Here is a 121,896-nt window from a genome sequence, read left to right on the forward strand (position 1 = left end):
ACCGAACTGCAGACCCCCCCCCCCCCACGACTACGCCTCGAAATCCGATCCATGTATATTACAAACAGGATTGGTGACAAAGCGCAGCCCTGGCGGAGGCCAACCCTCACCGGAAATGGGTCCGACTTACTGCAGAGGACCCGGACACAGCTCTCGCTTTGGGAGGACAGAGATTGGATGGCCCTGAGTAGAGACCCCCTCACCCCATACTCCCGCAGCACCTCCCACAGTAACTCCCTGGGAACCCGGTCATACGCCTTCTCCAAGTCTACAAAACACATGTAGACCGGATAAGCGTACTCCCAGGCCCCCTCCAGGATCCTTGCGAGAATAAAAAGCTGATCCGTCGTTCCACGACCAGGACGGAATCCGCATTGTTCCTCCTCAATCTGAGGTTCGACAATCGGCCTGACCCTCCTTTCAAGTACCTTGGAGTAAACTTTCCCGGGGAGGCTAAGTAGTGTGATGCCTCTGTAATTGGCACACACCCTCTGATCCCCCTTTTTGAAAAGGGGGACCACCACCCCGGTCTGCCACTCCTTCGGTACTGTTTCCGACTTCCACGCAACGTTGATGAGACGTGTCAACCATGACAGTCCCTCAACACCCAGAGCCTTCAGCATTTCTGGGCGGATCTCATCCACCCCCGGGGCTTTGCCACTGTGGAGTTGTTTGACGACCTCAGTGACCTCCCCCCGGGAGATTGGTGTTGATCCCCCGTCATACTCCAGCTCTGCCTCTAACATAGAGGGCGGAGTTGTCGGGTTCAGGAGTTCCTCAAAGTGTTCCTTCCAACGCCCCAACACTCCATCAGTTGAGGTCAACAACGTCCCATCCTTACTGTACACAGCTTGGATGGTTCCCTGCTTCCCCCTCCTGAGGTGTCGGACAGTTTTCCAGAACAACTTTGGTGCCGCCCGAAAGTCCTTCTCCATGTCTTCTCCAAACTTCTCCCACACCCGCTGCTTTGCCTCGGCCACGGATGAGGCTGCTGCCCTTCGGGCCTGTCGGTACCTTGCAACTGCCTCGGGAGTCCCCCGGGATAACAAATCCCTGAAGGCCTCCTTCTTCAGTCGGACGGCTTCCCTGACCACCGGTGTCCACCAGGAGGTTCGAGGGTTACCGCCCCTTGAGGCACCTAGGACCTTGAGACCACAGCTCCCCGCCGCGGCTTCGGCAATAGAGGCTTTGAACACCGACCACTCTGGTTCAATGTCCCCAACCTCCACAGGAATGCCCGAAAAGCCCCGCCGGAGGTGTGAGTTGAAGGCCTCCTGAACTTGGGCCTCCTCCAGACGTTCCCAGTTCACCCGAACTACACGTTTGGGCTTACCAGGTCTATCCAGAGGCTTCCCCCGCCACTCGACCCAACTCACCACCAGATGGTGATCAGTTGACAACTCCGCCCCTCTCTTTACCCGAGTGTCCAAAACATACGGCCTCAGGTCCGATGATACGATAACGAAATCGATCATGGACCTTCTGCCTAGGGTGCTCTGGTACCACGTACACTTATGAGCATCCTTATGTTCGAACATGGTGTTTGTTATGGCCAATTCATGACTAGCACAGAAGTCCAGTAACAAACCACCACTCCGGTTCAGATCAGGGGGGCCGTTCCTCCCAATCACGCCCCTCCAAGTGTCTCCATCATTGCCCACATGTGCGTTGAAGTCTCCCAGCAAGACTAAGGAGTCCCCTTCAGGAGCCCCATACAGGACTCTTTCCAGGGTCTCCAAGAAGGCCGAATACTCTGAACTGCTGTTGGGTGCATAAGCACACACAACAGTCAGAGTTTTCCCCCCCATAACCCGCAGGCGTAGGGAGGCGACCCTCTCGTCCACTGGGGTAAACTCCAACAACGAAGCACCTAACCGGGGACTTGTGAGTATCCCCACACCCGCCCGGCGCCTCACACCTTGAGCAACTCCGGAGAAGAATAGAGTCCAACCCCTATCCAGAAGTAAGGTTCCAGAGCCGACGCTGTGCGTAGAGGTGAGCCCAACCAGATCCAACTGGTACCGCTCCACCTCCCGTACAAGCTCCGGCTCCTTCCCCCCCAGAGAGGTGACGTTCCACGTCCCCAAAGCCAGCTTCTGCCGCCCGGGTCTGGTCCGTCGAGACCCTCCGCTTTCACTGCCACCCTTCTGGCAGCGCACCCGACCCCATCGATGTTTCCCGTAGGTGGTGGGCCCGCGGGACGGAGAAGCGGAGGTGTTGCCCACGTTGCCTTTTCGGGCTGGGCCCGGCCGGGCTCCGTGGCAAGCCCGGCCACCAGACTTCACAGATTCCAAGATAGTTTATTGTATTCTTTATTATTTTATACTATTCTAATATGGTGGATCTCATGTTTTATAAATCATTGCTATTCTAAAATGGTTTGTTTCTTTTCACTTTGTAAAAACAAGTGCCTTAACACTGAGCGTGGTATGAGAAAGGTTTCTGTGAAAGGAGGGAGGAAGAAATGTTCTGATACCAAGCCATTGCTGCTATTTTGAAGAATGATATTGAATGCTAACACTAGAAGTTATGCACAAGGGAAAACTTTTATGTTTGAACACAGTCAAAGTCTTTTTTATATTTGTGTAAAGTTGAGGCTATTTGAACCATTCCATTTTGATTGTATGTTTTTGATAAGAGTTATGTACTATGCAAAGTTCAGATGAAGAACTCATTGATTTCAGTATTATACACACCTTTTAGGTGTGTAAGGAGGGACTTAGAAATTAAAATCAATGTTTTTAATGGCATAAGTACCTGAAACATACCATCAGTTTAAATGCTGTTTTATACTGAAAAACCAGAAGTTCTTGTGCACAACCAGTTGTTAAGCTTTTATTCTGAAAATCCTTCATCTCCGGTTAGCATTTAGCATGTGGTTAATATACCATTTACTATAGAGGTGAATTTAGTAGCGATATGACACAGAGTGTTTCACACCGAAACCTACTGATTTCAACACTACAACTATAGACGGCGAGATATTATTATTGCTGAATATTAAATGAAGGTACAGTTTATTTGAATACGTTATTGTTTACAGATGTGGGTAGCATGTGACAACATCCGGAATGACCGGAAACCAAACTGCCGTGAAATATTTCCTGTATTTTGTGTATTGATTACAGCGTTTAGAATGTGTTAAATGAAAAGTCATGAAAGAGTTAAGGAGGAGAAAAAGCGTGTTTAGTTATATATTTAATGTACAATTTCTGAATCCTCTGTTATGCGCAACAACGAACATTGGAGACGTGGAGGGCCGGCGTTGTGCCGTAAATTGAAGCCTTGCCGTAGATTGAAGCCCTGTTCGCGGGGACGTGCAAATGTGACGTCATCGCCTGTATTGAGTGTTCGTCTAGTTTAATAAGCTTTTCTCTCTCTTTTGAATGATATATTTCCCATCAGATTAAACAGCAAACGGCTGAATAAATAATGTGCATACAATTGTGAGGAGGCTCGTTTTAAGGACACTTTTCAGATAGTCACAATCTTCGTATTGGAACAAACTTCCGTTTTTGAGTGCAGTCCCACTCTGTTATGTTCCTCCACAGAACAGACAATGACAGGATAATATGTCATTTGTCAGTATAGTCCTATTTCTTAAAACCTTCTCTGTTGTTTAAGTGTCTGATAACCACGAATAGTAAGCAATTATATGACAGTAATGATATAACATATCAGACACTGTGTTATTTTCAAGCAAGCCTAAAAGATAATGTGTTCAAACTGGCTTCACTCGCTTTAATTGCTCCTTTGAATGTAATTTTCCTCTGTGGTTTCCTACTCAACACATGTTTGTATTGTAATGCCACTCATATTTTAGTTTTTATTGTATTTTAAGGTGACATTGAATGCTTTGAAAGGTGCCCTAAAATAAAGTGTATTATTGATCTTATATCTGTGCCTATATCACACTATTAATGTTCCTTATTTTAGATCTGCACTGTTCTCTATAACATGTTCAGCAGAGCAGGTGTTTCTCCTGCCAGATATGGCACCCCCCCCTACAACTGTGTCCAGGACAGTCACAACTTCACCAAAATCACACTGGTGCGTGCTGTTCCCCTCTAGTTTATGCTCACAAAAGCATTTCACTCTGGGCCCAGTAAGTCAAAAACTAAAGGGGCTTCCATATCCGTCAGTGCAGTTGCCAGAGCTGCCGGATGTTGAAGCGCCCCCTGTAATTTTGGCCAGGATAGTCACAATGTCACCAAAATCACACTGGTGTTGCCTGTTCCCCTCTAGTTTATGCTCACAAAAGCATTTCACTCTGGGCCCAGCAGGTACAAAAATAAAGAGGGGCTTCCATATCCGGCAGTGCAGTTGTTAGAGCTGCCGGATTTTGAAGCGCCCCTTGTAATTTTGGCCAGGATAGTCACAATGTCACCAAAATCACACTGGTGTTGCATGTTCCCCTCTAGTTTGTGCTCACCAAAGCATTTCACTCTGGGCCCTGCAGGTACAAAACTAAAGAGGGGCTTCCAAATCCGGCAGCACCAACACCTGATCTGCCGGATTTTGAAGCCCCTCTTTAGTTTTTCACCTGCAGGGCCGGGCCCAGAGTAAAATGCTTTTGTGAGCACAAACTAGAGGGGGACAGCAAGCACCAGTGTGATTTTGGTGAAGTTGTGACTATCCTGGACAAAGATATAGGGGGGGTTCCAAATCCGGCAGGAGAAATGTCTGCTCTGAACATGTTATGTAGAACAGTGCAGATCTTCCCTATTGTCACCAGGATTAACCTATAAAATAAGGAACATTAATAGTGTGATAGAAAATGAAATGTAATGTAATAGAGGCACAGATATAAGATCAATAATACACTTTATTTTAGGGCACCTTTCAAAGCATTCAATGTCACTTTAAAATACACTTTAAAAAAAATATGAGTGGCATTACAATACAAACATGTGTTGAGTAGGAATATATAAAAATGATATTCAAAGGAGCAATTCAAGCATGGGCGGCGCCAGGATTTTTTTGCTGCAGTAGCTTAGCAGTTGCTATATGACAGCACGGCGTTGCTAGTTAATTTTCAAAATAAACAAACAATAGGCCTACCAGTGGGCCAAGCACGAGCCTGTTCATATTGTAGCGTTCACCGCTATTCAAGATCACTCAAGCCTTCAATGTCGAAAACGTTCTCTTTATTTACAGAACCAATCAATAGTGTAACACTCATGACTTTCACGTAACACACACCGGAAAACGCACACACATACACACCTGGAAGGGGCGGTCTCTCCCTAACTCCCACCAACAACATTGCCTAATAACGCACTTTTCCTCCTCTCTGGCCTCATTCTGTGACCCTCCTCCTCCTCCTCCTCCTCCTCCTCCTCCTCCTCCTCCTCCTACGTTCTCTTCTCCTCATTCACAATTCCCCGTGTTAGATCTCACTGTCAGCACGCCTCGAACAATGCGCCATGTCGGAAAATACAACACATTCTTGATTCATTTAAAATGACCATTTGTAACTGAGAGGAGTGACTGCTCATTTCTGCCAAGATGCTCAAAGGGTGTCTGAGAATCACTGACTAGCAGAATTTGTATATTCTGGAGTGGAGCTCTGCAGAGAGCAGGGTGGAGGAAATGAGGGCAGTGGATCTTCACGTGCGGAGAGGAGCAGTGCTTCCACTGCAGCTCGTGGTAGCAGCTAGCTGGTCCTGCTGCTGCGGGTGCAGCGGGTCAGTTGGCGGGGGCACCTGTTCTTCGTGGTCCCAATCCTCCCGGTTTTCATAGTGAACATCGGGATCCTTGTGGATAGCAGGGTTGTCCGGCTGGACTGGCTCCGTTGGAGAACGCGGTCGTTTACGCTGACTTGTGACTGTGAGAAATGTTTCCATTTTCGATCTACTGAGAATTAGCCAAGTAACAGTTCACGCAGTAAATTACAACGACCCGCCCCTGATAGATCCCGCGAAAATGTATCATATTTATACACATTCTCGCGGGCTGCGAGAATGTGTATAAATATGATACATTTTCATATAAAAACAATGGGGTTGCTAAGCTGTTGCTAGGCCAATTGTTGGAGTTGCTATAGCAACTCCTAGATACCCCCTGGCGCCGCCCCTGAATTCAAGTGAGTGAATCCAGTTTGAACATGTAACCCACTGGATAAACCAAGGTTACAAGGTTCTTGTATTTTGTTTGTTAATAATTATTTATTATTTATCTAGTTATTTTATAGTATATTTTAGTTCAATGGTCAACTTTTAAGAACTAAGCTCATTGATTGCTGTTGGACAAAAATCCGCCAAATCCCGCCTCCTCACTCAGGTTAGTGAGAGCACGTTGAAGACGTGTGTGTGTGAGGGAGCAGCGTCAAGCTAGAAGAACAGAGACACGTGTGAGCATTATATGCACAAAACAGCGCTAATTAATAGTTTTACCGGGATGGCGGTGGACCAATCTCTGGGGCTGTTGTTGGAGGTTGGAGCTGCTTTGGAAAGCGGGAGTTTTGATTGCTATTTTGTTTTCCTCGGTGAGTGAAGCAACACGCTACATGCTAGTGGCTGCCTGCATGCTGCGGCATCGTGGTGTGTTAGCCACCTAGCTCTTTTGAGAGTTCAGTTACATTTAGCAAAGAGTTATGGTTGATAGAGTTCCAGTAGCTATATATTGTGTATTACTATACAGTGCTAACAAGCACTAGACATTTATTTCGTTTACTACAATGTTTTGAGCAATAATGTTTAAACTGTGAATGCTTATCTTGAACTACATTTCATGATTTCATGGTTATTGAAGTCAGTGTGTTTTTAGTAGTGCATTTAGAATGAATCTTTTATTTACAATGCAACAGTTTTCCATATTATGGTATCTAAATGTGTTGTATATTTTCATTGATAATTTAACACTGCACAGTTATGATATTTGATGCACATGTGTTGAAGATACATTTGCAATGTTTTAAGCCGTGTTATATTACACAGGCTGGGTTTTTATGATACCCTTGGATAAAGAGATTCCGGATTTTCTGGATTCTGGATTGTGGACTCTGGATTTTCTCCCTGACGAGGGGGATGGCGAGCTACCATTGATAACCTGAACACCTCATCTTTCCGCTACCAGTGGTAGGATTTTGAGAAGAATTTACAGGAACTGAACAAAGGACAATTTTCTTTTGGGGGTTTATTTTTATTTTTATTTGGGGTGCACCCAAGTGTCAAGCGCTTTAAAACAGTTGGAATTATTTGGAAGAATGTTGTTTATTCCTGTGCCAATATATATAATTGTATCTTTATAAAATCTCAGTATTCACTTAATTCACTCTGGTGTTCGACTTCATTTATTACCCATCCTTTAAGAACCTGGAATACTGGTCCAGTTTTCACACACCTGATTACAAACAAACACATTATCTTTTAGGCTTCATTGAAAATAACACAGTGTCTGACATGATCATATATGTGATATCATTACTGTTATATCATTGCTTAATATTCGTGGTTATCAGACACTTAAACAACAGAGAAGGTTTTAAGAAATAGGACTATACTGACAAATCACATATTATCCTGTCATTGTCTGTTCTGTAGGAAGGAGGAATATAACAGAGTGGGACTATACACTCAAAAACTTGGGTCACAGGTTCCTTAACAGTGCATTACAAGACATCTATCAATATGTGTGTATACCTTCTAGGGCTGTGCGATTATGGCAAAAATCATAATCACGATTATTTGGGTCAATAATTGATATCACGATTATTTTGACGATTATTCATTGACCATTTATTGAACTTTAAAACAAATAATATTTTACCAATAAACAAGATCAACAAATATGTTGGAGCGCACTTCCAAAACCATACTAAACATATATTATTAATATGATAAATACAAATAAATTAGACCAAAATAAATTAAATCAAATATGTTGCAGTGCACTGTCACAACCTACTGAAAACTTCTTAACATATAGCCAACATTTTGGTAAAACATATTCAACATATTCCACTCAGTTAAACGTTGAAGGCTGGCCAACCGTCATGGTCCAGAAGTAACAGGAAATAAATGTTGAACTACAATTTAAGACCAAATAAAAATGTTGGCCACCATGGCAAATGCAGGTAGGGTTGCTCATGTCATCTCTTAAATATGTTTTGCCAGAAACACCAGCCTGTTTACATGGTCTGGTTTCAGAGATGAGCGCAAGCAGGTGACAATATTGCCACCTGGACTGATGACCCTCAGCCACGCCCCGACACATGGGGTGACGCCGGCCAATCACAAAGCTTTGATGCGTTCAAGTGCATTATTCTGGCACAGGAAGATTATGTAACAGGACATTAACGATAAAACAGAATATTGTTGTTCTATTTTTAGACACATCTCGCGATCGACTGGTTTGGCACCCCTGGGCTAGACCATAGGTCCGTTGTGGTAGCAAACTAGTCAGCTGAAGCCACATCTCTCTCAACTTCCCCACGGCATTTGTCATATAGTGCAGGCTGCGCAGACCTGCTGAAATAATACCTAGACGGCATCGCGCAACGCTTGTCCAACGTCTTGACAAGTTGCTTGAAGCCCTGGTTGCTAACAGTGCTAACTGGGCTAACACATATCTTTAGCGATGTGAAATGTAATGACAAAGTACTTGCAAATAGTAGAAATAGTTTTACCCTTCTTTTTAACGAGTTGCTGCTCTTGTTCCGAGTCGGCTTTTAGGGAGGGGCGAAAGCGCACCCAGCAAAATAATCGTATTTTGTCAATTATGCTGTTTTCATAATCGTCGCAAGCCATAATCGTAATCGCGATTAAAATACGATTAATTGCACAGCCCTAATACCTTCACCATTAAACTGTCAAATTCTGCACATTTCTTATACTATCTACATACATAAGAGTATAATTAATGTGTATAATATCAGTTAAAATAAGTGCTTCAACATAGTTAACATGGCAGGAAAGCAACACATTAGACGTTAAAGGGAGGTAATCCTCATGACACGCATTTTTAAATATTTATCATCCGATAAAACAGACCAGTCTCTGCCAGTCTTTTATTATTATTTTTTATCTGATGACGTTATCAGTGATTTTAAGCTGATTAATTACCGAAATAACATCAACCCTGTGGGCGGCGCCATTTTGACGTGTCACATGACTTATTTTACCGGAAGTGACGTGAACTATGCGTTTGGTTTCGAGGACAAATTGACGTATGTGCTTTGTACATGTTGTTTACTCTAGTTACTCTCACAATTCTATTGAAATATGCCTCATTGTATCGCGAAACATTGCCACAATTTGGATAGGAACAATCCGCGGAATGCTCGGTTCCATCTATTGCCAACGGGTAAGCGTAGGAAGTACGTTCGGAGACAGTGGCTAGCGAAATGTGCTCGGCCCGAACCGAAAGATCCACAGGCGCATGTATGCAGCGAACATTTCAAGTTTCCGGACAACTACTCTGAGAGTATGATGAAACATCAAATGGGATTTATTAATCAACCAATACTTAATGGGGATGCAGTGTCATCGGTCTTTCTGGTGTCATCACCGACCAGGGACACCAGTTCGGCCAGTTGAGAAATCACCCTCTGCAAGTGTAAAGCGACGGAGGACCAGAAGTAGTGCTAGGAGTAAGAAAAAGGTAAGGTAGGTTATGGCGCATTTCCACTGCAGCGGGTAGCCCCGTTTAAGCGTCCTTAAGCGGCCAGGCCAGTTTTTGGTGGCCTTTCCATATAGCGTAGTACCGGCTAGTGGGTACTTTTTCCCAGTTTTTCCGGCCCCATAAAATGGTGGTTCTAGGGCCAGGGACAACAAGGCTGAGTATGCTAAACTAGAGAGGGAATCGCTAGCAAGGGTGGTACTACATGCATACATAACTAGTAATCAAAATCATTGTATCTACTAAGTAGGACTAAATTGGGGTTGTATTGTTTGCCTGTAGTTGGCCTTTTAATTAATAAAATATTTGAATTTGAAGTTTTGTAGATAGGGATCTTTTGGAATGATCTAGTCTTTGTAATTGTCCGGCGACGTTTCTCAGACTGTCCAGACTGCTTTAATTCTCTAGCCTAAATCAGTAAATGTTCTAAAATGTTTGCTGGGGCCCTGACAATACATTAGCCGACAGGAATGTCAGTATTGCCATCATTTAGGCCTGATGACTAGTGAGACAAGCTTCCCTTTTCCTTTTGCCTTCAATGATAGTAAAAGTTTCAGCTGAAAGTTAGGGACAACTTTGCCCCCCCGGCCCATTCTGGCATTCATGTATGTTCTTGTAAAAATGAGACATTTTGGATACAACATCCCTACAAGGTTTTATATTTTTCATTTCAGCTGTTAGAAACCCTGCTCACACCTAAAAGTGACAATGTACCGACTGCTACAGTGTCAAGCCCTGGCCAAGCTACGACCAATTCATTGGATGATGCAATCGAATTTGAAACTGACCCAGCTATGTTAGTGCCATACATGCCAGAGGGACCACCAGAGGCACATTGTAAGTTTTGCAAGAATGCAAATCCAGTGTCAACAAATGGTAAGTCTGGAGATTTTCTCCAAAAATGACATCAATAATGTAGCGTTCCCGTGAAGGACACTGGAGCTGTGGTTTGTCAGACTGGCCTTTAAAAAAAATGTGTTTGCTCTAACACTACCTACCCAAAATGTGTGGCAAATAAAATATTTTGAGTATGCAAATAATTTTATTTTCCACCAAAATTTCAATATGTTTCTGTTTTTCATGCAGACTTACAATTTTCTGAAAAAAATAAATAATGTACCTATCTACTACCGTAGACTGTAATGTGTCAATTTTTAATGATGTGGTCCACCTGTGGAGGAGGAATTGAGGTGGGGTGTTTTTTTTAGGGGGGGGGCAGATGATATCGCATGACAGCACCTTGTTACATATATTGCATTGATCTTCTCTGTATCTAGATTGTGCCATTACATTTATTATTTTATTTGCACTTACAGATATGTCAGTGCAGACCGACATGGATCAAATGATACGTGCCATTAATGCTTAATGGACTTCTCAGAATGACAACCTGATAAGAGTGTTCAACATTTTCGTCAATACTTTTGAACTCCTTCAGTGTATCAAGATAGGTATTGATGCTATGTTTGATAATTGACCATGGCTTGGGCTATACAGTACTGTTAAAAAATTATTAGAACACTTGGAAAATTCATAAAGTATTCATAATTTGGGGCTGCAGCTTGAGTATATTACATTGTATTACCTGCAACTTCTAAATATCCAAATGAAAATGTAAGTGACAAAATTAAAATATCACAATTTGAAAATATCATTAAAATGTGATTTTTAAAATCTTTTAGGTTTTTCACGAAAAATTACTTTAACAATAATCTATGAATGAATTTTCTAAGTGTTCTAATAATTTTGAACAGTACTATATGTACTGCCATGTGAATTTCTGGTACATAACATGCATGGAGTGACAAAAAATGAGTGATAGTGGGCATGAGAGTGGGACATTTGGATTAACCCATTGTGGTCTACATGCTTTGTGTATCAAGCTGCACAATGCACAACCAGTTGATGTCAGTTACCATGAAATAATCAACAAAAGTCAATCAAGTGTTTCTTGAATTCAATTGGATTTTATTAGGTATCACAAAAAAAATATGTCCTCAAATTTTGCTAATTTCACACTCTTATTCTTACAGATCTCCACCCCGGGCAACATAAGTCCTCTAGTCGTTACACCAGAGGCTGAACGTCAAATAGATGAGGAGATATTTACCCTGGATGACAGTTTTGAGATGGAGGATGACGCAAAGGATTTGGACTTTGTTCCACAAACAGAAACTGAAAGTGAATCGGAAAGTGAGTGTGACCCATCTGATGAACATCCTACTAGTACCGATTTCGAACCCATTCAAGCTTTCACTGTACCTGACAACACTGCAGATGAAAGGCAATTCATTGTTTTCGAATCTTGTATTGTTAACTTGTTCAGAAAATGCCAGAGAACAGGATGTGCTGCAGAAGTTAGGGAGTTTCAGATAATGTTATCAGGGTCCAGGCTTATTATAAGCACAAAATGTGCTGCTGGGTGCAATTACACTTGGTCATCACAACCTACTTTGAATAGAATGGGTGTTGGTAACCTGCTGTTGTCTGCAGCCATCTTGTTTTCAGATAATACATATGCTAGGATGCAAGACATCTCAGATTATTTGAAACTCCCCATCCTCTGTAAAAGCCAGTTCTACGCCTTGCAGAAACGCTACCTCTTTCCTGTTATTAATGAGACGTGGATATCATGTCAGATTGGTGTTCTTGATGGTTTGAGCAGGGAGCCCAAAATGGTTTTATCTGGTGATGGTCGTTGTGACAGTCCGGGTCACTCTGCGAAGTATGGGACATATTCCCTTATGGATGTAGATACTGGTCTTATTGTTGATTTTGTTGTGCTTAATAAGGCAGATCCCAGTGTGAAGAACTCCAATGCCATGGAACCCATGGGTCTCAAACAGTGTCTTTCTAACATGAAGAAATGGAACATCTCCATCAACATTCTTACCACAGACAGGCACACAACTGTTAGAAAGATACTGAGGGTGGAATTTCCTGAAATTACTCACCAGTTTGATCTTTGGCATTTCTGCAAGAGTATCATTAAGAAAATGATCAAAGCCTGTGGGAAGAAAAAAGCTTTTGCCCCTCTCCCTGGCTGGTTGCAGTCAATAAGTAACCACTTCTGGTGGTGTGCAGAATCCTGTCAAGGCAATGTGGAGATTCTCAAAGAGAAATGGGACTCCATTCTTTACCACACGGCCAACATCCATGTGTGGAATGACAAGAAATTATTTCATGCCTGCGAGCATCCCCCACTTGGTGAAGAAGACGGGTCAAAATCATGGCTTTCAGTTGGGTCTCCTGCTCATGATGCTCTCACCAAAGTGGTGAAAAACAACAAATCATAGCTGATTTGAAGTACTGTGCTTTATATTGCCATACTGGTTATCTGGAAGTCTATCATTCTGTGATCAACAAGTATGTTCCGAAGAGGCAGCATTTTTCTCATGAGGGCATGGCATGTAGAACACAGCTAGCTGCTATTGACCACAACTATGGTGTTGGTCGACAGCAGGCTACAACCAAATCTGGTCAGCCTAGGTATGATGTTGTAGTGCCGAAGTCCTTTACAAACAGGAAAAAGTGGGTTGCAAAAGCAGTGAAAGTTCCAAAAGAACACTGCTATCGTGAAGATATGATGAGGGATGTGGTCCTCATGCCTACCCATGGCTTGGAGAAGTCTCATGTTCAGCTTCCAGAAGTTAATCAAAACATGTTTGATATTGAGAAACCTGAGAAGAGTGAAGTCGTAAATGCAACACTCTAGAATACCCGTTTTAGAAAAAAAAACTCTACCTAAATGCCCATGCTCTGAATATTTTGTGACATTTTTAGGTGAAAAATCAATTGTACAGTGCCACTTTGATGTTGAAATCAGACTAGGTCTTAAGGGAGCCTTCACTCATTGGTATAAATTACAGAAATCATTCTGCAGATATATTATGCCTAACAATAGATATTCTGAAAGTTTCGCAAAAACATTGTTAGATAAAACAATTTTATAAGTGATTTTTAGTTTAATTTTACCAATTCTATGGGGGCTGCCATTAACTGAAAATTGTGATGACACTACTAACAGTACAAGGTATGTCATTGTGTAGAAGCATAAAGGAATCAAAACTGGTTGATTATTTTATGGTAGAAGGCATGTATGAAAAGATTGACTAGTTCTGAGCATTAATGTTTGGATAACATCTTTCAGCAGTTCACTCTCACACATAGCTTAGGGCAGTCAGGGTTGACTAGATTTTGATTGAACTTTTCTCTATCACAAAGTGATTGCACATTATTGTAACTTTATCATGCATGTCATGGAAAGCTTACATCATGAATTTGTGGGCTCTGGTTCATGAATGGAACCACAGAAAACTTTGGCTGGCCTTAAAATATTCTTTGTTTGCTGTAACCCTAAAGTGACAAAATGAAATGGTAGGTTAAAGTACATGTAGGTAGGCAAATTATTAAAAGAAAATAAAAAAATTATAAAATCTGCATGAAAAATGGAAAAATATTGAGTTTTTTGTGGGGATTTATTTTATTTGTCTACTCAAAATATTTTATTTGCCTAAAATGTTGAGTAGGTAGGGTTAAAGCAAACGGATTTTTTTTAAAGCCAGCCTTATTCAGCAGTATTTCCCTGAGAGTGAGGCAAATAATGGATTTCATATTTTGTTTTTCATATTAATATATATTAATTAAATGTCCAGTGAGTCGGAGGTGTAACCAAGATTTCCAGGAGGGAAAAAATCTTTGAAATTGATGCCTATGTGAATTATCTGGTAGAAAGTTAGTATGGATACACATTGTCAGTTTCATCAGCCTCTCTGAATCCAGTGTAGTTTTCTTGTGGATCTGGGTATTTCTCTCGTATTACATTGACAACACAGCTGGGGATAACTTTCCGCACACCTTTGCCAAGCCTCTTGTGACACCACACATGCGGCTTTCACACCAGCGCTTTTCAGTTTCTAGCTCCGAGCGGGAGCTTTTCTGGTTCAGCTCCGGTTTCCCTTTTCAGCTCCCGCTCTGTACACACCGCCCACTGGCGCCCCAGAGCTGCTCCTGCTGCGTCATGACGTCACCGTTTACATCGCTGATTTGCTCCCAAACGGCAGCCATTACGGCGCTCACAACAACAACAACAGCGTCCGGTCGATGATCGTGTTGCTTTTAATCACACGAAGCCAGAATAAATTGAATAACGACTTCTCCAACCTTATGCTTTTCTCCAGAGTGCCGTGGTTCATTGTTTATTAATGTGTTTCTGCAGCATTTACCGACCGCTGCAGTGCTGCTCTTCCACGGGAGTTTATTCTCCCGTTAGCTCCCGGTTAGCTCACACTGCAGCGGCCGCTCTAAAGTATTCACTGTCCGACTCACACAAGCAGCTGATGCATATCCCCAGTTCCCCTTAGCCTAAGTGAATGTGTGTCAGTCTGAATTGACACTGTTTGGTATCACAACGCTGTTATGAAAGTTTCTCTGGTATAAAACGGGTGATGTTAGCATAGCAACCGAAGCTAAACTGACTACTTGCATCCGATAGCTGCTATAATACAAAACAAAACGTCTGCCTCTCTCCACAATGATCGATAACAGTGAACGGATGGTCAAAGTAAGGTACAAATAAACAGAATCATACGAAGCCTGGTTAGTGTTGCCTGACTTTATAAAGTGTGTTTATAAGCACTACTGCTTGTAGGCAGGCATGACAGTCGACCCATGGGAGGTGGGTTTAGTTTCCTGCACGCCTCGACGTGAGAGAGACGTAAGAGACGTCGCCTCTTAGCTCCAAAGCTCTTGCCTCTGGACCGACAATTTTTTGGAGCTGGAAATGAACCGGATTCCGGAGCTAAGAGCCGTCGCCGCTGCGGTGTGAACAGGAAAAAAGTGAACTGCCTGTATGCCGCCAATCTGAACGTTCTGAAATAAAAACAAATGTTGTGAGTTTCTGTGGCACCTGATTCCTAGAAACTTGTGGGAAGACTGATTTCTTTCTTTATTTGATTGATTAACTACTATGGAATGTATTCAACTACATTGTACCATTATTATGTTAGGACTCCTAGCCTAAATTGTTCTATAAAGAGTGCATTCTGTAGATATGCTTTTTGATTTCTTTTATCATGGCTATACTTAGTAAAGTTTTGGTTTTGAAAATTATCTGTCATTGTCCTTCATGTCCTTGCCCTGCAATTGTAGACAGAATCCATTTGACACGCTTTAGAATTAACAACCATAAACTTCTTATTGAATATGGTCGATACACAAATACTCCTGTAAATGACAGGTTGTGCAAACATTGCCATGAGATTGAGGATGAAAATAATTTCCTCCTAGAATGTAAACGTCATTATAAAACTTTTGATAAAGTCAATTCAATCTTTAATCCAGAACTTCCTAACCAAATAAAATGTCTTTAGTTGATATGTCAATTAATAATAATAATAATAATTGTAAAGTATATAATGCTAAGAAGAAAGGGCTGTATCCGTCAAATGTACCCACCTTTCATTTATTGGTTCAACCAAAGAGGTGCGTTTCACATCCTTCATGGCAACCAGTGCTGTTCTCAATACAGCTTTTTCTAACACCACAGTGTCGAATTCCCCGTGTAAACGCATGCAATCCAAGTCGTCTGTGAACAGTTTATTTTCAAGCTCTTCAAGCTCATGACAACATATGTTCATAAGAGGATTGTCCATGGCTATACACCGATCGCAAGTACACCATTCATGTACAGGTCTCCCTACTCGCCCCCCGATATCAATTGCACGAGTAAAGGGATCGTCTCCAGCAAGATCACCGTGCTGTTCATCCTCATCGTCACTGTCCCTGGATTCCTGACGGTTCTGGCCACTTGGCCCGAACCTGTATGGCTGAATTCCCCCATCCAATCTCTCCACATTGCTCAACACTTCTTCCTCGGCTGACGAGTCCGAACTCAAATACTCCGCCATTTTTTCGTCGAATGAGCTGTTTGTGTGTTTACAAAGTGAACGCATAGATGACGTCACGACCTAATTTTTCGGATCATGTGTCTACTGAAAATGGCCAAAATGGCAGCTGCCTGACGGAATATACAGGTTTTGATAAAAAAGAGCTATAAAATCATTATTTACCGGGGAATATCGCTGATTTCTTCAGGGTATGGTTTAAACATAATGTTTCACTAAATACTGAAGTTTTTATTAACTATCTAATGACTGGAGCCTTCCTTTAAGTACTTTGTCAGGCTTAATATTTATCTATAGATAGATACCCCCAAAGCTTTTTTCTTATTTGAAAGAAGACCTTAACCTAAAGTATTCTTTAATGTGTTAATAAAGGTTAATTAGTTTGTCTGTTTTGCACATCCTCCTATTAATATCTGTGTACATCCAGCACTAAACTGTTTTATTGTAGAGATCACTTACAGTATATTCTTGATTTTTTATATTCTATATTTCTATCATTGACCTTCTACTTCCCCCCTATGAAAGTATGTACTCTTAATATTTTTTTCATCAAATAACATTATTCAACAAAAATGACATTATTCAACAAAAATAATTCAATAACGTGCTTTAACCACTCGGCGGTGCACACAAGGTACACACAGCATACTAATAATAACTTTGTATTATTAGTAGTGATGTAACGATATATCGAATATCGCGATATCGTGGTAAATAAATGTCTCAATACCGTCGTGAGACTGACAAAATCCTTTATTCAACCAGATGGTCCCATTGAGATCATCAATCTCTTTTTCAAGGGAGACCTGTCCAACATGGCAGCAAGTAGGTTACAACATGAACATACAACAACAGATAACAATAAAGGACATCATATTTACAGGGCTACATGTACATACCTAGAGACATTGACAAGTACCAACAGTATATGTATATCTCGCCCTGTCAATAAGCCTCACCTTCTTGGCAAAAACTGTATTGTTTTTTAAGTGGTGGAGAGACAATGTACAGTTTTGCCCACTGCTGTCACCCATGGCCAAAGCATATCTCTGTCCCAGCAACATCAGTACCAAGCAAGAGAGTTGTTTCCACAGCAGGGGATATTGCAAACGCCCAAACATCCCAGCTTCTACCTGGAAATGTGGACAGGCTCATATTCCTAAAAGATAACCTTGATGATGCTGAGTGAGTGAGTTAGTGAGTTACAGATGTAGCACTCCAGATCAGACTCAAATGGGTGTGTCCCAGTCAAAAGCCCAGCGGATGCCAGTGGCTGGGGGTGTTGCCAAATTGCTAGAGGGCGTTGCCCAATTTCCCCATTTGTTCAATTACAGGATTTAACCATGAGATGGTGCTTCATTCACAAAATACACAAAGACAACTGGGTGTTGTAGAAACATCAATATTTTAGATCAAATAAAGTATATAGTTTGCTTTATGCAGTATATTTCTTGTGGTACAGTAGATTGAAGTAAATCAACTTATACATTAAGATAAGATAAGATGGACCTTTATTAATCCCGTGGGGAAATTCAGTAGTTCAAACAGCAACAGGGTGAGAGTGAAAAACAGGACAGCACAGATTCACACAGATTAATAAAATCAAAAATAAGATGAGCGATAAAAATAATAATAATGAGAAACTATGAAATAAGAAATGAATAAAACTAAAATGTAATTATCATATCATATATTATAATGTATTGTATTATTAACTACAAGATCGCGGTGTGTTTTTTATTCCACTCACGTGCAGGCGCCCACCTGCTGCTTCCTTTACTGGAGTTCCAGCGGGGCGGCGAGTGTGGGACAGTGTTCTCTCCTCTGAGGATGAGCAAGAAGCAGCATACGGCCAATATGCGACTTCTCCTCATCCACTTGACTGAGGAAATCGATCCAAAGAGCCCTTCCGTAGACACAGGGGCTCCCAGGAGATCATCACGGTCTTTTTTTGGAAAGTGCCACGTGGCTTGATCCCACTGTGGCCAGGGACATCACACGGCAAGCAGTGGCGCCCACACCGTGGACCAGGATATTAATTTGGCCGATGCTGCGTCCAAATAATCGCTCTGATCCGGTGAGGTGGGGGCATCTTGGGGAAGAGCAATCAGCGAGACGCCCAACACACCCGTGTTATTTGCGGCCACCCTGTCACGCAGCAGCGGGGCAGAGGTTCTCTGCCCAGCTGCTGCCTGTGGGAGCAGATGGGCTGCCAGGCTCTCATCAAGGGGGGGGGGCACGCCGGGACACGCTGTGTCTGTGCGGCCCTGCACCCTGAGCGGTGGACTTCCATGGACGCCGGACCCGGAAGTGGTCAAGATGGTCGCAGCGTGAGTAAGCGCATCTCAAGCTCGTCTGTTTGTCGCTGTTAAATTAGCTCTTTAAAGCTCATATCATTGATCCACATGATCTGAACCCACGAACATTTGATTAACATAGTAAAGCGGCTCACTACAGTCTCTGGATTATTGTATTTTTTTGCATTTGCAACTATGGAGGGAAACATGTTTCTGCAAACTTTGTGGGACTCGATTCAGCAAATCAAGACCGACATGCTGACTCACATTGACTCAAAAATGGATCCCATTCAAAGTAGCTTGAGCAGGATACACAATTCCCTGTCTAGTTTGGGAGACCAGGTCAATTTGTTAGAGCAGCGTGTTGGGGCTAATGAGGACAATGTACACGAGTCAAGCAGCTTAAGAAAGACAGCTCCTTCCTAATGTCTAAAGTTGATGACTTGGAGAACCGGAGCCGACGTTCTAACCTTCGCTTCGTAGGAATCCAGGAGTCCGCTGAAGGCAGTGACATTATCGGCTTCATGTCTCGGCTCATCCCGCAGCTCCTGGGGCCAGATGCCTTCCCTACCCTGCCGATCATTGAGAGGGCACACCGCTCACCGACTGCCAGGCAAAACTCCCGTGCCAGCCCGCGGGCCATCATGATCGAGCTGCTGAACTTCCAGGACAAAGTGAAAATCCTTCGTCTTGCCAGGGAGAAAAAGTCTCTGGACTACAACAGGAAAAACATCAGCATATATCCCGATTTCAGTCCTGAGATTACCAGAAGACGCCGGAGCTTGGATCCAGTAAAACGCAAGCTCCGTGAACTCAACATGAAGTACTTTCTCCTCTACCCGTGCACCCTCTGCGTTGTTGTTGATGGCACACAACAACACTTCTCTACCCACAAAGACGCGGAGGCAGTCTTCATGTCTACCTCAAACTCTCCAGGGGGTATACTACGAAGCAGGATCTTCGCTTAGTGGCTAAATTCAGGGAAAACGCCGGCTTTCCGGTCCTACGAAGCTGGTTCTCTTTTTAGCAGGCTAGATCTCCATGGTAACTTATGCTTAGCGGCTAACCTGGTCGGGACCAGGTTAGGTTGCAGGCTAAGAGCTCAACTCAGTGAAAGCACTGCCTGCTGACCAATCATAGCTCAGTGTGCGGAGTTTAAAGCGATCAGGTCATATTACAGGAGAAAGGAAATACAGAAAAGCTGCCGTTGCAGGAAAGACGGCCGGCAAAAATCACCGACTGTGTGAACGTGAACATGAATAGAATATCACCTCCATCTTCAGAGCAATCTGACTATTATAACATTAGCGTTAAGAAAGCTTACTTAAATATCTGCCACAACATAAGTAACCGGATCAGAGTAACATTAAGTATCAATTACGATGGCGCTGCCAGGGGTGGCTGCCTGCTAGAGTTGCTCGTAACATTGTGTCTGTTTTTGTCTATTTTTCTTTACGTGTCGCACTTTAGGTTAGTATTTTCAGTTATTTCCGCTGCTAAGCACAGTGCAGCTCACTCTGAATTGCAACTATGCAGTTCCTGTGCACTGTTGGTCTCATTTTAATCACTTTTGCACTGATATCATGCCGGACTGTTCTGGCTGAGTTGCACCGGGGCTCTGTTGTTTACATGAGGGAGCAGCTGATGGACCTACAATCTAGCAGCATGTCTAGACTGAGACACGAAGTCCCCAAGGAGCTGAGGAGGAAACAACAGGACTGCAAAGCGGGGAGAAGACGACTGCTAAGGAAGAGGAGATACAGACCCTATCTTCCATCGGTCGTTATGGGGAACGTAAGATCTCTAGCAAACAAAATGGACGAGTTAACATCACTCACAAAGAGTCAGAGCGTGTTTCGTGAGGCCTCAGTTATGGTTTACAGAGAGACATGGCTGCATGACAACATCCCGGATTCGATTGTGAGTCTACCCGGCTTTCAGTGTGTATGAGCGGACAGGAATTGCAGAGAGAGCGACAAGAAGACCGGAGGGGGAGTCGCGATCTATGTAAACAACAGATGGTGCAATCCTGGACACATTACAGTGAAGGACCGTATGTGCAGCCCGGACATTGAACTGCTGGCTGTAAGTATTGGTCCCTATTACCTGCCAAGAGAGTATTCCCATGTCATTATGATCGGTGTTTACATTCCTCCCACGGCGGATGCGGCGTGGGCTGCTGACGTCATCAACTCCGAGACTGCAAGACTTCAGACTCTGCATCCCAATGCCTTCATAGCAATATCTGGGGATTTCAACCATGTCAATCTAAAGAAATCTCTTCCCACCTTTAAACAGTATGTTGATTGCAAAACGAGGGGAAATAAAACATTAGACTTACTGTATGCTAACGTCAAGGAGGCATACAGCTCAATAGCACTCCCCCCTTAGGCAGATCAGACCATAACCTGGTGCACTTAAAACCCCTTTATAAACCAGCAGTCCAGCGGCAACCTGTGACTGCCACTACTGTACGGACGTGGTCACCGGAGGCTGTGGAGACTTTACAGGGATGTTTTGAGGTGACTGACTGGGATGTCCTCTGTGATGCACATGGGGAGGATATAGACGGACTCACAGACTGCATCACCGACTATATTCATTTTTGCACGGACAATATAATCCCCGCCAGAACAATTAAGTGTTTTTCCAATAATAACCCCTGGGTGACCAAGGACATCAAGGCCTCACTTAACAGGAAAAAAGCTGCTTTCAGGAGTGGTGACAAGGAGGAGATGAAGAAGGCACAGTTACAACTGAAGAAGGAAATACAAACGGGCAAGGAGTGCTACAGGAGGAAGCTGGAGAGTAAACTGGCCCAAAACACTGTTACCACCCCTCCCTCCTCCTCCTCCTCCTCCTCCTCCTCCTCCTCCTCCTCCTCCTCCTCCTCCTCCTCCTCCTCCTCCTCCTCCTCCTCCTCCTCCTCCTCCTCCTCCTCCTCCACCTGTGACTCACCCCCTGTGATCCCCAGGGAGCCTTTCCTCCCATCTCATCCCTCTTGCCCCCTCCCCCCCCGACCAGGACTCTCTCTCAGCCCCACTGTGCCCCCACTCACCATCACTGCAGAGGACGTGAGGGGAGAGTTCAGCCGTCTACACTCAAGGAAGGCTGCAGGGCCTGACGGCCTCAGCCCCAGTCTGCTGAAAGGATGTGCTACTCAGCTGTGTGCAGTTTTTCGGCACATTTTCAACCTGAGCCTGGACATGATGGCCGTCCCTGCCCTGTGGAAGACAACATGCCTGGTTCCTGTGCCGAAGAAGATACATCCACGCACACACAGTGACTACAGACTGGTGGCTTTGACATCACATGCCATGAAGTCGCTGGAGAGGCTGGTCCTTAAACACCTGCGTACAGTGGTCGCACCATCACTAGACCCCCTGCAGTTTGCATATCAGCCTCGTATTGGAGTGGAGGACGCCATCATCTTCCTGCTGCACAGAGTACACACACACCTTGAGAAGGCAGGCAGCATAGTGAGAGTAATGTTTTTTGACTTTTCCAGTGCTTTCAATACCATCAGACCTGCCCTGCTCAGCAGTAAGCTACTGGACATGCAGGTGGATGCTCCACTGGTGAGCTGGATAACCAACTATCTCACCGCTCGGCCACAGTACGTGAAGCTACAGAATAACTTCAGGACTCCCTGGAAGAAGAGATCTTGTATCTCAATGGGACATTCCTGGATAAATAAAGGATAAATAAATAAAAAATAACACCTCTCACATCATATTGAGCAGCACGGCGCTCCTCAGGGCACGGTCCTCTCTCCCTTCCTGTTCACAGTCTATACATCAGACTTCAGACACTGCTCACAGTCCTGCCATCTGCAGAAGTGCTCAGATGACTCTGCCATTGTGGGCTGTATCATCAGAGACCAGGAAGCTGAGTACAGGAGTGTGGTGGACAGTTTTGTGGAGTGGTGCGGTCAGAACCATCTGCAGCTCAACGTCACAAAAACCAAGGAGCTAGTGGTTGACTTCAGGAAGCGTAGTACCGCCCCAAGCCCAATTAGCATCGTGGGCATGGATGTGGACATTGTGGACAGCTACAAGTTCCTGGGTGTCCACATAGACAATAAACTGGACGCCCTATATAAGAAAGGCCAGAGTCGCCTGTATTTCCTCAGGAGACTCAGGTCCTTCAACGTCTGCAGCACTATGTTGCAGATGTGTTATGACTCGGTGGTCTCCAGTGTGATCTTCTTTGCTAGTGTGTTGGGGCAGCGGGGTGAAGACAGCTGATGCCAACAGACTCAACAAGCTCATCAGGAGAGCAGGCTCTGTCCTGGGAGCGGATCAGGAGTCGTTGGCAGTGGTGTCGGAGGGGAGAATGCTGAGGAAACTCCTCGGCATTCTGGACAACGGGTCTCACCCCCTGCATGCCACACTGGTTTCCTACCGGAGCACTTTCAGCCACAGACTGAGATCACCGATAACCGCCACACAGCGCCACAGGAGGTCTTTCCTCCCAGTGGCCATCAAACTCTTTAACTCTTCACCCCTAAGTACAGGGCACTGAGAAATTCCACACCAACACTATGTGCAATATACATATCAATATAATTAACATCATTGCAATACACTCGCTGCTATATATAACTATGTGCAATATTATATTATATTATTATTATTAGTATTAGTATTATTATTAATAATGCTATGATAACGTGCAATTACGTAACTGCCACTACGTTTTAATGTTTGCACTACTAACTACTAAATACTGCTAATAATGATTGCATTGATTGTGTGACCATCTATGTTTCTGTGTTTCATGTTGTCGGTGGATGTTTAATTGCTCTTTTTCTGCTGTGTTTATTGTGTTTGTTGTATTTTGTTACTCTGTTACTCTGGCACAACAATTTCCTTCGGGATGAATAAAGTCTTATTTTATCTTATCTTATCTTAAGTACAGTCCGTGGCATATCACATCATAATGTATCATATATCTCGTTATCTGAGTCAGCTGAGCCGTATCTGGCCGTGCAACACTCACAGTGTCACATACTGTATGCAGAAGCATTATTTTAAGCAACACATAAGTTGACGAAACACTCGAGTCAAATGTAATTAAAATCAGATCCACTCGTAGACGGGGCAGTGATCATAAACCTGTTAATGTACGCATTCAAACACTTGTTCTGTTACCAGCTGTATTCACCTTGCAGCTGCAGCTCTGAGGCTTTGATCCTGATCAAGTGTTTAAGTCATGGATGTTTAAAGTTTAACTTCTTCATATGTCTAATATTATAGTTGACTTTTCATTCAGGAAGTATGACGCTGCGCTGTCAGTATGCTTCTCCATGTTTGTGATTGGTCGAATGCTCCAGATACCACCCCTTTTATGTGAACGCGCACCTAACTAGATAGGACACGGCTGGCTTGAGCGATCCACTTGATAACCCGCGTCGTAGTACCGTTTAGCGAGAGCGCGTATGTTTTGGATTAGGCCAACCGGCTAACTCAAACATATCCAGGTTAGGTTGAACCAGCTTCGTAGTACAGGCCCCTGGGTGACGAACATCCCTAGAGATGAGGCTGCTGCTAATGGTAGCATGTTGATCCACTTCGATGGTGCAGCTAAGTGACTTTCTCCTCGGTTTCCTCTCTCCTCTTCTCTTGTTCTTTATTTTTATCATCTTCTCTAAAAACAGAGACCTGATTACGTGATGTGTCATGACTGCTGAGATGTTGTTGACACTCTATTTTGTGTTTAATATAACTTTATATAACAGGTGGGCACCCGCCTGGCTCTTTCAGTTGTGTTGCTTGTTTACATTTTACAGTGACGTTGACGTCACTTCTTCTTCTTTGGCATGTTAGAGCCCACTACTACTATTGCAATACTGCCCAGAGTGGCTGTTATTGTTAAATAATGTTGGTGTTCGTTCGGATGAATTTCTTTGAGCTATGACTTCTTTATCCTCTTCGTAATGCAGACTGAGCTCTGTGTAATTATTTATTATGTTTATGTTTAAAGGTCATGCTTTTCTGGTTAGTACCCGTCCCCTTGTGTGTTATGAAGGTTTGTATGCATGTAAACGGTGTGCAGAGTCAAAACCCTTAAAGTACACCCTGTAGCGAGGAAAACTCTAAAACAGAAAATACCTCCCCAAAACGCCTCGTTGGAGATACGTCACTGTCCATTTGATTCTTTGGTACGCATTATGTCAACCGTACCCGGAACGAAATGGACCAATCCGTGGAGCCGTTACGTTAAGCCCCCGCTGATTGGTCCAAATTGACCAATCCACGGACTTCCTCACACACACACTCATTCCAGGCAGCTCTGCTGATCTCTCCTCCCTGGCTGCAGGCTGATAACAGACAGTTGGGATCGCGGTGAAATTCTCTCTGCAGACCCATTCTCACAGCGTTTATCAACCTTTTTCTTACTCAATATCAAGCCACACTTATTGTTTTTACTTCGGCTGTGACTTTGTGTGTGCTCAGGATGAGTTTGGCTGTGTTTCGCTGTGTATCGCTAAACAAGGAAACAACACCTCCACGGAGCTTAGCGCGATTCACAACGTCCCGACCAATCAGAGCACACAGTGCTCACAGGGAGGGTGGGGGCTGGAGCTATTGGAGCTACAACGAGCCGTTAAAGGCAGAGAGTGAAATTCAGTGAATACACGTAGTTTACAGAGATGCTGTATGAGAAACCAATGTGAGTTTGGAAAATTGCACAATATAAATCTATTCTAGTAGACCTCAACAATGGAATTATGATCAGTGGAAATGGCCATGACATGGGACCTTTAAGTTTACTCATGGTAATGCTCTGGGATTTGGTGTCCAGGGCTGCTGGGCCATCTTAAAGATTGTTTTGTGTTTTTCTGTATTTTTCTTTTTGTGTTTGAATGTTTTGTATGTCTGTTTTACATTAATGGTTGAATCTAGCAATCTTTACAATCATGAATCACATGTATGCGTAACAAGTGACAGGAACATTATTTGATATTCATTCCAGACTGGATGAATTAAAGGGCATACAAATCATTCATTTGAATATCAGGAGTCTATTGCCCAAAATGTATTTACTTCGGATATGGGTTGTTCTACATAAACCTAAAATCATCACACTCTCTGAAACTTGGCTTAGTAGTAACATTTCCGATAGTGAACTACAAATCACAAATTATTTGCTTTACAGATCTGATAGATGCAGCAGGGGTGGAGGTGTGGCTATGTATGTCTCCTCTGACCTTGTGACTGAGCTAATTGCTACTTCTATAGAGCCTCTACATTTTGAATGCATTTTTCTTAAAAAAAAATTTCATGAAAAAAATTGGTTGGATAAATCATCTGATAGAGAGAAAAGACTTTTCAGTAGTCTAAATGTTAAACAGCTAATTAATGAGCCAACTCGTATCACTCTTAGAACCCAATCTCTGCTTGACTGGATACTGGTGTCAAATCCTGACAGAATCTTATAAGCTGGTGTCATGTCGGATTGCTTCAGCGATCATTCAATTGTTTATTGCGTATGGAAAATAAAATTAATTAAACTACCTCCAAAACTAGTCAAAATCAGACAATATAAAAAATTGAATGTTGATTTATTTATTAATGATGTTGTTGCCCTTAATTGGGACAGATTTCAACTAATACCTTTTGTACAAGATGCTTGGGATTTTCTGCATAAAGAGCTCACTGATGTCATGAACAAACATGCACCTGTGAGCAGAGTTGGGTGTAACGCGTTATTGCCACTCACGCATGCGCAGTTCGTACGTGCTCGGCTGAAGTCTTTGCGGTGTGCTCCAGTCTGGCTCCAGTGCAACACATGGCCAACACGCTGACGCAACAGCGTGAGCAGAGATAGACTGCGCAAAATATACAGATAGCAGGAGACAGAGGACAGCCACGGTCAGATAGGAAAACATTCAGGATCTGGATCAGTCTGATGCGACAATGGAAACTGAACTAAAGAGAACATTTGAAACTTTAGCAGTCTGCGTGATCTGCCTGCAGGGAGGGGCGGGCCGGCCCTGCGAGTAAAGTAACTAATTACTTTATGTAGAGAGTAACGAAGTAGTGTAATATATTACTTTTTTTTTTAAAGTAATATGTAATATGTAATATATTACTTTTTTTTAGTAACGACCCCATCTCTGCCTGTGAGAACGGTTAAGGTCAAAGGTCAACATCTCCCTTGGATCAATTCTGAACTCGTCAGTCTCTTTAGGGAAAGGGATAAAGCATGGTCGATATATCGTCATTCAAGAACTATAGCCGATTGGGAAGTATACAGGCATCTTCGAAATCTGAGTAAAACTAAAACACGAAATGCTAAATCGAACTACTATAAAGAATCTCTCACATCGGAATTTAAGAATCCCAAGCAATTTTGGACTAACATTAAATCTATTTAAAATAAATCAGGTAAACATTCTATTAATAAAATAAGAACTGCTGATACAATAATTCATGACGCATTATCCATTGCCCAAATATTTAATCAGCATTTCGCTAATGTATGTTCCACACTACTATCTGACTCCTATTTGACGACTGGTATTTCTAATAGTAACTCATACTGCAACAGTTCTTTTTCTTTTAAGAAGATTCTACCACACGAAGTTCATAATGCTATCACAGAATTAAAAGTGGATGGCAGTGCAGGACTCGATGGTATAGAAAACAGGTTCATAACATTGGCGTCCCATATTCTCATGTACCCACTTGCTGATTTTTCAACCTGTCTTTGTTCACCTGTGAGTTGCCGACTATTTGGAAATGTGCACGCATCATTCCACTGCATAAAGGTGGTGATTTACTTGATACAAATAATTATAGACCAATTTCTATAATCTGTTCTATTTCCAAAGTTTTGGAGAAAATAATTTATAATCAACTGTCACATTATCTCAATACTTATAATATTTTATCTCCGGTTCAATCTGGTTTCAGGCCTAATCACTCCACAACAACTGTCCTACTTAAATTTACAAATGACTTGTACTCTGCTGCAGATGATGGTGAACTCACAGGTGCCATTTTTATTGACTTGACAAAAGCCTTTGATTTCGTTGTTCGATATCTGCTCTTAGATAAACTTCACGGCATTAGCCTTTCTAATAATACAGTGTTATGGTTTAACTCGTACCTTCACAGTAGAAAGCAATGTGTGGTTGTTAATGGAAAACAGTCTGACCTGTTGATCCAACAAAAGGGTGTACCCCAAGGATCAATCTGAACCTTTTTCTGATATAGTTTCTGAAAGGAACAATTCATAAAAGTGAAGTAAAGAAAGGAGGAAGAAAGAGACCAAGGTGAATTGGAAAGGAGAATAAAGCAATGTCTGGAAATAGACCGAACAGAGACGAAATAAAAAAAAGCAGCCCCATCACTGCTGCAGCAGAGCGGCACAGTCCGCAAATTCCCTTATAGATATTTCATGGAGCGGAAAACATTCAATACACCCTCACTGGTTCTGTTCCCAACTGAGATGGAAAAAAAGGCAGAAGAGAGAGGGAGGAGAAAGGGGCTGCAGTTATGTTTATGTAATGGACATTTAACGAGGAGCAGCAACCCTCAGGTCATTCAAAAAACAAATATACTGAAAAACACAGGATAGCTGTAGCGGCAATATGATGGTGTGAGTGAAGTGAAGCTTTATGGCTTCACTTTAATCACGACAGAGTTTTCATTATAGGGCTAACAAAAGTAATTCAAAAACATGAGCAGAGAAGGTGAAACTGAGCATATACAAAACAAATTATTTTTGTTGCATTACAATGTGATGTTTCTGTCAAGGCTTGCCACATAAACCATCAAAGAGGAATGTCCTCGGTCCGTGTACATTTTGTCAGTTTGATTTTAAGCCAAAAAACGAAAATACCAGCTTTTTTCGTTTTTGATTTAAAACAAAAATAACGGGAAACCAAAGCCGTTTTCCTGTTGTTGTTGTTGTCTGAATCAAAAGACGGATAACGAGAAAACCTAATTAAAAGATCTGTGTATGACGAAGGTACGTTTTAACCGTTTGTTTTTTAGTTCTAATTGAAACAAAAACAGAAACGGGTAATTTTTTGGTTTTTAAATGTTGCCCCATCTAACAGGTTCGTTTTCAAAATAGCAATGGGATTTCTCCATAGGGTTTTGGAAAATAGCTCGAAATAAGGTCAGTGGAAAACGAATCTGTTAGATAAATGCACGTTTTGTTCAACTGGATAATATCCACATGTCTACCCTACTTTTATAATTTTCGAATCATAAATCAAATAGATAGATTTATGATCGATAGATTTATGATTAACATAAGTTCGTTCATGATGGCTCTTGTTAGTGATAGTGATGCAGCTCATCCAGAATGCAGCGGCTCGTCTGGTCGTCAACCTTCCTACATTTTCCCACACCACTCCGCTCCCTCCACTGGCTTCCAGTAACTGCTAGAATCCACTTCAAGACACTGGTACTTGCATACTATGCTGCGAATGGATCTGGACCTTCCTACATCCAGGACATGATTAAACCGTACACCCCAGCACATGCACTCCGCTCTGCATCAGCCAAACAGCTCGCTGCACCCGCACTGCGAGGGGGACCCAAGTTCCCATCAGCAAAAACACGTGGGTTTGCTATCCTGGCTCCAAAATGGTGGAATGAGCTCCCCATTGACATCAGGACAGCAGAAAGCCTGCACATCTTCCGGCACAAACTGAAAACTCATCTCTTTCGACTCCACTTCGAGCGATAGAATTACTAACAAAGAACTGCTAACAGAGCACTTATATACTAATAAAGGACTGGCTTATCTATAGCCAGTTGAGTAGCACTTGAAATGTTTGGCTCTATGAAACCTGATGTACTTATATGATTCTGTTTTCTTCAAGGTTGTGTCTTCCAGGCCGAATGTACTTATTGTAAGTCGCTTTGGATAAAGGCGTCAGCTAAATGCAATGTAATGTAATGTAATGATGACATCGTTGCGAAATTATTATCCGAGTGATTTTCAAGATTGTCAGAGGGCCTACAGATGTTGCACTCCAAATCAGACTCAAATGGGTGTGTCCCAGTCAAAAGCCCAGCGGATGCCAGTGGCTGGGGGTGTTGCCAAATTGCTAGAGGGCGTTGCCCAATTTCCCCATTTGTTCAATTACAGGATTTAACCATGAGATGGCGCTTCATTCACAAAATACACAAAGACAACTGGGTGTTGTAGAAACATCAATGTTTTAGATCAAATAAAGTATATAGTTTGCTTTATGCAGTATATTTCTTGTAATATTGTTGGGGTGTTTTTATACAGTACAGTAGATTGAAGTAAATCAACTTATACATTAAGATAAGATAAGATGGACCTTTATTAATCCCGTGGGGAAATTCAGTAGTTCAAACAGCAACAGGGTGAGAGTGAAAAACAGGACAGCACAGATTCACACAGATTAATAAAATCAAAAATAAGATGAGCGATACAAATAATAATAATGAGAAACTATTAAATAAGAAATGAATAAAACTAAAATGTAATTATCATATCATATATTATAATGTATTGTATTATTAAGTAATATCATACATTAACCCCATTATAGCAGATGCCACATTGAATGGATGAACACATTTATGCATCAATAATTACAACAGAGTATTTCTAAATACAAGTTGTAAAAATACTTATATGTATTTAATATTAACCCTTTGGAGTCGACCGTCACGCCGGCGTGATCAGATCACATGACCTGTTCAAGCCGGTGCCGGTGTCACATTCCCCCCCCCCCCCTGTAAGCCTGTGTCTAAAATTGACATCAGGCTTATTATATTTACAGCCCTTAAGATACACTTTTGTGTTTAACAGCTGACCACCATGACATACTTTGTTTTAGTAGATTTCGCATGAGAGCAAAATGTATAAATATGAGCATTAAATTATATGAATATGAGAATAAAATGCATGAATGTGTGAGTGACAATATATGAATGTGTGCATTGAAATATGATAATATGAGAGCAAAATGTATGAATGTGTGAGTGTTGCAGATTATTATCATCTGATATTTAAGAAGTGTAAGATTTCCAGATATTAAAAGAGGTCCCTTGAGTTTCTCTGGTAATTATCAATAGTAGCAGTTAAGTGAATACTATTCAAACAATACCTGTGTTTGTGTTTTATATTGATTTCTCTGTTTTATCCTTTCATAAATGTGAGGACTAAAATGGCTATAAACAAGGGCTGGTTAGAGTAAACAGGGTTTTATTGCTCTGTGGGGGAGGTGTAGGTATGCAGGACAGGGTGCTAGGTGGATGAGAGTATATTCTGCTTAAGATCTCTAGCATGTCATGTTTCAGGGAAGTCTACATATCTTGAATAGTATATGTGTGGGTTTAATTACTTTGTATTAATAATAAGCAGTCTGTGTAACCAGAAGTTGGAGATATGAAAGATGAAATCTTTGTGTTATCTTTGGAAGCAAGGAAATATCCTTTATAACACAGTTTCAGATTTTTGAAACCTTTATTCTATTTGTGAAAATACAAACAAGGGAGATTTCAGTGCTTTTTTTTTTACATGTAGACCACATTAGTCCAGGTCCTGATCTGAAACCACTAGACCTACACTCATCAAATCGGGTAAGTATGGACAGCTAATTAAGGAAGAATACTTCTCAAATGTATTATAATTTTTTGTTGCAAATAAAAATTCAACAGATAAGTAGGTATACTTATATAAACTTACAGTAATGTATTTACAGTTGCAGGCAAAACATTTCAACAGGAAAGTAAATATAGTCTATAACTAGCATTGTTCAAGTTTACTTTAAGCAATAAGCTTTGTTTGCCTAATTACAGTATGTCATCTTGAGTACTAGGATTGCTTGGAATGTGAAAAACATTGCAAGATTAGAAAATAACACTTTGGTAACAATGGTATGAGAAAGTTGGTTCATTGTAATCCTGTCTTCTCTCTTAGAAAAATAATTGCTATTCATTTTTTGCTTTAGGACAAAGCAGCAGAAGCTGTTCAAAGTGGATGAAAGACTGAAGGTTAGCCTTTTTCTTTATCTCATGAACCTGAATTCCTTTAACATCTCTTTCATATTTTTGTATGCTATGAAACAGTATTTAAGATACGAAAACTTTGTAGATAAAGAATTATCACCTAAATGAGGAGCATTCACTTATTTTTATTTATTTATTCATTTGTTTAACAGGGACAGTGCACATTAATTAACATTCCTGTAAATGTGCCAGAGTTAGCCAAGAGGCTATTTTTCATCTGTTGTCCCTGGACAGATTTTATAAGTGAACCTAAAACAAATTTCATTTAAACAAGTAAATACAATCAAATTAAAACATGCAACATACATTACTGGAATACATAAATAAATAAAAAGACAGAACAATAAAACAAAACAAAAGAACATGTTGTGACAACCCCTCCCCCCTTCTGCCTGTCTGTGCTCCCTGCCTTGCTGTCCTCTGGCAGGTACTGGGAGTGTCGTCCTGTTTGTGCCCTGCTTGCCCAGCTGGGAGGTTCACTCTCTGATTCTGATCCTGATCCTGATCCTGGCCTGCTGCAGCAACCTCAGCCTTCCACCTGTGTTTGTATTTTCACAAATAGAAACAAGATTTCACAAATCTGAAACTGTGTTATAAGAATCTTTAGACTCTCTGGGATAATCCAGTCCAGATTTGATGAGTCTAGGTCTAGTGGTTTTGGATCAGGACCTGGTCTAATGTGGTCAGGATGCGAAAAAAGCACTGAAATCTCCCTTGTTTGTATTTTCACAAATAGAATTAAGGTTTCACAAATCTCAAACTGTGTTACAAAGAATCTTTAGACCCTCTGGGATAATCCAGTCCAGATTTGATGAGTGTAGGTCTAGTGGTTTTAGATCAGGACCTGGTCTAATGTGGTGAAGATGCAAAAAAAGCACTGAAATCTCCCTTTTTTAATTTTCACAAATAGAATAAAGGTTTCACAAATCTCAAACTGTGTTATAAAGAATCTTTAGACTCTCTGGGATAATCCAGTCCAAATAAATCTGCTATGCAGCGATTTAAGAGGTTCAAAAACGGAGGATTGTTCGCTAATATTAAATTAAATGTCTAAAATTAAATTAAATGTCCCTTAACTTTCCCCTTAACTGCCGAATCGGATGCTCTGAATCGGAAGCCAACTTCAGCGTCGTTGTGTATACGCGTGTTCGTGTAATTTTGCGTTTGTGTGTATTGTGTTTGTTTCCCGGGGAAAACCCTCACGAGAAACACTGGCTGTTGTTATGCCTGCTGTGTGACGTTAAATTACTCCGTTCTCCGCTTGTAATTATGCCGTCACAAGCTTCAAAGTTGTATTTATCATCTGAATTTTCCGAAACAAGTTTAATATTCTGAAAGCCAAGACTTTGTTTAATTGAAATCAGATGAAAACAAACTGTAACGGACCCTGCCGTGTTATCTATGATTACTATACGCGTACATTCATCATTTCAGCCGGAGGGAGGGGGGGCGGCGCTGCTGGAAGAGCAGATTGCGAGTGAGAGGTGCCTGTCTTCGTCCCTTTACAAGCTTCAAAAATATATTTATCGTGTGATTTTGGAAATAAAAGTTTCATATTCTGAAAGCCAAGACTTTGTTTGTTTAAAATCAAACAAAACACCCGAACCCTGAAAAAATAGTTTTTTACGTAAATCCACGTTTATTCTGAAATGAGCCGTTGCGACTTCCGACTGATTTCGATAGAGCGGGTCACATATAGTGTAATTCATGGCACAATTCAAACGGGATCGAAAGATACGTTTTCTCTCTCCATTGACTTCAATACATAATTTTTCAGAAATAAGGTCCCATGGGGCGGAAGTAGATGGGCGTGACTTCGCCACTCTATTCAATAAACTCTTAATCCACCTGTCTGGAAAACCCCCATATTAGCGATTTAATAGGAGAAACTTTCATAAAATGGTTTAGAACTTCTCTCAAAATAGAGAAACTGTCTTTTACATATGTCAAAATGTTGCACACCTTCTCTTTCTAGGGACGGATTTCAACGTCAAATTGCTCTCTTTCTAGTCATTTTTCCTCTGTGTAACCCGCTTGTCGAGGGGAAAAGTATTTCTTTCATTTTCATGCACAGAGCAGAATTTTTACCTGAAGAAATATTTCTCATTGCAGCATTTGCTGGGACTTGAAGTCAGCAGACCCCTACCACTGCAGCTCCAGCCCCCCTGCCTCTGCCTTTTAGCTCGACTCCCTTTTTGTTTCGCCCCTAAACAGCCAGTCAGAGGCACTTTGAAGTGAAGGCAAAGGCAAATATCAAAAGAGTGAGCGTCCTCCGTGAAGAGGTGCCTTTATTGTGGCTATTCCCCAGTCTCGACTTGCCTCGGGCCTGCATGGCACCAGCCTGGCACATCCCGCACTTTATCCAGGAGACACAGATTATCTCCTAATGCTTTGAAGGGGTTGCATGTGAAGAGGACAAAACAGGAGCACCTCTGTTGCCTGCTGCCGTGACATAAATACTGATGTGGACCTCCTTTCAAAACACACCTTGACTGTGGGGTAGCTAATGTGATTATCGCTAAGCTAAGGGCCAGAGGACACACAGCCAAGGTCTGACTGTGCAGAAGGTGTGTGAACTCAATAGCCGCGTTCACACTGCGGTACTTTTCCCACAAAGGTTCATGCGAACTTAGTTCATGCGAATTCTTTAGTTCGCATGAACTAAGTACAGATCGCGTTCACACCAGAAAAAGTCCCTGGGGGTGGATTAGGCAAATGAAGCCGCTGACGTCACTTCTTCTTCTTCTTCTGCTTTGGGTTTACTGGCAGGCCGCCAACCACTTCACGGCGTATACTGCCGCCCAAAGTCCCCGGAGTTGGGGAAGGCTTCAGTAGAAGCTGCTGGGACTCCCAGCAGCTTCTACTGAAGCCTTCCGAGTAAATCGCCAGAACGCCGACACCTCCTCATCTCCACCGCTCCCATGTTTTATTTTGTGTTGCCATAAGTTAGTCTCTCTGCGTTTCTGCGCTGGGCTAATGCTAATGCTAATAATGCTAATGCAAGGATAATAAAATGGCGGCTTCACAAAACTTTTTGGGAGTTTTACGGGGCGTGGTTTGCAATCCGCCCAGCCAATCAGAAATATAGCTCTTTTCTCAAAAAAGAGCCGCTCGAAAGTCCCTGCTCTCTAGCAGGGACTTTCGAGGGGGTAAAAAGGTTCGCATGAACTACTTTTAGTACCGGCTCTTTTTGGTGTGAACGCGATCATGAACTAAGTTCGCATGAACCTTTGTGGGAAAAGTACCGCAGTGTGAACGCGGCTAATGTTGTACTTCTTCAAAATATTTTAAGTTGTGGAGAGTTCAGAAAACGACTATATGTAATTTGAATTCCCCATGTGACAGTTTCTTCAGTTGACGGAAGTAAAGACTCAAGGTCGGTACTCGGGTAAGATTTTGAGTGTTTGAAAATATGTTCTGCATTTATCTACATTTATCTGAACACTAGAGTTATTTATAGAAGAACATCTCTGACGTTAAAGGTTGAAAGTCCTTTTTTGAGTTATTATGTATGTTTGACATTGTGGGCGTCGCCATCTTGGTATTTTTGAAAAACCAGAAGTCTCACAATAAGGCGGAGCTAAGTACAACCGATCAAACATATATGGTTGACCAAATTGTTACAATTAAATGTAATGACCTAAAACCACACTCTGAAATGATTTGATGTCCAAAAAACCCCCAGAGAAAATCCAAATTGGACAAAGCCGTAGTAGAACAGAGAATATAAACTTGTTAGGGAAATGTTAACTATAATACATCAAGTGAGACATTTTCTCATAGACTTCTCTACAATCGGACTTCTTTTTAAAGCCAGTGGAGATAAAGTATGCTAGTTTAAAGGGATAGTCTGGGTCTTTTGAAGTGGGGTTGTATAAGACTATAGCCGGGTTTTACCTAGAGTACATGTTGGTAGGCAGAGCCGGCCCGACCCATTAAGCGACATAAGAGGCCGCTTAGGGCCCCGCAGCCACGAAGGGGCCCCCTAGAAAAAAAATAAAATGAGAAAAAATAAAAGATCTTAGTACACCGTCACCGTGATAAGTATGTTTAATTAATTGTGTTAATATGCCTAGATTGCCTACTCTCAAAGTCATGTATTATATTATTGAGTCAATAATATAATACATTAACCGTGCTTTACCTGAACCTCATCATGACACTAGAGAGGACGGCAGAATTGTAATTTCCCGTGTTCAGTGAATGCAACAGAGGCAAGACACCAGGGGGGTATACTACGAAGCAGGATTTTCGCTTAGCCGGCTAAATTCAGGGAAAACTCCGGATTTCCGATCCTACGAAGCTGGTTCTCTTTTTAGCAGGCTAGATCTCCATGGTAACTTATGCTTAGCGGCTAACCTGGTCGGGACCAGGTTAGGTTGCAGGCTAAGAGCTCAACTCAGTGAAAGCACTGCCTGCTGACCAATCAGAGCTCAGTGTGCGGAGTTTAAAGCGATCAAGTCATATTACAGGAGAAAGGAAATACAGAAAAGCTGCCTTCGCAAGAAAGACGGCCGGCAAAAATCACCAACTGTGTGAACGTGAACATTAATAGAATATCACCTCCCATCTTCAGAGCAATCTGACTATTATAACATTAGCGTTAAGAAAGTTTACTTAAATATCTGCCACAACATAAGTAACCGGATCAGAGTAACATTAAGTACAGTCCGCGGCATATCACATCATAATTCATATATTTTCTTATCTGAGTCAGCTGAGCCGTATCTGGCCGTGCACCACTCACAGTGTCACATAGGCTACTGTATGCAGAAGTATTATTTTAAGCAACACATTAAGTTGACGAAACACTCGAGACAAATGTAATTAAAGTCAGATCCACTCGTGTTTTAGACAGGGCAGTGATATCATAAACCTGTTAATGTATGCATTCAAACACTTGTTCTGTTACCAGCTGTATTCACCTTGCAGGTGCAGCTATGTGGCTTTTATCCTGGATAAAGTGTTTAAGTCATGGATGTTTAAAGTTTAACTTCTTCATATTTGTCTAATATTATAGTTGACTTTTCATTCAGGAAGTATGACGCTGCGCTGTCAGTATGCTTCTCCATGTCTGTGATTGGTCAAATGCTCCAAATACCACCCCTTTCATGTGAACGTGCACCTAACTAGATAGGACACGGCTGGCTTGAGCGATCCACTTGATAACCTGCGTCGTAGTACCGTTTAGCGAGAGCGCGTATGTTTTGGATTAGGCCAACCGGCTAACTCAAACATATCCAGGTTAGGTTGAACCAGCTTCGTAGTACAGGCCCCAGACCAACCAGAGAGTTGAATGGAAATAAACATCTGTCTTATTGGCTGACAGGTACCTATCCTGTGAGCTGTGACAATGTTTAAAATAAACTGTCAGTCAGACTCAGAGTTTTTGAAGATGAACATAAGAACATATTTTCTTAAAAAAGACGACAATTCTCAAGTGGTGGCTCACACAACAACCCCAGAGCCACCACTTGAGCCAGGTAAACAAGGTATGTAAATGTCAGTAAACCTCCAAGTTATGCAAACATGTAAGCAAAGCATAAATTACAGCTACGTTGATGTTACTTCGCGGGGGTAAGCTAAACCGTTAGCAAGTAGCTATAGCTAGCCAGATATATTAAATAAATACTTTGTTATACAATCTAAATGTTATGTTTTTTTAGCGTTACCTGGTGATTTCAAAGAAATCTCTCTGGGAAATGTTGACTTACTGTTCGACATGAAGCTAGAAGCTACCTTACAGTACACAGTTGATCCGGAGTCCTGCCAGTTAAAGTGTTTCATAGTTAGCTTAGCATCAACCTAGCACTGAAATATATGGATGTTATGTGACAGTATTTCTGAGAAAAAGTCAGCTGAAATGGTGGCATAGTTGCCACTGCTTTACGTATCAACAGCATGTTTGAACGTATTACCAGCAGTAAATGTGGCTGTTTGGCCACTGACGTTGTCATAACAACACCTGAATTTAAATGTGCAACCTCTTTTTGTGACAGATTTTTGCATGAAATGATAATTCTTCTGGATGATATTCCTATTGACAGCTAGTTTCTATGTGAACATTATGAGATGGACAGCCAGAGAGAATAAATGAAAAACAGTTCTGAAATACTATATGACAAAACAAGAATATAGTTTAAGTGATTTGTAAAATATCCATAAAGAAAAATCTGTTTACAGTTCTGTTTCATATGGGTGTTGAGAGATGTATCCATAGATCTCTTAATTTTGCTCTCAAAGTGCACCATATTGATGTTTTAACTTCAATATTTAAACAAAAATCTTCCCGGGGGAGCATGCCCCCAGACCCCCTTAGAGGAGGTGAAGGACCCCCCCTAGAGGATGTTAGGTCCACGGTGTTTACATGCTTATTTATACAATATGTGTGCTTATGCTAACATCATAAGACAAAAGTTGGTTCCGTGTTGTGTGGAGTGAGAACGCGCTAGAGTCAGGGGGGCCCCCAAGCCAAAGCTCGCTTAGGGCCCCCAGAAGTCTAGGGCCGGCCTTGTTGGTAGGCATACAAAGAAGCACACAGGAGCACTGGAAACTATGTGATGTACTGATGTGGACTAAACATAGTTTTTCTAGCCACCAAAAACAAATGCCCTTCTTAAAATAATATCAGTTAGCTTCTGTCTGATCTAAACAATAGGACAACCACACCCAAACAGCAGATCTGTGGCAAAAAAACAATGGATACGTGGAATAAAGAAGTTTCACAATTGAGAAAAGCTGGTACCAAAGTAAAGGTACTTTAAAGTAAATTTGAAGTGGTGATAATAGTCTGTTCTGCGCACATAAGCTGTTTTTGTAAGGTGGCTTTTCTTTTAAGTGAATAAAAACAAATTCTGCTAACAGCAGTAAAGTGCTTTGCTGTCTGTGTCTTCACACTGAGGGCAAAATACCTAATCTCTTTAAGGCACTTCTGCATAGGCTTCACTTTTCAGACCTGGAAGTTGCTACTTGTGTCAAACTCACAGAAATGTCACCCAACCAGAGAGGGCATATGATTTTCATGGGAGGGCACACAAAACCATCAAAGGTAGCTTGACGTTTCATAGAGGGTGCTAAAAAATGTAGGGTTTCCCATTAAGGTACCGGGCGCTACAGTGGAATTTTCTACTGCAACACTCCCCACACGCACACAGTACAGCCGCGACTGTTACGAAGGCCCGATAATCAGCTCACGGCAGGGGTAAAGTGCTATTTTTACAAGTGGGGGGTGGACCTAACCTCCTCTAGGGGGGTCCTGGGGCATGCTCTCCCGGGAAGATTTTTTTGGAATATTGAAGTTAAAAGCATCAATCTGGTGCATTAAGAGATCTATGGATATCTCTCAACACCCATATGAAACAGAACTGTAAACAGTTTTACTTTTTCTTTATGGATATTTTACAAATCACTCCCCTTTTAAACTGTATTCTTGTTTTACTGTCATATAGTATTTCATACCTGTTTTTCATATATTACTCTTATATTACTATCTGACTTTGCATACATCGTAGCCTTAAAGTTCACCGTTTATAATTAAAAAAAATTAAAAGACTTTTTTTTTTTTTAATGAATACATAAAGTAAAACGTGTTTATTGGGGGAGGGCAGGAATTTCAAATGGGAGATCCTGGCCCACGGCGCCAGGTCTGCACTCAACTATGCCTTCCCTTTAGCTCGACTTAGTATTTAAACATCTTTCACTGGTTGCTTTGCCTTTTGCCATTTCAAGTTTTAGCAATCTCAACTTCTTTTCTAAATTCACCAGGCAGCTGTTGAGAGATTGTTTGATTAAAACATTGTACAACATTGTGCCCAGCACTAAACCTGGAGTAAGTCTAATAAGCTTCACAAAATTACCAGCTGGTAAACATCACGGCACATTTGGCAGTTTTGGAGACAGATATTCACCTCAGGAGGTGGTGGGGACCAAAAACAGACCTAAAAGCTGAGTGAATGTCTCCATGCTTAAATGTTCAAAAAGCTCTTTATTTTTCTCATACTACCTTGAGTCGAATACTCGATTCTGAATCTTCGATTTGGACATGGCAGAGTTTGTAAATTCTTGATAGCAGACCGTTGTTAAGGAGGATCAAGGGACTATTCGTACTCATATCAATCCGCAGAAAGAAGTCCGGTAAGTTAAATGTAAGCTATGGACAAAAACATTAGTTTTCCCAATCAGAAAACACCATCCAATACTTTTTGATACTAATTTTAATTGTTTAAATATGTGTAGAGAGAACAAAACTTTGGATTAACGATTGCTAAAATGTCCCCAGAAAAGAAAAGACGTTAAAACCAATGACCATCAGAGAAATCAACAGAAAATGTCAGACAGGAGGTAATGCTAAAGCGAACAGCAGAAGAAGACAGACAGGAAGGAAACATTGATGGGAACACGGTATGGACTCCGTTTAAAGACTGGTTAGCGTAAAAGAAAGCCGTTGGTACACAGTGGAGCGGACAATTCTTTCCTAGCTCATGCAATTTGATCATTCTTAAATCTATATTGTAAAGTATTCAGATTATTTAGTATGTATCTGTGTAATAACCGTGTAATAAGCGATACATAGTTACTTATATCATATTAATGTCTTGGACTTGGTATAATTAAACCGAATCACTTACACATTTATGGAATTTATATTTCTATATTGGTTTGGTGATAAAAGACACACACACAGAAGTAAAACTAAAATAAGGGATACCTGAATTTACATTTTTAAGTGCATTTAATATAAAGATTACACCAATGGAGACAGCTGTAGCTTGAATACAGCATAAGAGAAAAAACAGACATACAATTATAAAATAAAATAAATAGAAAGTGATAAAACAAAAAAAGAGTCTTCAAAAAATAAATATGTACACTGACGCAGCACTCCTTAGACATACACACAGATACTTTGTTAAAAGATATTTAAAAACGTGGACGGCTGTTAAGAGAACTAGCGCTTAAGAACTTGAATTCCTCTCAACTGAATCTCTTAAATGTTAAAATAGAAGCTTTATAAAAGCTGGAAACAATCTCAAGATTAAATGTTAAAAGGCAGGTTAATTACAATCACGGGTAATAATATAAATCAGGTGAAATCAAGTCTACCCCACTACGATAAAACAACATTAAATGTCAGTTATTATAAAGGACTCTTCCAGAGTAAGGTAATTAAAAAAACAACACAAAAAAGGAAAGAGAGGTTTAAATGGTAACTAAATAGACCACAACACACACAAAGAGCTTAACAACATGCATTTGTTAAATAGAAATACCTGAACGTCTACGATTAAATGTGAACCAACTTTCCCCAAGCACATGAAACAAGTATAGAGCGACAGACGAGATGTTTACTTGCTCCATAGTTAGTGTTAACACTGCAAAAAAGGTAACTAAACTGGAAGCTGAACAGATGACGTATTAACCGAAGACGTGACAGTTGAAGTATGTAGAAAAAAAAAGTAGACGTGTCAAGGTCATCCAATTACAAACACAGATAAAAAGCAGAGCATCCTTCATATTTAAGAGTAGATTAAGCCTGTAGCATGGCGCCGTACCGTTCCAGTTAGCTGCTAGCGACAGCGTTGTGCATGTTTGGAAAGATGCACCAAACTGCCTTGTAAGGTGCACATTTTTCCCAGCTGAATGGTACGTTCCAGGTAGATGAACAATTGGTCTATTGTTCTAACCCTTCTCCGTCCAAGCTATGAAGCACTTTAACAGTAGCTGGATAATTTTGACCAAGTTAGACTCGCACAGGTCTATTAGTGGCAGTCAAAGGCAAAGGAAGTGAATACAAAAAGAGAGTGTGTGGCCCCTTGTTGGTGCTCAGTGTCTCAGATGAGGTGGGTGGTTGATCGGCTGAAGGTGTGGTATTTCCTCTCAAACATGGAATGCAGGTTGACCATGGAGGGGGAATGGCGAGCCTGTAAATATGAAACAGAGGAACACATAAGAGAAATAACAGTGTGTGTGTGTGAGGCAGCTGAGAAGAACATGTTAATACCCACATGTGTTGTTAGAGGATCACTGATATTGACATGTATTCTGCCTTCCTACACATCAACAAAGTCCAATCAGGGAAAATACATCAGCAGTAAAGGAGCGAGAAACAGGTTAGTTTTTTTGTGTTAAAAACTAAGGTAAACAGTGCCATTAATACCCCATGCTGTACATTGTTAACATCCTACCCACTCCCCCTGATGTACTACATGTGTGTGTGCAGTAGGGCTGTACGTTAAAATTGCACTTTCAAAACTAAATTCAGTTTGATGACCTTTACTTATAAAATGGGTATGGCTGATATGAAGTTAATAAAATACTAGCGATGTAACGATATACCGAATACCGCGGTAAAAAAACGTCCCAATACCGTCGTGACAATGACAAAATCTACCGCAATTTAAAAAAAAAAAAAAGTATATTTATATCTCTGTCAATAAGCCTCACCTTCTTGGCAAAAACTGTATTGTTTTTGAAGTGGTGGAGAGACAATGCAGTTTGACCCACTGCTGTCACCCATGGCCAAAGCATATCTCTCCGTCCCACTGAGGTGGCGTTAGACTTTTTCGCTGCCCGTCATTTTGACAGACAGGTTCGTAAAATATCCGTCATAATCCCTTATTACCCGTCGGGTCTGAACAGAGAGAGAGAGCACGCTCGTGAACTCTGTCAACGGGGGGGGGGCATGCACCTCGCGGGAGCGCGCACAGCGTAAAACAAAACCTAAAATAAAATATTCGGTTAACGCGACCACTGCTGTCCCAGCAACATCAGTACCAAGCGAGAGTTTTTTCCAGAGCAGGGGATATTGTACAGTTGCAAGAAAAAGTGTTGTGAACCCTTTGGATTCTCCACACATAAGAGGTTTCTCAATACTCAAATGTCCCCTCCTCGGTCCTCCGGTAGTGACCCGGAAATGAATTTCAGCGCGCCATGTTGAAGGACATCTAATTTCTCTAAATACACTTCGAGGACCGAGCATCGAGGAGGCTCTCTGGAGGAGCTATAACCGAGGAGACACTGATGCATCCTCCACGGATGCATTTCCGGGAACGGTGGAGGCGTGACCCACGGCCGGACTTATCTCAGCCAATGACAGCTCTGCATGCATCCCTTGGATATTATATTAGTAACTGCTTTCATCGCAACGCGATGTTTACAGTGAGAACAGCTGTGAGGTCCTGCAGAAAGCAGCGCAGTGTGTATAATATATATATCACTCAGTATAACAGGCCTACATTACTTTCTGTATTTGTATGCTGTCGTTTAGTAGATATCTACAAACAAAGAGTCGATATGATCTAAGACCATTTAGTGCTTCACATAATAAAATACACAACGGCTGTAGCCTGATTATGCTTTAGGAGCAGTAGGTGTGTGTGTTGTACAGTGTGTAGGTGCGTGTTGTACAGTGTGTAGGTGTGTGTGTGGTACAGTGTGTAGGTGTGTGTTGTACAGTGCGTAGATGCGGCGGACAGACGGGTCTCAGTTGATTTGGTGTCCTATGCTTACTTTTAATACTTGAACAACTTCTGGCCCGTAATTTCAATTCCCCATTTCAACGACCAGAGAGAGGGGGTGGGGGGATATATCCAGTCTCTGATTGTGTTACGTTATTATGAGAGTGCTCTCATACTGGTTTGATTCTGAAATTGTATATATTTATATAAATATATGTGTGTGTGTGTATATGTCCGCATATGTAGCCTGTTATTGTCTCATGACACCGAACTGTGAATGAATCAAAGTAAATATATAAGTCATCATGAACACATCTGCCCATCAGACAGAGGGCTGCTGCCTCCTGTCATCATTAATGGACGTCTCTTTAAAATGAGCGCTCAGAGGAGAGGAGTTCTCATTTCTCTAACCGCCTGCTGCTTCCCCTCCTCTCTCCTCGGTTCCCCTCCTCAGTCCTCCGCTCGCATCTCCTGCGGGCGGCACCAAGTCTCGAGGAGGGGAGTCGAGGATAGGAGTCGAGGAGGGGAAATGTGAGTATTGAGAAACCTCTAGCGTTGTGTGTTCCTTCCAAACAACTCAACTTTGGTTTCATCTGTCCACAGAATATTTTGCCAGTCGTGCCGTAGAACATCGAAACTTCAAACGTGCAGCAATGTTTTCTCTGGACAGCAGTGGCTTCCTCCGTGGTGTCCTCCATGAACTTCATTCTAGTTCAGTGTTTTACGTATCGTAGATTCGTCAACAGAGATGTTAGCATGTGCCAGAGATTTCTTTAAGTCTCTCGCTGACACTCTAGGACTCTTCTTCACCTCATTGAGCATTCTGCGCTCTTGCAGTCATCTTTACAGGACGGCCACTCCTAGGGAGAGTAGCAGCAGCGCTGAACTGTCTCCATGTATAGACAACTTGTCTCACCGTGGACTGATGACCATCAAGGCTTTCAGAGATACTTTTGTAACCCTTTCCAGCTTTATGCAAGTCAACAGTTCTTAATGGTAGGTCTTCTGAGAGCTCTTCTGAGCGAGGCATGGTTCACATCTGGCAATGCTTCTTGAGAATAGCTAATTCAAAACCGGTGTGTATTTTTTATAGGGCAGGGCAGCTTTAACCAACACCTCCAATCTCGTCTCATTGATTGGACTCCAGGCTGGCTGACTCCTGACTCCAAGTAGCTCTTGAAGAAGTCTTTAGCCTAGGGGTTCACATACTGTTTCCACCCTGCACTGTGAATGTTTACATGGTGTGTTCAATAAAAACATATCATTGTTTGTGTGGTATTAGTTTAAGCAGACTGTGTTTGTCTGTTGTTGTGACTTAGATGAAGATCAGAGCACATTTTATGACCAATGTATGCAGAAGTCCAGGTCATTCCAAAGGGTTCACATACTTTTTCTTGCAACTGTAAATGCCCAAACATCCCAGCTTATAAATACCTGGAAATGTGGACATTCTCATATTCCTAAAAACCTGTCTGATGATGCTGAGTGAGTGACTAGTGAGTTTGAGTTGAGTTACTTGAAAAACTAAAGTGAAACTTGATTTATTTTTTGGCAGGGTCTGATTATTAAATGTTTATTTGTGAGATGCAGTGGCACAAAGAAAATGCCTACTTTGTTTGGTAGTACTATATGTACAAAAACACTGGTTTTCTTGTTCCAGTCTGTTACTGTCACTTTGTTTTTGACACTTTAAAATACTGCTATCCTACTAAAATGCTGTACAAATCAGATTTATTATTTAATAAAGAAACATTTTCCGAGTAAAATATATATATATATATATATATATATATATATATATCTCGATAAATACCGTACCGTGGACTTGTTATCGCGATATTATCGTACCGTGAGTTTTTGGTATCGTTACATCCCTATAAAATACCACAATATTTTGTATCCAATACAATATGGACATTTCCCTGATATTGTAGCATCAACTATTGGAGCTTTCCAAAATATTTTTAAAATAAGATAATAATAATAATCATCGTCTTGTGGATGTAATGACTTGGCATGTTGAGACAAAAGACAAGTCGATTCTGACAATAACATCACTTTAAAGTAATGCAGGTATAAAAACCAGGAAAACACACTTGTGATATTAGGTCTCATATTACAATATTGATATATTGCTCATAGGGTTGGGGAGTAATGGATGATATGTCACGGGATTACATTATCATGATACCAAAGACTGTAACTGGAACAGTTGATCAGATGACTGACATTTCTAAAAATTGGGGATTACTAGCAAGAATTTGAGAAAAAACTCAAAAGAGCATGTACTGTTCTGTAGGCTAATACTCAAAGAGTGCATCTATACGCCTACTGCCTGAATCTGCTTTATGGTTTTCACTTTCTTTGCTTAATTTGATCTGTTTTTAATTCAGTAGGTGAACCTATATGTTCATAAAATATTTTCTGTCAGTTCAGATTTTATTTCTGCTTTTTTAAACTGTAGTATGTATGTGCTCATGTGTTTCAGTGTTGGTGTATCGGCTGCTGCCTGAATATGCTGAATGAAAGGCAGCTTTTCTATCAATAAAATCATTTTCTGTGGCACACAAGAGCTTGCAAAGAATATAATATGTTTATTATACGGTTAAATGTCGATTTACAGAAGCACGTTGCCCATAAACTACATGTCCCACAATGCATCTCAAATTTGACCGTTAAAAAAAAAAATCTGAATTTGACTGTTTTTCTTTCAAAATATGCCTTTTTTCTCAGAATTTGAGTTTTTCTCAAAATGTCACTTTGTTTTCCAGAATTTCGCTTTTCTTTTTAAATCATTTTGTGACATTGTCACCGAAAAGACTTGCAATTATTTGCCATAGACTTCTGCTTTCAGACGTAGTTAATTATGAAGTTATTACCCTATCCGATAATAATCCAATGCAGAGGCAATACTGTAATATAATATATAATGTTATATATATTAAATATTTATATAGTCTTAAAGTTACAACCGGCCCTTTGAGTGCAATCATATTTCCAATGTGGCCCGCAATGAAATTGAGTTTGACACCCCTGCTTTACGAGATAAAATGTCAGTAAATACCCCACTGGTGAATGTCCGAAGCTTCAATATTACATTACATTTCATTTTAATGTGTATAAATTAGATAACTAAACTTCACCACACCAAACATTAGCCACATTTAGCTTAGCGATGTTGTGACTGTGTAGTTCGTTTATAGCCTAAAGTTGTCTATTTACTTCGGAAGATTGTCCTTTGATTCAATCATTATTGAGGTAGTGTTAATGTGCGGAGGATAACCTTGCGACCAAAACATGTCATTATTCTAAACGGGTGTCAACATCAGAGCTTGGTTCCTTTGATATTTTGAATGTATAGCTTTTTGTCGAGGGAGCCGATAGCCGCTTTCACAACAAGTACTTTGCGGTACTTAGTCCCCCCCGAACTCTTTAGTCCCTGGAACTGTCCTGTAGATCGCGTTCACACCGGAATAAGTCCCTGGGGGAGGATTATGCAAATGAAGCCGCTGACGTCACTTCTTCTTCTTCGGGTTTACTGGCAGGCCGCAAACAACATCACTGCGTATACTGCAACCCGAAGTCCCCGGCCGGAAGTCCCCGGAGTTGGGGACTGGCTTCAGTAGAAGCTGCTGGGTAGCGTCTTCTGAGTAAATCGCCAGAAGCGCAGACACCTCCTAATCACTCCACCGCTCCCAGTTAGTCTCTCTACGTTGGTGCGCTGGGCTAATGCTAATAATGCTAAGGTGAGCAAATAAAATGGTAGCAAGGGGCGTGGTTTGGAATTTGCGCAGCCAATCAGAAATTGATAGTGTGGCCGACACACCCACGAACCATTTCCTCCCCAGGAAAGTACCACCTCTCTAGCAGGGGTGAAAAGGTTCGCACAAACTAGGTTCTAGTTCCAGATCTGCAAAAAGCAGTTAAAGGTGGTACAAATACTGCATGACCTGTCAGCACCAGCCTCCCTCCCCCTGAAGAAAACAGGACTCAACCCGTATGAAATCTCTTTTATGTCCCAGCTCTACACCAACTCGTTTACACCATTCTGAATACATCACAATATTAATAGCAACCACTTAGTGAACATTCCCAGCTACCATCGACCATTAGTCACCCGTGTGATTCCAAGGAGCAGCCATATTCCAAATCAACCCTTAAAATGCCCTGAATGAATGAACCTGATCTCAAATGGGGAGAAGCCCTACAACATGTTCTAACCCCCTCTTATCTAGACCATTATTAATCTAATCATAGGGTCTAAGCTTCTCAGGGTTGATTTGGGACAGGGTTGGCACCCTATGGTGATTGGATGTTAAAAAGGCCAACATACAGAGTAGGTAGAAATGATTAATTTTAAATTAAAAATGTTTTATTGGTGCACCCCTACACCAGAATTATGTTTGCTCACATCAGAGTCCAGAGTTGGGTTTAGCGCTGGTTTAGAGCAGAGTCTCCCTGCGAGGACTGGTCATGGTAGCCTTGCATGGGTCCAGGGGGGCTTGGGGTTCCCTACCTTTGACATAAATGGGCTGCTGAGTTGGGAACATAGGCTGGAACCCTACGGAGGGGAGGTGTCTGTACACAAGCTGGCTAGACTTTGGGCGGGAGTTTGGGACAGCGGGAATGGAAGCGGAGGTTGGGCGTACTGAAGAAGACTGTCGGGAAGGGGAGCGGGCTAACTGAGCTTGTGCTGGTCGGGATAATGGAGCATGGAGAATGGACCTGGATTCTCTGGTACTCGGGTCAAACTTGGGACTTTGGCTGCTATCAGGGGCAGCATTACGGACGGGGCTATGTGCTGGGCTGCAGGGGGTACAGATACAGATGGGGACCCTGGCTCTGACGAGAGGGTGGTCCAGGGAGTTCGAGCGCTGCACCACTGCACTGCTCTTGGCAGAATCGCTCAAACTGAACGTGGAGGTAGAGCGACACATCTAGAGCACATGACAGAAGGGAGAAACATGGAGCAGGCATTTACACATGAGACATGCAGAGAATATACATGCTACAATTAAAAGAGAAAGTATATCCTTTAAATAAAAGACAGAAATTACTGCTTTAAAAAAAGGAATAAGAGGCAAAGGAGAGAAAGATTAATTAAAGCTTTATGTTTGAGCAAAGCAGGGGGGGGGGGGAAATGTAATTATGGAAATACATCTTGATGGGCCAATAATGTATTTCTAAAAGGAAAATGCAAAACCTGCCCTACCCTGTTAAATTGTTAAACACAGACTTTAAAGAAAGTTCTAAAACGTAAACCCTTAGGGTTTTTGGTTGGATGCAGTATTTATAGCTGTCACTCAACTACTCAACTACTCTGTTTGTAATGAAGAAGTGCTAGAGGGGAAACATAATAAAGAATGCTTCCCGTTTTACTGAAGCTAAATTCAAAGACCAATTTTGACAAATATCAGTTAATTTAGCAACTTAAGCTCAAATAGGCCAGAGATTTTGTTGCACGTCTCTGCATTTTATTGGCCACCTCTGCCTTAATTACGATTATGGCTTACAACGATTACGAAAACAACGTAATCGAAATATAACGGTCATTTTTTTTTAATAATTGTTTTTCTTTTCTCTTTTTTTTAATTAATTTTAATTGGTTTTTCAGTTGAGTTATACTTAAAGTTCAGGGTAATCAACTGTTAAAAACATACTGTTAAAAAGAAATGATGTTTTCAAAGTAAATGGATAATCATTTTTAATAATCGTGATATCAATTATTGACCAAAATAATCGAGATTATGATTTTTGCCATAATCGAGCAGCCCTAGTTTCTAGCAAAACATTTTTAAGAGATGACATGAGCAGCCCTACCAGCATTTGCCATGGTGACTAAAACATTTTTATTTGGTCTTAGATTGTAGTTCAACATTTATTTCCTGTTACTTCTGGACCATGACGGTGGGCCAGCCTTTAATGTTTAACGGAGTGGAATATGTTGAATATGTTTTACCAAAATGTTGGCTATACGTTAAGGAGTTTTCAGGTTGTGACAGTGCACTGCAACATGTTTGTTGATCTTGTGTATTGGTATTTATTATTTTGATATTATTTATTTAAATGTAGATATGAATGTATAATTTATTTTATATTGGTTTTTCAGTTGATTATCCTGAACGTATTATTCAACAGTTAAAAAGTTCAAATTATTATTTGTATTTGTTTTATAGTACAATAAATGAATGTTTTCAAAGTCAATGAATAATCGCATTTAATAATCGCAATTACAATTATTGACCCAAATAATCGAGATTATGATTTTTGCCATAATCGAGCAGCCCTAGTCTCAGGGTTTCTTAATATTTAACAACCTATTAATGTGTCATACCCACTTAACGGGAAGAAACTCAGCTAACTGACGATATGAACAATTTTTAGTTAAACAAAACACAACTCTAACGCCGAGCCTCTTAATTAGCAATAAGCGAAAAAATGCTAACGCACTTAGAACAGAACTCACGGTAGAAATACTTTATTACAAACAATATACTAGCTAGCAAGCTGAGATTCCACATATGCTAGGGGTATAAGTATCATCACTGAGCGATCAAAACTCACGGCAGGGGAAGCAAACCCAGACATCACACAACGTAGCTTTACGGGACTTTACGGGAAAATAAGTCTTATCGTTGCTGTTTTCTGATCAAAAGTTGTGTTCAATGGCATTAAAACGCATAGAATGCTGCTGAAGGTTAATCCAATGTCTCTGTGTCACTTTGAAATTATTACTGATATAACATCATTCTATTTTTGTCAAAAACTGAGATTTCATATTAGCTGTTATTAGCACTATTAGAGCTACAACCCAGCTTCCGGTTTTGGGCATTCTGGCAACACATCACTCATTCACCAATGGGTAATGTTTAGATGGATTTGAGGAACTTCCCATCGATTCTATTGGCTCTAACGGTTCAAAAGTGGTGTCAATCATCAAAATCGACCGAGGGGGGCTAGAGATGTGGAAAATGCACCCAAATGACCCAAGAAGTGGTTTATTTCCTCTAAATCTCTCTAAAAAGGTCAAATTTAACTTGTTTTGCATACATTTTTATACAGGGTACTTATATGTTATAGTTTGGATTCCTAAAGCTTTTAGTCTACTATCCCATCATTCAAGGGTGGTTTTCACGGAGTAATGTTTTTTTTTTGGAAAGACACTATAATTTACTTTTTTTTTTTACTATGTTCAATCTGAACTTACTTTAAAATAAAAAAATGTTATATTGATTCTGACTTTTCTACATTCAACTCACAGGTTTATCATTGCTTTGAGAAAAAATATTATTCATTTGTTCTGGGAATGTAATTTTTGAGCCTGAGGCCTGAAAAACAGGCTCAGGGCTTAACAGGTTAACCGATAGTATTTAGAAAAGTATGAAAAAAAGGATGTAAATTGCTAAAATAAAAAATAAATAACAGTCCTGAAATGCTTAAGCGCACAAGCCTTTTTCCTTCTTTTTATTAAGCCGGATCAAAACAACCAAGACTCACTAAAAGCTGGTTCATCATCGATTGACCGAGTGATCAATCGCCTGGTTACTCAGCAAAGATAGAAAGAGTAGAAATTAAGTTAGGAACAGATATACGGAAAGATACTTCGAATAGATTAAAACCTTCTAATAATTGTGTTATGATGTTGATCATAAAAGAAAAAGGAAATTAAAGAAGACTTTCAATCACTATGAACTTGGACATGAGAGAGCATCGTGTCTTATCGTTCATGTAACAGAAATACTTACAGACAGAGTGGCGCTGCTGCCGATGCGGTTTTCACAACTCAGCCTTTTCTCATCAGGAGTGTTGTTGGCCATGAACGCCCTCTGGATCACACGCTTGGGGGTCTTAGTGAAGGAAAACGCCCTCGTCACCTAGAACACAGATACACACAGAATATTAGCAATGCGTATTGTATTTAAATATTCGACGGGTTAGTTGAATACTGGATTCTGATGGTCAATTTGTCCATTTAGATCAATTAACCATCAGTTGTGGCCAAAACTGGGATACTTTTTGAATATTAATTTTTTTATATTTGTGAAGAACACAAAACGCTGTATTTATGCTGGCTTAACCGTCCTAAGCAAGGTAAAGAAAAAGAGAAGAACAAGAATAGAGTGAAAAGTCAACGGGTTACAAAACAAATAGAGCTGGACGCCAGAGAAATCAGCAGAAGACAAACCGGAAGCAAACACTAAATGAAACATCAGAAGACAGACAGGAAGTAAACACCGAAGGAAACAGCAGAGGAAGACAGACAGGAAGTGAAAGCTAAAGGGAACAGCAGAAGAAGACAAACAGGACTTAAACACTAAAGCGAACAAAAGAAGACAACAGACAGGAAGTGAACACCAAAGGGAACAGCAGAAGAAGACAGACAGGAAGTATACACCAAAGGGAACATGGGCCGTTTCTCAATGTCGAGAATACCTGCTGCAGAGCCACTATTTCAAGTATACTACGGCACCGAATGCTGGGCATTTAACATGCATTCCTTCGGCGCCACTCGATGACGTAGTATACTTGAAATAGTGGCTCTGCAGCAGGTTTACTCGACATTGAGAAACGGCCACGGTTTGGGCTAGGGACTGGTAACTAAACCCGGTATTAAGTGGGCCCCGGGGCTACTTCTTTAAAGATCGTGGTGTCTATAAGCTCTCATGTTATCGGTACTGGAGCAATTAAAAATAAATATATTTATTATTTCGACATAAACTTTATCTTGCACATTTTGTCCAACCAATTTGCAATGTCATTATTTTTGCTCTCTTCACTCCATAAGAGCGATCTCTCTCTGTGTGCGGGGGGGAGAAATTACCAGTTTGCGACTGCCATAACTTGAAGCTCTGTAGGCCCAATTACGTGTAAGGTGGGAGCAGTACACAGATCTTGTACTTGAGTGATATAGAAGTACCAGAGTATAGGAATACTCTGTTAGAATTAAAAGTCCTGCATTCAAAATGTTACTCAAGTAAAAGTACAAAAGTATCAGCATCAAAGTAGTCGTTGTGCAGATTGGTCCATTTCAGAATAATATATATGATATGTTTTATAATGATTGATCATTAAAGTGTTATCAAAGCTGGTAAAGGTGCAGCTAGTCTGAATGACTTTGTAGACTGCAGGGTAGCTTGTGAATTTACTCCAGGTGGAACTAAAGTCTGATTTAACACTTGATTATATTTCACATCAGTAATCGAAATCTGCAAAGGTATTTAATAAATATAGTACCATAAACGAATACACGTACCATATTTACCTCTGAATTAGGGCTGTGGCGATACACTAATCTCACGATACGATACACGATATTCCGCCAACGATACGATATATATCACGATATTCAGCCAACGATACGATTCGATACGATATAATTCGATACACTTATATCATTTTCTGAAAGATTTTAAAGGGACAGTGGGATTTTGGTGACATCTTGTGAGTGTTCCATTGACTTGGATTGAATTAATTCAACTGAAAACTGAAAGCATCAATTATACAATATATGGCTCTTGACAGAGAGTCTACTGCTTGCAAATGCTGGACAAAATGAATCAAAAGATGTGGTGAGAAAATTAGTTTCATTTATTGAAACAGTGCAAACTAGCTTACAAGCCTTTGAAACGTAAGTACATAAAGTGCAGTATCACAATGGACAATGGAGAATTAAAAGGTGCAGCAGGTGGCCGAACACGGGGGATTTGAATGGGACTTGTTAGAAATTAAAATCAATGTTTTGATGGCATAAAGTACCATAAACATACCGTCAGTTTAAATGCTGTTTTATACTGAAAAACCAGAAGTTGTTGTGCACAACCAGTTGTTGAGCTTTTATTCTGAAAATCCTTCATCTCCGGTTAGCATTTAGCATGTGGCTAATATACAATTTCCTATAGAGGTGAATTTAGTAGCGATATGACACGGAGTGTTGCACACCGAAACCTACTGATTTCAACACTACAACTATAGACGTCAAGATATTATTATTGCTGAATATTAAATGAAGGTACAGTTTATTTGAATACGTTTGTTTACAGACGTGGGAGTATTGATTACAGCGTTTAAAATGTATTAAATGAAAAGTCATGAAAGAGATAAGGAGGAGAAAAGGCGTTTAGTTTTATATTTAATGTGCAATGTCTGAATCCTCTGTAATGCGCAACAACGGACATTGGAGACGTGGAGGGCCGATCCCCAGCAGCGCCAACCGGCCCACAGGGAGGATTCAGCAGAGGATATTTAACAGCTGGAAAGGTGGAGCTCGCTCTCTTCCCTTCGCTCACGAGAGCCAGAACACAGCTGTTTTTCTGACTGAACCATCTTCTGCTTGTAACATTACCGCGCTTTTTATTAATTAAAGTATACATTTGAACCTTCTCAGAGACTCAATTAGTCTCCTTTTTAAAGCTTCTCTCCTGGACGCGAGTATAACGAACACAGTTATCAGACTTAATGTATAGATACCCGCGGCTGAAATATCGATACTTTCTCGGAAAACTAAATATCGATATATATCGCAGGATCGATTAAATTGCACAGCCCTACTCTGAATTGTAGTGGAGTCGAAGTTCAAAGTAGCAAAACTTGAAATACTTCAGTAAAGTACAAGTATCCCAAAATGTACTTAAGCACAGTAATTTAGTACATCTACATAGTTACTTACTGCAGGGATGTTATGTGTGCTAGGAGCCCAGAATCCACTCTATACATAAAATAAGATTGATAAGCAGTATCGGTAAGAGTAGTAGTACCGTTAACATCGTAACGATACCCATCCATAGTATGGGCTCTGGTCATGTTTGAAGGCTTATTAATGGTAAAGAAAATGTGAACAGACCTGGACAATTAGGAAGCAGAAATGTGCTATGTCAATTTATTGATTTATTTAGTCAGAAGCTGTGTAATAGGCAGGACAATATGGCAGGGTTCTTTTCGGACTGGCTCACTGCATATTATCTTTTCTTGGATGTGGAAAATTACTTGACAGTGCTCTCTGCTTAACTACATTTTTAAGAGTGATATTGTTTCTAAAATACCACAAACATAATCTTGGCATTTTTTGTTACCAAAAATAAAACAAACTTGTCGATACCACAAAATCTTGATCACACTAAATTGGCAATTTATGCAAGCCACTTTATCAGGTGTGCATTACAATTTTACTGTTCGATTTTTTTGTCCGTTTATTTAAATGTGGGGTGAAGTTTAAATTATTGTCATTTGAGTTTGAGAAACTGTTGTCATTTTTGTTTTATCACAGAAGTATTTGAAAAGTCAGGAATGCAATAAAAAACCTGACGCCATGTAATGACTGCGTCAGGTAGAACAAATGTAGCCTTGTAATGTCTCTGTGCCTTTTAAAAACACGTTTTACTGCTATCTTACCTTCTGCTATTAGCTTTTGTGAAACTTACTGAAAATGTTCAGTATCTGTCAAAGTTTTTTTTATAAGAGGCAAAACATCTTGCCATCTGTAGTGCTTTTATTATTATCTGGGATGAGTAGTAGTAGTAGTAAAACAAATTGGTAGAAGGACTGACAGTCTAAAATGTATAAACATACTATGTTGTTGTTCTCGGTAATTTGTAGTGCTGTCAATTGAATTACAAATGTTATTGCATTAATCACAATAATAATCTGTGATTTGTAATGATCAATCTCAAGTTTAAATACTACTTTAAAACAATAACTCAAACATGTGTGGTGTTGTAATAAAGAAATGCATGACAAATTAGTAAGAGAAATCAGAAGGCTTTTTATTTTATTATAACATGATTCCGGAATTTTTGGCATGGAGTCGACCATTTTCTTACACTTAGCTAAAGCTACAACAAAGCCGTTGACACAGAAAGCCGCTGTGATTTCCCTCTGTCTAACACAGTGGTTCTCAACTGGTCAGGCCTCGGGACCCACTTTTTCCTTTGACAATAAATCGCGAACCGAAATTTGAACCACTGAAAACTATTCAACAAAAAAAAAAATCATGCTGTAATACATACGCTTTTCAGCATACAATATTAATTAAAGTGAAGTACAGTGCATATATCCCTCATATCCCTTCACAGAACTAAAGTATGCTTTTAAAAAAGGTTTAATGAGACGATGGAATCAAAGCTGAACTGTATAACACATGCTGAAAACCCAACCGCAGAAGGGGGGTCTGGGGGGATTCTCAGACTCCCCCAGGAGATTCTTTGATCTCCGGTACTTCCAGTCCAACGCACATTGTTAGAAAATCGTGCCTTGAAAATAAAAGTAAAAAAATACTTTTTTTCTCTTCACTCACACATCTGCGACCCACTCGAAATGGGTCCACGACCCAAAAGTGGGTCGCGACAAACCAGTTGAGAACCACTGGTCTAACACAGACAAGGCATATTATATCTGCTGCTATCCTATTGCAAGCACTATCTGTTCCAACAGCGACCCTGTCCGCTCTTGCCCACTCCTGTGCAACTTTAACAAAATTAATTAAAAAAAACGCATGGTTCAACAAAATGCCTTTTCTCTGTTTTCACCACACCTGAATAACAAGTGCAGTTTCGTCTTTATACCAAGAAAGTGATATTTTTTACTGATGTCCAGTGGTCTGTGATACATGTCTCATGTGCCGATTCCTCCGCTTTCTTTGCCTTTTAAAAGGTGGAATATGTAATTTATTTCAGAAATCCTTTGTTATATTCCATGGAATCTTAACATAGGGTGACCAGACGTCCCCGTTTTCCGGGGACAGTCCCCGTTTGCATTGCCCTGTCCCCGGTTGAAACTGTCCCCGTTTTTTAATATATGTTAAAAACACATAGCAACGGGAAATAAAACGTTTCATGTCAGGAAACACTGGGTAAACACTACAGCCTGTGGTCAAGCCAGCCCCCACTTCGGAAAAAACAGTCAAGCCAGCCCGCACGTTGTATTGCGGTGCGCGAATATCCTATGCATTACTGTACGGTAGAGGCCTGTAAAAACTGCCTTCAAAATAAAAGCGTTTACTCTTGTCAATAACAAATATACCTAAAAAACACACCAAACATATTCATATAAACTGGAGTTTAAATTAAGAAATATGTACTATATAATATGATAATTATAATAATTTAAAACAAACTACGTATAACTACCACATTATAACTGAGTGAATGTAAAATGTAAGGATACAGTTATGTATGAAGGTAGATATGGTGCAAAATGCGAGAGCGTGTAAAACCTGATGTGAGCACTTGCAGAAAAAAAAAACTGAGCTTGTGTGTACATACATTCACACTTATACATATCCACATAACTGTGAACCAAATGTACACTTGTAAAAAATATCCACGTAACTGTGAACCAAATTTGAAGTCACAGAAGAAGAAAAAAAGTTTTGTAGCTTGTAGAAAAAAAATGAACTTAGTGATGAAATGTTCACTTGCAGGAAAATAATTTTTTTTTAAAAATATATTTTCCATTACAACTGCAACTTGGTTATTACAACCTCTCAAATCAGTCATTACAACTTGACGAATCTGCTCTGTGGCAGTATAAATCGACGAATCTGCGGCCTTGACTTTTGCTACACTTCTTGCGATAAATGTGTCGCAAAAGTAATTTTCACCTGGGGGCTAACGGTTCGTGTCGCTACCAGTCCGCTGACATGGCGCGTCAATCAACGGTAAGTTTTGCCCATTACTTGCCCAGTATTACTTTGAATATTATTATTGTGATTGAGGATTAAATCCGCTTTGAAGACCACCGTTTTATATCGTGCAGTTTAGCGGCAAAATAACGTCAGTTAGCCAGCTAACACTAGCTTTGTTGAGTTTATTCTAGCTAAACAAGTAGTGGTTGTAGTCTACAGCAGTAATTAATATATTATAGCCAACTGCTTTGGCACTAACGGTTGATAACCGTTTATGAAAATAAAACCAATTGAACTGTGCTGAAATAATGACAAGTTTTATGATTGTCTTGGGCTCCTGCTGTGTTTTTAAAGCCTTTGTAAATTATCCATGCTATTTTCTATTTAGCTAACGTCGAAGTAGTGTATGTGAAATCAACCTCACAATAAGATGTGTGTATATTACAATTATTAACCTGTTAAATCCCGAGCCTGTTTTTCAGGTTTCAGGCTCGAAAATGACATTCCCAGAACAAATGACCATATCTTCCCTTCTAAAAAGGGTTAAATTAATAATCTTTTTTCTCAAAGTAATGATAAACCTGTGAGTAGGTTGTAGAAAAGTCAGATTCAATATAGATGTTTTTTATTTTAAAGAAAATTCAGATTGAACATGGTAAAAAACTGTAAATTATAGTGTCCGTTTCCAAAAATATGTTGTACTTATAGTGAAAACTAACCTTGGATGATGGGTTAGTAGACTAAAAGCTTTAGGAATCCAAAGTACAACATATAATAAGTACCCTGTATCAAGATTGATGCAAAACAAGTGATATCTGACCTTTTTAGACAGATTTAGCAAAAAAAAAACCTCTTCTGGGGCCATTTGGGTGAATTTTCCATATCTCTGGCCGCCCTTGCTGGATTTTGACATGTGACATCTCTTTCTGACCGTCGGAGCCAATGGTATCGAGGGGAACTCCCACATAGTCCTTATTTGGTAATGTGTGTGTGTGTGAGACTGCCACATAGCCTAGACTGGAAGCAGCAGCCACTCTGGTGGCTACCATTAGCAGCTAACATTTGCTCTCCGATTTGTACATAAAAATGGAATTATGGATTATAAATGAAATCATTTTTTTTATACAGAGACGTTAAATACCTATGGATTTACCGATTCAGCCGCGTTTTTTCTGGTTTTAATGCCTTTGAACACGTCTTTTGATCAGATTGACAGTTACGGTGCGACGATATCCCTAGAAGCTCCGTAAAGGTATGTGTTGTGATGTCTGTATTTGTTTCCCCTGTCGCGAATCCGGATAACTCAGTGATGATACTATATACCTAAATAATCTGTGGAACCTCAGCTTTAATCGGATATCTTGTATGTGCAGCTACGATAAGTAATAAGGGTACTTTTATCTTGAGTTCTGTGCCAATGTCCGTTAGCATTTTTCGCTAACGGGTCACTTAGATGCTTCTTATGAGACTTGTGTTTTGTTTTGGTAAAAATGGTTTGTATCGTCAGTTAGCTGAGATTATCTCCGTTAATCTGGTATAACACATTAATAGGTTCTTAAATATTAAGATCCCCTGAGACACAGTGTCGTGAAAAAAAAACCCGCCGACGGGGACCTTGGGGTTTAACAGGTTAATGTCATATTTCAAGATGATTACTTAGATATTACAATATGGTTGGTTGAGCTGGAGTTCATTATTGAGCTTACACGTTAACGTGAGTCATATCTGAAGAACGAACCCAAACCTTGTTGTTTTTATTAATTGCATTACCAAATTGATATCAAATAAACAGTAAGCATTGGTAACACAACTTCCAAAGTTACCGTAAAATAAAAAAGGACCCTGACTCGGACAATACACAATCCAACATGTTCAACAGAAGAGAATAAGTTATATTGTTTGTACACATGGTACTTTACATATCCGTTTGTTTAAGGTGTCCAGGTGATGCAGACAGGCTGGACCAGAGAGTGAGAGACAGAACTGGACTCCTCACAGCAGTGAACTTCAGCACAGGTACACATACTATTTTTTCATACTGTACAAAGAATCAAGAAAGATATTGGTTTAAATAAATGAAGTATTGACTTTAATACACTGATATACATTCCATTAAACAATACTAGATCACCTACACATCAGTGAAGTTGAGGGTTTTTTCCATGCAAAAGGTTACATTTAGATGTTAACAAGCAATATGATTTTTTCAGCTTTCTAATTTAATGTATTGAAGGCAAAGATATTTAACACATAGTGAGAACTGCTACTATTTATCTCTCAATATTGTCTGTAAAAACGTGGTAACAGTTATTCTTTCAGTGAGACAACAGAGCAAGCTTCTACAGTTGCACTACGTTTTGTAACAGTTAAATATTATTTTGATAATAAAATATATTTCAATGTTGATGAATTTCATACTGTTCATTCATAATCTGATTACAATTAAAAAAAGAATTATATCAACAGCCCCTAAACACACCTCTTTCATAAATAACACACTTGTTCTGCAATAATATGTTTTATGTTTCCTGTCATTTTTGTTAGGAAAGGACATGCCTGAAAGACACGACTCAGCATCTCCTCCTTCTCTGAGGGTCAAGAAGAACATCCAAGAGGAAAATTAAAAGCTGATGTTATGAGATTTTAAAACCAGTACAGGACATTCACTAAGAAACTACTTTTATTGTGAAAACAAAGATCTGCACACCGAATATTTTTGTAGTCCATCAGGACCATCATTTGTTTGTGACGCTGCCTGCACCTCAGAGAAGGGGTGGTTATAGTCAGGCTAATAAAGTGTGGCGAAAAACATAGTCAGCTGATGGGATGCATCTATTTCCACATCTACACTCCAGCAGATTATTTCTATTTGCCTCACTTTATGAGCTTCACATCACCTGTGCCTTGTACCGCAGAGTTTGCAACATCACAAATAAATGGGGCCAATCTTCAGTCAGATGTGAATGTGGAATCTAACATTTTCAGTAAGAATAACGGACAAAAGGAGTGCAAATACAAATACAATTTATTGAAATGTGAACCAAAAGTTAATCAAAAATGTTTTAAATAAAAAGCACATATGGACAGAATGTGTAAACCTATTAAATGTATAAGTAAACACATTTAGTCAACAGTGACAGACTAGGCCTGTGCAGTTGGTATCAGCTCCTCCATCAGGCCTGGTCCTCCTCATAAAGACCCTCAGTCCTATCCAAACCAACAGACAGGATGTCCATCACACGGAGGTTTCTCCCTGAAGTCTCTGCAGCTCTCTGGACACCACGCTGTCTCAATCCGTCCACACTGAATATGAGAGGGGGAAAATGAAAAAAATAAATGCTTTAGACAATAAGAAATATAAAGTTGACAGTTGAGTTGCTCAGTTTTTTTAGATTGTCAATACTATTACTGTATAACTAATATCCTAGGTTAAGAGGCACATTCAAATAAAGATTGGTCTTTAAATACATTTTGTCTCTTGAATTGTTTGTCTAAAGTCAAGGATCTAGAACTGGTACTTGTAGTTTTAATGATACAGTCTGGTTATTATGCTGTTTGGAGGAGGCATCACAGGTAAGAGTACTAACTAGCTACCATCACATGTACCTTAGCTTGACTTAAATGTATTACACGTATAAAATATAAATAACTAATGTCATGCAAACATATCAATATTTGCTTGATTCCAGAGTTGAATTTAGCACAATTGCATACAAACGTCAAGGGATTTTAAGATTCTGAAGTATTCGTTCTAAATAGAAAATAGCATGGATAATTTACAAAGGCTTTAAAAACACAGCAGGAGCACAAGACAATTATAAAACGTGTCATTATTTCAGTACAGTTCAATTGGTTTTATTTTCATAAACGGTTATCAACCGTTAGTGCCAAAGCAGTAGGCTATAATATATTAATTACTGCTGTAGACTACAACCACTACTTGTTTAGCTAGCATAAACTCAACAAAGCTAGCTTTAGCTGGCTAACTGACGTTATTTTGCCGCTAAACTGCACGATATAAAACGGTGGTCTTCAAAGCGGATTTAATCCTCAATCACAATAATAATATTCAAAGTAATACTGGGCAAGTAACGGGCAAAACTTACCGTTGATTGACGCGCCATGTCAGCGGACAGGTAGCGACACGAACCGTTAGCCCCGCAGTCATCCGGTTCGACCTGACTGTGGCTGTGACTGACCCGAGCCTCGCCGTTCTGATAGCTCCGCCCCTTCGCTCGAACCCCGCTCCCTCCCCCCACATCTACAGATGGAAATTACTTTTGCGACACATTTATCGCAAGTAGTGTAGCAAAAGTCAAGACCGCAGATTTGCCGATTTATACTGCCATAGAGCAGATTCGTCAAGTTGTAATGACTGATTTGAGAGGTTGTAATAACCAAGTTGCAGTTGTAATGGAAAATATATTTAAAAAATATGTATTTTTCTGCAAGTGAACATTTCATCACTAAGTTTATTTTTTTTCTACAAGCTACAAAACTTTTTTTTCTTCTTCTGTGACTTCAAATTTGTTTCACAGTTACGTGGATATTTTTTACAAGTGTAAATTTGGTTCACAGTTACGTGGATATTTTATACAAGTGTACATTTGGTTCACAGTTACGTGGATATTTTATACAAGTGTACATTTGGTTCACAGTTACGAGGATATTTTATACAAGTGTAAATTTGGTTCACAGTTACGTGGATATTTTATACAAGTATGCACACAAACTCAAGTGCTCACATCAGATTTTACACGCTCTCGCATTTTGCACCATATCTACCTTCATATTATGAAGACATATCTGACATTTCCACTGGGTGACTAATTTCATTTGATGTTGACACCATCTCACAACACTCCTAAAATAACATTACTTTCTGAAGCACAATTTAAAATGTATGCTGTTTAAAATTTCAAATGAGATCTATTGTCCATCTATATTTTGATTAATATTTAATGGAATCTGTCCATAATCAAAGAGTCATTCGAAGTCAATCAAATACTTATTTCACTTCAGGGTGATAGCAGGACACCCCATCTCGTCAATCAGAGAAAATCAGGACAATCTGATGTAGAGTTTCAAAATAAAATACCTTTGTAGTCTCATATATGAGCTATCGTCCTTCTGTTTGTATCCAACAGTTAAAATGTTAGAATTACATTGAACCAGAATTGTCCCCCTTTTTTCTTTAACAGTGAAGAAAATTGGATATGTTAATGAGATTTTGACCGCAAAACTAAAAATGTCCCCGGTTTTAATTTTGAGAATCTGGTCAATCTTAATCTTAACATCCCGATAGCAATGAATATATTAAATGCTTTGACAATAAATACATTAAAAAAATTCATCTGTGGAAGCCGTAGCGCTGTAAAAAGCACGACCAATCATTTTAGCCGGCCCTGCTGAAATAACTGGATGGCCTACCTGCCTGTCAGCCTTCCATCTGTGCACAAACTTATCTCGTGGTTTTGTGCACGTTCGTGTGTGTTGGAGGAGGGGCTCTTTCGACATTCTGGCGATTTATGCAATGTGTGTATATACAGACCTACTGTATGTATCCATACAGTAGGTCTGAAACAAACTAGAGTAATGGCTGCACATTTGTTATTTCCTCTACATTGCATCGCCCAATAATAACACTGCATGAGCACTAGAGTTGAGCTGCTAACAGAATTAGATAGTACTTTTTGCGTTGTGCAGCTGTTTCTATCAAAGTTTGTTTTTTAGTTGGCAATTGTGAAACAAGATATGTTTGTACAAGTAAATGGCCTTATGCGAAGGCATTCTACATAACTGTACAATGGAAAAAGTGCACTGATTCAACTGATAGAATGTGAACCAACCCATGATTCAATATCCATATTAAGGGGGCAGTACTGGTCTGCACAGAGTTGGCAGCTCAACATAAATACGTAATCATGACCTCCCCCTGGAAAAAGTGCAGTTGGTAAGGTTAATGATGAGAAAGTGATTTTTCTACCTTTTTAGAGGTCTTCTTGATGGCCCTGGAGGCTTTGCTCAGGGTGCTGTCCATATCCTTAGTGCTGACCTGGAGCTTGTCAGGGTCTGTGCTCTGAATCAGGTCCTCCTGGTAACCACACAAAACACAGCTTCAAACTCAATGCAATAAATCATGCCCAAAAGTGTAAAACTCATGCAATCAATGCAGATACATTATGATTTAGTTGCAGGAGGGGGTGTGTAGTAGGATTCAAGCAGACACATTGTCTTTCTCTCACACCCCCCACCCTGCAGTGGGCTTGTTAACAAGCAGGGCTCCATCTCGTTGGTATTCACAGTGTAGCGCTGACCCAGTGAAACAGCATTAGGAATGCAGCTGCAACATGGAGCAGACCGGAGGCCAACATCGCCCCCTGCTGCTTCTCTGCTAAATATAGCAGGCAGCCTCCCCTCTATGTCTTCCAGTGGACTCGTTAGGCCTAATCAGGCCTTCCATCATTTCCCCAAACCAGGGTAAATGAACAGATATTCTATGTTATTTTTTATGATGTACATTATTTAAACACAGGGCTCTGTCTCAGGAGTGTTCATGAACCATTCAGTCGGTTGGTGGTTCAATCCCTCACTCAACATGTCCAGGTGTCTTTTAACTACTGCCAATAGTCCTCAGGATTACTGATTACAACTCATTTGTAGTTACCTTTGTTACTGACAATTGATCTTTGTGGTTGGGTTGCACAATTTGCAAAATGTTGCGTTTGTTTGATTTTGCAATAGTGACAAGATTCACTATAATGGAAGGGAAGCCCGTTTTTGCATCATAAATCTCATTGTCATTGAGAGAGGATATATTCTGTACTAAACATATGTTTTAATCGGTCTTTAAAATATGATTTAAAATGTATATCGCTACAGCACCAAAACACAACATAGATCTTTATGACCGCAAACAAATATCGCGATTCCTGCCTTTTGAATATTGCCATTTTGATACATTTCGATAAATCAACAGCCTCACCTGGAGCCAGGTTATAGTATTCTTTGGAACAGTATGTGTTTTACTTACAGGGGTCAACGCTAACTTTTAAAAGTGTTTTTTTGCTTTTGGTTACCAAAACTGAAAATACTTAAGTGGTAGGAAACTTGTCCACCCTCAATTGCTGGTATACAAAACCCCAGTAGTGCAGCTGCTGTCATGTTCTTCACAGATCCACAAATGAATTGAGCAAGTCACTAGTTTCTTGGTCATCCGTTGTCTCCCTTTCAAATGTGGGTTTTCTTGACCTTTGTGCTGACCCCCACCATAGATCCACTGGCCCTTCAGCATTGAAGTCTTGGATTGGCCAGACTAATACATTTCTAATGTTAAATAAATGAAAACCATTCATATTTAAGAATTAGATATTAATTATTAATGCTGTAAATTACCTTTAATATGTCCAACTATATTTAAAATTACCTTTTTATAGAAGTGATTATATTTGTATGCCAATATTTTCTTATGATGGCAACCAAAGGCCAAGAAGTGGTTGACATTTTTTCTGAATGGTTGCCAATGGCAACCTGGCAACCGTTACTGTCGAGCCCTGACTTATTTGGCTATTTCCAGAAAAGACTTCATGTATAATACACACACAATCACCAACGTATTTGTGAATTTAAAAATCAACTGTGGAATTGTTGTAGTAATGTTACTTAAAATGCCATTAAGAGTGTGTTATTGCAGCTACTTTTACTACAGTAGTAGATTACTAGATTATTTGTATTGTTTTTCCACCTTAATATAAACAGAGCATTAGAAAGTACCTAATACCTAGATTCTGTAAGCTTCCCATCATTGCAATAGACAGCAATATTATGTGCCAGATATTAAATGATATGCTCTTGTAAAAAGACTTTTGCTCTAGTAAAAAATTAAAAATCCCCAAGAAGTTAGTTGTATAGATATTAACAGTGATGACGCGGCAAACAAAAAGTAGATTCCGCGAGCATCTTTTGCCCCGGGCCTTTCCAAAACGACCCACTCAAACAGGTCGGGCGCCAGCAGAGACGAGCGGCCGTGATGTCCCGCGGAGATGAGGCCTCTGGGCATACTGTCTGCTCTCTGTTCCAGGTTATAATAGAACAGAGATCCCACGGGCAAAGCAAGTCATCGACAGTATATTGCAACAACTTCTATCCTAATCACATTAGGTTTGAATTAACTATTTAAGAGCTAAAAAATTCAAAAAAGCAACTGATGAAAAATGGTTAACCATCAACACTACTTTACTGGCGCACCATGCTGACACTGTCAGAATGTTACGGTGTTGGTGTAAAGGCTAACATCACAGAAAAGGCACATAAGAGGACTGCTATTGTTAAACCACAGACAATGGTGAATTACATTCTTAGAGTTTGCTACTTGCATGGTGTGCAGGAGGGATTTGATCAACATAGAAGTTTTTAAGAAGGTTTAACCCTAATCTCGCAGGAGATCAGGTCCATTTAAATGTGGCAAGAAAAATAGCTCGACAGAAGAACTTTAGAGTGTCCATAACAATGTGTTCACACCAGGAACAAATGGATAAATGTGATCCTGATCAAGACCGCAAAAATGTCGACCAAAGAAGGATTGTGTGAAAGCCTAAGACTGTACCAATAGGCGCGTTCACACCGCAGTGCTTTTCCCACTTTAGTTCTGATATAGTTCGGAAATGTTCATGAGAACCTTTTTACCCCCTTTTTGCTAGAGAGCAGGGACTTTTGTGGGAGAAAAAGGTTCCTATTTCTGATTGGCTGGGGGCCACGCCCCGTAAAACTCCCAAAAAGTTTTGTGATGCCGCCATTTTATTATCCTCGCATTAGCATTAGCATTAGCCCAGCGCAGAAACGCAGAGAGACTAACTTATGGCAACACAAAAGAAAACATGGGAGCGGTGGAGATGAGGAGGTGTCGGCGTTCTGGCGATTTACTCTGAAGCAGTCCCCAACTCTGGGGACTTCCGGCCGGGGACTTTGAGCGGCAGTATACGCCGTGAAGTGGTTTGCAGCCTGCCAGTAAACCCAAAGCAGAAGAAGAAGAAGTGACGTCAGCGGCTCCATTTGCCTAATCCACCCCCAGGCAGGGCTCTCGACTAACTTTTTTCACCATCCTCCCGGAACCGTCCCGAAATACAATCTAAGCCGTCCCGAAATTAATGTGGACCGTCCCGAATTTAAAATGTTAGTTTTTGTACATTATCATTAGTTAAAATCATTCAAAGTGACCTTTAACATAAAACATCATACAAATCATTAGATGATAATTCATCAACCTTTTTATTTGAGTAAATCATTCAATCACATAAACAAAGGCCAAATATATTTAAACAAACACACAAACGAGAAAATTACTCTAATATTGAATCCAATCAAGTCCCATCCAATTATCAAAAAAATCCAACACTGTGTCCTGAAGACAGAACCCAGAGTAACCACTAACCAGGAAGACGGTCTGTAACACAGTCAGGAGACCTTTACAGACTGCCCCGCACACAGATCGGAGAGAGATCTCGTCTGGATTGGAAAGCTCGAAAATACATCATAGACGCATGTTGTAGTCTTATTGCATATTAGAAACGGAGTTGGCGAAACTAAAACTGCGATATAATGTGTATGTAGTAATAATACATATGACAAATATTTTTTAAATGTCTCCAGTACCGACAAAAAGTCCGATAACGTCGGAGCTTAACGTTACCACTGTCTTTAATAATTCCGGCCCGGGGCTCGTTTAACACCGGGGCTCGGTACCCATCCCTACCTGGGGAGAGGCAGCATATTTCTAAGGACTAAATACGATGGAGAGTTCTCTTCTCAGCCTTATTACCCATAGGGGATGAAGAGGAGTAAGTAAATAAAGAGGCCGGCGCTCCAGGGTCTGGTTCTGCTGTGCGTTTTTCTGATGTAACGGTAAAACACTTCAGAATTCCTCCACGGGATGCGATTGTACATCACTCAACCCGCGAAATACACACACTCAGTACATAGCTAGATCCGCAAATTCGCGGGCACAGCTGAAGCTACGTGTGTGTATTTCGCGGGTTGCTAAATGTTTTGTGCGTGTGTGTTTATGTTGACAAGGAGGTTTAATAACTGTGTGCTACACAAAACGTGCAGTCGGTTTAATTTTAATCGCCGTTTGTAGTAGAGTTAGCAGGATATTTTAATTTTAATTCTCGTCCCAAATTCGTCCCAAAATTATTTTTTATCCTCCCCGACACTATTTTTTTTGGGCCCGGAACGACGGGATGTCCTTAAGCTCGAACCCTGCGCCCAGGGACTTATTCCGATGTGATCGCGAACTAAAGAGTTCTCATGAACTAAGTTCTGATGAACCTTTGTGGGAAAAGTACTGCGGTGTGAATGCGCCTAATGTTTTTTGGAGAGGAAAGAGCGTATTTACTGTAAACTGATGTTGCGAATTACACAGCTATCAGAGCTTCCTTTACTACAGCAGTATGTCAAACTACCTATGTCCTTTACTCTGTGTGTGTGTGTGTGTGTGTGTGTGTGTGTGTGTGTGTGTGTGTGTGTGTGTGTGTGTGTGTGTGTGTGTGTGTGTGTGTGTGTGTGTGTGTTTTAGGCTTCTCACCGCATCAGTCTTGCAGATGGTGTTGGCGACGTGGCGGCAAAGTGTTCGCAGCCAGGCAACTTTAACCGTTTCCTCTCCAGCCAGTTGGAAGCTGAACAACAGGTTCTCCTGTTCGGTCGGAGGGCGAACCACCAGGGCAAAAGCATTCGCACACTCTGAAGGGAGGAGGGGAAAGAGCGGGAAAAAAGACTGGCAGTTAGAGAGTGAATGAGACAACTTGGTAACCTTACCAGCGACAAAAAAGGGAGGAAACAAATTGTGTCAGTGAGGAGAAAGAAGTTAATAGAATGGAATTGAAAACAGATGAAGAGAATAGAGGCAGGGTATTTGACCGGGATAAAGAAATGAAAGACAGAGTGAGGGATAAAATATATATATTTTCTATAATATTTGGGACAGCTGCATTATTCTTTATCCAGGCTTTTTACACAGCTTTGATTAAGACTTGCTGATTGGTCAATTTCAAACATTCTTAAGTCTGCTCTTTTTTCCCAATAAAGTGACTAAGTGCAGTCAAATCAACCAGCAGGTTAACCAAGCTCAGAGAGTTAGTCTTCATTGGGATTCACGTAGCCCATGTGTAGGCACACTAACATATAGGTGAGCAGTGAAGATGTAACATGGGAATAAAAAAAAGTATAAGCCACTTCCAATGTTGTGGCCATGGCGAATTGCAACACCAAACCAATAATCAGTCACATTTATTTTATTATAACATACATTTAAAATACCTTAATAGTCATATTAGAATTTCAGACAAATCATTACTGGTTTGGTGTAAATAACGTTATCGCTGACACATTTCCTCACCATTCTGCCATTATATGTTGTTCTGTAATTGCCAATTCATTTAATTTAAATTAGGAAAAACACTTTTCAGTGACTCAAATATGGCAATGAGAGCTACATTAATCATGTTAAAGAGTACATAATATGCTCCAATTCAAATTTGTATTTTGGGAGAATGTGTGAGAGAAACTCCCTCTGGAGGGAACACAGGGATTTTTGCCTTTGCAGACCATTTACATGCACTAAAACCTAAAGAACACATTACAGGAAAAAGAAAACCTCAGAAAGCATATGAGACCGGAAAATAAATTCAACTGTGTATCAGTTTGTCATTGTTTCAACCTGGTGCTGTATTATATGGACACTCTTGTGCCAGATAGAGCTGACATGCAGATGAAGCGATAAGCAGTAACCATTAGTTTGACGTGTGTGTTGTTGCTGTGTTACCCTCTGTGTCCTGCAGGTCCAGCACTCTCCGAATCTGAGACAACGGCATCAGTGCGATGTGTTTGAGCGGGGGTGGAGGTCTGGTCTGTCCCAGAGGGCTCTTAAACGTATTGATCACCTTTTTTCGTTTCCTCGCAATCTGCAGAGAGGCACACACAGCCACAAAATGAGACGGCAACTTTGGAGGTAAAAGTGAAGAAGGGCAACTTGGGTGTGTGTGTTTGTCTGTGTGTGGGCAGCGGCGACTTAGAATGTGTTTGTTTGTTTGTAGCCTTTATTTAACCAGGTGAAAGCCCCTTGAGATCTCTTCTTCAAGGGTGACCTGCAGGACATTAGTTACACATGTAACATAAAAACAACAGAACAACAATAAGGATGACATACAACATAATGTACAGGGTAGAATTGAGTGTGGGTCCATTGTTGCAGTGTGTTGCTAAAGCTGCTATCGGCTACTTGGCCGATCAATGAGCCCTTCATAGAGGTAAACGATGCAACTCATTAATGCCAAGGTAATTAGAAGCTGAGAGAGACGAAATCATGGGGGGGGAATTAAAATAGAATACTACATCATAGGTCATTGTTGTTTTAGCAGTGCAAGTGAAGAGGGTGAGAGTGGTTATATGAATACAATCAATGCGTAGTAATGATGGAGGGGAGTAGCAAGTCGACCCATTATAAGATCACTCAATAAACACACAAGACGACATGGAAGGTGGCAGAAATCCAACACACACACACACACACACACACACACACACACACACACACACACACACACACACACACACACACACACACACACACACACACACACACACACACACACACACACACACACACACACACACACACACACACACACACACACACACACACACACACACACACACACACACACACACACACACACACACACACACACACACTTTCAGTATTGCTGCTTGTGGTGGAAATTGTAATTCCCTATGATAAATGTATAAATTATTCATAAACAAGTTTGTCTTTTGTTATATTTAGAAATAAAGAAAGTCCAAATACAGGAACAGAGCAACTTCATCCTCAGAGGATAAAGAGGTTCTGTACCACGATCACATATCCCACCATATACAATATAATAAACAGAGTAAAAGGCAATCAGAGTATAATACATATATATATATATATACACACATACACATACATCAGTGTTTCCCCTATATACAAATAGCGGCTTGTGTGGATTTGTAGTATTTGTGTTACTGTATGTTCAATAAAGGTGTATTTTGCTAAATCTTGAGACATTGCCACCGTATGTACTAGGCCTCAAGAGCCTTTCTTGTGCTGGCAGACACATAGAAACATATTGGCGGGGCGCAGTTCTCACGCATAGAGAACTGCGTACCGCCAATATATATGTGTATATATATATATATATATATATATATATATATATACACACATATATTAATGGGGCTCATTCACTGGAGCTTTCACAAGCAACCAACATAATTATTACATTCAAATGAAGTACATTATTCAAGTTTACATTAACTTTGGATAATAACACGGGAGAAATGAGCGGAAGCGCTCTCTTTTCCTCTCTCCCTCCCCTGACAGCCTGTCAGTATATCATGCAGCTCACTGATCCAGTAATGAGTGACCCGACAGTGAAGAATACATATATTTATAACTAGTTTAGCTTGTTCCAGATGTAGATAAAATAGCTAAGTGTGTTAGGTCTAACTCTTGTGTGTGTGTTGCTCCGCTCACCGGTCCGTCACAGCGGGCGGAGCTGCAGGATTTCTGCTTCACACAGGTTACCGCTATTTTATTGTCTTTTTCGGACACCTTGAAATACTGCCAGACTCGTGAAGCCATTTTGGCGAGCTTGTGATCGGCTCTCCCGATAGGCATTTATAGAGCGCACCGATCGATCTGCAGAGAGTGAATATCGGCCGATATCGATCGGCGGCCGATCAATCGGAGCATCCCTACTGAATATATTTAGAAAATAATGCTCAAGTACAAATACAAGTAAGGAATATTAAAAGGAACACTGGGTCTAATTCAGATGCCTGTAATATGTTTGCTGTCTGTCAATTCATAGCATCACCAACCGGGTAAATTATGTGTTCCGTCTTAGATTGTCAAATGTTTATTGGCGTTTGTGTACATTCTCACCTCGAGGCAGTCATTGAAGAGGAAGAGTGTGACATGTTCCCCGCGATCACAAGGCTGGTCTCCCAGGGCGATGGTTTCTACTCGATAAACCAGGCTGCGGTGGGACGACAGCAGGTTGGCCTGCAGAGAGCACAAAAAAAGTTGGAGGGAAATGTGGAAAAAGGTGGCTGAAACCAAGAGAGATTAGGGTGGAAAAGGGAAAATAAAACAGGAGCAGTGAGGATGGTGACAGTTGCAGATGCGGCAAGAAGTATCAGCCAAGAAATTAGCCCGATGAAAGAAACGCACTGCACAACATCAGAAAAGGATGCAAAATAATTACGATTGCAGCCCACAACGTCTACCTACTACCCAACCAGACCACAAGTCCCTAATATGTAAGTTACAGCCCGAAGAACAGAGAGAGGAGAGTCAGGATAGTAGGGATGGGTACCGAGCCCCGGTATTAAAGGGGCCCCGGGGCTGAATTATTAAAGACTAGGGATGTAACGATATGACGAATATCGCGGTAAATAAACGTCTCAATACCGTTGTGAGACTGACAAAATCTACCGCGATAAAAAAAAATAATTAAACACTTTTTTTTGTTTTAAACCTTTATTTAACCAGATGGTCCCATTGAGATCATCGATCTCTTTTTCAAGAGAGACCTGTCCAACATGGCAGCAAGTAGGTTACAACATGAACATAAAACAACAGAACACAAAAGGACATCGTATTTACAGGGCTACATTTACACACCTAGAGACATTGACAAGTACCAACAGTATATTTATATCTCTGTCAATAAGTCTCACCTTCTTGGCAAAAACTGTATTGTTTTTGAAGTGGTGGAGAGACAATGCACAGTTTGACCCAATGCTGTCACCCATGGCCAAAGCATATCTCTCCGTCCCACTGAGGTGGCGTTAGACTTTTTCGATGTCCGTCATTTTGACAGACAGGATCGTAAAATGTCCGTCATAATCCCTTATTACCCGTCGGGTCTGAACAGAGAGAGAGAGCACGCTTGTGAACTGTCAACGGAGTGCATGCACCTCGCGGGAGCGCGCACAGCGTAAAGCAAAGCCTCCCAGACATGTGTTGATCTGTACGGCAAAGTACGGTTTGGAAACTATATCATTTCCTTTTGGAGGGCATGCATAACACGGCATAACACCAGAGCCTCGCTGCGGGGAAAAGTTGGCGCTGTTCCGAGTTTGTTCTAATCTGTCAAAATGACAGACTGCTTTCAGATTTTTCCGTCATTGTTCAATAAAATATTCGGTTAACGCGACCACTGCTGTCCCAGCAACATCAGCACCAAGCGAGAGTTTTTTCCAGAGCAGGGGATATTGTAAATGCCCAAACATTCCAGCTTTTAAATACCTGGAAATGTGGACATTCTCATATCGCTAAAAACCTGTCTAATGATGCTGAGTGACTAGTGATTTTGAGTTGAGTTACTTGAAAAACTAAAGTGAACCTTGATTTATTTTATGGTCTGATTATTAAATGTCCTTGTTTATTTGTGAGATGCAGTGGCACAAAGAAAATGCCTCCTTTGTTTGGTAGTACTAGTAAGTACAAACACACTGGTTTTCTTGTTCCAGTCTGTTACTGTCACTTTGTTTTTGACACATTAAAATACTGCTATCCTAGTAAAATGCTGTACAAATCAGATTTATTATTTAATAAAGAAACATTTTCCGAGTAAAAAATGTTTTATTGAAAAAAATAATAATATCCCTTTATTATTCAATATCGCGATAAATGCCGTACCGTAGACTTGTTATCGCGATATTATCGTACCGTGAGTTTTTGGTATCGTTACATCCCTATTACAGACCGTGGTATCGTTAAGCTCCGACGTTATCTGTCTTTTTATCGGTACTGGAGACATCAGCAAAATATATGTCATATGTATTATATTGCAGTTTTAGTGTCGCCAACACCGTTTCTAATACGCAAAAAGACTGCAAAATGCGTCTATGATTATTTTTAGTATTTGCGATCTTTCCAGTCCAGACGAGAGATCTCTCTCCCCTGCTTGAGGGGGTGGGGCAGTTTACACACAGTGCACCACATTCAGACGGAGAAATGCACCGGGTTCGACTGTCTTTCTAGTAGTGCTGTAGCCCCATCCACGAGTAACGTTTCCACGTCAGGTGTTATGTATGCTAGCAGCAACACACGGAGTTAACACATTTATGTAAACATGGGTTAATGATTAGAGGTAACCGAGTTATTTATTTTGTTAAAGTTTCAGCTATTCTGTTTACAGTTCTGTCATCACATTATTTAATACGATTTGTTAAAACATTGTTGTTTCTTTTGATGTGAAATATTATGTATTTCATTTAAATAAAAAGCAATATTTGTTTAGTTAGTTTACCTTATTTTTTTCTCCAAAAGAACCGATAAGAGTACAGTTAAAAGACCAGAGCGATAAGCGGTATCGATAAAAGTAGTAGTACCGTTAAAACCTTAACGATACCCATCCCTACAGGATACTGGATAGCTTAACCAAAACAAACATTGAGCCAAGAACAGTGGAGCTACCAGCTGCTCCGGTCTGTCCGGTCAAAGGTCAATTAAATGTCTGAAATACGACTCAAGAGGGTCGGACACATTTAGAGTTGTTCCAGACCAACTAGCTGGGAGTGGGAGTTATTAAACCTCCAACAGAAACTATAGGTTTCTTACGTAACCCCAGTTCTCAGAGTAACATGAAGTGAGATGTCTCACTATGGGATGCACCTCATCGCGGAGCAAACGGAATTCATTCATTACGCCAATCCTGATTGGCTGGTGATCTTGACGTCAGCGTCAGGGAATTCACCCCCTATAAGTAGCTTGCGCTACGCCGCATCAGTCATTCAAAATAAGCACCTCTTCTCGCTTCACCATAGCAAGGAGGGCTGTCTGGTGAGACATCTCACTTCATGTTACTCTGAGGACTGGGGTTACGTAAGTAACCTATAGTTCTCATTCATAACACTCCGTTCGATGTCTCACTATGGGAAATTGTAGCTCCCGTATTGTCAGACGAGCTTATCTCGAAAATCACCAAACCAACCAGAACTTAACAGGTAGAGCTCTGACTCAACCAGGTGCCCAGCACTGCTTGGGTCACACTGGGAGCAGAACGTCCAGCCTGTTAAGAGGCGGACAAAAGTGAGCACTAATGTCTTGGATGGGAGACATCCTGGACAGAGCCCAGGATGCAGCCAGACCCTGAGTCGAAAGAGCTCGCGGACCCGAGGGTGCCTGCAAACTCTGACTCGTATGGGCCCCAAAGCAATTGCTTCCACAAACCAGTGGGAGAGCCGTTGCTTAGTAACAGGCTTGCCCTTATAAGGGTTAGCCCAGGACACAAGGGGTGGGTCATTATGATGAAGCACCCTTGATCTGTCCCTGTACGTGCGTAAAGCACGGGCTGGACACGGCAAATCCGGCCGCTGTTCCCCGGAGGAATACAGTGGCGGGGAGGATGCCTCAATGTCAAATGTGGTACCTGAACCAACCGCCTTAAGATAAAGGCAGGGTTGGGCTTCAACCACACTCTGTTTGCCCTGGGGCGAACGGAGTGCATGAAGACTGTACAGATAGTGCATGAGTGCCACTGGCTCACTTGGCAGCTGCCAGGGTCAGCTTCATGTCACACTGTATTCAGATTGTACCACTCACGGGCCAGGCCCATAGAGCCAAGCGCTCTGGGTGTGGGTGAAAGATCGCCCCCCCCTGCTTGGGACAGTATGTCCCTGCGTCATGGGAGCTGCCATGGCTGCCCGCACAGCAGCTGATATATCTCCGCTAGCAAGTACAAAGCTGGCCAGTGCGGAGCTATCAGGATAAGTGTGTGGCGTTGCTCTCACTCTGGCCAGAGTTGGGGGTATCAGAGCCAGGGGTGGGAACGCGTACAGAAGGCCCGGGGGCCAATCGTGCGCGAGTGCATCCACGCCTAACGGTGGATTTAGATCGTGCATCGAAAAGAACAGCTGACACTGAGCGTTGTCTTTCGATGCGAACAGATCCACCGCGGCTCTGCCGTAACGCACCCACAGCTGGCTCACAATCCTTGGATGTAGAGTCCAGTCTGCATAAAGTGGTGTACCTCTGGACAGTAGATCTGACCCGAGGTTCATCACTCCCGGTACGTGCGTTGCTCTCAGAGGAAATACGCATCTTTCAGGTCGACTGATGTAAACCAGTCGTCTTGTCGCACGAGCCGCAGCAGAGATGTGTGAGTGAGCATTCTGAACTTATATCTTTTTAGATATTTGTTCAGAGCCCTCAAATCAAGTATTGGCCGAATTCCGTTCCCTCCCTGTTTGGGAACGAGGAAGTACTTGGAATAGAAGCCGCCTTGACTCTGCTCGGCGGGTACAATAGATATAGCCCTCTTTTCTAGGAGTGAGAGAATCTCTCTCTCCAGAATATGGGCTGACTCTCCTCGGGCCTGCGAATGCAGAATGCCCGAGAAGCGAGGGGGGGTGACAGCGAATTGGAGTCTGTAGCCCCGTGTTACTGTCTTGAAAACCCAAGCAGATGATGTGAGCATCTTCCACTGCATGCTCCTTAGAGCCAGTGGAGATGTCACGTCTCTTCCCCTCTGAGTCTCTATTCGTTGTGTTATGGGGCCCTCTAGTGTCTGAACACAGTGGTGCCCCTTTTCGACAATCCCCACCGACACTGCGCGTGACGGTGGTGCCTTTAAAGCCCCAGCCGGCATTGCGCATGCGTGTGGCGGTGGTGCCTTCACAGACCCGCCTGTAATCCGCCTTTTGAGAGATGCCGTAGCTGCTCTCAGAAGGGGAACAGTTGACGGGCTGTTTATTGGTTTTATTGTTTTTCTTTTCATTTTTTTGAGCTGCGCCCTTGGCCCGAAGCCTGGATGCGTCAGCGGGCAAATGTTTTATGACAGAAAAATCAACAAATGTGTGACAGGTGTTTGTGCGGACTTGAGGATGGTGTTGAGGCATCTCTCGAGGCGGCGGGAACACATTTAGAGCTGGGGAACCGTGGACTTCCAGCTCTGTCACAGAGGGGAGAAGGAGGAGCTGTCACGCCGCTCACTTCTTCTTCCTCGACTTCTGGCTGAAATTCTGGGTTGGCTGCACCTGAGCTGCAGCCGGAACCGGAGATTTTCTAGGCCAGCTCGCCCTCGTCTCCAACCTGGGCTGGGGACTCGGGGCGGGCTGGGGACTCGGGGCGGGCTGCGACCTCTGCGTCTTCGGTGTTTTAAACCGAGCAGGGTTCGAGGCAGCTTGGGCGAAGGACTGCTGCTGCGAAGGACTGCTGCCGCGAAGGACTGCTGCCGCGAAGGCAGCGGCTGGACCCTTCGAGGGAGGCAGAGGTGGAGTGCCTCGTCCTCCTTCTTTTTCAACTCACACCTTCTTTGCATGGAGGCGAGAGCGGAGCCGAAAAATCCCTCAGGAACGATGGGCATATCCAGCACATCCTCTTTTTCCCGGTCTGGGAGGTTGGTGAGGTTGAGCCATCTCGCTCTTTCCTGCACCACCATGATCCCCATTGCCTTGCCCGTGGCCTGGACGGCGCAGCGTTGGACACGGAGACAAATGTCCGTGACCGCTGCCATCACGTCCAGAGTGGCTGCCCCCGGGTTACCCAACAGGTCCTCGCAGAGCTCCGCTTGGTAAGCGGTTAGCAGCGAGGACACATTCAGGGCCCTGGTAGACAACGCTGCGGCTTTGTAGGACCATTCAGTCATTGTCGACTGAAATCGGTCCGACTTTGCTGGCAGCGTGGGGTTCCTGCTTGGTGACGGGCCCATCCTCGGTAGGAGGTGGGCCGCTACCAGCGGTTCCATGGGCGGTATGCGGAGCACGCCGAGCTTCTCCATTCCGTCACAGTCTAGGGAGGAGGCACCCTGGATTGGGACCTTGTTGCTGAAGGGCCGGTCTCTCCACGAGACCGACACCTCATCCAACATCTCCGGGAAGACCGGAAGGAGTTGCCTCTTCGTCCGCGCTGCTTGGGGAACATGTTTCCCTTCGTAGCGGGACCTGGAGGTCTCCTTGGCCATTTCAGGCCACGGGATGTCAAGTCTGGCCGCGGCACGTTTACACACGGCCTGCAGGTCCATGCTCAGACAGGGCGAAGCTGGTGTGCTATCGCCCGGGAGAACAGCCCTCGCTCCAGGCTTTGCAGCCTGAGCCGATGACATGAAGATGTCCTCTTCATATTCATCCGACTCGGACAGGAGGAACACCGAGGTGTCCTCTTCGTCCTCATCGTAGTCCAGCTCAAGGACATCCTCCGCGGGTGAGACCATGGTGAGGTCTAACCGGGAGCCCTAGCTCGGTAAAGCGTGGGGTCCCGTTCCCGCGTATCTTGCCGTCACCGGGTCCCGGCCTGCCAGGGCGCGGGATTCCGGTTCTGCAGCCATCGCAGATAATGAGCCCCAGACCAACACAGAGAGGGGTTCACTCTCTGCGGCGGACACCCCCGCGGCTTGACTGCCGGCCGGCAGGCAGGTCAGTGGACATGGGGAGGTCCTGCTCTGACAGGCTAGCATGGCGTGCTTGCCGTCGGCGGAGGCTCTTCACGGTGAAGCGGACACAATGTCCGCACGAGCCGGGGTTGTCGATAGCGCCTCGGGCATGTTCCAGCCCGATGCAGGACGAGCAGACCTGGTGTGTGTCTGTGCCCGAGATCTTCAACCCGCAGCCGCAGAGTCGAGCCACCGAGTCCCTGACTCCTCTGGTGTGAGGGAGAGAGGCGTCCATCTTGTTCGCCTCGTGGCGTGGAGAGGGCCCGCTCTCGACAGGTAAGTTGGGAGAAAAAGGTATTACCACCTTGTCCTTAATCCGGAGAAAAGGACGGTGTGGGTCTTTTATTCCCGGAGAATACTGACTGGTGTGACAGTATGCTCCTTTAATCCTTTCCTCATCCGTGGGGAAGAGAAAAGAAAAAACGTCCTCGCTACCGTGATCTCGATAGTGAGGGAGCGAGCTAGCAACAGGTGTGTTGCTAGCTTGAAAAAAAAAAATCAGACCTACCTTACTTTCCGGGGAAAGAGAACGGCGAGGTTGATTTCAATACTAACTGGCGTTAGTATTACCGTCTTCCTGCAAAGCAGAAGGAGTAGCCGGCGAGCGCCCTTCGACCGAAATGGTTATATTTGGGTTCAGTCTGTGGACCGTTAAGCTTGTCCGGCTACTATAGAGATGTGCTCTGAAGCGAGAAGAGGTGTTTGAATGACACATGCGTCGTGGCGCAAGCTACTTATAGGGGGTGAATTCCCTGACGCTGACGTCAAGATCACCAGCCAATCAGGATTGGCGTAATGAGATTGATGCTTCTGTTTGCTCCGCGATGAGGCGCATCCCATAGTGAGACATCGAACGGAGTGTTATGAATGAGAACTCTGCATTGGTCTTGACTTAACCAGCCATTAAAGCTCAAATTGGGAAAAAACACTTACAAAAAAATAAATTAAACAATACTGAATATTTGTCCAAGAGATGCTGATTCTAAACTGTGGTTACGTAAAGTTACTGCTAGAGAGAGAGGATTGCCTTGAAGCTTGCTGCTGTATTATCACCCTCCACCTCAGAGAAGGAGCTCTTTTGGCTGAGAGTGTGACTACAGAAGGAGATCATTGTCACTGATGCCCCTTTCACACCGCGTTTGCAGGGCCGGCTCGGAGCTAGAGCCTGAAAAGTATTGTTTTTTTCTCTTCACACCGCAGCGGCGCCGCTTACGTCTCTAAAGTCGTCCCTTGTAAAGTCGTCCCTTGTAAAGCCGTCCCGTGCCTTCCATTTCGTTTCGTAAGAGCATAACCAAAGCGAACAGCGCTTCAATACAATCAGCCATTGTCGATGTGAGGGATTTCCGTGGTTTGGTTTTTATGAAGCAGGCATGTAAACGGTGACGTCATGACGCAAACGATGAGGCAATGACGCAGTACCACCCCGGCTCTGTGTGGTGTGAACAAAGCGGGAGCAGAAAAGCGAATCTGGAGCTGAACCAGAAAAGATCTAGCACGGAGCTAGAATGGGAAAAGCACTGGTGTGAAGAAGCCGCGCGAGTGGGAGTGCGTAAGGGTTGGTTTGAAATTGGGCCTGAAACTGCTCTGTGCCTCCATCCCTACAGAGTGGTTGTGTGACTGATTCAAACTCATCAATACATGCCATCGGGTCCTGCTGATCGTCTCTGGCGTACACATCTTTAGACATCTCTACTATACGTCAAAAGAGTAAATTATGATCTATATCTTACAGGACAGCCGTCGACTTCATAGACCACATCAAAGATCTGCTTCTGGCCTTCAGTCTTCCTCTTGTCCTCATTGATGTGACTAGTGGGGAGGAAAGGAGGGGGGTTGGAAACATTTAAGAACATTTTGTAATTTTTAAAGTAGTACTGAAGCAGCAATTTGCATCATTTGTTTTAGTCGTTGACAACATCAGGTCAGGGACTACAGATGAAAAATAGCCCGTTAGATAATTTTCTAATGATAATGACGCTTTATTTACAGCACTTTTCATACAGTAGGTGCAGCTCAAAGTGCACAAAAAATGGCACAAATCACAAATTAAAACAGAGAACAAGAAATTCACCTCAGATCAGATGGTAAGACCTTTTTGGAAACATGCCGCATAGCAACATAACATAACATTTTAACAGTTTAAGAGAAACAAGGAGGTAAAAGCTAGGATACAAAAAATGTAATAAATATTGATCCCTCTCGGAAAAATAAAGGAACACATAAGACAAAAATAAATCAATACAATAAAATATAAACATTTATAAAATACATATAATAAATAATAAAATAAAAACGTAATACTAATGCAAACTGTCCCTGTCAAATACATCTTCAATTAAAGTCACTTGTTTCTTGTTAAATCCTGGCTCGACAATGGTCAATTATTGAAGTAGAACCTATACAATGGTCAAGCTTTAGTATGATAGGAGAGTGTTCAGGTGAGGGGTTCAGATATTTCTGTCTGTGATCATCACAAAAGAAAGGGTAAGGTCACGGCAACTCACGTCATGACTTCTTTCAGAGACTCGATTGCTTTATCCAGCTTTTCCTTGTCTGGGTTGTCATCTGGCGTGTGCTTCTTTACGTCTGCAATGGAGGAAGAAAAAAGGGAAACGTTAGGCAAGAAGGAGACGGACAGGAAGAGATGGAAATCACGTAGACCAAGGCGAGTCGAAAAGAACAGTGGGGAAGTAGAGACAAGAATCAACATTAGATAATGGAGGAGGAAGGCAGGTATGGATGGAGAACACAGACAAAGTGAGGGATGTGGTTATAAGAAAGTATTTTTGTCTAAAGTTATTCGACAAAGGTGTGTGTGTGTGTGTGTGTGTGTGTGTGTGTGTGTGTGTGTGTGTGTGTGTGTGTTACCGTTAAGAAGGAGGGCCACACTTGGCAGTCTCTGTACAGGTCTGATGAGCAGCTCCACCAGGGTCTGTCTGCCACACTCTGGCTTGCACTGGTTGATCTGAAAAAAGGATATATTATTGTGATAAGAAGTGTCTGTGTAAACCTCAAATATAAATTTAATTGGGAAATAAAAATGTGCAATGCACGCTGACCATCAGCATGGGGTGGTGTTATGAGGACGTATTTTTGTAGGCAAAAGTATCACAAAAGCTCCCTCAACAAAATCTCCATTACATTTCAGAATATTGCATGTAAATAAGATATTTGGTAATTACATGTTTTTTATACTTCCATGTAGCATTCAGAAGGATAATCTTCACTTATCAACACTACTTTAAAGAGTTCTGAAGTGCTAATGCCTCTGCTAGAAGTTAAAAGCGAACTGAACTACATTGCTGTGCATTAACCCAGCTAAGCTAAAGGTGGCTAATGTTTGGCATGATGACATTTTGTATTTTCATTAAATCCCTTGTTAGCAAATGCTATTTTGAGGACACATAGAAGCTTCAGACCAGTGTGGTATTTACTGACGTATTAGAGGTCGTACAACAAAATGTGAAGGACTCTTAAGCTTGTGTTTATCACCGACCCCATTACATGGATCTAACCAAAATAACTTTCAAAAACTTTGCGCAAGTGATCTGGAAGTGGAAAACTGCTTACTCATGACTGGGTTTTAAAACTCATTCCTGCACCACTCACAGATCAATTCACTGCTAAAAATATTGATATTGATGAATTATTATAAAGGAATCTTGCTCCCTTCAAGTCATCCAAGGTGATGATCCTATCATATCAAACAATCAACCAATCAAAATACTTTATTGATCCGAGGGAGAAATTGTGTTTTGTGACAGTTCGGCACACAACAAGCTTACAGGAGCTATCCTCCATAACAACTTAAAGGACGCCTGTCATCTAGGATTGATTTTGCCTGAAAATAAGTGCTATATCAGTGACACTGTGACAGCGTTACTGTACACCTCAAGTATTGTCAAATCTTGGTCTTGAACATGCTTACTTATAAACCTAGCACAGGAAATCAGTGTTTCCCGGGAGTCATTCCGCTGGGAAGAACGTTTTTTTTCCCAATATCCTACAAAGATTGTGAAGACTGGGTTTGTCATTGACATGACTTTCCTAAAGAAACTTGATTGAAGGCACCAACTGAAACATGTTAGGGCACTACACTTTCCTATAGAATGGTGTAGTACTTTATATAGAGATAGGGATCAAAAAGACTTTTACCCCAAGAACAACAGCCAACATGTCTAAAGCAATGGCATAACCTGGGACAAATGACAACTAAACACTCAATCGTTTTCAGACATGATGACAAGGCTAGAGTGTGTGCGTTGATGTGAAGAAGTGACACAAAGGTACAATCGTCCTATCAATTTTTCTCATTTCAACACCTTGCAGGTCTCTTGTGCAATATCTGTCTTTACATGACACCAACCTGTCAGGCAAACAAGCACGGAGTAGCTGCAAAGGTCATACCTTGAGGAAAGCGTGGAAGCGTGGCTTTTGTTTTTCACAACGAACAATCGTCTCCTTGCTCATTTCAAAGAAGTTGACAAAGGGAGGGTAGGCCTTCACCATATCGTTAGACTGGAAAGACAGAAAAAGAGGACAGGTCAGAAGATTCACACACAGGGGGAGGGAAAACAATAAAACACAATTTGGATTGTTTCAAACCAGTGTCTAAGGAATCATTTGCAATACCACAATACTCCCTCCATGTGACAATCACTGTTAACTATGACTGCTTTTTTTTTGAGTAGCTACAAATGGTGCATTACTGTAACGAGCATTTATGCTCAGCAAACCTTAATTGTCTGAATAATATATTTTTTTTTTTTTTTTGCTGAGGCTTTTATCCAAAGCCACTCACAATAAGAGCAATCAACCGTGAAAAAATCAATCAAAATCAGAACAGCAGGAATCCTGCACATTTTAATGCATATACATAAATAAATGATGAATAAAAGCAAGAAGCATTAAACCCATGATGATTTTCAACACAGGCAAAATGTCCCCGCCTCAACTGTTTGTCATTTATTAGAATAATAGGCAAGGCAAGTTTAATTATATAGCACATTTCAACACAAGGCAATTCAAAGTGCTTTACAAAAATGAAAGACATTAATAGCATTAAGAAACATATTATGAAATGATATCTAAAAACACTCATTTAAAAGTAAAAGATACATGAATCACAGTTACAGTGCAGTGTGAGATACACACATCTGAACGAACACCCCTTTGGAAAATTATAATCTGACCCCATGGTACCTTTTGGTTTTTGCCGAAACTATTCCTCTTTTTTATTTTTAAATGCACAGTTAAGTTTACCTTCTCTTTATATATATATATATATATATCAATTAAAAGCAACGGCAAAAAGAAAAGTCTTCAGCCTGGATTTAAAAGTATTGAGAGTTGCAGCGGACCTGCAGGTTTCTGGGAGTTTGTTCCAGATATTTGGAGCATAATAACTGAACGCTGCTTCTCCATGTTTAGTTCTGACTGGGGACAGAAAGCTGACCAGTCCCTGACGACCTGAGAGATCTGGATGGTTCATAATTTAGCAGGAGGTCAGAAATGTATTTTGGTTTGCCATGAATTTAGTGATGGATTGTAAACATTTGAAATGTAGCATTTAAGTGTTTCTCAGTTACAAGGTTGTTGTTTTAATAAATCAGACACTGATGGTGCAGCACTGTACCTCTTTTTTTCGTTATTTTTTCCCTAACAATTTGTTTTGCGTTGATCAGGGGGTACTTGGCTGCATTTTTTTTCCAAAGGGGGTACATGATTGAAAAAAGTTTGAGAACCACTGCTTTAGGTCAGTGTTTCTCAAACTTGTTCATACCAAGGACCACTTAACCAATAAAAAAAACACTCTCGGACCACCTAACTCCTCAAATATCAAAAAACACATCGTTTTTCTAGAACAGATTACAAATCGCCTGAAAATGGTACAAACAAGTGGCAACATGTTTGATGAAGGTGTTGCGCTGGGCTATATGGGCGAAACTTATCCTCGCTCCGTTGCGGAGATATTCCCACGAGAGTGCGGAAAACTTACATTTATTTATTTATTTCAAATAAGAAATGTTACCAATATACCCGCGGACCACTAGGGGGCGCTCACGGGCCACCAGTGGTCCGCGGACCACACTTTGAGAAGCACTGCTTTAGGTGATAGTAGGCTGATTTAGTAACTGTTTTAATGTGACTGTTGAAACTCAGGTCAGAGTCCATGACTACACCTAGATTTCTGGCTTTATCTGTTGTTTTGAACATTGCAGGCTGAAGCTCAGCGCTAACTTTTATACGTTCTGCCTTGGCTCCAAAAACCATTACCTCAGTTTTGTCCCTGTTTAATTGGAGAAAGTTCTGACACATCCAGTCATTGATTTGTTCAATGCACTTACTCAGTGTTTGAATTGGAGCATAGTCTCCTGGTGAAATGGTTATGTAAATGTGGGTGTCATCCGCATAGCAATAGGCGCTTTCACACCGCAGTACTTTTCTTACTTTAGCTCATCAGAACTTAGTACAGCGGAATAAGTTCCTGGGGGAGGATTAGGCAAATGAAGCCGCTGACATCACTTCTTCTTCTTCTTCTGCTTTGGGTTTACTGGCAGTCCAGAAACAACTTTACGGCATATAGTGCCACCCGAAGTCCCCGGAGCTGGGAGTCCAAGCAGTTTCTACTGAAGCCTTCCGAGTAAATCGCCAGAACGCCGACACCTCCTCATCTCCACCGCTCCCATGTTTTCTTTTGTGTTGCCATAAGTTAGTCTCTCTGTGTTTCTGCGCTGGGCTCAGGGCTCTCGACTAACTTTTTTCCCCATCCTCCCGGAACCGTCCCGAAATACAATCTAAGCCGTCCCGAAATTAATGTGGACCGTCCCGATTTTTAAAAATGTTAGTTTTTCTACATTATCATTAGTTAAAATCATTCAAAGTTACCTTTAACATAAATAAAACATCATACAAATCATTAGATGATAATTCATCAACCTTTTTATTTGAGTAAATCATTCAATCACATAAACAAAGGCCAAATATATTTAAACAAACACACAAACGAGAAAATTACTCTAATATTGAATCCAATCAAGTCCCATCCAATTATCAAAACAATCCAACACTGTCCTGAAGACAGAACCCAGAGTAACCACTAACCAGGAAGACAGTCTGTAACACACAGGGTATATGCAGGAATCCTGAAGTCAAATGTAATACCTTTTAAAGACCTTTTTTAAGACCCTTTCCATACATTTTAAGACCTCATCGCAACTTCGAGTTCTAACCGGTTACATTGAAGACACACTTTACCTCACATTTACTATTGATTGTAAGATAGCACAACTAAACAGAGTGCAGACAGACTACTGAAGCCTCCTCTCCACATGAACTTCCACCTCTCTGTGAAGGTCAGGTTTAATGCAGCAAGCTGCTTTGTTGCTTCTGGACTCTGTGCTCTTTCATTCCAGTAAAACTCCTCAGAAACCAGTAGAAACCAGTATGTGACCAATAAACAAAACAATTGACAAAACTTTGAACTATGAAATATATTAAACTTTGGTGAGCTTCAGCGGGGTAATGCCATATAGGAGCTCCCTCACAAATACCCAGGGGTTAAATTGGGCTGGGGCTGTCCGCAAACGCAAAAAAGTCTTCCGTTCACACGCATTCGATTCATTAACGTGTCCGTTCACACTAGACCGCTGGAAATGCTGGAAACGCTGTAGTACATATGCCAGGCCTGTAAGTGGCGCTGCTGCTGCCACAAAATACACCAAAAGCAGCGAAGAAGACGGTCCCTGGAGCATGGTTGTCATGGTCGCCCTTCTGTTTATTCTCCGCGGTGGACGGCGTGTTCTCCTGCTATATATCTCTCAGGTAGTCCACCAGCAGATAACAACCCCCCCCCCCCCCCACAGAGCGGAGCAACGAAACTTAAAATAAGAAGCAGCATTTTATGGCACGCTATGCATGGGGCCGCCTTGAGGGGGTTTCCCGACATGTTGTTTCAGTAAATTAAAGGGTGTTTCATGTTGTCGTTGCTGTGGACCTTCTTAATACCTTGGAAAATGCCGTTTAATACTTTTTAATAGCCTTAATTTTCGCTAAATTGATTTATCAACTTTTAATACTTTTTAAGACCCCGCGGACACCCTGAACACAGTCAGGAGACCTTTACAAACTGCCCCACCCCCCCCGCTCCTTATTATTAACATTAAAGGAATGGTATGCTCATGACACTCATTTTTTAAAAATTATCATCCGATAAAACAGACCAGTCTCTGCCAGTCTCTCTTTTTTTTTTTTTAATCCGATGACATTATCAGTGATTTTAAACTGATTATATACCGAAATAACATCAACACTGTGGGCGCCGCCATTTCCCGGACGTGACGTAATCCATGCGTTTGGTTTTCGAAGACACGTTGATCTCCATGTTATTTACTGTAGTTTCTCTATTCAAATATGCCTCACTGTATCGCGAAATATTGCCATAATTCTGATAGGAACAATCCACGGAATGCTCGGTTCCATCTGTTGCCAAAAGGTAAGCATAAGAAGTACATTCGGAGGCAGTGGCTAGCGAAATGTGGCCGTCCCGAACCGAGAGATTCACAGGCTCATGTATGCAGCGAACATTTCACATTTCCGGACGACTACTCTGAGAGTATGATCAAACATAACATGGGATTTAAAGAACAACCATTACTCAATGGAGATGCAGTACCATCGGTCTTTCTGGTGTCATCACCGACCAGGACACCAGTTCGGCCAGTTGAGAAATCGCCCTCTGCAAGTGTGAAGCGACGGAGGAGCAGAAGTAGTGCTCGGAGTAAGAATAAGGTATGTTATAGCGCATTTCCATTGCAGCGGCTAGCCCCGTTTTAACGTCCAGGCCAGGCCAGTTTTTGGTGGCCTTTCCATATAGCGTAGTACCGGCTAGTGTGTATTTTACCCCAGTTTTTTCCGGCCCCATAAAATCGTGATTCTATGGCCAGGGACAACGAAGCTGAGTATGCTAAACTATAGAGAGGGAATCGCTAGCAAGGGTGGTACTACATGCATACATATAGTATCTTATATCATCTTCCCATTATACACACATGCATTTCCAAACATCTGGACTACCTATGTTGCAAATGTATTATCTTTTCAATTTACACACAGCATCTATTGCACGTCTGTCCGTCCTGGGAGAGGGATCCCTCCTCTGTTGCTCTCCCTGAGGTTTCTCCCATGTTCCCTTTAAACTGTGGGTTTTCTTCAGAAGTTTTTCCTTGTACGATGTGAGGGTCTAAGGACAGAGGGTGTCGTATTGTCATACTGATATGTATGGCTGAATTCCCCCATCCAATCTCTTCACATTGGTCAAAACTTGTTCCTCTGCTGACGAGTCCGAACTGAAATACTCCACCATGTTTCCGTGTGTTGACAAAGTGAACGCATGGATGACGTCACGACCATCACGTGACTACTGAAAATGGCAAACATGGCGGCGGCCAGACGGAATATACAGGTCTTGATAAAAAAGAGCTATAAAATCATTATTTACCGGGGAATATCGCTGATTTCTTCAGGGTATGGTTTAAACATAACGTTTCACTAAATACTGAAGTTTTGATTAATTATCTAATGAGTGGACCATTCCTTTAATAATAATCAATTTTCTCTCTGCTGGTAAAGTAACGTGTTTTTTTCTATTTTAAGAGGGATCAGTAAGTTAAGGCTACCATGAAGGTTTGATTCAGAAGGAGTTTAATGTATAAGATCCCTGATGTTGAGGTGACAGAATGTTTATTTCCACTGTGCACAACATGTTATGAGGGACCCACAATCTATCTTTATGCAAGGAATAATGTGCAGCGAGGCGTCTCTATGGGGAAAAGAACACCTGAATCTAGATCCCTCTGCAGGTGGTACTTTAAGTATATTTTGATGCCAATACTTTTGTACTTTTAACATTTTGAATGCAGGACTTTTTATTGTAACCGAGTATTCCTACACTCTGGTACTTTTACTCAAGTACAAGATCTGAACTTCTCCCACCTCTGACAATAAATCCTGAGTGGTTACCAAAAACCTGCTCTGAAGGTTATTTTCATTTTACAAATCCTGCACTCAGCCAAACTTTCTCCAATATCATTGAAAAGCAGCCAGATGCTGCTTCTTTTTTCGGTTTTCGCTCATTTCTTGACTTTTTACGACGCGCTTGCATTTAAATACGGCTCCCCGTCGCTCTGTGCAGCTGGCCTGTACCACTACACCTACTGTGCACCCCCACCCTTCTTTCACATAATGGTATGATCCTAGTGTGTCCTCGCATATGATTGGCCGCATGGTGGCCCAGCTAAATAAAGTCCCGCCCCTGCCTGCAAGGATTCTCAGCAAGAGTAGGAGCGGCTGGAGATGCTGCTCTCCCCGACGGGAGTCTGCTCTTCTAGCAGCAGCTCGCGATCGGCGTGTTGGAGACCTCTGAATTAAAGTATCAAGTCACCTCAAGTCAGAAGGTTCAAGTCCAAGTGAAGTCCCGAGTCATTGGTGTTCAAGTCCAAGTCGAGTCGCAAGTGTTTTGTGATTTTGTCAAGTCGAGTCTCAAGTCATCAAATTGGTGACTCGAGTCCGACTCGAGTCCAAGTCATGTGACTCGAGTCCACACCTCTGGTATTTACTCACCATTATGTGTACGTCCACTCGTTTCCCGGAAGCTATTCCGCTGCGTAGCATTACTTCCGCTGCTGTAGTTAAGGCGTTGCCAAAGTTCTTTTCCACATTTGGAATTCCGCGAGTAATCCAGAGTGACCAAGGGACAAACTTTAAATCTAAACTGTTTAAACAGGTCCTTCAAACATTGCAGGTAAAACATGTCCTATCCAGTGCATATCATCCCGAGTCGCATGGTGCGTTAGAACCGTGGGATCAGACCCTAAAAAGCATGCTGCGAAAATACTGTATGGAAACAGAAAAAAACTGGGATGAGGGAATTCCCTTCTTTTTGTTCGCAGTCCGTGAAGCTGTTCAGTAATCGTTAGGATTCAGCCCCGCGGAGCTCGTTTTCGGCCATACGCCCCGCGGTCCACTTACATTACATTACATTGCATTTAGCTGACGCTTTTATCCAAAGCGACTTACAATAAGTACATTCGACCAGGAAGACACAACCTTGAAGAAAACAGAATCATATAAGAACATCAGGTTTCAAAGAGCCAATCGTTTCAAGTGCTACTCAACTGGCTTTAGATAAGCCAGTCCTTTATTAGTATATAAGTGCTCTGTTAGCAGTTCTTTGTTAGTCATTCTATCGCTCGAAGTGGAGTCGAAAGAGATCTTACATGATGAGTTTCTCTCGGCTGATTCTCCTCCAGATAAGAACGTATTGGATTACGTTAGTCAGTTTCGTGAGCGTCTGCACCGGGCAAATTCACTCGCCAGAGAGTCGCTCTCCGCTTCTCAGGCCGTCACGAAGCATAAATATGACCGTGCCGCTGTCCATAGGCAATTCGAATTAGGTGACAAGGTCCTCGCATTATTGCCTATCCCTGGCGCCGCGCTCTCCGCCAAATTCCTCGGTCCATATGAAATCCGTGATTGCCTCAGTGACACTGATTATGTAATTTGTACTCCAGAGAGACGACGTAGAACGCGCGTCTGTCATGTGAACATGTTAAAGCGTTATCATTCACGCACCGCCGATAGCCCGCCGGCCGGCTTGGCTAATTAAAGAGTAGCTGTTTCCGCATTAATAGTTACAGATAGTTCCGGCCCTTCTGACGATGGTTTGGTGATGCGTGCACATCACCAGCCGGGTGCCCGGTTTAGTAACTCGGAAATGATAAAGACGTTGCCCACTACGTTAAGTCATCTGCAGGAGGGGCAGCAGCAGGACATAACCCAGTTAGTGGCTCGTTTCCCGAGCCTTTTCCATGATGTCCCGACACAAACCAGTGTGATAACACATGACATTGATGTAAAAGGTGCGAGGCCAATTAAACAACATCCGTACCGCGCAAATCCCACCAAACGTGCACTTATGAAGCAGGAGGCTGAGTATCTTGTAAATAATGGCTTAGCTATAGAGAGCTCTAGCCCATGGTGCTCTCCGTGCCTTGTAGAGGCTAAATCTGATGGTTCTCCGCGTGAACGCTGTTACGGTGTCAGATTGTTACCCTTTTGAGGATCGCATCGACAACTTAGGGTCCGCAAAATACGTCAGTAAGTTGGATCTGCTTAAAGGTTACTGGCAAGTACCTTTAACGGACCGTGCCTCAAAAAGCTCCGCCTTCGCTCCGCCTGACTGTTTTCTGCAGTACACAGTCATGGCTTTCGGTATGTGTAATGCTCCGGCTACTTTCCAGAGGTTGGTGAATACTGTCCTATCAGGAATAAGTAACTGTAACGCGTATTTGGATGATCTCATTGTGTGCACGCCCACCTGGGAGATGCACATGAAGATCCTGGGGCAGGTATTCACCCGGCTCGCATAGGCGTCGCTTACATTAAATCTGGCCAAATGTGAGTTTGGTAAAGCTACTGTCACGTATTTGGGGAAGCAGGTTGGGCAAGGCCAAGTCCGACCGGTGGAAGCTAAGGTTGCTGCGGTGGCTGAATGTGCGGTGCCCATCACCAGGAGTGACCTCCGCCGTTTTCTCGGTATGGCAGGATACTACCGCAGTTTCTGCCGCAACTTTTCCATTGTAGCTCAACCTCTGACTCATTTGATAAGTCCCAAGGTGGACTACGTTTGGACCCCTGAGTGCCAACATGCATGTGAGTGTGTAAAAACACTCTTAAGTCACGCTCCTGTGCTCGCTGCTCCCAATCTTGCGAAGCCCTTTACAGTCGAGGTGGATGCCAGTGCAGTGGGGACCGGTGCCGTTCACAAAAACCCTGTGGGGTTTTGTCTTAAGGGAGGGAGTGTTACAGCCGCTGCTTTCCTTGTGCCATTAACTCCGTTTGTGTGTGTATCTGTAAATGAGCTGTGCAGTTCCTCTGATGTCATTGGCCGTCCCATCCTCGCAACATCCGATGTGATTGGATTGACGTCATCCAATCCCCGCCCGCTTCTGCCACGTCATCCGGGGGAGGAGTACAAAGGCCGGGCAAGGACATCATTCTAGAGGCTCTGTATTGTGAGACAGACGCCTCCAGCCTCTCGTTGTGTTGCCGCCATATTCTGTGCTTTGTTAGACTGCTTAGCAGCGTGTTAAGTAGGTTTTCTGTGCTAGTTACACTGATTAGCAGTGTGTCGTAGTGTTCTGTGTTTAGTATAGTGTGTGTGTACCGCTTAGACCCAGGTTAGCTTAGCGCCTGTAGATCAGCATTTGTGTGTGTATCGCTTAGACCCAGGATAGATTAGCGCCTGTAGATCGGCAACAGCTGTGTTTTCGCACAGCCTCCTTTTGTTTGTTATTTTGTTCCACTTTAGAAGTGAGGTATTTTCTTTCCTTTTGTGTATTACCCGTTGTGGGATAATACTGTACAACTCTCTTTTGGAGTTCTCCTTTTGTTAAATAGCAACAGTTTGGCCCTTTGTTTGTGTATATCATTTTGTTCATTTATAGTAACAAATAAACCACTTGTAACTTATACCAATTCTACTCTGGTTGTGTTTCTTCTCTTGGGATCCCCTAGACCCAAAAGGGAACGTAATAAATGTTTATGTAGCAATAATACATATGACATATATATTTTAAATGTCTCCTGTACCGATAAAAAGTCCGATAACATCGGAGCTTAACGTTACCACTGTCTTTAATAATTCCGGCCCGGGGCCCGTTTAACACCGGGGCTCGGTACCCATCCCTACATGGGGAGAGGCGCATATTATATATATTGCTAAGGACTAAATGCGATGGAGAGTTCTCATCTCAGCCTTATTACCCATAGGGGATGAAGAGGAGTAAGTAAATAAAGAGGCCAGCGCTCAAGGGTCTGGTTCTGCTGTGCGTTTTTGTGATGCAACGGTAAAACATTTCAGAATTCCTCCATGGGATGCCATTGTGCATCACTCAACCCGCAAAATACACACACTCCGTACATAGCTAGATCCGCGAATTTGCGGGCCAGGAATTCGCGGGCACAGCCAGCTGGGCGGCACAGCTGTAGCTACATGTGTGTATTTCGCGGGTTTCTAAATGTTTTGTGCCTGTGTGTTTATGTTGACAAGGAGGTTTAATAACTGTGTGCTACACAACACGTGCAGTCGGTTTCAATTTCATCGCCGTTTGTAGTAGAATTAGCAGGGTATTTTTATTTTCTCGTCCCAAAATGATTTTTTATCCTCCCCGACACTATTTCTTTCGGCCCCGGGACGACGGGACGTCCTTAAGCTCGAGCCCTGGCTGGGCTAATGCTAATAATGCTAATGCGAGGATAATAAAATGGCGGCTTCACAAAACTTTTTGGGAGTTTTATATGGCGTGGTTTGCAATCCGCCCAGCCAATCAGACATAGGAACCTTTTTCTCCCACGAAAGTTCCTGCTCTCTAGCAGGGACGGAAGGGGGGGTAAAAAGGTTCTGATGAACTAATTTAGTTCCGGCTCTTTTTGGTGTGAATGCGACATTTCGGAACTATATCGGAACTAAAGTGGGAAAAGTACTGCGGTGTGAAAGCGCCTCATGGTAACTTATTTTGTTGTTTTTAATTTTCTGAGCCAGTGGTAGCATGTAGATGTTAAAGAGAAGAGGCCCCAGTGTTAATAGGTAACACTTTATGTATAAAAACTAGATTAATCACAGCTTAAAAATTAATTAATCATGATTAATCACCATTCGAACTATGTCCAAAATATGTCATTTCTTTATGTATATTGTTGTGGGAATGGAAAGATAAATGAAAGAAGGCGGATATATCCATTTAACATGTTTATTGTAACATTTTTCTGTGTGTCAAAATGAAAGAGAGCACCTATCAATCATCAAACCGTAGGGTCTTAATTTATTACGTGTTGATTTCTGTCGACGGGGGAGTACTTCAGGAAAGTCGACGGGGGGGGCTAGTGGAGTACTTCGTGACCACAGAGTGTGAATGTTGTGATCAGCTGTTTTAGCGCAGTTCTCCAGTGAAGGGGGGGGGGAGTCTCCCTCCGCAGCCGGTTGGCGTAGTTTTGGCACAGTTCCGTTGTACAGACGGACGTTAACAGCAGCCCTGTCTGTGCACACGGAGACCGACTCTGTCGTCCGGTGATCTAACCGCCTTCTGGAAAAGCTTCACAAGTACGTCGGTACGCAAATGTGCTTTGTGACACAAGTGACGGTACGCATTTCAGATTACGCACATAACCTGCGTACCAGTTATGTGCACCCCTGTACTACAGCAAAAGTATTCTCCGTCGGGACTTCCTGCAACAACACCACGCCGTTATCTTGATTCTGATTGGCCAGAAGACATTATCAAAGATGTTCTATTGAGAAGACGATCACTACGTGACAAAAGTTTTCAAAAACGTTTCTGGTCTTCGGTATTTCCAGACAAGTGGCTACTGAATTCAATCTTACTAACGGCTGTCTGTGCAATTCTCGGCGCGAGTTGGTGGACTTTATTTTGCTTACATTAACATCATTTTTCATGGTGGGGCTAAGCCATTTCTTGGTATGGGTGTAGCCTACCCCAGCCATACCCTGGCCTGGCGCTGCTACTGGTGGGATGTATGGGGCGGGACATTCTGCACATGCGTTAAATATTTTAATGCAATTAATTCAAAAAATGAATTACCGCCGCTAACGCGATAATTTTGACAGCATAAACCAAAAACAGACCCTTAAATACATAAGAGAATAAAATGACCTAAAAAAAGCAACTAAACACACAATGAAACAGTCAAATAAATAGAACGTAATAAAACCCAAATAAAATCACAAAAAAGCAATACTATAAAAGTGGGATTTTACTAGTAACAGAATAAACAATGCAAGCCCAAAGCCACAGGTCAGAGTTAGCATGTCGCAGTCTCCTCAGGTCGACACTGACCAATCAATGGCTTCAAACTCCTTTTGATTTGTTTATGTGTGTTAATATTTTTGTTTGATTGATGATGTGACCTCACATTTAAACTGATTCTATTTCAACAAAGGAGCTTAATTTATTATAAAGATTCCTACAGATGAGTGTGAAACTTCGGAAATTACTATGTGTATGGACCTTGTTGTATAAAGATGCAAAGAACACCATTTGCAAACTGTGTTAGTACTCACATATTTGAGAATGATGTCTCCTACACTCTTGTCATCTGACCAGTCTGTCAGCAGATCCTCCAGGTCACCCTTATGAATAAACAGAGAAATAATTAGGTCAACAGTGCCTCTTCAAGATTAAAACCACCACAATCTTTTGTTTGAAATGTGTATGAGTTGAGGTCACATTACCTTTATTCTAGTGTGAACATCGTGGATTTCTGGGATGCTGCCAAATATCGTCTTCATTTCCTCCTGAGCCAGGATGGGTCCGCCCACCTGCTCCTCTTTTTCCAATGGAATCTTGAAAAGCTGCAAATAAAAAACAGACATGAGAGAAGTGCAGACACATTAAAACTGCAGTAAAGCATAAATCATAACACGTGTTCTGTTAGGAGTTAAGATACACATCCATATTTTCCACTTGTTCCATCTTTACATGATGTAGCATGTCTTGATTCTGTCAGTCAACAACAGGTTAGCAACTGACTTCAGTTTCACTACTCTCATTCAGTAAGACTGTAACAGGACCTCAAGATGTCACAATTATAGAAGAACAGACGCTGTTTTATCACTATGTTAAAACAGGATGGTACTATGTAGTGGCTTAGTATCATCCATTTGCTTAAATATAGGATGTACATTTGACATTGCATTCTTGACAGTTGAAAAGTAAGCAGCTGGATTTAACTGTAATTGAGTTCCTAAAATTGTGGTCAAACCGACTCCTACAACAAAGTCACACTGAGACAGTTAAACTATAGGGCAGAGGTCTTTACAGGTCTGCCTGGTGCATAGCAACAGAGACCGAGCCAGGGGCATGACAAGATGTCGAACTATTTTGTGTAAGGATGTGTTGTATTTCTCTGGGGCTGGGACTTGTGTGTCAGTATGAGTAATACCAAAGCGGGTCCAAGTGGACACGCCATAAGCTCTGAACAAAAGGATGCACCTTCACATTACAGAAGAGTGTGTATTTAAGACAAGATGGGACATTGCAGAACTGCAGTGTAAAATTGCAAATGAGATGTTATCGCAATGCTATTTATCTGGTTAAATAAAGGTTCAATAAAAATAAAATAAAAAAATGACATGTTCGTTTTAATGTTCTTTTATTGGTGCTACAGGCACGATGCGCCAGCTGGGAGACGATGACATTTGGTGGCTTGGTATAATCCTACTCTGGGTCATTTGGGGTCCCATACAGTATAACCTTTCATATTTTATGAACTTTTCATATTCTGTGAAAAACAATAAATGTCCCAGGATTAAATAAATACACTTTTATTTATGAAGGAAAAAATAGTGGATAACAGGATTTGTCTCTCTCACTGTACAATGTTAAGGCCATACACACATTGGCAGTCTACCTTTGTTTCTGTTGTGTTCAGATGAAAAATGCAATCTAAATTGGCAGGTCGCTGTCTTATTAACATGGGCCTATATTATCTGCTGCCTCGCCATTTGGTGTGTTCCTTTTTTGTATTCATGCCAGATAATTCCATAAGCCGTATATACCAAGATAAAGTTAAAATCAGACGGCCTTTTGTGAGTAAAGAACAGTTAAAGCTAGTAAAAAACAACAAAAACACAAGACAGTTGATAAGAGAGGGAGATGGAAAAACATGCACTATAGATGTGTGAGGCAGAAAGGGAGTGAGTGTAGGCTAAATGAAAGGGAAGTTCAAGAAAGATAAAGAAAAAACAATTTAATTTGTAGTGTCGAGAAAGAAATGGTGAGGCAGGGTTTGTAGCCCTCACTCGGCAGCCGTCTGACTCTCTGCTGGGAATAACTGATAAAACGGGCCAAGTGAGGGCATGCTAACACGCACACCTTTAATAATGGTAGCTTAGTCTCAAGCTGTTGTCAGTGGCAACCGACTGGTCCACCTGTGAGTGAGTGTTAAAATTGCCCACATTGTGTGAACACATCCACACACAGTTACCTGGAGGATGGTGTTTAAAATCTCCACATAGTTGCTCTCAGTCTGGTAGAGCTCCTTGGAGACCTGCCACCTGGCTGACTGCTTGGAAACAAGCGGAGTGGAACTCTTGGAAGGCTTTAAGCTCTCTGGAGGAAAAAGACAGCGGGGGAGGAAGACTAGTTGTTAATACTGCACTGATGCAAGGACAGACAATGCATGTTCCAATGTTACTGTTTAAGCAATTGGAATGAAACGTGAGCTGAATTTAAATAACAAATTGTAATCAATTTTCATTTAGAATGTAAAAAGGTTATGTTCACACGATGGGCCACAGTATGAAGGCAGTCAACAGGGATGTGGTCACCTGGCTGCTGAATAACATGCAACGCAGTCGGGTTGGGGTTCAACATCCTTGTTTTCTTTCAAACCCTTTAAGGGATTTATTGAGGTCAAGTGGACTTTAGATTGGATGAATCGTGTACTTTTCTATGACAGGACTTTTCATTGGACTTGCAATGAGTATGATCATAGGGTCACTTATAACATTAGGGGTGTATGAAAATATGAATATTGTTTTAATTCATTTATTATTTATACAAGTTTGGTTTGCTTAGGTTTTTTATACGATGACTTTTCTAAAATGTAGTTTCTGTTTATTTATTTTTTTAAATCATACATTGAATTGTAAAACCTTGTATACATATTGTGAGGCAGATTCTCGCTCATACAAAGCCATTTTAACAGTCCAACTGTAATACATAAGTAATAAGAAACAGACAACAGACAAAACCGTCGTTTAACATGTGTAATTAAGCAGACTAAACTACATCCGACCCTAATAACGTGTGTCATTTTAACCACTGTTTGTGCAGGCTAAAAGCAGGGAGCCTGCTACAAACATGTGGTATACACTAGTTTGAGTAAATTAAAATGAAGGGGAAGTGTGTTGGAATCTGAGGTCAAATGGAACCAGCTATCAGAACCCAACCCTTACCCTAAATGTGTTTTTGTTGTAATCTTAATTGTCTTGGTAAAAAAACATTTTATCACCTATTTTTTCATCAGATATTATAGGAACAAATGTAACGATACAAGGAATATGTAAATATGGAACTGAAGATGTTTTCCAGTCATCTGAACGAACATCCTAAGAAATGCTTCAGTGTATACCTGTTAAGGCGCTACGTGACATGTTGGATGAAGGAAACGGCCCAAAAGCTCCTCAGAGGTTGTTTTTTTAAAAAGCATGTAAGGTGCAATAACTAATCGACTTAATCGATGACCAAATTAGTTGCCAACTAATTCAGTCGTCGATTTGTTGGGTTATGTTGTTACTCTGTTTGCGGAGCTCGCTACGTCACTCTAAAAAGAAAAATGGCGGAGGCGAGGAGAAGCACGGTCCGACTAAAATATTCACTTTAAACAACAGTAAAAAGTGTGTTACCTGCAAACTGTGTAAAATTGAACTTGCATGGCACGGGAGCACCACAGTGCTGCGGGAACATCTCAAACGTAAACAAAAAACACCCAATCAAGATCCCTCCGCTTCGAGTCGGTCTCTGTGATCATACCGTCGGTGTTTTTTTTCTTCCAATAATGACCGGCTCGCTGCACATGATCCGGCTCGCTGCACATGATCCGGCTTATTACATGATCCGGCTTATTACATGGCCAAATACTAAACAAAGTAACGACTAACTTGACTTATTTTAACTATGCCAATTTATTGTTTCAGCAATTTCAGAGTGTTTGCAAATTTGCAGAAAATAGGTTGGGTTGAGACCCAGTGTGCTGTGTGTAAGAAAGTGTAACTGCAGAGACAACCTGTTAACACTTTTTGTTTGTGATTCACAATTTTATTTTTTAGAATTTTATAATCTTATATAATGTATTATTATTTATAACGGCTCAGGTCCATTAAAGCATTTAAAAAAACTGTTAGGTTAGTTATCATGGTTGATCATTTGAAAGAACATTGTTTTTGTTGGAGCATCCTAAAGAGACATATTTAGTTAAAAACAAGCTGTTATATCGCTTTTGCAAATGTTTTATAGCCTACATTTGAGTTGTTTCTGTGTGTTGATGTTGTCAATTTGGAAATGCAGTTTTCTGAATAAAATGTTAAAACCATTTTTTTTGGGGTGCCTTTTTTATCCGATGAATCGTAGAAATAATCGACAGATTAATCGATTATCAAATTAGTCGTTTGTTGCAGCCCTAATGTAAGGTCAGGTGACACTGCACACGTCCCTGTTCATGTTGGTACTCCATTACTCTCAGCTGGCCGGGGTATAACTCAATCCCAAATGTTTTCAGATCCACGAGTAAAACTATTATAAGATTCTTCTATCCTCCACTTCATATCAGCTTTGAGTTGGACTCTCCTCTGACGATCAATGCATGTAACCCTGAAGCAAAGCCTGACCTGAGGATCCTGTCTGCTGCTCCTCTTCTTCTTGTTGCTGAAGAGTCCCCAGGTAGGACCTCCTCCTCTTCTCTTCCCTGCCTGTCCTACTCCTTCTTTCCCTGGTTCTCCTCCTTCTCATCTTATTCCTGGACACAGCATTGCTCTCTGAACTGTTCCCTACTCTGTCTTCTGAAATAGAGATTAGTTGATCTCGTTACTGCTTTCCTTAAAACTATATTCTCAGTTATTTTGCTTTTGATACATACAAGAAATGGTATAACTGTCACTGCGAAAACAAAAGAGATTAAGGGACGGATGGAGAAGGTGTTTTATAGTCAACCGTCATTTCTCTGTTACCTGCCAAGGCCTTGCAGGTGTCGGGGGTGTTGGAGATGTCCAGCAGAGAGCCAATGGACAGGGAGTGCTCTGCTGAGGGTCTCTTGCGTGGGGGGGGGAAGGGAGAGATCTCCGTCTCCTTGGTGAGCTGAGCCAACGTGTCCCTGAGACGCCGGCGCTTGCGGTTGCTGTTGGGGGTGGTGAGGGACAGCAGGGACGCGGCCTTCTTCATGGCCGGGCTGTTGTTCTGATCGCAGCGGGACAAAAGAAAAAAGGACAATATAGTAAGAGAGAGTGAAAAGGAGAAGCAACATGAATCCACGGAGTATCTCTTGAAGATGATGATGAAACCTGAATCAGAAACTCTTAAACAGCTATCTGTGAGGAAGGCAAATAGAGAATATATATCGTTTATTTATTTTATGTATAAATCTTGATTCATGGTTGTGTAATGCTGTAGTCCAATTCTTATACATTGAGATAAAGAGAGATACTCCTTTTGCCGTTCGTGAGTGTTTATACATTTGGCTTGAAATAATATTCATTTAGTAACAACACCTATAAATAGAGGTGGCCGGATTTTGCACTACTGTCGTTACGGTGATAAAACAAACAAACGCACACACAATCGACTAGCCACAGCTCTCAATAAACTATGTTTCATATAAACAGGTACCATTGTCTCGGTTATGTACAGGCAGTATAAAACCTGTGATGGGTTGTTTCCACACAGACTGCGTTGCTACTGCCAGCTCTCCACAGATCATGTTTTCTGTCTGATTTAACAAGAACTCCATGACTTATGATGGGCAAAGGTCAGCACGCCATGATTGAGACGTAAAGCTTTCTGTTTATTTAACCTGTTAAAGATGTTAATATAGAATAATGTCCTGTTTGGCTCGTCGGATCACAAATGATGTGGCACCCTTTACTTTAGAGCTTTTAAACATTTGGAAAAAATAAAACGATTGTGGAAAAAAACATTTGCTCATATTGCGGTTGCTTAGCAGCAGAGTTCATTCGCAACCTCAAAATGAAAGCATGGCTGTTAAATCTGAAAAGATGTGCTGACATATACTACATTATGGGGCAGGGTATTTCTCAAAAAAGGTATTTACATTATTTTATTGCTTTTAGGAGTCAATAACACAACGTTTTATTTATTTCTATTTTTAATATTTTTCTCAAGATATTTTCCCATACATACCGCATAGAATGAAGTAAGGCAGAATCATGTAAATCATTTATTTTATTTTGTAATACCGTGATAAAGTACTGCGTGAAAAACACAACAAAAAAAGGAATGGGAATCTAAATGTCAGTCATATACCCAACCCCTAGCGATAATGCACTCACCTTCTCGTAGAGGTACAAGGACTCTCCGGCCCGAGCGTCCATCTGTATGCTTCCCCAGAACCACTAACACAGAAGGGAGAAAACAAAACTAAAAAACTCTGCTTTTATAAGGACCAAAACTTCCTTTGAAATCAATAAAACTAGCAACTTCACCCAATCCACCATGCTACCATGGCTCACATTATTTACTGAAATAGGGAAATACATTAAAAAGATCATTTAGAACTCAAGACAATACCCTGTTTTGTCAAAATGGTGCTAAAGTAGTATCAGAGGTGTTAAACTTCACTCTTAAACAAAAAACCCTACCTCCTGTTTGACCACAAAGAGTGTACTGGAGGGAGAAAATGGCAGCTCCTTTACTGAGTTTTCCTCCACCACCATGTGTGTACAGCGCTCGTCTCCGACCTCAAGATAAGTGCCGCCTTGGAGACAGAGAAAAGGGATATGATGATGAAAATACATGTTCATGTGCAAAACACAATTGTACAATACAAGTGTTTGAATTGTATGAAACAAAGTGTGTATTCACTGCTGCACAGGTTTAATGACACTGACCATGTTTGAGAGTCCTCTCCTCCATGTTGGCCTTATCTTCATCTAAGAAACCCAGGAAACTGAGGATGCAGTCCTGGAAGGGAGGCACTTTGAACTCTGTTCGAAACTCCTCTTCTCCTGCATGGAAGAGCCTGAACACATGAAGGGTGTTCACATGAAGGTTACAATTAATAACATGTCATCATTTCTGAAAATGTGGTTTTAGATTAGGTACATTAAACATAATTGATTCTACATCGTTGAATACATCAGGATTTGTTCACCCCCTAAAGCTCCTGAAAGGCCTGCATACACATACATGATGAGACAGCACAACGACTGTTGAGGCCTCTCAGATTCCCAAGAGCACTGCTTTTTAGTGGTGCACGATAATTATCGGCCCGAAACAAAATTCCAGTTTAAAAAAAAAAAAAAAAAATGTCTTCACTCACACATCCGCGACCCACTCGAAACGGGTCCGCGACCCACTTTTGGGTCGCGACTCACCAGTTGAGAACCACTGAGCAAGAGTATGCACGCAGCACAACACATGCCATTAAAGTGTTTAGGAGTTGTTAGTTAGAGTTCCCGTTAACCGGTAATTACCGGACTTTGACCGGTAAAATATGCTGAAGACCGTAAAATCTAAATCTCTTCGGTCAAAATCATTTCCCCTTAGCACAACACAGCATCAGTTGCGCCACTTATGTGACAGACAAGAATAGTCAAGTTTAATGTCTAACATTTAATGTGGAGAAAGAGTATGGGTTGATTGTGCGTTGATCTGTTGGTAATGCCTCGGGGTTCCGGTGGGCATGTAAACAAATTCATAATGCAGCGCGATACTTTGCGGCCTCACCCGGTTGCATAGCGACGCTTATTGTTTAGGTGTCTTGATAAGCAGTTATGATATGGACATAAACGCGAGTGAAGTCTAATCTGACGGGAGAGCGAGAGATCAGGATCAGCTGCTGCTGACGGAGACATGCAGCTCTAGCGGATCACCGGCAGCGGTGAGCGCAGCAAAACACACAATTACAAAAAACACTTAGCTATTTTAAAAACCTCTCAAACTACCTAAACTAGTTATAGATATGTTTATTTTTACTGTCGGGTCACTCATTACTGGATCCGCGAGCTGCATGATACTGACGGGCTGTCAGGAGAGAGCGCTCCGTTATTATAAGTTACTTTACACTTTTGAATAATGTAGTTAATCTACTATAATTAGTTTGTTAAATATCGAGTCGTTATCAATTTGTTTTAAAGCTCAATAAATAACAAAGAACACCTTTGACCGGCACTTTTCTCATTTTGTCCGGAAGATTTAAACTTTAACTCTGGTTAGCTGTGCTAATAAATATCAATTATCATTCGTAATATTCAACCCCCTTTCCTCAAATGTATGTGGGACTTGGCTTCATCATTCAGCAGACCTCATTTGTATGGTTTACAAAGTGTTGTGCATCAGCAGACTTTTTCATATGTAAAACAAAAAAAGAAGAGAAAATAAACCACAAAAAGAAAACTGGAGATCTAATATTTCCCTGTGCTCAAATACTGGCTTGCAGAGAAAACATAAAGTAAACAATAGATGTTTCACTTTGGCATGCCTTTACCACAGGATACACAAATGAGAAGCTAACCAAATAACTTTTCTCATTCACACTTTCAATTTTCCTCTGCATTATGTAGATATTGTTATAAAGGAGAGCAGCTCCGATAGCCTTCCTTCCTTTTCTTCACTTACACGTCTTCTCTTCTCTCCCAGGCTTTATGAATCCATGATGGAGTGAGAATCGGCGTCCCCATGCACACTGAAAGCTGAGAGAGGAGGGAACAAGACAGAGTGAAAACGCAGATAAGTAAATGTGCAACCAAGGCAAGGCAAGTTTATATATATAGCACTTTTCAACGCAAGGCAATTCAAAGTGCTTTACAAAAAAAAAAAAAAGACATTAAGCATTAAAAAAGAAAAGCTAATAAAATAAACATTAAGGAAAAATACATGGATAAAAGTTACAGTGCAGTCTAAGATATGAATAGTTCAATTAAACATTACAAGAAAAAGTACATGGATAAAAGTTACAGTGCAATTTAAGATATGAATAGTTCAATTAAAAGCAGTGACAAAAAGAAAAGTCTTCAGCCTGGATTTAAAAGTAGTAAGAGTTGCAGCGGACCTGCAGGTTTCTGGGAGCTTGTTCCAGATGTCAACCAGAAGATGATAACAGAAAGAAAAGAGAGGCATGAAATATATCAACGTACAATTGTATCAGTATAAGCTCTCCTACTTCTCCTGTCACACTCTCAATACAACAATTTCCCTAGTCTGTTTGCATTACTTCTGATCGGTATGCAGTGTGCGAAAAAGTACACGTCCCACCGTCCGGGACGTGTTATTTACAATATCGGACAAGTAGATCTTTCAATTGACTTGTCCGGCGGACAAGTGACGTTTTTCGGCCTGATTTATTGACAAATGATTGATACATTCAGTTTACAAAAGGCAGAACTCATTCGCAAATTGTACGTGTCCGCCATTGTTCGTTTAGAAGTGTTAGTTTCGGTTCTGCTCGTCGATTCCTAAGGAAATGCAAAAAACTATCTCTCTCTCCTCTCTCTCTCTCTCTCCTCGTGTCTCTCTCTCTCGTCTCTCTCTCCTCGCTCTCTCTCTCTCTCTCTCTCTCTCTCTCTCCTCTCTCTCTCTCTCTCTCTCTCTCTCTCGCTCTCTCTCTCTCTCTCTCTCTCTCTCTCTCTCTCTCTCTCTCTCTCTCTCTCTCTCTCTCTCTCTCTCTCTCTCTCTCTCTCTCTCTCTCTCTCTGGTGACAAGGATCCGAGCCCCCCCGACCCCACGGAATATCGGCTTTAAAATGAGGAATAACAGAGGATTTTAGCAGTCAGAGCAACTAAAGCAGCAGTTAATAACAGAAACGCTAAAGAGTCACATCTAATAGAAATATATAAAAGCATTTACTTTAATTGTGAAGCAGTCAGTTTATAATTTTGGCAGCACTGTTGAGCATTTTTAAAATGTATTTTCATGCCTCTGTGCAAGGCTTAGTCTTTCTGTCTTTATAGCCAGTGGTGTAAAGTAAGTAAATTCATAAACTCAAGTACTGTACTTGGGTACAATTTTGAGATACTTGTACTTTACTTAAAGGGGACCTATCATGCAAAATGCACTTTTGTACGTCTTTTATACATGAATATGTGTCCCCGGTGTGTCAGGGAACTCACCAAGTGTCAGAAAACACAACCCTCTCTCTTTTCCTCCATACCCAAATCTCTAAAAACGGGGCTGCAACGGATCTGATACAGACTGATACAGATTTGAAAATCCTCTGAAGTCAGAAACGAGGAGCTCCGCCTATATGGGCAACTCTCCACCTATCAGGAGGAGACAGCCACGGCCATTGCCGTCGAAAGCGCTGGAGACGCTGTAGTACATATGCCAGGCCTGTAGGTGGCGCTGTAGTCTGCCACAAAAGCAGCGAAGAAGACTTCTCACAGAATCAGCCCTTGCAAAAACAGGGCTAATGTTTTATATAGGTATGGCCCTACAATATATTATTCAAATATAGCATGATAGGTCCACTTTAAGTATTTCAATGTTTTGCTACTTTGTTCTTCTACTCCTCTGCTCCTTTACAATTCAGAGGTAAAAGTTGTACTTTTACTCCACTACATTTATTTAATACCTTTAGTTACTTTACAGATTTGGATTAATGATGTGAAATATAATGAACTCTTAAATCAGACTTTAGTTACACCTTGAGTAAATTCACAAGTGTCATTCAAACTAGCTGCTAGTGATGTGTCGGTCACGAACGATCCTATTCTTTCGAACGGCTCTTTGGTACGAACGAAGGGAACCGAGTCGTACTTGGTGAGAGCCGTTCTTTTTATCAATGGTTCACTGCCTGCCATAAATCCACTCGCCTTTACGGGAACTTGCTTTCCTGAATGCACATTTTCCGTAGATGATGGCATAACGCAGGGATCACCAACTACATTTGTCCAAGGGCCGAAATGTAACCAATAGACACCATCGCGGACCAGCGATTTTTATATAGCCCAGAATTTTATAAATAGTATTCCGATTACTTTTAGAATACTTTTGGAATACTTTCTTTTTCCATAACAGATGGGTATGTTTTGGTGAACAGGAGACACGTATTTTACTGTTTTAATGGCTTATCAAGAACTCAAACACAACATCTTGGTGTCATTCTGGACAGCTCTCTCATCTGCACCCACATCAAAAACATCACCCAGACTGCATTATTTATACTGTCTTAAAACCTTTCCTTGGAATATGTTATGCATTGTAAGGTGTCCTTGGGTGCTTTGAAAGGCGCCCCTAAATAGAATGAATTATCATTATTATTTATTATCTGAAACGATGTAATAACTTTTAAAACTTGTTCCAGTCACTTGCCCCATGCATTCAGCAGCAGCAGGCCATTCACTTTGATTTCATCCCGTTATGAAATGTCATCATTTCGACAATAAAGAAATGCTACATAAACGTTATCTTGCACATTTTATCTAACCATCTCCGTTTCTAACTTTCAATATATTTTAAAAGAGATCTCTCTCTCTCATCTGCGTGCGGGGGCGGGGCCTCACAGACACGCTGCATCTCTCTCGCTCACAGACATGCTGCAGCGCCGTGCAGTGTGCACACAGTTCTGCCGGTAATGAATATTACATTTTATGAGGAAACTTTTCCACCAATAATTCCAATAAGTAATCCAAAATGTATTAACTTCAGGTTTACGAAAGTAACTGTAATCAGATTACTCGTTTTTCAAATGTAACGCCAGCTGAATACAGTCACGGCCCGTCCACACAGCGGCGTGCGTTGACGCTTCCCCATTCACTTTGAATGGGGTGACGTCACTTTTAGCCGAAATGCATCGTGGGAAGCGACATGGAGCGTAGCTGGCGTGGCTCGCTGAAAAAGTTGAGCAATGTTCAACTTTTGACGCCTCGGCGAGGCGTCAGCCAATCGAATCATATGCCAGTACAAGCTCTAGCCAATCAAACCGCTGCTTGTGTGTCAGGGGCGGGAGTTTCATGTGATTGGTTGTTGGTCGAGTTTCAGACACGCCCGCCGGCAAGCGTCAGCGCACGCCGCTGTGTGGACGGGCCGTTAGCCTACTTGATTTTTGTATTCTGATTACGTAACGCCGTTATGTATTCCGTTACAACCCAACCCTGCTTCTAGGCTACTGTCCCGCAGCTCCAGCCTCTCTGTTGGACTCTGTGGCAGCGGGGCTACTGCTGTGGTGCGGAGCGCATTAACCAGACTCTTCACCACGAAGGATCACTTCTTCTTCAGGGGAGGGAAGGTTTCGCAGTACGCAGTCTACTGTCCCGCAGCTGCTGCCTCTCTGTTGGACTCCGGTACTGCACCTTACTCACGAGACGTTGTAAACAAAGAAATGGGTGGGGGGCGAACGCAGTAACCACTCCGCCAACGCCACAGTCACCCCCGTCGTGCGGGCCGGATGAGAATGTCTGGCGGGCCGGATGTGGCCCGCGGGCCGCCAGTTGGTGGTCACTGGCATAACGCATGCTGCTTGAGTAGTAGTTTGGCTGGCTGAGAGATGTAGCGAGTTATACATTTTTCTGTGAGAAAAAGTAGATTGCTGGCAATACAGTCAATCATTATCCTGGTGATTATTTCAGAGATAAACCTATCAACCCCGCCCCCTTAAAAATAACAGCTCTTTTCCTACACTCTGGTAATTCTACTTTTACTCAAGTACAAGACCTGAGTACTTCTACTTGTACTCAAGTACAATAACTGAGTACTTCTACTTTTACTCAAGTACAAGATCCGAGTACTTCTACTTTTACTCAGGTACAATATCTGAGTACTTCTACTTTTACTCAAGTACAAGACCTGAGTATTTCTATTTTACTCAAGTACAAGATCTGAGTTCCTTCGACTTTTACTCAAGTAAAAGATCTGAGTACTTCTACTTTTACTAAAGTACCAGATCTGAGTACTTCTACTTTTACTCTAGTACAAGATCTGAGTACTTCTACTTTTACTCAAGTACAATATCTGAGTACTTCTAATCAAGTACAAGATCTGAGTATTTCTACTTGTACTCAAGTACAAGATTTGAGTACTTCTACTTTTATTAAAGTACCAGATCTGAGTACTTGTACTTTTACTCTAGTACAAGATCTGAGTACTTCTACTTTTAATCTAGTACAAGACAACTTATGCCACCTCTGTTTATAGCCTATTAGAAAACTAAAGCTAAAATTAGCAGATAGTGACAATGTATGCTAGTTAGCTAGCTCCACGATTCCTTAAATAGTATGTCAAACAGAAAAACTTTTCAGTTCACATCACGCTCTGCCGCTCCGACAGACAGCTCTGCTCTGAACACCTGAACGGCCCGTTCTAACAGCTAACTCCGGACCGCACAGTTACTATTAACGAACGCACCGTAGGTAATGTAGCTGCTGAAGTTAGACCCTCCGGAGCAGCAGAGTTCAGCCGACAGACAGGAAGACTCGAGCACACAGCTCGCGCTTCATTATAATATATAAAAAAATAACACCATGTGCGTCATGATGGCACATAACAGCTCGCGGCCGCAGATTACTCCGGGTCCCAGACCCCCCATCCCCCCCCCCCCCCCCCATCTACACGAATCACACAAACGACCTATTTTGGATTCAAAATGGCAAATTTGTCCGAAAGGTGACAAGTTTGCATCCCTGATTGAAGTGAGATACCCACTGATTTAAACGAAAGTTAGACTACAGAAATTAAAGAAAAATGTACACACCCTGTATTTCTCTCCATGTGTGGAGTAGGCGATGAGATGAGTAACCTTGGTGCTGAAGTCTTTCCGGATGGTCCCCCCCATGTGATGAACCAGATTCACCAAGTTCTTCTGCAGGACAGAAAACGAACATGAGCTCAGCACTAGGAGGGAAACAATATTCACCAAACATTTGGCTTTGCTGGTGGCTTTTTCTATAACTTTTCATCTTCAGCAGGGCCAGAGTGACCAACACGACCACGCTAGCTGAATGCGTCAAATGCTGGTTGAAGAGTGGGATGTCATCCCACAGCAGTGTGTGACCAGCATGAGGAGGAGAGGCTGTTGTGGCTTCTATGGTTCTTCCCCACGCTACTGAGGCTGCTGTTTGTTAAATTAATGAATTGGTAAATTGCCAATGCCAAAAAAAAACTGTTTGGCATTGGCAGAGAAGATTTGGCAAATGTGTCATGGGCACAACCCACATACTCAGCTCTGCTGCTCATCCCACAAATGCATGTTCCTCACAAATGTGGCACCATTTAAAAAAGGGAAATAAAAAGCCCCCCCCAATGGTATAAGATGTATTGCCAAGGAGCATTGTTAGAACAAAGAAATAATCTGCCAAACACACATTTCCGTACTTTTTGTGCTTAGTTTAGAATATTGAGTTGCATTGTATTTTAGGTCCAAATTAAACAAGAGCAACTAATTGTATACAAGGATTCCATTTGATCTGTAATAGCCTTATATCAATCTTAGCTCTCGTTGGTGTCCGACCTGGGATCCCACACCTGACCCGAGTCATGTATCGCTGTGCTAGTTAGCAGTTAGCTGTTCAAACTCTAAAAGGATATCTGTTTTGGAGTTTAGTTTCACTCCTGTTCCTGTCACTGTTCTTCCATATCTCAAACTGACAAACCAATCATTTCACACAGTAGTGACGAGAAGGACAGCGGAAACAGTAAAGCACATGAAAACACAGCAATTTAGGAAAACTGTTCCCCACTGTTTTGCATCATAGAGAAGCTAAAGGGTGAATTGTGCCTGTATACATTTATTTTCATTTCATTGTTTATTTGAACAGGGACAATGCACATTAATGAACACTTGAGACAAATAATGCTTCAAGTGTAAATATGCCAGATTTTAGCTTTGAGCTAATTTCCATCCGCAGACCCCAAAGGGCTGCTTTATTTGACGGCCTATAAATGGGAAGAGGCTGCACACCCTGCTTAATGGCTGAGGGTCAAACAACCACATGTGGTTCAAAATGTCTTGTTGACACCCAGACACTCAGCTGCATGGCCTCAGCGGTTTCTTTGAGATGTTGCTGCATATGACACAATACTGATCTGTCCACGCAGAATGATCATTAAGAAAGTACCCCATTTTCATCCCTCAACAAAAATAGTTGCATCATTTGAAATTAGTATACTCACAATTTCCTCCTTGTTTCTGAAGCCAGTGAAACACAGCGACAGGTTCAGCATGGTGGTGGAGTAGAGAGGACGACATGAAAACTGTAGAGGCTGCGGGGCAGAAAATAAAAAAGGGGTGAATAAAAAGAAAACCCCCAAATAGCACTAGAGGTTCCGTTTAAAACAGAACGGCTGCCAGAGGAAAAAAAGGAATCACAAACTAATGCATCAACGTTTGTTTAAAGAGCAACTTGCAGGTTTTTTTTTTTTTTTAATAGATTTATGCTTAACCTTGCCTGAAAATTACAATTAAAAAAGTTAATGCAGGATTTTATATGTTTTACGAGACATAAGGGCAGGAATTCAGAGGGGAAGGAGCCGTTTTGAGCTCGGCTACTTTTTTAAAACGTCATACGTCAAACGCGTCATATTACGTCACATAGGGGAGCAACTTTCTCCGACTCGTTCTCTGCCCAATCCGCGGTAGTAGTTTGTAGTTGGTTTGAGCGGTTGTGATTTAGTGAGCTGGTATTTTTTCGGTAATTTTACATTGCATTTCACCATCTGTAATCATGGTGTGCAGGTTGCACAAACTCCAGCCTGTCAGGACATCGAGTCCATAGTTTCCCTAACAGGAAAAGGACCGGAGCTAGTTTTCGGTCCTGGGTGCATTGTGCGAGGTGCATCCACCTCCCTGCAGCACATACTCTCCACAGATGAGGCCTATCAAACAAAACGTTCATCAGGAAACCGTATTACATCTCTCTCCCCCCTTCGCTCCTCTCGTTCTCTCTCCCCTCCGGTATACAGCACCGTAAGACGTAGTGTGGAGTTGCATTAGGTAACACGAGATACGGCTGATACTTGCGCACTGTTATGGATCAGTATCAACAGTCCTGCCAGTAACGTTACTATATTATCAATACTAATTTAGTTATAGCCTGATATATGATAGCTAACTTTACAATGTTGTGATGTGACTGACGTTAGCTAACATTAACTGAAGCTAACGCCGGTGTTCCCGATTAACTGGTTTACAGATGTGGGGGGCGTGGCCTTCGACTGAAATACACATTTCGATCGCTTCTTCTGTCGTTTACATAAATCTTTTGGTATATTGGGCTGGATAGGAAGACTTTGATGCACATGCAGTACCAGTGTGTGAGGTTGTGGTTACGATGGCGATATCCGGACGCGAACAGCGAGGACTACAAAAAGAAAAACGAGTTGACTGGGGATGTCTGTTCAAAACATTGCGAACTCCAATAAATCATTTAAACCAGCTATTGTTGCCAGACTTATTACTGAATATCGTTCCTAATGTGAAACCAAGTCCACCTGAGACCTGTGTACACCTTCAGACAGCCTCCCAGTGAAGCGTGCGTTGTTTACTCAGTTTGAAAGCAGCGTGCAGAAGTCTTCAGCTGTGATAAACTGTGATCCTCTCAGGTTAAACTGTGCCCCACCTCTGTAAACCAGTTGATCTGGAACACCGGTCACTCACCAAGACAGCGGCCCTGTTCTCCACTGGTTCTCCTCACACCACAACTCCATTTCTCGCCGATGGCCGTTATTCCTTCTAATCCTTGGCTGCTCCTGGTCTCTTGGACGCCTTGAAGGCTCATAATTATAAATCATATGCATTCGAGTATATATTTTCAACCTCTTCCGTGTCAAAACTAGCATTGTGATCCATGTTTATTCATACGTTAGACCGGCCGCTCTCCCTCATGTTACGTCACACGCGGGAGGTCATGTGGGGAGGCTTTTTTTATGCGGAAGTAAAAATGTCTTACAAAAACGACGCCAGATGTCACTGTAGTGTATATTTCTGTATATTGAAAATCTAGTGTATCCATCATTTTCCTACACATTTATTCACTGGTGTCTCTAACCTGCAAGTTGCTCTTTAAGTACGGGGTTTCCACAGGGCAAAGGCATCTTGTGTGATGCTTATTATGCTTAGATGTTTATTTAACTAAAGTTATACCTCAGTGTGCAGGTTGTGTTTAAAACACGCAGGCGCAGTTAAAGAGGGAGATAAGTGTGTGTATGTGTGTGCTGGCGGTTTATTTAGCTGCTAATCTGACACCATGACCTGAAAAACATTTATGCTAGATAGACAGGCATTGTTTTGATATAATAAATTAAGCATTATTGTTAGTTAAGCACATCAGCCTGCTGCCCCACTTCTTGTCTCTCTCTAACTCACTGCAGATGGCTGCACTAAAGAAAAGGGCACAGAGAGGAAACCAGTTGTAAGATGTTTAAAAGTTCATTAAACATAATATATGCTTAAATGCATTTCAAAGAAGTTGTGTTGGAGTTTGTGTTATTCTACATTTTGACACCAAGATTTTCTGATTTTACTGCAAATGTATATCGGTCTCCTTGATTACTAATAATCGGTATCGGCCTTGAAAAAGCCATATCGGTCGATCCCTAGTGTGTGTGTGTTTATCATGATGAATAACATTGAATGGGTTCTGATTATCCTAGCAGTGCAAACCATAGCTAAAGGTTGAGGTCGTCTGTCCTCCAGCTATGGAGTGGTGCAGGAATGATTCTTCAACCATGTAATGAGTTAGCAATTTAGTAATGTGTATGTGTTTATGGTTAAATTAGCAAAATATATTTTATTCTATTACATAAAATATGCCACTGTGAATGTAAAGATGTTATGGGTCTTAAAATCAGAGGTTGCTTACAAGTGACTAAACCTAACCATACACAGCTTTAGCTTAGTGGTGGTGATGTGAAGTCATGTCACCATGATGTAACCCCTTTACTTCTTCTGATGGCGTGTACGCTTGTATGTAGAGATGATCCTGCTGAACAACAAGTTTAAGTATAAAAAACTTCAAAAGACATTATTTTCTTCAATATTCCAAAATCCAAAAAGGAACAATCCAATTGTGTCAGCTCTTAGCTGAGGGAGCCTTTGTTATATTCACTGCCTGGTCCTTTAAACAAATGCATCATCACCGCACCACTCTATTCTCCTCGATGAGTTGGTACTCTGAGTTTTTAACAAAAAAATGAACATAAATAGTGAATTCAACAGAATAGTTGCCATACGGAAAAAACTGTTAAAGATACCATTTTAAGATACCCTGCAACGCAGTCTAGACCTGCATGTATATCTGTCCTGTCTTCTGCTGACAAATGTGAGGGTGCGGTCATTTTAATAGGAGCTACAGTCAGGACCTATTGTTCATGTTCTGCATCAGAGTCCAATGTAAAGTCTCTGTCAGACGGACAGCTGTTCATCACCCCGTTCCAAACCTTAGTTTCATCTAAAGGCACGGACACAGCAGGCCGATTATCGGCGTCGGTGGGCGTCAGGCCGACGATGAGCGTCGACACGCCCTACTCAGATTGGTGTGTCCCTCACCGTCGGGTCTTTTCAGCCGGAACGTCGGCTAAAGAAACGGAAGTGAGGGACCCAAACAAACTATTAAGAAGGCAAATCTGAGATTTCATTGAACTCCAGCTCTCGACTCAGGTTCGGGAAAGCCCCGTGAGCTTCTCGCTGTAGAGGGAAAATGGAACGCACACGCTATGTGTTGTTTGTTTATATCACGCAGTCTGTTCTTCTTCTCTCGGTTATCACGCAGTCTGTCTTCCGGTTGTTGCCTCTTTTGAATGACGAATACACACTACCGCCGCCTGCTGGTAAGGAGAGTTATTGCCACTCACGCATGCATAGCTCGTACGTGCTTCTTGGCCGTCGCCTGAAGTCTTTGCGGTGTGTTCCAGTGCGACACATGGCCAAGACGCAGAGACGCGAGGCGACACAACAGTCGGGGTCCGTCTGTGTGAGTTCTTTGGTGTCAGATTGGTGTGTCCGGGCCTTAAGGCCTGCATCTGGTGGTTCCTCCACTCAAGTACATTTCGGTATATTCTTAATTTCAGGTTGAAAAGGTTTAAGAAGCATAGCTTTTGGGGGGAAATTCCACTTTGAGATATTCTACTGAGATTAATTTCTTCCAGAATACATGCCTGTGAAACATTTCATGCCCCAGAGATTCTAATAAATATGTGGTGAATCAGTTACTTACTTCCCCCTTTGCAGCGCAGCGCAGCACGACAGGAGGCCCGACGATGCGGTTGTCCCGTTTGTAGAGGTAGCTGTAGTCAGGAGAATCAAAGTCTGTGAGGACGAACACCGTCTCAAAATCAGTGTTCTCTCCATCTGCAAACTCCTGGATGCTGTCTGTCAGAATGCAAGGGGTGTTGATGTCCTGAATAGGAAGAATCACAGGATTTAGTACCGGAACAGTTCACGATGGACAACTAAAAGGTAATGCAACATACATGCCCCTTTCACACCAACGCGTTTTCAGATCCAGCTCGGAGATGGAGCCTGAAAAGTGCCGGTTTTCCTGTTCACACCGCAGCGGCGCCGGCTCTTAGCTCCGGAATCCGGTTCACTTCCAGCTCCAAAAAATGGTCGGTCTAGACGGCAAGAGCTTCGGAGCTAAGAGGTGGCGTCGCTTACGTCGCGTGCAGGAAACTAAACACACCTCCCCTGAACATGGGTCGACTGTCATGCCTGCCTACAAGCAGTAGTGGTTATAAACACAGTTTATAAAGTCAGGCAACACTAACCAGGCTTCGTGTGATTCTGTTTATTTGTACCTTACTTTGACCGTCCGTTCGCTGTTATCGATCATTGTGGAGAGAGGCAGACGTGTTGTTTTGTATTATAGCAGCTATCGGATGGAATCAATACATGGGCTGCACAGGTTGTCGTGTCCGACTATCACAAGTAGAATCATAATAAAAATACGCCGGTAAAATGAGCCTGTAGAAAACGGCTTATGCCACAATAGGATAGCAATAGCAAGTAGTCAGTTTAGCTTCGGTTGCTATGCCAACATCACCCATTTTATACCAGAGAAACTTTCATAACAGCGATGTGATGCCAAACAGCGTCAATTCAGACTGACACACATTCACTTAGGCTAAGGGGAGCTGGGGAAAAGCGCTGGTGTGAAAGACGCAACAGAAGAGTGCGATTATTCAGCAAATTAGCAGTGAATCACGGGTTGGTTAGCCTCGTTAGTGAGGCTGGTTGTAATTGATTAGTTTATATTATAAGCATGTTTCCTGTTATTGGTAAACGTTAGAGAGGAAACTAATTGATTATGCTGGAATTAAACTATCATTAAACACTAAGACTTCAATTGCACAACCTTTCCTAGACTGTTGAGTTCGACCTAGTTCTTTACTGTGCAGGCCATTGCATTATATATGTTGCATCACAAGAAGTGGAAAGTCAGTAAGCTGTTTTTTTAAATTAAGATTTTCCTTGTTTTCTGTTAAATATGTGTCCTTCCTGACAATGTGCTAAGGTCAGATCATCTGTCAATACCATTACAGACATCTTGAAACTATGTGTAGTAAATACTCTTCTTCTGGGTCATTCACTCCTACACATAAAGAAACACGCACACGCTATTCTCTCTGTGCCGTACACAACGCATTCTCAGTGCTGCAGAAAAACAATCAGCGCTGCACTCTGTAAAAGGAGAGATTGCGCTCATTTGAAACAGAATAGAACGGTTTGAATCAAGCGCCGGAGTGAATACCTGTAAACCTGCATAAAAGACTAATTACATCCAGTAGATGACACAGAAGAAAGTGAAGTGACACACACACAGTTAGAATTACATTGGTTATTACAATGTTACGATCCACATACCTTTAGAGAACTGTGAGAATAGTTAAGCATTATGGTGCAAACATCTTATGGCTTCATTTCTAAAAGTGATATGAGAAGATTGATACCAATGTTACCCTCGCTTAGCTTAAAATCTGAATCAAGTTCAAACAGATGGCTTTGTTCTGTCCAATGGTAAAAATGTGTTACGTGTTCATACAAAGAAATGTGTCTGGCAAACCACACTGGAGCTGCAGCCTTGATGAAGGCCAGAGGAACACATTGTGACCACACCCTGACTTTAGGTATGTAAAGTTGAGATTGTTATCAATCTTCTTAACTCAGTCTCAGAGAGGAAGCTAATTCCCACATAATGGAGAGGACACTCAAACATCCTTTAGTTACATTGTTAAATACCTTTCTAATTAAATGTGCATCAAATGGGTCTTCTTGCAACTTTCAACAGATGGAAACTGCCCATTTTCAAATGCAATGAAGAAATTATCTTAAATGACTTCAATATTACTCTTTTTTTCAGTGCAAATCTCCGTTAGCAAGTATTACATCACATATATTTGAACATCCACCCACCAATTAATTCCATATCAGTGATTTGGACATGCACGATGATTGAGTGAGTACCCAGTGTGAATTAAGAGTCATGCAGCACATCCCAGCCCCATCAAAGTGTCAGACAGCGTACTGTACCATATTGACTAGAGATTTTATCATGGTTTTCTCCTCGGCTCCTGCCTCCCCTTCTCTTATCTTTACCACCGGTACCTCCATTACTCTGATGGCCTGTGAAAACCAACCAGCAGGAAGTGGATGTCAAACACTGGTATTTGAAAGGAGGGAAAGGACAGAAGGTTGAGAAAGAGAATGACAAAAAGAGAAAGCCACGGACAAATTCATATAAATTAACCAGGACTTGCGGACAAAAGCTAGGATGGCCAGGTTTTAGGATTCAGAAAGGAGGCGGGGTGGAAGAGATGGGGTGGGGTCCGTGTCCTTGCAAAGTCCTAAGACAGTGACTTCAAACGAGTATCAAGCCTCACAGGGGGTGGGCTGGGGAGGAGATGGAATCTCTCTTAAAAATGTATATAAAAGGTTCAAAGCCCCGAGGAGGAAGGGGAGGAAAAAACGAGGACAGGCGCAAAGGAATGGTAGGGGGGCTTCTCTTTTTCCGCGGCTTGCATGAGTGATGGCAGCGGGCGGTCAGGCAGGCAATCGAGAGAGCTCTGATGGAGCTGGCGGCGGATGTCTGTGGTTGTGGCCGTGTGGCTGATTAGCAGGGAGAAATAGATGATTTGAGCTGGGAGCCTTCAGAAGTGACAGCCTCGGGAGACCTGGGGAGAAGTCATTCTCACAGCACTTAAGTCTCCGCCACGCCTTCAAATCACCTTCACATGGCGCGACTCAAAGACAGAACCCTGGGCGGCACAAACACGCAGTGATAGACATGTACCTTTCCCCATGGGAAGTGTCCCCATTCTGACAGGATGTTGTATGCTATATGTTTCGACAGCCTGACCAGGTATCCTTTTGGTTTGTTTCAAGGAAACCTGTCAACACTGGGAGGTTGATCATCAATACAAATGTACTATTTCTAGAATATAACGCAGCAGGTAAGAGGTTTGCTAATTTTGCCTTGGAAAGCAGCTAAATCCGGAAAGCGCAGCGAACTGTCAGACTGCCACAGAGGACATGCACCCGGGGAGGCCCAGCCATATGATTATATCAATGAATTGCCTTATTCGTCTGATTCTTTGCAAAAATGTTAAGCAAACTGGAAAAAATAACCTTCTCTCTTTTCAGACAGTTGATGTAAGGCCCTGTTGGCTTGGTGGGGTTGTGTACTGAGCTGTGTAGCGAGCTTATAATCCTTGTTGGGCTGCTATGGCAGTCGGGGAGCAGAGAATGACTGGGATGTAAACAAACCAGAAATAGCTAGCAGCTGTTAACGGAAATCACAAGTCACTCGTTTGAATGCAAAAGCTACACTTTAATACTGTAGGGTGTAGAGGCTCTGAAGGCTGTCAAATACTACACCCAGACTCCTGTATTACCATGCCTTATCTCCACAGACAGGCAGGTTGTGAGGCACAGCAACAGACTGTAAGAACGTGTGTGCACTTCTGCTTTACATAAACTCAAAAATAAAGATGTTTCTTTTGTAGGCTAAACAAGTACAAAATTGAGAATTGAAAAAAGGGTAACTACTAAGTGAGGCACTCGGATGCCTCTCAGCATGCAGCAGCAAGAAAAACATATATATGACTAGGTAAAAGTGTTAAACCAGATGTATCACTTGGGAAAACATCCTTCCTTCCTCCGAGACATTAAACGTCATGTGGGTCTGGAAAAGTGCCATCCGTAATGTGCAACTACATATTTAGGGGCCTATTGTGGATTACTTGTGGCAGCAAAAGGCGACCTTCAGAAACAAAAAGTCCATTAGTCACTAGCTATATTGTTCATAAGAATTATTAAAAGGGCAATAAGAACGGTTACTTTCAACAAAATAAGGTAAATGTTCTAATCGAGTTGGTTTTGGGGCTGCAATTGATTGAATTTCACTATCAATTAAATCTACAAAAGATGTTTTACAATGAATAGTTTGGTCGACAAGATAGTAAAAAAAAGAGAAAAATCATCAACATTTTAAAAAGCCAGAAGTTATGCAATAAAGTATTGCATTGTGTCCGATCAAAAATCCAAAACAAAGGTTTTCACATTTTAGATTTAAGAATAACACAATGTTTCATATCTGTGGCTGAAAGCAGATGCCAAAAGATTCCTTTATCAAAGAACACAGAGGAATAATCAACTAGCTGCACAGGGAATTATTTTTTAAACTCATAAGTCTATACAACCGGGCTCGACATTAAGGACTGCCCGATGGCCCGGGGCATCTAGCATTTAGCTCGGGCAATGAAGCCTCACCTGCTGGTTGCCCGATCGGGCAACCTATTATGCCAGTATCATGCAGCTCGCGGATCCAGTAATGAGTGACCCGACAGTAAAACTAAACATATCTATAACTAGTTTAGGTAGTTTGAGAGGTAATTAAAATAGCTACGTGTGATATTCTAACCTGAAGTGTGTGTTTTGTCCGCTCACCGCTGCATGAGATCATGCAGAGTAGGGCTGCAACAAACGACTAATTTGATAGTCGATTAATCTATTGATTAATGAAACGATTAATCGACTATTCGGACTATTATGCCTTGCACAATTTCTCAAACGCTCTGATTTAGCCATCAACTTTTAGATTTAGCTTGAGGTTGTTTTAGGCATGTGGAAACTAACAATGAAGACAATAAAGATGAATACTTGATTAAAAAATACATATTATTAAATTAACTAAACAAATTGTTTACAAAATGAACATTGCTTTTCATTTAAATTAAATAAATAATATTTCACATGAAAAGAAACAACAGTGTTTTAGCAAATAATAAATAATGTGATGACAGAACTGTACACAGAATAGCTGAAACTTTAACAAACTAACTAATTCAGTTTCCTCAAATCATTACCCCATGTTTATATAATTGAGTTAACTCGTGTGTTGCTGCTAGCATGCATAACACCTGACGTGAAAACGTTACTCGTGGACGGGGCTACAGAGCTACTAGAAAGACAGTCCAACCCGGTGCATTCCTCCGTCTGGATGTGGAGCACTTTTGATAAATGTTTAGACACATTGCTCGTGTTACCGCCCTGACATGCTAAACTATTATTGCACTTTTGGCAACGAGCATCGAGACGGGTAAAGTTTAACCACACCTCGGAGCGCGTTCTCTCCGCAGTGTGTTGCTGCATGTAGCAGCCGTGTGTGTAAACTGCCCCGCCCCCTCCCACACAGACCAGGGAGAGATCTCGTCTGATCGAAAATACATCATAGACGCATTTGTTTGTCTTTTTACATATTATAAACGAGCTGGCCACACGAAGACTGCGATATAATGTTTTTGTATCAATAATACATGACATATATTTTTTAAATGTCTCCAGTACCAATAACGTTGTAGTTTGCGGCGCGTAAAACGCGCGTGATGACGTCACCAACGAATCGACGACTGAATTAGTTGGCAACTAATTTGGTAATCGATTTTAATCGATGAAGTCGATTAGTTGTTGCACCACTAATGCAGAGCTGCGTGTCGAGTCTCGACTCGTCAGCAGCAGCGGATCTCTCTCTCCCGTCAGATTAGACTTCACTCGCGTTTATGTCCATATCGATCAGATCCAGCTAGTTCTAGCTAATGATATGACTACCTGCTTATTAAAAGACACGCTATGCAACTGGATGAGGCCACAAAGTATAGCGCAGCATTATGCATTTGTTTACATGCCCACCGGAACCCCGAGGCATTACCAACAGATCAACGCACAATCAACCCATCCAGGACATCTCTTTCTCCACATTAAGTGTTAGACTTTAGAATAGACTCTTCTTGTCTGTCACATACTCTTCTTGTCTGTCACATAAGTGGCGCAACTGAAGCGGTATTGCTCTAAAAGGGAAATTATTTTGACCGAAGATATTTAGATTTGCCGGCTAACGGGAACTCTGACGTCACCATTGTGTGTGCTTCGCGGATGCGCTCGGCTCCTCTCGACTGCTGCTGCTCGGTCAGCTTCCGGATGAGGAGGCATTCGTTCGAATAACTTACAGTAGATAACATTACAAACATTCTTAACAGGGGCCATAATAGTGTAAATAATGTTTGTTTTGGCAGTTATAACTGAATGTAATGTTTTCTACTTTTTTCCATCTGGGAAGGCATTTGAATTCCCAGTGTGGAAACACTGAAAAAATTTAACAAACAATGGAAAAAAGTTCTCCCTCTCTGGAAGTTTAAAGCATCCAGATTGTCCTTTACAAAAAAAAAAGAGTGTCCATGCCCTACTTATCGAACAAAGAACAGCAGTGATGTTGACAAGCTGAAATTGTGAAGGCTGCCAACCTAATAGCAGACCTTCAGGAATAATATAGGAATGATGTACCTGCAGTGCTTTGACCAGCGCTCCATTTCTGCCAGCTTCTCCCACAAGAATAACCCTCGTCTCCACTTTTGGCAGCATGTCTGAGAGAAGTGAAGAGAGACATCGTGAACAAGGGCAAATAAGGGGGATGAAAAGTGGTACACTGTCTCTTGGACTTTTTTCCTTACCAGCACAGCCAGTACACCTTTAACATTAATGAAGAAATTGTGAGGAGGATTCATATCAAGTCCTATATATGTCCTAATATTCTATAAGGTTTAATTGTACTTTGAACTGTTTATGATTGGTGTTGATTCTACATTTTGAATATAGTTTATGTTCAGCAGTGTTGTGTTTTACTGAAAGGTGGTTCTCTAACATTTCCTCCAAACCATGAAATATCAATAAGGGTCAACTCAAAATTAGAACACCCCTCACGACCATAACAACAACGACGGACTGCGTCAAAGCTTTGTTCATGTTGCTCAGTTGGAAGAAGTACCAAAAGTACAAGTCCTTGTTAAGCAGAATGGCATTATATATTTTCAATTGTTTTATTATAATTCTTGATGCAATAATGTGTTTATCATTTTTAAATGTTGCTCTTGGTAAAAGTGGGGTTTATTTAAATGACCTTTTATACTACTGTGTAGCTTAACATATAACAATGCATGATATATTAGTTCATATAGATTTTGTATTAATAATCAAAATCTGTGAAATAAATGTAGTGTACTTGAGTAAACGTATTTAGTTATAGTCCACCACTGATTGTCTGCCACTATGGTTCAGCATTTGCCAACGCTGCTCGTGCTCCACTGGCGCACCCAAAATAAGGTGTATTTCGTATTACATGGATGATGTCAGCACAGCCAGTCTGACTAATGGATAGCAAGAGTTAGAGCCAACAGACGCAATAATACGTGTGCCACGAATGCATTACATATGATATAAAACTCCACGTCCTGGAACATTAAGTAGACACAAATGATTGCATACGCTGTTTTCTACTGGCATATTTTACCGGCGTATTTTTTACTATGAATCTATAGTCTGATATGAGAAGTTGAATGCATTTTTTTAATCAATGAATGTATTAATTATGGTGTTTTCGGTTGAAAACAAACAGGCTTGAACAAATATAGGGAAAGGATGAGATTACACACTAAAGAGGATATATTCTACGCTGAAATTTGATGCGCATGGGTATTTAGATATACTGTGTTAAGAGGGAGGAAATGATGGGAGAGGAGGAAAAATGGGTAACCCCTGAAAACTGACCTTCCCCATCTTCATATGCCATGCCCAGGAACACATTGGTGGTTTCGCCGATCCTCGAATCACAGACTGAAGAATCCAGCAACATACTCCGAGCTGTCCCTAAAGTTAGTATGCTGCTGTCAGCCATGGCAGGATCCTATGGAGGCAGCGAACCGTCCAAACTATCAAAAGTTACAGGGAAAGAACAGAGGGAGAAAACAGCCAGGCAGAGAAGAGAAAGAGAAGGTACAGGGGCCAGGAGGAAAAGAAAAGGGTGACAACTGTCAAACTCAAGTCAAGAAACATAACTTTGCATGACTTCAAACACAAACCCTGCCTACGTTATAATTCGATTGGCAACAAAGCAACCAAGATAACTTTGGCATGGTGGAACAAATCTAATAATTAAACTTATAATGTGTTCAACTATAGTTTGTTTTACATACCAGCAGCCATGCAAGAGGTTCTACTGGGCTTAATGATAAGTTGTGCAAGTCTCAGTGCTGACAAAAAAACACCCACAATTATGATTTTGGCGAATAAATGACAAAGAGCATTGTGGAAAAACATGTCACATGTAATGAACACTTATATCCAAACTAAACACCCTTATTGCGTTATTATGTTAGTCGGTTTAGGAATGACCAACATAGTTACCTTTCCCTATTGGGTGTTTCAAGACATTCTTTGTGGAATATAGTAAACACAATCATTATTTAGCCAACAGGGGACTAAACTGTAAGGATATATCTAACTTAATATCAAGACTAGGCCAGTTAACGTTGACTGTTACACCCGGCATCAAATTCCCCTTTCTTAACGTTGTTAAAACAGACGTTAGCTAAAGTTAAGAGAGATGTATTTCTAACAGTACAATATAAATAAACAAAGTAAACTATACTTACCAACCTGTGGCTGGTACCGTAGAGAAAAACAATAAAAGAAAAATGTAGTAACCGGAGCTAAATTAGCTACCGTCAAATTCAAAAAGCCCTTTAGCTAACTTAGCTAGCCACCTAGCTAGCGAGTCAACTCTACAATGAAGAAATACTGATAATTCCTCTTCGGTCCAAAACAATCATAACATATGAAACATTTCTCCGTTGAATTTCAAGTGTGGTGTCAATGCATGATGATCTGTATGCGTTCAAATAGTCAAAATTGTCAAAATATTGCTGCGTTAGTTTGTTGACAGATAACTACTTCATATTAGTCCCGAGAAGGCGTCTGCCTGCTGTTCGAGCACAATTCAAAAAGGGAAGGCAAACAACGGTGCTGCGCTGTGATTGGGCAAGAGTGACGGAGAGCCAGCGTCGAGGCCGTTGATTGGTCTGTTCATTCAAATCACAATGCTCACTGCCCATACCTGTTGCTTTTGGGTACTGTGGGAAATATGACTTCCGAGGCCAAAAAACTACGTGGATGATTAATTAATAGGCTACATTTAAACGTATTCAAACTTGTATTCCACACTGAAGCCATGTTAATTAAAATACACCACTTTACGATTCACAACTAAGGCTTTTATTTCTTTGTAAAAAAGGAATAAAAGCCTTTCCGTGAAAACATAATAGGCTTGTTTGAGACACATTGCGGCTCGCCTCGAAAGTAGACGAGAGTAGCCGTTCGCAGCCGGGGGAGGTGTCAAAAAGCTCGTCTTAAGTCGGACAGCTCGGACTCGGAGTCGGCTTGACTG

General features: G+C 41.6%; 1 protein-coding gene across 4 annotated transcripts; it reads right to left on the minus strand.

Annotated features, from left to right (window-relative positions):
• Nucleotides 1–40,548: 40,548 nt before the first annotated feature.
• On the minus strand, nt 40,549–121,435 carry ect2 (epithelial cell transforming 2). 4 transcript variants are annotated; one of them, XM_034081928.2, is made up of 27 exons: nt 121,106–121,435; nt 120,222–120,382; nt 118,962–119,041; nt 114,654–114,746; nt 112,342–112,524; nt 108,302–108,391; nt 106,884–106,991; nt 101,816–101,889; nt 100,087–100,217; nt 99,838–99,953; nt 99,529–99,591; nt 98,194–98,419; nt 97,855–98,025; nt 95,451–95,575; nt 93,697–93,816; nt 93,526–93,594; nt 81,795–81,905; nt 80,256–80,352; nt 79,892–79,973; nt 79,118–79,196; nt 70,892–71,011; nt 68,729–68,867; nt 67,493–67,647; nt 62,897–63,004; nt 51,038–51,166; nt 47,704–48,229; nt 41,666–41,756 (listed from the first exon to the last, which is right to left on the minus strand). In XM_034081928.2, exons 2-26 carry the CDS (start codon nt 120,346–120,348, stop codon nt 47,735–47,737), a joined length of 3,291 nt encoding a protein of 1,096 aa, XP_033937819.1. In that variant the 5' UTR covers nt 120,349–120,382; nt 121,106–121,435; the 3' UTR covers nt 41,666–41,756; nt 47,704–47,734. The 4 variants fall into 4 exon arrangements, with proteins under 4 accessions (XP_033937821.1, XP_033937819.1, XP_033937820.1 ...); XM_034081929.2 differs by lacking the exon at nt 97,855–98,025; XM_071203011.1 differs by lacking the exons at nt 97,855–98,025; nt 114,654–114,746.
• Between the last annotated feature and the right edge of the window lie 461 nt (nt 121,436–121,896).

The sequence above is a fragment of the Pseudochaenichthys georgianus genome, chromosome 4, assembly GCF_902827115.2.
Source record: "Pseudochaenichthys georgianus chromosome 4, fPseGeo1.2, whole genome shotgun sequence".
NCBI lineage: Eukaryota > Metazoa > Chordata > Actinopteri > Perciformes > Channichthyidae > Pseudochaenichthys > Pseudochaenichthys georgianus.

Bases quoted from the DNA above. Each gene is read 5' to 3' on its own strand.
- ect2 (XM_034081928.2), bottom strand. From the start codon at position 120,348: ATGGCTGACAGCAGCATACTAACTTTAGGGACAGCTCGGAGTATGTTG. The intron at 79,974-80,255 runs GTAACACACACA...CCTCCATTGCAG, and splicing joins TGTGGCCCTCCTTCTTAACG to ACGTAAAGAAGCACACGCCA. The intron at 67,648-68,728 runs GTAACACAGCAA...TCCTCCCTTCAG, and splicing joins GGACCTGCAGGACACAGAGG to AGTGTGCGAATGCTTTTGCC.